General features: G+C 42.0%; 3 protein-coding genes across 11 annotated transcripts; 2 read left to right on the top strand and 1 right to left on the bottom strand.

Annotated features, from left to right (window-relative positions):
• The first annotated feature begins 6,777 nt into the window (after nucleotides 1-6,777).
• Nucleotides 6,778-25,827, top strand: CNOT8 (CCR4-NOT transcription complex subunit 8). 7 transcript variants are annotated; one of them, XM_030927522.1, is made up of 8 exons: nucleotides 6,866-7,016; nucleotides 7,613-7,712; nucleotides 11,732-11,917; nucleotides 13,764-13,957; nucleotides 19,644-19,805; nucleotides 20,720-20,864; nucleotides 21,513-21,623; nucleotides 24,291-25,827. In XM_030927522.1, exons 3-8 carry the CDS (start codon nucleotides 11,801-11,803, stop codon nucleotides 24,438-24,440), a joined length of 879 nt encoding a protein of 292 aa, XP_030783382.1. In that variant the 5' UTR covers nucleotides 6,866-7,016; nucleotides 7,613-7,712; nucleotides 11,732-11,800; the 3' UTR covers nucleotides 24,441-25,827. The 7 variants fall into 7 exon arrangements, with proteins under 7 accessions (XP_010358846.1, XP_010358847.1, XP_030783385.1 ...); XM_010360544.2 differs by lacking the exon at nucleotides 7,613-7,712 and having other exon boundaries at nucleotides 6,778-7,016; XM_030927521.1 differs by lacking the exons at nucleotides 6,866-7,016; nucleotides 7,613-7,712 and adding an exon at nucleotides 7,028-7,234.
• An 11,512-nt stretch (nucleotides 25,828-37,339) lies between these two features.
• On the bottom strand, nucleotides 37,340-88,112 carry GEMIN5 (gem nuclear organelle associated protein 5). Of its 3 annotated transcripts, none has more exons than XM_010360551.1 (28): nucleotides 87,864-88,112; nucleotides 86,924-87,084; nucleotides 86,050-86,231; nucleotides 82,328-82,479; nucleotides 81,677-81,796; nucleotides 78,785-78,917; nucleotides 77,636-77,801; nucleotides 76,102-76,314; nucleotides 74,917-75,002; nucleotides 72,770-72,852; nucleotides 71,395-71,528; nucleotides 69,036-69,109; nucleotides 67,794-67,975; nucleotides 63,309-63,448; nucleotides 62,147-62,318; nucleotides 58,348-58,575; nucleotides 56,107-56,220; nucleotides 55,280-55,402; nucleotides 53,807-53,902; nucleotides 52,964-53,101; nucleotides 51,755-51,902; nucleotides 49,357-49,476; nucleotides 48,604-48,814; nucleotides 45,604-45,855; nucleotides 41,835-41,997; nucleotides 40,708-41,209; nucleotides 38,844-38,937; nucleotides 37,340-38,240 (listed from the first exon to the last, which is right to left on the bottom strand). In XM_010360551.1, the coding sequence occupies exons 1-28, from the start codon at nucleotides 88,027-88,029 to the stop codon at nucleotides 38,073-38,075; spliced, it is 4,521 nt and encodes a 1,506-aa protein (XP_010358853.1). In that variant the 5' UTR covers nucleotides 88,030-88,112; the 3' UTR covers nucleotides 37,340-38,072. The 3 variants fall into 3 exon arrangements, with proteins under 3 accessions (XP_010358853.1, XP_030783571.1, XP_030783572.1); XM_030927711.1 differs by having other exon boundaries at nucleotides 81,677-81,793; XM_030927712.1 differs by lacking the exons at nucleotides 37,340-38,240; nucleotides 38,844-38,937; nucleotides 40,708-41,209 and adding an exon at nucleotides 44,875-44,995 and having other exon boundaries at nucleotides 41,864-41,997.
• A 2,424-nt stretch (nucleotides 88,113-90,536) lies between these two features.
• Nucleotides 90,537-117,252, top strand: MRPL22 (mitochondrial ribosomal protein L22). Its single transcript, XM_010360552.2, has 7 exons — nucleotides 90,537-90,630; nucleotides 90,709-90,757; nucleotides 100,288-100,405; nucleotides 104,873-104,938; nucleotides 106,778-106,855; nucleotides 109,659-109,728; nucleotides 116,972-117,252. Exons 1-7 carry the CDS (start codon nucleotides 90,603-90,605, stop codon nucleotides 117,181-117,183), a joined length of 621 nt encoding a protein of 206 aa, XP_010358854.1. The 5' UTR covers nucleotides 90,537-90,602; the 3' UTR covers nucleotides 117,184-117,252.
• Nucleotides 117,253-119,211: the final 1,959 nt, after the last annotated feature.

Here is a 119,211-nt window from a genome sequence, read left to right as displayed (position 1 = left end):
GGCATGATCATGGCTAACTGCAACCTCCACCTCCCGGGTTCAAGTGATTCTTCTGCCTCAGCCTCCTGAGTAGTGCCACTACGCCCAGCTAATTTTTGTATTTTTTTTTTTAGTTGAGACGGGGTTTCACCATATTGGCCAGGCTGGTCTTAAACTCCTGACCTCGTGATCTGCCCGCCTCGGTCTCCCAAAGTGCTGGGACTATAGGCATAAGCCACTGTGCCTGACCTGGCAGGAGGATTTCTTAAGCCCAGGAGTTAGGGACCAGCCTGGGCAACATAATGAGGCCTTGTCTCTAAAATAAATAAAATAAAACTGCCATCAACAAAACATGGAGACTGCTCCATACAGTACCCTTAAGAACTGCCATGTTCTGTTTAATGGCTGCCTCCTGTCCCATTGTATAGATGTGTCATACTTTATTTGCCCAATAAAGGTCCATGTCTTCCTCATTTTCCTTGCCTGATTCGTTGCACAAAGCAAGGGCTCAGTAAACATTTAATGCTTGCTCACAAATTAATTACATTTTGTACAACTCATTCATGTTTTTCCTCATCTCTCCTTTCAGAGATGCTAATTTTTTTTCAATATTCCAGATATTATAGAATGTCTATATTTTCCAGCTGACCAAGTCTGTCTTGTGCACTGAACAAACCTGTGCACTGAACAAACCTGTGCTACTAGACTTCCAAGACTCACTTTAGTTTGGCTCCTCTCAGATGATATTCTTTCCTATTCCCTCCTACTTTCTATTTTTTTTTTTTTTTTTTTTTTTTTTTTTTTTTTTGAGATGGAGTCTTGCTCTGTCACCCAGGCTGGAGTGCTGTGGCCAGATCTCAGCTCACTGCAAGCTCCGCCTCCCGGGTTCCCGCCATTCTCCTGCCTCAGCCTCCTGGGTAGCTGGGACTACAGGCGCCCGCCACCTCGCCCGGCTAGTTTTTTTTTTTGTAGTTTTTAGTAGAGACGGGGTTTCACCGTGTTAGCCAGGATGGTCTCGATCTCCTGACCTCGTGATCCGCCCGTCTCGGCCTCCCAAAGTGCTGGGATTACAGGCTTGAGCCACCGCGCCCGGCCCTACTTTCTATTTTTTTAATTTTTTTTTTTTTTTTTGAGATGGAGTCTCATTCTGTCACCCAGGCTAGAGTGTAGTAGCACGATCTCGGTTCACTGCAACCTCCGCCTCCTGGGTTTAAGCGATTCTCCTGCCTTAGCCTCCAGAGTGGCTGGGACTACAGGCACCTGCTACCATGCCTGGCTAATTTTGTGTATGTGTGTGTGTTTTTAGAAGACACGTGGTTTCACCATGTTGGCCAGGCTGGTCTCGAACTCTGACCTCAGGTGATCTGCCCGCCTTGACCTCCCAAAGTGCTGGGATTACAGGTGTGAGCCACTGCACCTGGCCTAAGTTTAAAAATTTCTTGGCTGGGCTTGGTGGCTCACGCCTGTAATCCCAGCACTTTGAGAGGCTGAGGAGGGCAGACCACGAGGTCAGGAAATTGAGACCATCCTGGCTAGCACGGTGAAACCCCATCTCTACCAAAAATACAAAAATTAGCCAGGTGTGATGACGGGCGCCTGTAGTCTCAGCTACTTGGGAGGCTGAGGCAGGAGAATCGCTTGAACCCAGGAGGCAGAGGTTGCAGTGAGCCGAGATTGCGCCACTGCACTCCAGCCTGGGTGACCAACAGAGCGAGACTCTGTCTCAAAAAAAAAGAAAATTTCTTTAGACACAGGGTTTCACTCTGTCACCCAGGCTGGAGTGCAATGGCTCAACTATGGCTCACTGCAGTCTCAACTTTCTGGCCTCAGATCCTCCTGCCTCAGCCTCCCAAGCAGTTGGACTACAGGAACACACCACCATGCCCCACTAATTAAAAAAAATTTTTTTTGTAGAGACAGAGTCTGGCTATGTTGCCCAGGCTGGGGCTTGAACTTCTGACTCAAGCAATCCTCCCGCCTCAGTCTCCCAAATTGCTGGATTACAGGTTATGATTCACTGTGCCTAGCTTCCTTCCTACTTTCTAATGCCAAGCGTCACTGTCATGTGCAAACATTTATTTTTCACTTACTATGATGTGCAGAAACTTTTTTTCCTATTTCCTATTGTCTCTATGTCTATATCTTTGCTTACGCTAATCCTCTCACCCAGAATTTCCTTCCTGTTCCTGTCAAGTATTGTGTCTCCAGTTCTTTTCTCTCTCTCTCTCTCTCTCTCTTTTTTAAGAGATGGGGTGTTGCTATGTTGTCCAGTCTTGTCCCAAAATCCTGGCCTCAAGTGATCCTCCTGCCTCAGCCTTCCAAAGTGCTTTAGCCTCCCAAAGTGCTAAGATTACAGGTGTGAGCCATTGTGCCCAGCCTAATTCTTTTCTTCTTGAACCTTTTTAGCTTAAGTGGTCAACACTCCCTGGAGTAGTAGGTACTTTTTTTCCTGCAGTAAGTTTCATATAGGGTCTTTATGTATTTCCATGGCAGTAATAACTCTGGCACTAATAACACTGGTCTTCAGTAAATAGTTGATTGCTGAGCAAGCCTTAGAGAGAAGAGCATCTCTCTAGTGAGAAAGTCTGCAGTCTTCCTGGGTGTTCTCTCCATCCTATCTTTTTTTTTTTTTTTTTTTTTTTTAAATGGAGTCTGGCTCTGTTGCCCAGGCTGGAGTGCAATAGTGTGATCTTGACCCACTGCAAACTCCACCTCCCGGTTTCAAGCGACTGTCTTGCCTCAGCCTCCTGAGTAGCTGGAATTACAGGCACCTGCCATCATGCCTGGCTAATTTTTGTATTTTTGTAGAGACTGGGTTTCACCATGTTGGCCGGGGTGGTTTATGAACTCCTGTCCTCAGGAGATCCACCCTCCTTGGCCTCCCAAAGTGCTGGGATTACAGGCATGAGCCACCGCCCCCGGCCTCTCCATCCTATCTTCAAGGAATTGCTCAGTCCTCCTGGTTGATCTCCTTGAAACGAAGTGTTCCTGAGGAGAGACCTTGAGAGCCTGGGAGAATGCAGATCTGAGTTGGGAATAATGGGAAAGCTTGATTGGTCTTCCTGTTATCAGACATCAGCTGTTTTTTTTTTTTTTTTTTTTTTTTTTAGACAGAGTCTGGCACTGCCGCCCAGACTGGAGTGCAGTGGCATGATCTCAGCTCACTGCAAGCTCCGCCTCCTGGGTTCACACCATTCTCCTGCCTCAGCCTCCGGAGTAGCTGGGACTACAGGCGCCTGCCACCATGCCTGGCTAATTTTGTGCATTTTTAGTAGAGACGCGGTTTCACCGTGTTAGCCAGGATGGTCTCAATCTCCTGACCTCATGATCCGCCCGCCTCGCAGACGTGAGCCAGCGCGCCTGGCCAACTGCGTGGTTCTTAAGGGGTCCCATTCATTTTATAACTAGTGTTTCTCAATTTTCTTTTTTTCTTTTTGAGACGGAATCTCGCTCTCTGTCGCCAGGCTGGAGTGCAGCGGCGCAATCTCGGCTCACTGCAACCTCCACCTCCCAGGTTCAAGCGATTCTCTTGCCTCAGCCTCCCAAGTAGCTGGGATTATAGGCGTGCGCCACCACACCCAGCTAATTTTTTTGTATTTTTAGTAGAGAAGGGGTTTCACCATGGTCTCTATCTTCTGATCTCGTGATCCACCCACCTTGGCCTCCCAAAGTGCTGGGATTACAGGCGTGAGCCTCCGCACTGGGCAGGAGAGTATAAATTTAAGAAAATTGAGAAGACCTGGCGCGGTGGCGCATGCCTGTAATCCCAGCTACTTGGAGGCTGAGGCAGGAGAATCGCTTGAACTCGGGAGGCAGAGGTTATGGTGAGCCGAGATCGGGCCATTGCACTCCAGCCTGGGAAACAAGAGTGAAACTCATCTCAAAAAACAAACAAACAAAAAAACCCAAAAAACCAAAAAACAAAAACGTATACTCTCCCAAATGAGATTTGTTGGAACCTGACTTTCTATAGTTTGCAGCTCAAAAACAGTAGGGGCCAGGAGCAGTGGCATGCACCTGTAATCCCAGGTACTCAGGAGGCTGAGTGGGGAGGATTACTTGAGCCTGGTGCCCAGGGATTCAAGACCAGCCTGGATAACGTGGCAAGACCCTCATCTCAAAAAGCAATAGAGTTTTCTTCTCAAATATGAAATGATATCACTGAATATATTCTTTTCCAACTACCGTCTCATTCGTTTGGGGCCTCCTTCCGACTGGGAAGCAGTGACTTCTGGAAAATTATTCTAAGTTTGCGATATCCATGAGTACAGCATCATATCCAATGTTCAAAACGTAACACTCTAGGCCGGGCACGGTGGCTCACGCCTGTAATCCCAGCACTGTGGGAGGCTAAGGCGGGTGGATCACTAGGCCAGGAGATCGAGACCATCCTGGCCAACATGGTGAAACCCCTTTTCTACTAAAAAAAAAAAAAAAAAAAACAAAAAAACAAAAAATTAGCCAGGCGCGGTGGCGGGCGCCTGTGGTCCTAGCTACTCTGGAGGCTGAGGCAGAATGGCGTGAACCCGGGAGGCGGAGCTTGCAGTGAGCAGAGATTGCACCACTGCACTCCAGTCTGGGTGACAGAGCGAGACTCTTGTCTAAAAAATAAAATAACATTCCAGCTCCTCCTAAAATACAATCCATCTATGCTTGCTTTATATTTGTTTTCAATAATTTGAGAAAAGAGCACCCAGTTCTGGGTGAGGGGTGGTGGTGGGCTGGACAGGGTGTTTCCTGTTTGTTTTAACACACACCAGGCACAGTGCCACAGGAAAAAACAAAATTCCAAGAAAGGACTGGGGAGGCCACTTTTCATGTGACTACTGCCTACCTGTCAGCGCTAGCCTCTCCTGACTCTAATTACAAGTGGGCGAAAGCACGTTAGAAACCCACAGAACTAACTGGTGAATGGGAAACTTGCCTGCCTTCTTTATCAGTGTATTCCTCAACCGAATCACTATTATTTTTTTGAGACAGAGTCTTGCTCTGTTGCCCAGGCTGGAGTGCAGTGGCGCGATCTAGGCTCACTGCAACCTCCGCCTCCTAGGTTCAAGCAATTCTCCCTGCCTGAGCCTCCCTAGTAGCTGGGATTACAGGTGCCCTCCACCACGCCCAGCTAATTTTTGTATTAGTTAGTAGAGACAGGGTTTTGTCATGTTGGCCAGGCTAGTGTTGAACTCCTGACCTCAGATGATCCATCCGCCTCCGCCTCCCCAAGTGCTGGGATTACAGGCTCAGGGAGTCACCGCTCCTGGCCCCAAACGACTGTTTTAGAGAGAGCAAACTGAGACATGCCGTTTATTGAACGCTCTTTTATATCTTCCTTGGTGCGGGGTGTTTTTCCAATTATTAACTATTTAATCTTCACAAGCTCATGAGAGCCATTGGTATCCTAATTTTGCAGATAAGGAGCTAAACACTCATTTGGAGGGGAGAAGAGGAGGACTGCAGTTCAGAAAGTGCATTTGATGCTCTTATCCTGGAGGCTGGAGCTAGGAGTTAACCTCCCTGGAGAATAGCTTTTGGGAATCCCGTTTGAAATTGACGCTCAAGGCCAGCTCGGCATCCAGCCTAGGTATTGGAAGGATTCTGGAGAATCCCCTTAGGAAGAAATGTTTAAAAGTGCAAAGTGAATAGTAGAAGCCCACTAGGGGTACATCTGCCGTTCTCTTATCAACAGCCCCTAAAGTAGAAGCATCTGGGACAAGGACTAGAACCGTGCCTGGGGCAGCCCCCACGTCCTCTCGGGAACAGGGGTGGAGCGCTGGCCAGAGTGGCTGAGGGCGGCCCGCCACCGACGCTGTGTGCAGGATGCCGGCGCTTTGTCTTCTCTCCCGCGGAGAACACGAGGTGGAGGCGCGCCCCAACTGGTCACACGCTCTCCAAGGCGGGCGTCGGTCAAGAGACCAGTCTCCAAGCAGGATTAAAAAGGAACCAAAGGGCTGGCAGAGGGGCCTCAGAAGCTCCTGGGCGAGGCCTGAGCTCGTGGGTCTCGACACTAAAATCTGGCGAGCTCCCTGCGCGTCCGCAAAGGTTTTGGAGCTCTTAAGAGCCCGGCGACGCCTGCGCTGGCCAGGCGCCGGGCCCACGGGAGGCGCCGTCCTCTTTGTAACTGGAGCAGACCCTGGCGGGCCAGTTGCTATGGCAATATTCCTCGCTTGGCTGGGTGAGGCCCGGAGGTAGGCGGGCCTTGGCGGATGTCACCCACCCTCGGCTTTCGGGAGCCGCCCCACCCCCAACTAATTGTTTGCCAGAAAGGAACCGTAAGATAGATGCTTTGTAAGTGAGGCATCTAGGGGGGCCATATTAGAACAGAAAACCAGGACAGCCTTTTTCTCCGTCAACCTCGCCACAAATCCCTTCGTGCCAACGATTTTAACGGTCTTTCAAAGCCAGAAGGAGGGGCGTGGTAATTTGGGGTGGGGGTTTGTTCGAAGGGCCACGCCCTTTCCTCGGCCTTTGGATTTTTCCAGGCCGCGCCCACGGCGGGAGGGGTTGTTCTAGACCACGCCCCTTCCTTGTCGCACGGAAAGAGAACCAAAATGGAGGAGTAATAATCATGATTAAATTGAACGAGCGCAACTAATCACGCGAAGAGGGTCGCGGGAGGGCCGCCTTCCGCAAGCGTGCTTCCAGGCCTCCGCTTCCCACCTATTCGGCGGCGCCCTGTTGTTTCTGCGCCTGCGCGCTGCTTCCCGCGAGCTCACGGGCAGAGCGAACACGCACAGAGTCGCAGGGGCGCGCAAAGGGGGAGGAGCGGGCGTGATCAGGCGCGCGCGCGTCTGGAGTGACTCTAGAGAGCAGGCGAGTCGGGCGGATCGGGTGGGTAGAGTGGTGCCGTCCGGTTGTTTGGTGGGAGGTACGTAAGGCCGCTCTGGGCACGTGGGCGCCCATTTCACTGGCTCGTTCGGTTCTAGGAGCAGATCCGGGTTAGAGGGAAGAGAGCTCCGGGTCAGGGGTTGCTGTAGCCGCCGCCGTCCGGGAGTCAGCCCGCCAGCCCGCCAGCTAGCGCTTCGCGGGCCCTGCCGTTCACGGTAAGCGGGCCTGCGCTTACCGGAAAGAGGAGCGTAAGATGGAAGAGTGTGAGAGACCACTGGGGGTCTGTGGGGGAAGGGTGTGTGAGGAGAGAAACCCCAGCAAAGAGTAGTAATAATAATGGCCACCGCCACACGGTAATATTCGAGTGATATGTGCGGGGAGTTTACAAAGCACCTCATATGCTTCATTTTAACTTCTACTCCAATCGTCCAAGGTGCGTACTATTATCAAACCCATTTTACAAGATAGGAAAATTGAGGCACGAAATAGGTTAAGTAGCTTATGCAGGGACGCACACTACTACGTGGCTTGACCTGGCTTCGAACTTAGTTCTCTTAGTCCTAAGGCCCGTAATTTTAACTTTGCTTTACCAAACAAAAACAGAAGAAGAATGGCGTGTCAGGAGGAGGAGGACTGAGTGTGGTTTGAAGTGGAAAGATGATGATAAACGAGAAGAGAATGATGATGGGAGACAGAGTAGTGGGGAGGAGGACCTGAATTTGGAATCTTGCGGGCCTCCCCCTTCTAAGTCGCCGCCTCCTCCTCAGTTCTTGAGGCCCCACAACTTTTTCTTGGTGTTCTATGGCTTTAGGAATGGAGGAGCCAACTCACAGACCTGGGCCGTTCGGGTGGTTTTAAGACGTTTGAACTGCGGTTCAGTCCAGGACAGTGCCTTGAGACACTGTTTGGAGGTAGGGGAGGGTCAGAGGATCCTCTGAAACGCTGCTGCTATTTATTTCTTCAAACGTGCCACTTCCTTTTCTATCTTATCTATGCACGGCAAAGCCTTTGTTCAGTCCTCTCGAATAGGGAATTGATGTTTATTGTTTCCTTGTACACTTGGGCTTAAACAAACAAAATCAGACTCAACATTTCTTTTCCCGAGCAAGGCCTTGATTGCTTGCAGAGAAAACGTTCCGGTGGCTTTATCATTAGTTGCCCTTCAGAGCTTTCCTGTGTAAATAAGGAGTTATGTTTTGGAGAAGTTTACGCTGTAGATCAACGGGAGCCATCTGAACATAACTGCCCTGCAGGTCAGCACAGGGCAGGGACTTCAGTAATTCATAGTGGTGTGTGTGTTTGTGAAAACCTTTCCCACTTGCACAGTTTTCTATGTAGCTCATGTGGGAGTCAAGTTTTTAAGTCAGCCCGTGAGGCAAACATTGTATGTAATAAAAATTAATCCTTAAAAATTCCTTAGGAAGTTTCAACGCTTGAGATTAGCATCCTGTTTGTGACTACATGCTGGACAGTTTTTTCTTCAGTCTTGAAACTTGTTACTGCTGCTTTGGTTGTAACCCAGATGAGTAATTAGGTGACCTTTAGGGGCTGTGTTGTGGAAATAAGCGTATTTGAAAGCCATAGAGTTGTGATGTGCTGTGAGATGCTTGCACTGAGGAGGCTTAAAAGGAGGAAGACAAACCCCTATCTTAGGCTCATTTTGGAGCATGTGCTTACGAAGTGGAAAGTGGCAGGCTGAATTGCTGGTATGATGATGATGATGATTTTTTTTGAAACGTGCTCTTGCTCAGTCGCTGAGGCTGGAATGCAGTGGCGTAATCACAGCTCACTGCTGCAGCCTCGACTTCCTGGGGCTCAAGTGATCCTCCCAGCTCAGTCTCCTGAGTAACTGGGACTACAGACGCACACTACCGTGCCTGGCTAAGTTTTTGTACTTTTTGTAGAGACGGGGGGTCTCACTTTGTTGCCCAGGCTGGTCTTGAACTCCTGGGCTCAAGTGATTCTGCAACCTCAGCCTCTCAAAAGTGCTGGGATTACAGGTGTAAGCCACTGCCCTCGTCCTGCTGGTATTTAAGTTGCTATTTTATTTTATTTTTTGGCCAGCATATGTCAGTAATTTGACTTGCTAAATTAAATGTGCATAGTGTGATTCCTCTTTAATTTTTGAGTGGCATTGCATTCAGGGGCTTGCAAGCTATTGTTTACTTCCCCCACAGATCCTAGCTAACTTTGGAGCAAAAATGGCTTACATATTTTTGCCAACTGTCTGGCTTTTGCAGTCCCCATATATATGCCAGATATGTATAAGAGTGGTTAACTTTTTAAAAACCAGTTCTCTTTTAAATGGAGGTTAAAGGCGTCTTTTGGTTGTGTGGGTTTTTTTGTTGTTGTTGTTGCTTTTTTTTTTTTTTTTTTTTGAGACGGAGTCTCGCTCTGTTGCCCAGGCTGGAGTGCAGTGGCCGGATCTCAGCTCACTGCAAGCTCCGCCTCCCGGGTTTACGCCATTCTCCTGCCTCAACCTCCCGAGTAGCTGGGACTACAGGCGCCTGCCACCTCGCCCGGCTAGTTTTTTGTATTTTTTAGTAGAGACGGGGTTTCACCATGTTAGCCAGGATGGTCTCGATCTCTTGACCTCGTGATCCGCCCATCTCGGCCTCCCAAAGTGCTGGGATTACAGGCTTGAGCCACTGCGCCCGGCCTGTTGCTTTTGCTTTTATGGAAACATCTCTCAAAAACTCGGGAGTGATACACCGACTTCCTCCAAAGTAGTTATGGTTATGTTTGAAATGACACCAAAAACGAAGGTTATTATTTCAGTTAGGGAAATAAGGAGGTACCACTCATTTAACATTATATGGGTATAGAAAATGGTTTTAAGGCCTTTTGCAGGGGAGAAATCTTAAGCAAGTTTAGGAATCTAAAATTCTGAGTCGTAATATTTTCTGAATTATGGTCAGATAGTGGAATTTACTCCACATTCATTCTGAATTTCTCTCTTTTCCTGATCTTTATTGTTCTTTTGCAAGCCTGTAATAGAACAAAAACAAGAGAAGAAATATATCCTGGCTTTAAGAAGTTTCTACTATGTTTTTGGGGGGAGATACCACATAGTCTACTTAAGTTTAACTGCTATAGTTACAGAGAAAAATCTGTAGAAGTATAGGATACCTTGAATAAATGGAATCTTCAAGGGTTGCTGGCAAACCAACAGTTTGATTGCTCAGAAGTTTCTTAGAGAAATGATGCCAGTTTTGTTTTGCTCAAGATTCTCATTGTTGCATCTGCCAATCTTGAAAGTAGGAAGCAAAGATTTTCCTTGCTCTGTCCTTTGGGAACCACTTACATTCGTTTTACTGTTTCTAGGAAATTTTCTTTAAATATATACATTAGAGCCCACTATTGTGTTGTGGATCCATGCAGTGGGCTTGCCTTAGAAGTAAATGCCTTTATTTTTTGTTGTTTGTTTGTTTGTTTGGAGACTTAGTCTTGCTCTGTCGCCCAGGCTGGATTGTGGTGGCACTTCTTGTCTCACTGCAACCTCTGCCTCCTGGGTTCAAGCAGTTATCCTGCCTCAGCCTCCGGAGTAGCTGGGACTGCAGGCGCGTGACATCACAGCCAGCCAATGTTTTGTATTTTTAGTAGAGACGGAGTTTCACCATGTTAGCCAGGATGGTCTCGATCTCCTGACTTTGTGATCCGCCCGCCTGGGACTTCCAAAGTGCTGAGATTACAGGCGTGAGCCACCACACCCGACTTTTTTGTATTTTTATAACCAGGCCTCGTATGTTGTTTGCCATAATAATAACAGCATTAGTCAGACACCCAATCATGATGAATTTTTTTCTCACAGAATACTTTCCCCTCCCTAATTTTTCTCTTGGAAAATATACCATGAATCATTCTGTTTCTGGCTGAATGTTTTATACCAGCCATCTTTAGTCCTACTGTTGAATTGCTGCATAGTTTCTTTTTAATTTATGTGTTTAAAAGTAAATACTGCCCGGTGGATCACGAGGTCAGGAGTTCAAGACCAGCCTTGCCAGTATAATGAAACCGCATCTCTACTAAAATACAAAAATTAGCTGGGCGTGGTGGCGCACACCTGTAGTCCCAGCTACTCGGGTAGCTGAGGCAGGAGAATCGCACCCAGGAGGCAGAGGTTGCAGTGAGCCAGGAGTGCACCACTGCACGCCAGCCTGGGCGAGTAGAGCGAGACTCCATCTCAGAAAAAAAAAAAAGTAAATACTAACTCAAATTCTGATTTTCGTTGTGGTTTTTAGGGTTCAGATTAGCAAGTGGGATTGTTTTCTACCACTTAAATCCCTCACTTCATGCTCTGTTTGCACAAATCTAAAGAGGCACTGGTCTATCTAAAGAGACGCTGGTATTGTTAATTGCCTCTAGTTATATTTGACTTTTGGATTGTAGAGAAAAATAATTTCCTTTTGTGGGTTGGGGGAAGAATCCCATGCCAGTATTCATCATATGGATACAAAGGCTTGAGTGTGAGAGTTTAGGTCCACATTCTTTCAGGCTTTCAGAGATCTCAGGTACATTGAAAATGGCTAAGGTGATTCCTTTAGGACTGTTCACATGATTTGGTCTCTGTGCAAAGTGATATGAAAGTCATGGATAAGAGCATATTTGTGGTAACTGGGGATTATTTTGGTCTAGTCTACAGAGAGCTGAAAAACTAGGGTAGTGGTTTCACTTCTGTGGCAGAGGACTGCTGGGCGAAGTTTCAGTAACCTCAGTTTCTTCAAGAAAGAACCGTGTGTGTGTGTGCGTGTGTATGCATGTGTTTGTGTGTGTTGACAAGAGTTTCCCCATCATATAAAATGGAGAATAAATATAATCTTAATGTTTTAAACTAATGAAGTGATTGTAAAATACTATTTTGATGTCTTTGTTTTGTTGACATCTTATGTGTATATAAACTTACATGATTTTAAAATGTTTTAAAATCTAGATCAGATCAAACATTGTCTGGCTTGCACTGTAAAACTAGTTAGCTGAAGACTTCTCAGGTTTCTTCAGGATGCCTGCAGCACTTGTGGAGAATAGCCAGGTTATCTGTGAAGTATGGGCCAGTAATCTAGAAGAAGAGATGAGGAAGATCCGAGAAATCGTGCTCAGTTACAGTTATATTGCCATGGTAAGGAGCTCTACTTTGACTCACCTTCTTTTTTACTCTTAGAGATGGGGTCTTGCTCTGTTGCCCAGGCTGGAGTGGCTATTCACAGATGCAATCAATCATAGCTCACTGCAGCCTTGAACTCCTGTGCTCAAGCAGTCTTCCCACCTCACCTTTGCAGGTTGCTGGGACTGCAAGCTCATACCACCATGCCCAGCTTGACTCACCATCTTATATGGATGGGTTGAGGGAATGTTTAATTTGAGATTTTGAAAAGAATGAGTATGTTCCACTAAAGCCATTGTGAATTAAACCTGACGGAAGGTTGTGTTGCTTTATGAAATATCAAGGTAGCCAGTGTCTCTGAGAAGGATGTAACCTCTAGTATCTTAGATTTTTTTGTAACATTATTCTGTTTGAAAGTCTTTAAAGCAGAAGTTACATCAACCCCCAGGGCCCATCTGTTCCACAGATATGGTGAATTTGACTATACAATGTTTATTCAAAATTAAAAAAATTTATTGCCAGCATTTAAAAGTCAATAGAACTCAGTAGAATTCCAGATTTCTGGCATCTCTGAAAAAAAGTAGGAAGACCTGGCAATACATGTTATCTACTCCTGCCTGACACTGGCTGGAGAAAGAGATGAGTATTGTGGTAATATTAAGAGCCTCCTGTAGAGGGGCATGTGCTCTCTGCTTTACTTTATTTCATACTGAAGTAACAACTTCAGTATGAAAATGTTACTTGTACCATTTTCATACCTAGCTGACTTTACTCCTTTACATTAGCTGCTTGGAATTTGTGACTCCTGCTTTAGAAATTATAGAGTTAAGTCTGTAGCTTGGTATTCAGAGCTCCTTCCAGTCTTTTCACTCAAGCTAAGCCTGTCTCTTTATATTTTTTTCTGAATGGCTGTTTCACTTCCCTGTATTTGTATTTTTATTCATATATTGTTCTCAACCTAGAATGTTCTTTTTTTTTTTTTTTTTTTTTTTTGAGACGGAGTCTCGCTCTGTCTCCCAGGCTGGAGTGCAGTGGCCGGATCTCAGCTCACTGCAAGCTTCGCCTCCCGGGTTTACGCCATTCTCCTGCCTCAGCCTCCCGAGTAGCTGGGACTACAGGCGCCCGCCACCTCGCCCGGCTAGTTTTTTAAATTTTTTTAGTAGAGACGGGGTTTCACCGTGTTAGCCAGGATGGTCTCGATCTCCTGACCTCGTGATCCGCCCGTCTCGGCCTCCCAAAGTGCTGGGATTACAGGCTTGAGCCACCGCGCCCGGCCTCAACCTAGAATGTTCTTAATTGACTGCATACTACCTGTAGTTACTCAACTGTTTCTGTTGACATTCTGCTTATTCAGGATCAAGTTGTTGTGCGAAGCTTCATGATTCTAGTGCTTCTTTAGTAGATATCAACAAGATCAGTATTTTAAGATAGGATTTTGGCTGGTCGTGTTGGCTAATGCCTGTAATCTGTGCACTTTGGGAGGCCGAGGCAGGTGGATCACTTGAGACCAGCCTGGGCAACATGGTGAAACCCCATCTCTACAGAAAATACAATAATTAGCTGGGTGTGGTAGCACAGACCTGTAGTTCCAGCTACTTAGGGAGGCTGAGGTAGGAGGATTAATTGCACTTGTGAGGTTGAGGCTGTAGTGAGCTGTGATTGTGCCACTGCCCTGCAGCCTGGGTGACAGAGACATATCAACCCTATCTCAAAAAAAAAAAACACAAAAAGAATTTTGTGCCCAAGTTTGGGGCTTGTCACATAACTTTTATAAATGGAGGTAAAATTTTATTTATGAATTACCAATTCAGCATCCACTGTTTTCTGAAACCTTGTGATGAGAGACTTTTTCCTTTTCCAGGACACAGAATTTCCAGGTGTTGTGGTGCGACCAATTGGTGAATTTCGTAGTTCCATAGATTACCAGTATCAGCTTCTGCGGTGCAATGTTGACCTTTTAAAAATTATCCAGCTGGGCCTTACATTCACAAATGAGAAGGGAGAATATCCTTCTGGAATCAATACTTGGCAGTTCAATTTCAAATTTAACCTTACGTAAGTGATTTCTAAATAATTTTGTTAATTTTAAGTTTTGTTTTCACTGAATCCAGGTAGGTGTTGGATAGAGCGGTCAAGCAGAGGATGGAATAGGGAATCTCAGCAAGTGAAGTCCTGCTTAAAGAACTGCAGCAGCTCAATAATGAAAAGATAAACAACCCAACTAAAAATGTGCAAAAGATTTGAATAGACTTCTTGAAAGATAACGTACAGATGGCCAGTAAGCACATGAAAAGATGCTCAACATCATTAGTCATGAGGGAAATGCAAATTAAACCCACATTGGGATACCACTTCACACCCACTAGAATGGCTGTAGTCAAAAAGACATAATAAGTGTTGTTGAAGGTATGGAGAAAATTGGAACCCTCATACATTGCTGCTGGGAATATAGAATTTTGGGGGAAATTCTGGAAAATAGTTTTGCAGTTCCTGAAAATGTTAAACATAGAGTTGCCATATGAGCTAGCAATTCCACTCTTAGGCGGTGGAAGATTCCATGGTATGTATATACCACATTTTGTTTATTCATCTATTGATAGACACTTGGGTTTCTTCTACCTCTTGGCTGTTGTGAATATTGCCACTATGAACATGTGTGTGCAAATATTTCTTCAAGGTCTTGCCTTCAGTTCTTTTGGATATATACCCAGGAATTTTAATTTTTTTTTTATACCCAGGAATTTTAAAAGAAAATTTGGGGGAGACTGTCATTTTGCTGATTGCATAGTGATGTTAGTGTACTTCCTATCATATCCTGCTTTGTTTAACTGGGCATCAGGAGTGTTTCATGACTTAGGAGTAATCTTTTTTTCCTGTGAAGACAGGGTCTTGCTTTGTCACCCAGGCTAGAGTGCAGTGGTGCGAACATGGCTCATTGCAGCCTCAATCTCCCAGGCTCAAGTGATCCTCCCACATCAGCCCCCCAAGTAGCTGGGACTACAGGTGCATGCCACCATGCCTGGCTAATTTTTTGTAGAAAGTGATCAGCCCGCTTTGACCTCCCAAAGTGCTGGGATTACAGGTGTGAGCCATTGTGCCTTCAAGGAACAACTTTTTTGTTGTTGTCGTATGTTTTGGAAATTTCCTTTGGATCCAAATTATGTTTTGGATAATTTTGGGAGATCATCTGGATCTTTCCTTTAGCTGCATTTTTTAGTTTATTGTCAAAGCCTGTAAAAAAAAAAAGCCTGTAAGTTTGTACCATAAAAATAATATAATACAAGGAAGAAAAATGAGTTATTTCATAGTGGTTTGAGTATGTTTGGATTTAAAATAATGTTTACTTGCAGCTGGGTGTGGTGGCTCACACCTGTAATTCCAGCACTCTGGGAGGCTGAGGTGGGTGGATGGATGGATCACGTGAGGCCAGGAGTTCAAGACCAGCCTGCCCAGTGTGGTGAAACCCTATCTCTACTAAAAATACAAAAAGCCAGGTGTGCTGGTGGATGCCTGTAATCCCAGCTACTTAGGAGGCTGAGGTGGGAGGATCACTTGAACCCAGGAGGCGGAGGCTGCAGTGAGTCGAGATAGTGCCACTGCATTCCATCCTAGGTGACAGAGTGAGACTGCCTCAATAAAAAGAAAAAAGAAATAATGTTTACTTGGGATTGAAGCCTAGTTATAATAAAACAAAAAAATAATGTTTTTATTTAAATGGAAAAGAAACTTGTGATTCAACACTGGTTTTAATTTAGTGGAAAAAAATCAAGATTGCAGTGGTTTTCTTATTGTCTAACCCAAGTTTATATGAAAAGCAAGTGAAAGTCTAGTGGAACAGGATTTGTTTAGCTTATTTCCTTACTTTTGTGTTACATGGTATTATAAATAATTCATGTGGTTGAATTAATGGATATATCTTTACAGTGGAATATTATGCCAGTGTTACAATGGATGAGTACTGATTTGTAAAGATGGTCTGTGATGTAGAGATGTAAGAGATCTAGGTGTGTATGTGTAGATAGATAAAATAGTTTGGAAAGAGCTATAAACGAAGGTGTTGTATCTATGGGGTAGCACTAGAAGAACATTAATTTTTTCAATTTTTTTCATAACAGAGTCTTTTAGATAATCATCTGTATACCAAGTAATAACATGTTACAAGTTATTTAATTCTGTCATCTAGTAATTTTGATTAAGAGAAACTAAAAGTAGCTCAAACAATTACACTGGTATTCATTGTTTGAACCATTAGCAGGAATAGACTACTTTAAGACTGGCTGTTGCTTCATATGGGTTACAAATAACTATTTGCTACTTTTTCATAGATAAAGCCCCTGACCTTCATGGAAGCATTAGGGAAAAAGAAAACTTAATTTCTTTCCTTCTTCAAAGAACTTTTTCCTTTCACTAGATATAAGAAAGAAAAAGTCAACAATGATACATGTGTTGCTTGAGCTAAAAGACATAGGAAAACAGACAACACATACCCATTACATTTCTATGAAATACGAGGTAAAGAGAAAATTTTTTAAATGTCGTTTTTAAAATATAAAAGCTTTAGTTGAGTTGTAAGTCTGTACAAAGAAGCTGGATTTGCTACTCTCCAAGAAGTGAAGGGACCTGCTATGTAATATACAGAAATCTTTTACTTCCTTTTCTTTTCTTCTTTTTTTTATATTTTTATTTTTATTTTTATTTGAGACAGAGTCTTGCTCTGTCACCCAGGCTAGAGTGCAGTGGCACAATCTCAGCTCACTGTAACCTGTGCCTCCTGGGTGCAAGCAATTCTCCTGCCTCAGCCTCCCGAGTAGCTGGGATTACAGGCATGCCCACCACCGTGCCTGGCTAATTTTTTTTTTTTTTTTTTTTTTTTTAGTAGAGATGGGATTTCACCATGTTGGCCAGGCTGGTCTTGAACTCCTGACCTTGTGATCCACCCGCCTTGGCCTCCCAAAGTGCTGGGATTACAGGCGTGAGCCATCACGCCCCACCTGTTTACTGCCTTTTCTTTTTTTCGTTTTTGGTTTTTTTTTTTTTTTTTTTTTTTGAGATGGTGTCTCGCTTTGTCACCCAGGCTGGAGTGCAGTGGCGTGATCTCGGCTCACTGCAACCTCTGCCTCCCAGGTTCAAGCAATTCTCTGCTTCAGCCTCCCGAGTAGCTGGGATTACAGGTGCCCACCACCATGCCTGGCTAATTTTTGTATTTTTAGTAGAGATGGGTTTCACCATCTTGGCCAGGCTGGTCTTTAACTCCTGACCCTTGTGATCCACCCACCCTGGCCTCCCAAAGTGCTAGGATTACAGGTGTGAGCCACCGCACGCGACCTGTTTACTTCCTTTTCATAGGAATGTAACTTGAGCTTTGCCAAAGCTTTATGTTCCCTGAGGTCATCTAAAATGCCGGTTCATGGAACAGGCACTTCTTTCTCCCACTCCTTTCCATTTATGCTGTAGTTTTCATGGATTTCTGGCCAATGTCACAGAGGCCAAGAGGCTACCCAAGGCTTTTTCTGCCATAAGTAGGTCTGGAGGCTGGTCCTTTTCTGGGCTTCCTATGCCACTTGAGTGCTGCAGCTACTGGGATTCCAGGGCTGTGGCTTCCTTGACCTGGACCGCTTCCTCTTTCTGCAGGTGGTACTGTTAAGTTTCATCCTCAGCTGCTCCTTTGATCTGCTTCAGCCTCTGGGTCTTTTGCTCACGTGCTTTGGATACCTTCTCAGTGGCACATTTCTCGGCCCACAGCAGCTGCTAGAACCCCTGAGACTGACTGGCCATGGTGGTGGTGACTCTGAGACTGAGGCAAGCAGCCTGAATCAGCTGGAAGGCTCATCGGGTCATCTTAGCTGGCTGCCCACCATCTGTGCCTCAATATTTTTTTGTTGATTTTTTTTTTTTTTTTTTTTTGAGATGGAGTTTCGCTCTTGTTGCCCAGGCTGGAGTGCAACGGCACTATCTCGGCTCACCGCAACCTCTGCCTCCCAGGTTCAAGTGATTCTCCCACCTCAGCATCCTGAGTAGCTGGGATTACAGGCATGCGCCACCATGCCCGGCTAATTTTGTATTTTTAGTAGAGACGGGCTTTCTCCACATTGGTCAGGCTGGTCTTGAACTCCCAGCCTCAGGTGATCTGCCCACCTTGGCCTCCCAAAGTGCTGGGATTATAGGTGTGAGCCACTGCACCCGGCTTTTTTTTTTTTTTTTTAAGTTTATTTATTTATTTATTTATTTTGTTGAGACAGAGTCTCACTCTGTCGCCCAGGCTGGAGTGCAGTGGCTGGATCTCAGTTCACTGCAAGCTCCGCCTCCCGGGTGTAAGCCATTCTCCTGCCTCAGCCTCCCGAGTAGCTGGGACTACAGGCCCCCGCCACCTCGCCTAGCTAGTTTTTTGTATTTTTTAGTAGAGACGGGGTTTCACCATGTTAGCCAGGATGGTCTCGATCTCCTCACCTTGTGATCCGCCCGTCTTGGCCTCCCAAAGTGCTGGGATTACAGGCTTGAGCCACCGCGCCCGGCCTATTTATTTTTTTTTGAGACAGAGTCTTGTTCTGTTCCCTAGGCTGGAGTACAGTGGTGCCATCTTGGCTCACTGCAAACTTTGCCTCCTGGGTTTAGGTGATTCTTAGGCCTCAACTTCCTGAGTAGCTGGGATTACAGGGGCACACCACCACGTCCGACTAATTTTTGTTTTTTTTTTTTTGAGATAGAGTCTCGCTCTGTCATCAGGCTGAAGCGCAGTGGCGCGACCTTGGCTCACTACAACCTCTGCCTCCTGGATTCAAGCGAGTCTCCTGCCTCAGGCTCCCAAGTAGCTGGGACTACAGGTGCATGCCACCACGCCCAGCTAATTTTTGTGGTTTTAGTAGAGACAGGGTTTCACCATGTCAGCCAGGATGGTCTTGATCTCTTGACCTTGTGATCTGCCCACCTTGGCCTCCCAAAGTTCTGGGATTACTGGCATGAACCACTGTGCCCGGCCTAATTTTTGTATTTTTAGTAGAGACAGGGTTTCACCATGTTGGCCAGGCTGGTTCGAACTTTTGGCCTCAAGTGATCCGCCTGTCTCAGCCTCCCAAAGTGCTGGTATTACAGGTGTGAGCTACCATGCCCAGCCTGTTTATTTTATTTTTGAGACAGGATCTTGTGCTGTCACCCAGACTAGAGTGCAATGGTGTGAGCCCCCTCCAGTTCTTGACCTCAAGCAATCTTCTCACCTCAGCCTCCGGAGTAGTTGGGACTACAGGTGCATACCACCATGCCTGGCTAATCTGTGTGTGTGTGGTGTGTGTGTGTGTGTGTGTGTGTGTGTGTGTGTGTGTGTGGTGGTTTTCTTTTCTTTTCTTTTCTTTTTTTTGAGATGGAGTCTTGCTCTGTTGCCCAGGCTGGTCTGGAACTCCTGGCCTCAGGTGATCTTCCTGCCTTGGCCTTGCAGAGTGCTGGGATTACAGGCGTGCACCACTGTGACTGGTCTTTTTTTTTTTTTTTTTTTTTTTCAAATAATGAGCAAATATATACCTATTATAATTAGGAAATTTAGTTTATGGAAGAAAATCTCATTATCTGTCACAGAAATATGATGATCTACTCTGCATGCTTGTTTGAATGTTGGAAAGAGTGAATTGATCTATTAAGTTAGGAAAAGCATTTCAAAATTACTTGTACTATAAGTATAAGGTGGTGGTAATATTGTGGCCACTTCTGTTTCATTATTCACCAGTTAATAAATAAACACCTTGTTTTTTAGAGAGGACATGTACTCCCAGGATTCCATAGATCTCCTTGCTAACTCAGGACTACAGTTTCAGAAGCATGAAGAGGAAGGGATTGACACACTGCACTTTGCAGAACTGCTTATGACGTCAGGAGTGGTTCTCTGTGACAATGTCAAATGGCTTTCATTTCATAGGTCAGTCCTAGGGAATGTGTATTTCTCTCTCACTTTGGGCTGCACTGGAGCAGGGAACTGAATTCTTAGTCATTTTTGAAGTCCTAGTGACTGTTCTGTTCATCAGCAGCAGTCAGAAGTTGAATTGGTACTTGTCGCCCATGTTTCAGTTTTTCAGAAAATACTGGGGCTTATATACTGGTTTGTTTCACACGGTATTTGGCTTTATCATGTGGCTATCAGTGGGTTTAATTCCAAGTGGGAATGTGGTGGGTGGAGAGGGTCACAGTACTTGGTTATCTTTTAAATGGCTGTCCCCAGAGTTTCTTAGGTACTTGAAAGCCAGATTCTCCTTATTTTAACTTCTCAGTACTTTTGGATTTTTGGTGAATCAAATCCATAGTTAAAACCTTTGGGTACTTTTTTATATCTCCCATATTAGTCTGTTAGGTTGTTATTAGAAAGTTCAGATTATAGGCCAGGCACGGTGGCTCACACTTGTAATTCCAGCAATTTGGGAGGCTGAGGCAGGCGGATCACCTAAGGTCAGGAGTTCGAGACCAGCCTGGCCACCATGGCAAAACCCTGTTTCTACTAAAAATACAAAAATTAGCCAGGCATGGTGGCGGGTGCCTGTAATCCCAGCTACTTGGGAGACTGAGGCAGGGATAATTGCTTGAACCCGGGAGGTGAAGGTTGCAGTGAGCCGAGATCGCGCCATTGTACTCCAGCCTGGGCGACAGAGCGAGACTCTGTCTCAAAAAAAAAAAAAAAAAAAAAAAAAGATTCAGATTATAGTATGATAAACTACTCAGAAAAAGTGAAAGTTCTTAACACGAAGTAGCATTTACAAACTTTGAGAAATAAAATGGTTGAACACTGGGGCCTGATAACTGCTGCTTTTTTAACCTCTGTGGTTTATTCTCTCCTTGTAGTGGCTATGATTTTGGCTATATGGTAAAGTTGCTTACAGATTCTCGTTTGCCAGAAGAGGAACATGAATTCTTTCATATTCTGAACCTTTTCTTCCCATCCATTTATGATGTGAAATACCTGATGAAGAGTTGCAAAAATCTTAAGGTATATGATGTTTTTCTTAATACCAATAACAAAAATAAGGACAGAAAAAAAGCTGACTTTGCTTTATTGTTATGTGTTCAGCATGCATTATTGAGTACTAGATGCCAGTATAGTGGTAGACAGGGTATAATATAAAGCTGATTTGCACAGATATTTGTGTGGCCATGAAGGGAACCCTCTGCTTCTGTCATCTTAAGGCAGGCATTCTTCACTCGAGGCCCATGAACCTAATGAAAAGGTATAAATGCTGTTTGTTAGGGATGGGGTCTGTGGTGTAACAGATTCTCAGAGGGGTTCTTAACTCTAGAAAGTTTTAGAACTTGGTACCCTAATAAATTGTTGACATAGAGCTTTGCTGTCTAGAATTAGAGTGAGATTTACTATTTCCTCAGCCTTGCAATTCTGATTTTAAAGGCAGAGGTCTGGCAAAATTAACAATATGGAAAGGAGCAAAATATAGGATGTAGCACAATATAGCATTTGGAAAAAGGGAAGAAAAGAGCTAAAAAGAGGTTACTAAGGCCTGTTAAATAAATGGCCTGTCCCCATTTCTTGCTAGAATTTAGTGAACTCGTAACTGCACTTAGTTGACTCCAGTAGAGGCATGTTGGGTCTTTAATATTATCTTTGTTTTTCATATATCTCCAGGGAGGTCTTCAGGAAGTTGCTGATCAGTTGGATTTGCAAAGGATTGGAAGGCAGCACCAGGCAGGCTCAGACTCACTGCTGACAGGAATGGCTTTCTTTAGGATGAAAGAGGTAAACTTCCTCGAATGTGATCACAGGCCTCTTGGCAGTAACTTAATGAAGACTGGTCTGTTGTGTGGGCTGAGGTTTGCTGAACATGTGTATTTATTTATTTATTTATTTATTTATTTATTTATTTATTTATTTATTTATTTATTTATTTAAGATGAAGCCTTACTCTGTCACCCAGGCTGGAGTGCAGTGGTGTGATCTCGGCTCACTGCAATGTCCACCTCCCGGGTTCAAGCTTTTCTTCTGCCTCGGCCTCCTGAGTAGCTGGGATTATAGGTGCCCGCCACCGTACTCTGCTAATTTTTGTATTTTTAGTAGACACGGGGTTTTGCCATGTTGGCCAGGCTGCTTCAAACTCCTGACCTCAGGTGACCCATCTGCCTCGGCCTCCCAAAGTGCTGGGATTACAGGCGTGAGCCATGGTGCCTGGCTGAATTTTTTGTATTTTTAGTAGACACAGGGTTTCACTATGCTGGCCAGGCTGGTCTCGAACCCCTGACCTCAGATGATCCGCCTGCCTTGGCCTCCCAAAGTGCTGGGATTACAGGCGTGAGCCACTGAGCCCGGTCACACTGATTTTTTTTTAGCAAGTTGATGGCCACTTTGAAAATGGTTGTTTTTCGTTACGGTGTTTAGCATGTCACATGTTTGAGAGGCGAAAGCAGCATTTTGACATGAGAGCCACTTTCTAGTAACCAAGTATGCTTGAGCACACCCAAGTCCAGAACTTGGTGTTCTTGGTAACTCTAATCTTTTCAGTTATTTGCTTTGTTTTTGATTCCTGTAATACAAATATATTTGTTAGGCCACCCACTGACATTATGGTAAGTTCTGTCAATTATTATTAAATAAATACTATATTGAGTTTACTATAACCCTTTAGTAAAAAGACTCTTAATTTCTTCTTTTAGTTTCTTTACTCACTGACTCAGGTTTTAAAATGTATTTGAAGATGTAGAAGGAGTAAGACGCTGCTTTGAAAAATTAAAATACCGATTTTGTTGACACTTTTGAGGAACGGATCAGATTAATTGATCTGTAGACATGGATCTCCTTTTTAGAGCTAAGATTGTAGAGAGGGAGAGTACGTTTCCTCTTTGTTACTCTTAATTATAAACAACTGTTACCATGTGTTGGTAAATGTTCTAGGTTAGTGGTTCTCAACTAGGGATGATTTTGCCCTGGAGGGTACATTTGTTAATATCTGTACATAAGTTTGGTTGTCACAATCTGGTGGGGGAGGGTGGTGTGCTACTTGTCAGGAATGCTGCTAAACATCCTATGATACACTGGACAAGTTCCCCCAAATAATTATCCTGCCCCAGCAGTGCCACAATAGAGAGATCTTGCTTTAAGTGCTTACTGTTTGTTATCTCATTCCTCATAATAACCCTATTGTCCTGTTTATAGATAGGGAACTGTGGCTTAAAAGGAGTTTAAATGACTTTGCCAAGGTCAAGTGAGTCCGTCTGAATCCAGAGCCTAAGCTCTTAACCATTGCTTTGCTTGTTAAAGACAAGGGAGCAGTTGCATTAAACAGCAGCAGCAGCAGCAGCACAGAGATACTGGCAGTAAAAGAATACATGGAAAGTATGTCTGTTCAGATAGGAGAGCCTTTCTCCTGCAGAGAAAGGAGCATGAAAAGACTGCATTAAAAGGAAAGGTTTAGGCTGGGTATGGTGGCTCACACCTGTAATCCCAGCACTTTGGGAGGCCGAGGCAAGTGGATCACTTGAGGTCAGGAGTTCCAGACCAGCCTGACCAACATGGCGAAACCTGCCTCTATTAAAAGTACAAAAATTAGCCAGGTATGATGACATGCACCTGTAATCCCAGCTACTCGGGAGGCTGAGGCAAGGGAATCACTTGAGCCTGGGAGGCGGAGGTTTCAGTGAGTAAAACCATGTCTGCTTTTTTTTTTTTTTTTTTTGAGATGGAGTCTTGCATTGTTCCCCAGGCTGGAGTACAGTGGCGCAATCTCAGTTCACTGCAACCTCTGCCTCCTGGGTTCAAGCAGTTCTCTGCCTCAGCCTCCCAAGTAGCTGGGATTACAGGTGCCCACCACCATGCCTGGCTGATTTTTTGTAATTGTAGTAGAGACGGGGTTTCACCATCTTGGCCAGGCTGGTCTTGAACTCCTGACCTCGTAATCCACCTGCTTTGGCACCCCAAAGTGCTCGTATTACAGGCGTGAGCCACTGTGCCCAGCTGAATCTTTCTATGCTATTAGTTTTTTTTTTCTAGTTTGGTATATTTTCAGGGCTTTAGGAAGGCTGGGAGGTACTGATGTGGTAGTGGTTTTTCTCTTTTTTGAGATGGAATCTCACTGTGTTACCCAGGCTGGAGTGCAGTGGCACGATCTTGGCTCACTGCAGCCTCTGCCTCCTGGGCACAAGTGATTCTTCCGCCTCACCCTCCCAGGTAGCTGGGATTACAGGCGTGTGCCACCATGCCCGGCTCATTTTTGTAGTTTTAGTAGAGATAGGGTTTTGCCATGTTGGCCAGGCCGGTCTCGACCTCCTGACCCCAAGTGATCTGCCCGCCTCAGCCTCACAAAGTGCTGGGATTACAGGCATGAGCCATTGTGCCTGGCCAGGTGTGATAGTGTTTATACTTGTCATGACTCCTAGCATAATTCTCACCATGGTTCTCTGTCCCATTCTTCAGTTGTTTTTTGAGGACAGCATTGATGATGCCAAGTACTGTGGACGGCTCTATGGCTTAGGCACAGGAGTGGCCCAGAAGCAGAATGAGGATGTGGACTCTGCCCAGGAGAAGATGAGCATCCTGGCGATTATCAACAACATGCAGCAGTGATGGCGCCAGGCTCTGCAGGTTGGGCCTGATCCCAGAGTGGTGCTTACTGTGCTGACTGTGTACTTATCTTCCCCAAGAGAAAATGCTTCTTTTGAGCAAACTGTACCTACCATCTGCATTGAGCAGAAAGACTTTTGTTTTACTGAAGACAAAAGATGTCTTTATTTTAGACCCAGAAGAGAGGAGTTTGCTCTGAATTTGTAAATAAGTCTTCCCCATTCCTCATCCCCGAGCCTCTCCTCTCTGGTTGCCTCCTGCCACCAGCATCCATGGCTCATTTGACACCTTTTTAAATATCCAGGACAAGTCTGAAACAAGCTAGTAAAATGTATATAACTCTTACCTGTTATCATTCTTTTTCTTTTAAATTTGTTGCTAATCTCTGATAATGAAGATTCTTACTCTGATTCTCAGCTGAGCTGTGAGGGCTTCCAGGGAAAATGGAACAAAATGGTGTTCTTATGTAATGGGTTATAAATACTGAGTCTTCCTTTCCTTTTCTGACCCTTCTCGAGGACATTTGCTTTCCTCACACTTTTGTAGTCTTTTTTTTTTTCCTTTTTTTTATTTTTATTTTTTTTGTAGTCTTTCTTTACATATTCTATATGAATTGCTCTGTGCTGAAATTTGAAGACCAGATAATGAAACTTAAAAGCAAACAATTTTACTGAATCTGTGTACCCTTCATTCATGAGAACTCCAGAATGAGTGTTGACCACTGAAGCATCTTTTAAGTCTGTGTTCCATTGTGCCACTCAGGTTTGCCGTCACATACGCATCATCTGAAATCATTTGAAATTTTTGTACAATAAAATATCTTGGATTTGATCCCAAATGAAACTAGTAAGATCAGATTTTTGGGTCATGTCTATTGTATTTTCAATAATGTGATTTCAGATAGTCATCTGGATTCTCCCACTTCTCTATTTTCTCTACTTTTCCTTCCAGCAAACCTGAAACATTAGGGAGATGGTTTAATGTGAGTACCAGGAATGTCTTTAAAAAGCTAGAGTGGTTACGTTTAATCAGGCAGTAAGATAATTTGGGTTCTTGACTTGTTTTGGAGTAATATCCCACAACTGGGGTAGGAAGCTCAGGACTTTTTTTTTTTTTTTTTAAAGCTAGTCGTTTCAAAAGTATATTGTATTTTTTTGAATGACCACAGTATGGACAATTTCAAAAACCAAAACCCCCTTTGGATTGGTGGAAATAAAAACTGGTAACTCACTCAGGTGAATGAATGGTCTTGCATTTTAAAAGCTTATGGGAAACTCAATTTGAAATGATTAAAAAATGTCAAGTATTATAAGCTGGTATTTAAGATGCTTGTAAATATTATTTATGTTTTTAATTTTGTAAAATAAAGATTTTTTTTTAACCACTGGCATTGAGGTTTGGTCTTTCATAGGTTTGGATTGCTGGCTCTGGAAGATGGTCATTTGCCATCAGTGAAATAAGAGCATCTTGCCTCCATTGTCCCCAAGTTGGCTTACATACAAAATATCACTTGGTGGAGGGTGGGGGGGTGGGTGCGGGAATAAAAAAAAATATATCACTTGGTAGGAAGCTTTTCATGAGCACCTGTGTAAATGGAATTGTCTCTTCATGTTCAAGATTGTTGGTCTTAATATTATAGAATTAAACCAGTCTAATACTTCCTCACTCCATTATATATGGTGAATTAGCTTGTTAATTAGTGGGATTCTTTTAAACAGCCTGAACTTTGGATATCCTAGAGTTGGCTCAAGACTTTGTTTCCGGCCATTTCTATTGACACAAAATGTGGGGTTTTAAGAAGTCTGGTACAGGGGCAGATACAGAATTGTGACTGGGAAGTTGACATAGCAAGAGATTTATCACTGTAATTTGTGGTGAAACAGCAGTCAGTGGTTCTCAACCAGGATGCCCTGACATGGTGGTGACTGAACCCTATGCAGATACCCTTCCAAATTTGAATTAAAACAGGGCATTTAATATTTTCTACCATTAAGGTCTTACATGTCAGTAGAAATGCTGAGATAAAGAGTTGAGGAACTCAGTGTTGAGTGTGGGGTTTGGTCATTGCATGTGAGAGTTAAGAGCTTAGATTAGTGCTTTAGCAAGAAAGAGCACAAGTCTATCAGAACTGGCAAGAACTTTGTGTGTATGAGTGTGTATAGGGCTATGTGAGTGCTCATCCTCAAAAAGTGATGGCACTGTAGGGTAACCAAGAGAATAACTTCAGGTGTAATTCTTTTGGGGTTTAGACAGGGTCTCACTCGGTCATCCAGGCTGGAGTGCAGTGGCATGATCTTGGCTCACTGCACCCTCACCCTCCTGAGTAGCTGGGACTACTGGTGTGTGCCACCATGCCCAGCTAATTTATATATTTTTTAGTAGAGATGGGGTTTCACCATGTTGGGCAAGCTGGTCTCAAACTCCTGACCTCAAGTGATTCAGCCTGCCTTGGCCTCCCAAAGTGCTTACAGGCGTGAGCCACTGTGCTTGGCTTGTAATTTTTTTTTTTTTTTTTTTTTTTTTTTTTTTTTTTTTTTTTGAGACAGAGTCTTGCTCTGTCACCCAGGCTGGAGTGCAATGGCGTGATCTTGGCTCACTGCAACCTCCGCCTCCCAGGTTCAAGCAATTCTCCTGCCTCAGCCTCCCAAGTAGCTGGTGCCAGAAATAATCAGTTCCTCTTCAAACTTCTTTCTTTCAGCAACTAACGTCCTTTCACATTGCTAGAAAAGATAAATTCTTGTTTTCTAAACAAGCCTTTCCATCTTTGCCATGCCTAAACATGCCCAAACATGCCTTAATGGACAATCCCTCCCTCCCCTCCTTTCTTTATAAGTTACGCATTTAAAAGTTCCAGTTTACCCTATTTGGAAAAGTTTTACCACTGCTACCCCTTCTTCCCCATCTACCCTATTTAGAAAAATTTCAAGTTTTAGCCAATTGGGTTAGCTTAAATTGTGTGGTCTGACTCCAGCCAATGGGGAAGGGACACAAATAGAAGCTGCATTAGGGATGAAAACCCTTCTCTTCTCCTTTGTTCAGTGTGCTCTTGCAATTGTGACTGGTGCAGGCAGTACCCTTCTGCAGAAGTAAATTTGCCTTGCTGAGAAGTCTTTTGTTTGAGTGCTCGTTTTCTTTGCGACTCCAGGCTCTTATTTCCAACTATTTGGGGGCTCGTCTGGCATCCCATTCTCCTCCGGGGAAGGGTCTCTGATCACCTCTCATGAGGAGATGCGTCCCACTGCCTCACTGCGATGGCCTCAGGAGTAAGGAATTGAGACCCACTGGTGTGATGAATAAACCTGAACTCTCAGCAATGAAGGAAGAAAAGGCCTACAAATACCGCAGCGATCAGGTAACTCTGCACACACCAAGGTCAGAAAAGCTGTGGGGGTGGTGAAGTACTTCCTTGGTGGTCAGGACATCCTGGAGGTTGAAAGTGTGTGAATAAGATGCACAGTTGAGTGTGAGGCGAGTGTGGAGTCCGGATCCGTGGTTCCATGTCACCTCATATGGCTTAGGGCAGCTTTCCTGTTGTGAGGCTTATACCAACCTGCCAATGCTAAGAACACCCCCTCAGTCATAACATCCCTGCAGCTGAACAAAAGTTTCTGGCCCAAGATCCTCAATGGAATAACGATGTAGCCCATCGAGGGAATATGAGAGATCTCAGAAATATGATAATTAAAAGGATTCAGGAATCAGTTCCTCAAACTCAGAATATACCAAAGCTTTTAATATACAGCAGGGAAAGGATAAAGGACTTATGGAATTCTTAGAGAGGCTTAAATTCCCGTGAGGGAAGTAGCCGGAGAAGGATGAAGTGAAAGTAGGGGAGTGCAAGAAACCTCCAGTGGGTGGGGAGGGGTTGAACCTCCAGAGAAAAGGGGGTAAGAAATCTCTGGTAAAAGAGGTTGAGCCACATAGACTCAGGAAACGCAGGGAAACACCTAAAACTTCCAGAATGGGAAGTACCTCAAGCAGGACAGGAAATAAAAAGGACAAGACAGACAATACAATTCCCTCTGATAGCCCTCTAGGTCTCATGTTAACATAGTGGAAGGATAATGAGAGGACCAAACAGAAGAAAAAGCAATGAATGATAAAATACTGCTGTTTTATTTGGACCAAAGAACCTATCCTCAAACCTTCAGTCTTTTGGCCAAAAGTTTCAATCTAGTGAGGACTGGACTTGTCAACTTTTAATAGGGTATGTCAATAACACAAGTCCTGTGTCCCAGGAGGAAATAGACTATGCCCTGTGTTGGCAGCAGGGGCCTGTCCTCTATTCCCTAAAGGATACAGGAGACAAGCCAGAAGCTACTTCTTCTCAAGAAATTAATATCCGTTACCCCAAAAAGTCAACCAACACGTGGGACCCCTTAGACCACCTTCCCTGCCAAACACCACTAACTTCCCTCCCCCTCCAGTAGATGCAACTTCCCCAGACCCTTCCCCAGCTCACTTTGTTTCTCCCCCTTATAATCCTGACTCTTGGGGTCTCTCCAGCCTGAATGCCCTCCCCCAGGAAGACTTCAATGTGAGATAGCATAATGTAAAAAAGATATCCAAAACTTCCCTTTCCCCACTACCTCCAGAGAATGTGCTCCAACGATCTTTCCTTTAAGGGAAGTGCCTCTAGGAGGAGGGGGCATTGGCTCCATCAGCGTCCCTTTAACCAGTTCAGAAATCCAAAGCCTAGGAAGGGAACTCAAACCACTCTCGGACGATCCCTATGGAGTAGCAGATCAAACTGATCAATTTCGAGGACCCCAGTTGTATACTTGAGCTGAGTTAATGTCCATCCTAGGCATCCTCTTTTTGGGAGCGGAAAGAAGCATGATCCACAGGGCCACTATGACGGTTTGGGAACATGAATACCCCCTCAGTCCTGCAGCTGAACAAAAGTTCCCGGCTCGCGCGGTGGCTCAAGCCTGTAATCCCAGCACTTTGGGAGGCCGAGACGGGCGGATCACGAGGTCAGGAGATCAAGACCATCCTGGCTAACACGGTGAAACCCTGTCTCTACTAAAAAAATACAAAAAACTAGCTCGGCGAGGTGGCGGGCGCCTGTAGTCCCAGCTGCTCCGGAGGCTGAGGCAGGAGAATGGCGTAAACCCGGGAGGCGGAGCTTGCAGTGAGCTGAGATCCGGCCACTGCACTCCAGCCCGGGCGACAGAGCGAGACTCTGTCTCAAAAAAAAAAAAAAAAAAAAAGTTCCCAGCCCAAGATCCTCAATGGAATAACACCATCAATGGAATATGAGAGGTCTCAGAGATATGATAATTAAAGGGATTCGGGAATCAGTTCCTCGAACTCAAAATATACCAAAGCTTTTAATATACAACAAGGAAAGGATAAAGGACCTATGGAATTCTTAGAGAGGCTTAAAGAGCAAATGAGGAAATATCATGGCCTAGAATTAGAAGACACCCTTGGATGAGGAATGTTAAAGCTCCACTTTGTCACCAGATATTACAAAGAAATTACAAAAGATAGAAAATTGGAAAGACCTGCCCCATAGAAGAGCTTTTAAGAGAGGCCCAAAAGGTATATGTATGAAGGGATGAGGAAAGGCAAAAGCAAAAGGCAGAGAATTGGGTTTGAACGGATTGAAGGTATCAGTATCCCTACCTCTGCCAGAAACAAAACAAGAGCTCAGAAAATTTTGGGGATTGGTTGGATACTGTTGCCTATGAATTGACTCTTATGCCTTAGAAACAAAACCTTTGTACCAAAGACTCACCCAAGAAGAGCCAGACCCCCTTCTCTGGACTCTACCAGAAATCAAACAAGTAGAAAAGTAAAAACATTTACTAGTGACTGACCCTGTTCTAGCTTTACCCTCCCTAGAACAGCCATTCCATCTTTTTGTCAGTATAAGCAAAGGAGTGGCTTTAGGGGTACTTACCCAAGAGCATGGGGGCCACTGGCAGCCCGCAGCATTCCTGTCAAAAATTCTTGACCCCGTTACCCGTGGATGGTTCGAATGTGTCCAATCTGTAGCAGCAATAGCCTTGCTCAGTGAAGAAAGCAGAAAATTAACCTTTGGGGGAAAACTCATTGTTAGCACACCTCACAAAGTCAGAACTATCCTCAACTAAAAGGCAGAAAGGTGGCTCGCTGATTCAAGAATTTTAAAATACGAAGCTATCCTGTTAGAGAGATGACCTGACACTAACCACTGACAATTCTCTAAATCCAGCTGCTTTTCTAACCGGGAATCCAAACCAAAAGGTAATAGGGAACCCACAACCAAAGGAACCTGAGCATAAATGTTTAGACCTAATTAGTTACCAAACCAAAGTTAAGACTAGACTTACGTGAAACTCCTTTTGAAACAGGGAAACATCTTTTTGTAGACAGTTCCTCTTGGGTAATAGAAGGAAAAAGGGATTACAGATACTCTGTAGTTGACAGATACCCTCACAGAAACAGAATCAGGAAGATTACTGAATGGTCCACACAGATGTGCGAGCTACTTGCTCTAAATCAAGTCTTAAAATTTTTACAAAATCAGGAGGGAACAATTTATACTGACTCCAAATATGCCTTTGGAGTACTACATACCTTTGGAAAAATCTGGACTGAATGAGGCCTATACTAACAGTAAAGGTGGAAACCTAGTCCACAAGGCTGGGTGTGGTGGCTTGCGCCTGTAATCCCAGCACTTTGGGAGGCCAAGGCAGATGGATCATGAGGTCAGGAGATGGAGACCAACCTGGCTAACACGGTGAAACCCTGTCCCTACAAAAGATACAAAAATTAGCCGGGCGTGGTGGCAGGCGCCTGTAGTCCCAGCTACTCAGGAGGCTGAGGCAGGAGAATGGCGTGAACCAGGGAGGTGGAGCTTGCAGTGAGCCGAGATCACACCACTGCACTCTAGCTTGGGCAACAGAGTGAGACTCTGTCTCTAAAAAAAAAAAAAAAAAAACCTAGTCCACAAAGAGTTACTAATACAAGTATTAGATAATCTCCAGCTTCCTGAGGAAATAGCTATTGTTCATGTCCCAGGACACCAAAAAAACCCTCTCCTTTGAAAGTCGGGGAAATAATCTAGACAACCAAATAGCAAACAGGCTGCCTCTTCCCAAGGTACACCCAGTTTTCATTTACCTCCTCATCTTCCCCCATGCAGACCAGGAAAAACTAAAGAAATTAGGAGCTGAGGAAAATTCAGAAGGAAAATGGGTATTACCAGATGGAAGAGAAATGTTATCCAAGCCTCTTAGGAGGGAAATACTACTGTCACTTCATCAAGGATCTCATTGGGGTCCTCGAGCTATGTGTGATGCAGTCCTTACAGTCTATGAATGCATAGGAATATATACCCTCACTAAGCAAGCAGTGGATGGTTGCATAGTGTGCAGAAAGACTAATAAGCAAACCTTAAAGAGGCAACCTCCAGGAGGAAGGAACCCACGGTTAAGGCCATTCCGAAGTGCCCAGGTTGACCATACTGAAATGCCCCCAATAGGCCACCTCCAGTATTTGCTAGTAATAGTAAACCATCTTACCCACTGGGTAGATGCCATCCCCTTCCCAAGTGCAACAGCCAGTAATGTGGTCAAAGCCCTGTTAGAACACATCATACCCAGGTTTGGACTAACAGAAAACATTGATTCAGACAATGGGACCCACTTCACTGCACGCATCATTAAAGGACTAACCTAGGCATTAGAAACAAAATGGGAATATGATATTCTTTGGCATCTGTCCTCATCAGGGTAAGTAGAAAGAATGAGTCAAACTTTAAAAAATCACCTAATCAAGTAAATCCTGGAAACTCGGTTACCATGAACAAAATGTCTTCCCATTGCCTTACTCAAAATCCAGATTGCCCCTTGAAAGGACCTTGGCCTGTCCCCTTATGAAACGCTCTATGGGTTGCCTTACCTAAATTCCACTACTGGCCTTTCTTTTTTTTTTTTTTTTTTTTTTTTTTGAGACGGAGTCTTGCTCTGCCACCCAGGCTGGAGTGCAGTGGCCGGCTCTCAGCTCACTGCAAGCTCCGCCTCCCGGGTTCACGCCATTCTCCTGTCTCAGCCTCCCGAGTAGCTGGGACTACAGGCGCCCGCCTCGTCGCCCGGCTAGTTTTTTGTATTTTTTAGTAGAGACGGGGTTTCATCGTATTAGCCAGGATGGTCTCGATCTCCTGACCTCATGATCCGCCTGTCTCGGCCTCCCAAAGTGCTGGGATTACAGGCTTGAGCCACCGCGCCCGGCCCACTACTGGCCTTTCTACATTTGAAATGAAGTATCAGTTTCTCAAAAACTTTGTATTTGGTCTGTCTTCCACCTTTTCCTCCCTCAGGATTCAAGGCTTCCTAGGGCAAACACTACCCCTCAAATTCCCAGTCCACCAATATCAACCCGGAGATCATGTCCTTGTCAAAATCTGGAAAGAGGGAAAGCTTGAGCCCCCCTGAGAAGAACCTTACCTGGTGCTCCTAACAACTGAGACAGCAGTATGAACTGCTGAAAAGAGGTGCATCCATTGTACCCAAGTCAGAAAGTCGTTGCCCTCTCTGAAGCCATGGACCGTCGTCTCAGGGCCAACTCCCACCAGAGTAACATTAAAGAGAAAAGCCTAATCTCTTTTTCCTCTTCTCTTTCCCTTAGCTGCCTCTCATCTTATTATTAATGTAACTAGGTCAAGCTCACCCCAAACTCAAAGCATTACTTTCAATGCTTGTCTTGCCATGCCCTGCGGGGGTCTCCAAAGTCAGAGACAGCTAGCCTCCTAGAAAAGCTCTGACCATCCACCCCTTCCAAACCCAGCACCACCTATAACTGTTGCAATCAACAACCATGAGCCTTCCAGGGGTTATGATATAGTTGGGAGATGTTATCTGGACTACCAAATATCAGGGCTGGACCTCCTCAGAAGGCTGCACCACCTAAAACCCTACCTCCACTTCACCAAAGGAACCACCCCCTCAAATTGCCAAATCCACCAGTGCAACTCAGTACTTCTCTCTATTCTTTATCCCCACCTCCACTGACCCTAACCCCACTTGTCTTTATGGCCTAGGAGTGGATGTCCCTGGAAAAGACCCCCTAGGCTCCTTTAAAATATATTTTGTTGGCTGGGTGTGGTGGCTCACACCTATAATCCCAGCACTTTGGGAGGCCGAGGCAGGTGGACCATAAAGTCAAGAGATTGAGACCATCCTGGCCACCATGGTGAAACCCCATCTCTATTAAAAACAAAAATTAGCTGGGCATAGTGGCACATGTCTATAGTCCCAGCTACTTGGGAGGCTGAGGCAGGAGAATTGCTTGAATCTAGGAGGCCGAGGTTACAGTGAGCCGAGATCGTGCCACTGCACTCTAGCCTGGCGATAGAGACTCTGCCTCAAACAACAAGAAAACAAAAACAAAAACAAGTTTTAACCCTCCTCCATCTCCTACCAACTCGCCTCCCCTACGCCTACCAAATGAAACCATTTTTTGTTTCTTACCTAATAATAAGAAAATAGCCACAGTAGAAGTCAAGGACCTAAAGCAAACCTTAGCCATAGAAACCAGATATCAAGATGTAAATGCCTGGCCGGAATGGATTAAATATTCTGTTCACACCCTAAATAAAAGCGATTGGTACACTTGTGCAACAGGCAGGCCAGAAACCCAAATTGCTCCCTTTCCACTTGGATGGACCTCCAACCAACAGGGCATGAGCTGTATGGTAGCTCTCTTCCAAAACCCCACAGCCTGGGGCAATAAGGCATGCTAAACTCTCACACTGCTATTCTCGAAGTTAAAGGCCCTGTAGGTCAGCTCCGGTTAACAATGTAAATTTTACCTCGTGTCTCTCACGACGGGGAAAATTTGTCATTCCTTGGAAGCCTAATGGGATGCAGTGAGTCCAAGCCTTTTCAGGAGCTAACCAGTCTGCCCTTGTTCATCCCCTGGAGGATGTATGGTGGTATTGTGGTGGGCCACTACTGGATACTCTACCAAGTAACCGAAGGGACACTCACGCTCTAATCCCATTGGCCATCCCTTTCGCCCTGGTGTTTCACCAAGCAAACAAAAAGAACAATTGTAAGAGCAGAAGTGCCCCTTACGGGTCCTTTGACCCTCACATTTATATAGATGCCATTGGAGTTCCATGAGGGGTACCAAATGAGTTTAAAGCCCAAAATCAAATAGCTGCAGTATTTGAATCTATATCGTTCTCATGGGTAACTGCAAACAAAAATGTAGACTGGATAAATTACATTAACTATAATCAACAATGGTTTGTTAATTATACTAGGGATGCCATTAAATAGGAATAGCTGAACAATTAGGCCCTACCAGCCAAATGGCCTGGGAAACTGAATAGCCCTGGACATGATATTAGCTGAGAAGGTTGGGGTCTGTATCATGATTGGAGTCTAATGCCATACTTTTATCTGCAACAATATAGCCCCCAATGGAACAATTACAAAAGCCCTATAAAAGGCCTTACCACCCTAGCAAACGAATTGGCCAAAAACTCTGGAGTAAATGACCCCTTCTCTAACATCATGGAAAAACATCATGGAAAAATGGTTTGGAAAATGGAAGGGACTCATAACCTCAATCTTTACCCCCCTTGCAATTGTTACAGGTATACTTATTCTTGTAGGTTGCTGCATTATACCCTGTATTTGTGGATTAGTGCAAAGACTCATAGAAAACGCTCTCCCAAAACCCCTCTCGCTTCTCCCCCGCCCTACTCAGATAAGCTCCTATTCCTAAGTGAACAAGAGGAACAATAAAGTCAAGATATGTTAAGGAGACTTGAAGAGGAAGAACTACCAAGAGGGGGAAATTTGCCAAACAATCAATTCCTCTTCAAACTTCCTCGTTCCTTTTAGCAACTAACGTCCTTTCACATTGCTGGAAAGGATAAATTATTGTTCCCTAAACAAGCCTTTCCATCTCTGCCATGCCTAGACATGCCCAAACATGCCTTAATGGACAATCCCTCCCTCCCCTCCTTTCTTTACAAGTTACGTGTTTAAAGGTTTAAGTTTACCCTATTAGGAAAAGTTTTACCACTGCTACCCCTTCTCCCCTGTCTACCCTATTTGGAAAAATTTCAAGTTTTAGCCCATCAGGCTAGCTTAAATTGTGCAGTCCGACTTCAGCCAATGGGGAACGGACACAAAAACAGAAGTTGCATTAGGGATAAAAATCCTTCTTTCCTCTGTTAAGTGTGCTCTTGCGATTGTGACTGGTGCAGGCAGCACCCTTCTGCAGAAGTAAATTTGCCTTGCTGAGAAGTCTTTTGAGTGCCCGTTTTCTTTGCAACTCTGAGCTCTTATTTCCAACACTGGGATTACAGACATGTGCCACCACGCCAAGCTAATTTTTTTTTGAGACGGAGTCTCGCTGTGTCACCCAGGCTGGAGTGCAGTGGCCGGATCTCAGCTCACTGCAAGCTCCGCCTCCCAGGTTTTACGCCATTCTTCTGCCTCAGCCTCTCAAGTAGCTGGGACTACAGGTGCTCGCCACCTCGCCTGGCTAGTTTTTTGTATTTTTTAGTAGAGACGGGGTTTCACTGTGTTAGCCAGGATGGTCTCGATCTCCTGACCTCGTGATCCGCCTGTCTCGGCCTCCCAAAGTGCTGGGATTACAGGCTTGAGCCACTGCGCCCGGCCTAATTTTTGTATTTTTAGTAGAGATGGGGTTTCTCCATGTTGGCCAGGCTGGTTTTGAACTCCTGATCTCAGGTGATCTGCCTGCCTCGGCCTCCCAAAGTGCTAGGATTACAGGTATGAGCCACTGTGCCTGGCCATAATTCATTTTAAAAATTTTATTTATTACTTATAGAGATGGGAGTGTGCTATGTTGCCCAGGTTGGCCCTGAACTCCTGGCTTCAAGCAATCTTCCTGCCTCAACCTCCATAGTATCTAGAGTATAGATTTGCACCATAGCACCAGGCAACTGAGTGCAATTCAGCCCCTCCATATATACTGCCAAATGTTGGTCTCAAATATATACTGCCTCCATATATACTGCCCAGCTGGTCTCAAACTCCGGTCCTCAAGTGATTCACTTGCCTTGGCCTCCCAAAGTGTTGGGATTACAGGCATGAGCCACCCCACCTGGACTCAAATAGTAAATCTTGTTCTTACCAAAGCAGTAACTGAGGAGTGAGCAGGACTCTTCTACCCACAGGTGATGCTTCCGACAGATCACAAAGGAATTTAGAATTCTAGTTTAACAATATCACTCTTTACTCAAGTGGAACAGACTATATATTTTTTCCACCTCTGTAAGCAAAGTTCATTTTATCAGTTTGCAGAACTGATGTCCAGTTTTCTACCTAGCCATGCCTATTTATATCTTTGCAATCAAGAAAGATTCTCCATCTCTATTAACAAAGCATCATCTTCCTAAAGTTCACTTAACTGTATGAAGAACTGTGAGGATCTAAATTCTACAGTATTTCCCTTTGTAGAGTTTATTAAACTCTAATGCTAGGCACATACACATCTTTGAAAACTGCCTTAAATGTTTTCCTTCCTGGGACTCCCTGTAAATGAATTTCATTCTCACTGTCCCAATCCCAATCCTAGGAATTAACTGAAAAATAAATTACAAACGTGAGCAGAAAAGCCTTCACAATGAATCCTAAACAGTTCAATTACATGAAAGGCGTATGCCTTCCCACACCCCTGCCAGACTCTGATTTTCCCATCCTGGCAACTGTGACATTACAGAAACATCTGTTCCTGACACTGTTCAACTGTTTAAATAACCAAGGAGGATAAAAAAAAGATTTACAATTAAATAGTATTTAGGGTCCCAATTGTCAGAGTCCAAAAATCCAAAGGTCATCTATGCAAAATTAGGAACATGCATTTTTCTCCAAAGAGTATCTTTGGCTTTAATCTGATTCTCAAAAGGATCCTATGATCCAAGAAAGTTTAAAAACCATTGAAACAGTAATTTATTCCTGAGCTATTTGGCTGCCATCGATCCATTTGTTATAAAACTGAAGGGAAAACACACACTTGAATCACTTCTTCTAAAGCTTTAGTAAGTGATCTGTTCAAATAAGCAATTACATAAAAGAATAAAACCAAATTTCCAACCTAAAATTCTGACAGGAGAGTCAACATGATGGTTAAGGCCTATTTCATATTCAAACTTCAATCTATGAAAGAGGAGAGAGAGAAGGGTCTCCTCTTTCAAATTAAATATTATGAAAACAATTTTAAAAAAGTATCAATAGTCCTAAAACGCAGCAACTCCATCTCAAACAAGCATGACACATTTCTGATCAGATGAAGTATTTATAAAGGTAGCTTATGTTTTAAGCATGTAACACTTTGGGTGATGACAGAAGTTTCTCCTCTTTGGATGAAATCTGCCTAAGGCTGTAGAGATGACCGACACTCTGCAGGTATTAGTTCCGAATAACTACTGCGGGCTTTACATGATCTTCCCTCCAGCAGGAGACCACAACTGAGTCTAAAGTCAGATCCACTGGGTCTGTGAGTAGGCAGGGTTGATTCAAACTTAATCCTCGTTTGTATTCATTTGGATTACCGCAAAAACAGCTAGGGACCAGAGTGAATGTCTGGTGAAGTGGAACTGCAGAGGTGAAAGGTGTCAAACATTTTCAATTCAGCAGTTTCTTCAAGGTGTGTAAAAATTCACGTGCAGAAGGTCTGGCAGTGTCTTTTGTAAGTTTTCGTGTTGCCGTATTTCTGAAGGAGCTCTAGGGCCTGCTGGTGCATTTCCTGGGCCAGACACCCAGGAAAGTGGGACCTGATGAGAAGCAGGACGAGGCAGCACTCCAGCACATCTGGGAAGGGCCAGGCCTGAAAGATGATGACATGAGGATGAATAAGGAAACATTTGCAAAAGAGCCACAAACACCTTCACAGAAGGCACCAGTGACTCAGGTTCATCTATAGACACTTCTTGGACACAGCTGATCCAGCTCTCTCCTAAGGCAATGTCCTGTCTTTCTCTTCAATGGTTACTCCAAGGAGAAATGACACTCAAAACTGGGACGGCTACGGGGATGTCCTTCTCAATGGCACAATCTCTTTCTATAGCACTATGCAAATCAACCCTTAAAAATGGTGCTTCTATTACTATTTGGGCCCACAGCCAAAAAAGACCTGTCCATCTGTAAGCTGTCTAATACATGGCACCAATCTAAATTTTACTTCTTACCTATTACATTTATTTAGTTTCTCTGAAAACTGAGGTATAAAATTACTTGTGTGATCAATAATTCTACTCTCACAAAACATCCTAGCTAACCAAAGTAATCGGATTCTAAATTCTTAAGCTCATATGAATGGGTAGAGATTTTAGAAACTGAACAGAGAGGTAGCTGACCTATAAGAAGGTGGTATAGTCAAGTGATAACACAAAAAGTGATGCTTTACCAAATGAACTGCTTTAACTCTTACCTTAATGCTCTCAGGAAATTTCGCCATTCTCTCATTTGCCTCTGTAAGCCTTTTGGTTAATTCAGGCAGAGAAAGGGGCTCATTGTTTTCTTTACTAGTTAAAAAAATAAAAGGTGTAAGTTGTATGTCTTGCCCTGGGTAACATTTTTCTCCCATTGATTTTACTGTGGTAAAATGTATATAACATAAAGCTTACCATTTTAGCCATTTAAAAATATATAGTTCAGCGGTTTTAAATACATTCATAATGTTGTGAAAAACATCCCCACCACCCATTTCCAAAACTCTTGTCATTTTGTAAAACTGAAATTTTATACCCATTAAACAGTAACTTCTCATTCTGCTTCCCTCAGCCCCTGTCAACATCATTCTCCTTTCTGTCTCTATGATTTTAACTATTTTGAGTACCTCATATAAGTGGAGTCATACAGTGTATGTCTTTTCGTGACTGGCTTATTTCACTCAGCATAACGTCCTTCCTTGGTAAGGCTGAATGACGTTCCATCGTATGGATATGGCACATTTTGCTTATCCATTCATCTGTCAGTGGATACTTAGGTTCCTCCCATGTTTTGGGTATTATGAATAATGCTGCTATGAACACAGGTGTGCACATATTTCAGACCCTGCTTTCAATTCTTTTGGGTGTATACCCAGATGTGGAAGTGCTGGATCCTATGGTCATTCTATTTTACATTTCTGGAGGAACTGCTGCTATACTGTTTTCCACAGTGGCTGCATCATTTTACATTTCCACCCACAGGCACAAGGGTTCCAATGTCTCTGCATCCTCCCCAACACTTGTTCTGTTTCTCTGATAGTAGCCTAATGGCTATGAAGTGCTACTTCACTGTAGTTTTTGATTTGCATTTCCCTAATGATCAGATATTGAGCATCATTTCCTGTGCTTACTGGCTTTTTAGAGAAATATCTATTCAAGTCCTTTGCCCATCCTTGAACTGGATTATCTTTTGTTATGCCTGGGTATCTTTTATCTTTTATTTTTAAAATTTTTTAAAAATTTAAACTTTTGCCCATGACACGGTAACTTTTATCTCATTTTATAAATAAAATTCCTTTGTCATCTGGCTTCTTAAAATTTAATTTTTTTTTTTGTAGAGACAGGGTCAACCAGGCTGGTGTGAATGGCACAATCATATCTCACTACAGCCTCGAACTCCTGGGCTTAAGTGATCCTCCCACCTCAGCCTCCTGAGTAGCCGGGACTATAAGTGTATGCCACCACAGCTGGCTAATTTTAAAAAATTAATTTTTCTAGAGACAGGGTCTCAATATGCTGCCCAGGCTGAACTTGAGCTCCTGGTCTCAAGTGATCCTCGTGCCTCAGCCTCCTAAGTAGCTACAGGGTATATGCTACCACACTTGGTTATTTTATTTGTATTTTTTGAGATAAAGTCTCCCTTTGATGCCCAAGTTGGAGTGCACTGGTGTGATTTTGGCTCACTGCAACCTCTGCAGCCCAGGTTCAAGTGATTCTCTGGCCTCAGCCCCCAAGTAGCTGGGATTACAGGCATGTGCCACCACACCCGGCTAATTTTTTTATTTTTAGTAGAGATGGGGTTCACCATGTTGGCCAGGCTGGTCTCAAACTCCTGACCTCAAGTGATCCACCCACCTCAGCCTCCCAAAGTGCTGGGATTACAAGCGTGATCCACTGTGCTCGGCCTTTTTTTTTTTTTGTAGAGACAGGGTCTCACTTTGTTGCCCAGGCTGGTGGTAAACTCCTGGGCCAAGTGATCCTCCTGCTTCAGCTTCCCAAAGTGCTGGGATTATAGGCACGAGCCACTGTTCCTAGCCAGCAGGGTTATTTTTCATTCCATCTTGCACGTGCCTCAGTACTTACCACTGGCTCTGAGAACTGGAGAGGGGCTGCTCTGCTTCTACTTCCAGTTCATTCTTATCAGGACCATTTGCTGTGGATTTACAGAGTTGACTCCTCTGGTGCTGGCGGATCATTTCTGCCAAGGTCTCTTGGACTTCAGCAACAGTTCTCTGTGAGTTTTGGAGACTGGCATGCTTTTCTGAAAAGAGCTCCTTAAAAGTACTCAGTATTCGCTCACCTTCTTCTGTGAGTCTCAAGTCTAGTTCCGAGGGTCTGTTTGGCTCTGGCTGAGAAGTTTCAGGGTCAGTTTCTTCAGTGCTGGCAGCGTCTAACTGCTGGCTTGGCTCAACAGAGAGTGTTCTGTGACCAGTCCTTACCCAGACACTGGAATTTGGGCAAGGCCTAGAGAGAGACCACCAGAATTCATACAGACGCCCATAAAGAAAAAAGGCCTCCAAACTTTTGAAAGCTGGCATGGCAGGGGATTGACGGTCACCCAATTTGTCTCTTAGGTGGTCACAGCCTAGGAAAAGAGAAGATACTGGGTCATGCATTTCTCTAGTTGCCAGAAATCTGGCTTCCTGCCCTTATGTTCTATTTCTTACCACCCAAGAAGCAGACCCCAGGAAAAAGGACAACAGTGTGATCCACGGGGCCACATGCCTTTCCACCAAGAGCCAACTGGAGGCTAAACATTTCCTGGCTTGGGACAAGCCATTACTACATCCTAGGAGTCATTCAAAGCATGATAGAGTCCATTTGTCCTACTGAAGGCTCTGGGGCCACAATGACTGAGGTAAGATCACACTGTCTCGCTGAAAAATCACAATGATTTAGTTCAGTGACTATGCAGCCCAAGGAATGTCAATCTTTTTGCTGTTCTTACTAACATGTAACTACATTCCTATGTCTCTCTCCCTTAAACTGTGTGGAAAGTGGACAGGAGGCAGTAAGAGGGTAGGGCCAGGTAAAGGAAAGAGTATAGTTATTCTTAAAAGCTTGGGTAAGAGAATCCAAACTTTCTACTGAAATGACACAGCTGGCCAATCTCCATCTTTTAAGAATTTTGGTACTCCCAGTGCCACACCACTAGTGGTAGTGATGTTGTCCACTAAAGGGTGTGCCTCAGGCAGCGGGGAGTCATTTACCGTCAGGGAGAAAAGCTGAGTACACTTCCTGCATGATGGTGAAGCTCCCTGAGTCATAGCTCCGGACCACTGCCTGAAGGAGCGCCTGCACAGCCTCGTCCCAGGAGGCCATCTGCTGGCTCAGCACTGCCAGGGTCAAGTCATGGCAAATGTGAAGCAGGAGCTGGAGAGAGAAGCCAGAGTCTGAGGTAAACATCCTCCCATGGTAGGCACAGAGGATGCCACCAAACTGTTCCTGTGAACCGCATTTGGAAACAAGTACACACAATTCACACTTAAGAAAGTTCCTCTTGTCTCCGCCACCCATTTTTGCTTCCCCCATCAGAAACTCTCATGTCTAGCTGCATAGCAACACCTACGTCCCGGTGTTAAAGTCTGTTCACACTGAGAAAACACCTTTACATTTGCATTTAATTAAAACAAAAAGTGAGTTTCTGGAACTAAAAGCTGTAATCAAAAACACAATAAAGGCTGGGCGCAGTTGCTCACACCTGTAATCCCAGAACTTTGGGAGGCTGAGGTGGGTGGATCACCGGAGGTCAGGCGTTCAAAGACTAGCCTGGCTAACACGGTGAAACCCCATCTAAAAAAATCCAAAAATTAGCTGGGCGTGGTGGTGCAAGGCTGTAATCCCAGCTACTCAGGAGGCTGAGGTGGAAGAACCGCTTGAACTGGAGAGGTGGAGGTTGCAGTGAGCCCAGTTTGTGCCACTGCACCCCAGCCTGGGTGACAGAGTGAGACTGCCTCAAAAAAAAAAAAAAAAAAAAAAAACAACCCAAAACAAAATAAAACAAAGCTTGGAGTACAACTAAGAAAAATGTGCTCAATTTTAAGTATGTAGCTTGATAAGTTCTGAGAAGCATATGTAGCTCCATAACTACCAGCAAAATCAAGACAGAACATTTTCATCAACTGAAGATACGCCCTCCGGCTCCTGTGCAGGCCATCTCCTGGCCCACCCCACTGGCAACCACTGCACTGGTTGTTTTGTCACTTTAATTTTTTCTTTTCTAGAATTCACATAAATGGAACCACAGAGTATATGGTCTTTTGTGTCTTTAATACTTTTGAGAGTCACCGATATTATTATTTTTGAGACGGAATCTCGCTGTCGCTCCGGCTGGAGTGCAGCGGCGCGATCTTGGCTACAAGCTCGGCCTCCTGGGATCACGCCATTCTCCTGCCTCAGTCTCCTGAGTAGCTGGGACTACAGGCGCCCGCCACCACGCCCAGCTAACACCAATATTATCTGTGTGGCAGTAATTTGTTCCCTTTTTTTTTTTTTTTTTGAGGCAGAGTCTTGCTCAGTCACCTAGGTTGGAGTGCAGTGGTGCGATCTTGGCTCACTGCAAGCTCCGCCTCCCGGGTTCACACCATTCTCCTGCCTCAGCCTCCAGAGCAGCTGGGACTACAGGCGCCCGCCACCTCGCCCGACTAATTTTTTTGTATTTTTAGTAGAGATGGGGTTTCACCATGTTAGCCAGGATGGTCTCGATCTCCTGACCTCGTGATCCGCCCGCCTCGCCTCCCAAAGTGCTGGGATTATAGGCATGAGCCACTGCACCCAGCTGTCCCTTTTTACTTTTATCTTTTATTGACACAGGGTCTCATTCTCTTGCCCAGGCTGGAGTGCAGTGGTGCCATCTTGGCTCACTGCAGCCTCCGCTTCCCAGATTTGAACGATTCTCCTGCCTTAGCCACCCTAGTACCTGGGATTACAGGCTTGTGCTACCACACCCGGCTAATTTTTGTAAATTTTAGTAAAGACGGGGTTTCGTCATGTTGCCCAGTCTGGTCTCGAACTCCTGAGCTCAAGCGATCCACCTGCGTTGGCCTCCCAAAGTGCTGGGATTACAGGTGTGAGCCACCAAGCCTGGCCCTTTTTATTGTTACACAGTATAGTATTTCACTGCATAGACACAACACAGTTTGCATATCCATTCATCAGTTGATGGACATTTGGTTTGTTTCTAGTTTTTGGCTATTGTGTGCTAAGCTGCTGTAAACATTTGTGTACAAGTCTTTGTGTGGCCATCTGATTTCATTGTTTTAGTGGAATATCTAGGTAGTAGAACTGCTGGGACACAGGGCATTTGCATGTTTAACTTTATAAGAAACTGCCTGGCCGGGCGTGGTGGCTCACGCTTATAATCCCAGCACTTTGGGAGGCCGAGGCAGGTGGATCACCTGAGGTCAGAAGTTTAAGACCAGCCTGGCCAACATGGTGAAACCCTATCTCTACTAAAAATCTACAAAATAGGCCGGCTGCAGTGGTTCATGCCTATAATCCTAGCACTTTGAGAGGCCGAGGTGGGCAAATCACGAGGTCAGGAGTTCGAGACCAGCCTGGCCAACATGGTGAAACCCCATTTCTACTAAAAATACAAAAAATTAGCCAGGTATGGTGGCAGGTGCCTGTAATCCCAGCTACTCGGGAGGCTGAGGCAGGAGAATCGTTTGAACCTGGGAGGCGGAGGCTGCAGTGAGCCAAGATCATGCCACTGCACTCCAGCCCGGGTGACAGAGTGAGACTCCATCTAAAAAAAAAAAAAAAAAAAAAGTAAAAATCTAAAAAATATTAGCTGGATGTGGTGACGCATGCCTATAATCCCAGTTACTTGGAAGGCTGAGGCAGGAGAATCACTTGAACCTGGGAGACAGAGGTTGCAGTGAGCAGAGATCGTGCCATTGTACTCCAGCCTGAGCAATAAGAGCGAAATTCTGCCTCATAAAAAAAAAAAAAGAAAAAAAAAAAAAAAGAAACTGTCCAACTGTTTTTCAAAGTATATACCATTTGAGAAGTCTTGTTCCTCATAAATATCATAATGTTCCCTCATTTTGAAATGAGGGAAAGAACTATGCCAGGCACAGTGGCTCTTGCCTGTAATCCCAGTACTTAGGGAGGCTGAGGCAGGAGGATGACTTGAGGAGTTTGAGACCAGCCTGGATAACAGTGAGACCCAGTTTCTACAAAACAAAACTAAAAAAGAAGTAGGTATATTCACAAAACAGACACAGCAGTTAAAATAAATCAACTGACCTCTTTTTATTACCATGGATAGATTTTACAAACAACGGCCTCTGAAATAAGCAAACTGCAAAACAATACATGTGGCACTGACACAGGAGTTGCCTGTTGTGAGCTGGGAAGGAGTGAAGGGCTGAGGAGAGGAACAAGAAAGGACTTCAATTTTACCATACTGTTTTTATTTTATAAAGTCCTCAAATCAAAATACAAAATGAAACCAGAAAACCCTAACAAAGTAAAAATGACAAAATGTGAACATCTGTTAATTCTGGTTAATGGGTTATTACATTATTCTGCTTTTCTATATTTTTTAGACTTTTTTTTTTAGAAAACGAAATAGTGGCTGTGCGTGGTGGTGCACAACTGTAATCACAGCTCTTGGGAGTCTGAGGCAGGAGAATCGCTTGAACCCCATGTCCCAGCAGGTGGTGGTTGCAGTGAGCCAAGATCATGCCACTGCACTCCAGCTTGGGCGACAGGGCAAGACTCTGTCTCAAAACAAACAAATAATAATAATAATAAAAAAAAGAAACAATAAAAGGGAATACTGATCTAATACTAACTTTAAAGTTAAAGGGCTTTTATTGGTCTGAAGGGATCTTTCCAGGTGGTGTGGGCATGCTTTAGCCTTTTCTGAAACACAATCCGGTATTCTGCTTGTTTCCCTGTTACGGCAGACATGGAATTAAGGAAGTCTTACCACTGAGTGATAAATGTCAAAAGCTGGTACAGATGGCTTACCTGTTTGGCAGGCGTGTTATTTGTAGCAGATGGGTACTTGATGTTCTGCAGCTTCTGAAAGGCTTCCTGATACTGCTCAGGGGTGTCAACGCTGAAGATGCTCTTCCACACTGCAGTCACCCTCTCCACGAAAGGCCCTTCTGTGCCCGTGGTCCAAGTGTGGTAAGAGGAGGAGCTTTTGCCCTCTGAAAACCGCTTTTCCTCCAGATGCCTGGACAGTAGCTCCAGAAGGCAAAACACCAATCTCTGACCCTGGAACACAACAAGGAAGAGGAACTGTTACACAGGGACGGCATGCGGATGATCTCGAGAGCTCTTCTGAGTCCTTCGAAGTATTTCCCTTTGTATCTGCAGCAACCAAAGCACATTAGTGAGCTACCTGACCCTGTGAGTCATGCATGAAAAGGGACAAAAAGGGCGATCTGACAGACACTTCCCAGGTCCCTTTTGGGGAAAGTCTATCCTTGGAGCTCAAGAAACCATTTTTATGACACGGAATCCCAACTGTAGCCCCACCCACAATGATTTAAGCACACATAGACCAGCCACTTAAGGCCTGTAGCCTAGTTTGAGGAAAGATGGGCTGGGCTTATCAGGTTCTTTCTCCCTGACCAAACTTTGAACTCAGGAATAAAAGCATAATCGGCCAAAGCTGCTGGAATACACAAGCTTTGTAGATCCGAGAGCTGGGACAGGCATTAGGAGCCATGTCCAAATAGGTTTAACAGAGGAAATCGGCTGGGAGAGAAGAAAACAGAAGCACAGAGAAAAGGCCTAGAAAATTTATTTTCGTGTGGCCGGGCGTGGTGGCTCACGCCTGTAATCCCAGCACTTTGGGAGGCCGAGACGGGCGGATCACGAGGTCAGGAGATCGAGACCATCCTGGCTAACATGGTGAAACCCCGTCTGTACTAAAAAATACAAAAACTAGCAGGGTGAGGTGGCGGGCGCCTGTAGTCCCAGCTACTCCAGAGGCTGAGGCAGGAGAATGGCATAAACCTGGGAGGCAGAGCTTGCAGTGAGCTGAGATCCGGCCACTGCACTCCAGCCTGGGCAACAGAGCGAGACTCCGTCTCAAAAAAAAAAAAAAAGAAAGAAAATTTATTTTCACTACATTTTTAGTTGCCATGAGATTCCTTGTATACTCCTATAACAGTATCTTCTCAGTTAAGCTTGGAAGAGTCTTTGTTCCACAAAACCAAAATAGCCCTTATCAAAATATTTAGCATATGCTTATTAGGTTTTCTTGCTTTGTTAAGGATGCTGTTTAAGAGAAAAACTAAAATGCTAAACAGTCATTCTGGAAACTTTGATTGTGGATAAATTAAAATGTCTCTGGACACGGTCATTTTCTAAATAATGTTCAGCGGCATTATCTTTTAGGGTGTCCTACTGTCACCTCCATTTTTATTCTGCTGTTCCCAGAAAGCTACCTCCCCATGTACCATGTTCCTTGGGCTCTAAATATTCAGCTAAAAACCATCTTTAGGCTCTGTACTCTGCTAGGGAACGAAGAACTTAAAAAAACTCTTGTTAGTTGACTGGGCGCGGTGGCTCAAGCCTGTAATCCCAGCACTTTGGGAGGCCGAGACAGGCGGATCACGAGGTCAAGAGATCGAGACCATCCTGGCTAACACGGTGAAACCCTGTCTCTACTTAAAAAAAAATACAAAAAAACCAGCCGGGCGAGGTGGCGGGCGCCTGTAGTCCAGCTACTTGGGAGGCTGAGGCAGGAGAAGGCCGTAAACCCGGGAGGCGGAACTTGCAGTGAGCCGAGATCCGGCCACTGCACTCCAGCCTGCGCGACAGAGTGAGACTCCGTTTCAAAAAAACAAAAACAAACAAACAAAAAACAACCTCTGGTTAGTATCTGACAAAGTTATCTAAAATGAATCAAATGTTTACATGTTTTAGAAACTAGGTAAGTGCCAATCCTGTAATCTGTTTTGATGTGTCAAAAAGGCAGTGGTATGTTACTCATTTTTAACCAGATGGGAACCAAAAAAATTAAAGAAATAAGACATTTCTATTTTCTCACACTTTTCTCTTTTTTATTCTGAAGAGTCTCACTCTGTCACCTAGGCTGCACTGCAGTGACACAATCAGTTCATTGCAACCTCTGTCTCCTGGGTTCAAGCAATTCTCCTGTCTCAGTCTCCCAAGTAGCCAGATTACAGATGTGTACCACCACGCCTGGCTAATTTTTGTAATTTTAGTAGAGACGAGATTTTGCCATGTTGGCCAGGCTGGTCTCGAACTCCTAACCTCAAGTGATCTGCTGCATCCGGCCCAGTTTTTTCCATAGCTTACAGTTAAGAGGGGCGTTTACAGGTAGAGTTCCATGATTTCTGTTAGAGGCCAACCATTCCCTCTTCAAGGAAGACCTTTTGATGTTTGCTGATAACATCAATGAAGAAACCCTAGACTGCTAACCCAAGGCCTGGGCTGACTAAAGTCTGTTCACAGGTGTTTTTTTTTTTTTTTTTTTTTTTGAGACAGAGTCCCATTATGTCGCTTAGGCTGGATCTCGGCTCACTGCAACCTCCGCCTTCCGGGTTCAAGTGATTCTCCTGCCTTAGCCTCCCGAGCAGCTAGGATTACAGAAGTGTGCCACCACGCCCGGCTGATTTTTGTATTTTTAGTTGAAACGGGGGTTTCACCATGTTGTCCAGGCTGGGCTCGAACTCCTGACCTCAAGTGATCTGCCCGCTTCAGCCTCCCAAAGTGCTGGGATTACAAGTGTGAGCCACTGTACCCGGCTCACAGGTGTTTTGTACAAACAGATAAGCAATGGGAATTACTGTGAATGACCATATTATCTCTTACTCTGAATATGGCAACTAACAAGTCACAGTACCTCAGTGAGATAGCATGGCCAGGGCTTGCTGGGCCTGCCAAATTGGCACAGCTTGTGCAACTGGGTTAACAACTCAGATCTGACTAGAAGAGGATTTGTGACACTTCCCTCTTGTATACTAGGAGATGAAATAACAGACTGACCTGTAGACTTTCATGCAGCTGCAGGGCTTCCTGGGCTCCCACCCAGTTGTTGGCCAGAAGCAGCTCTTGGGCACATCTGAGAGCCAGGGAAGCAGACAACTCATCCTCTCCTATGATGGCAGCCAACTCTGCAGCCGTTGTAAGTGATGCTGCATCCCCCTTTTTGGCCAAAACTTTGGCTGCATCATAAGCACAAGTGGCCCCTAAATAGCTATAATATGAATAAGAATGTGAAGAAAAGGTCATAAACAGATCTTTTATTCCCACTCCTAGAGGATGGAATCATTTCTTTCTATCCACTTTGCTGCATGTGCCTTCCTGTGGTCCCAGGTATGTCACTGCCCCGGTTGTTCCCGTGAAGGCTGAGGCCAGCACAATTCAGCAGAGTGTATGAGAAACAATATCATATAGGTTAAGGACATAAGGAAAATGAGAGGGAATGACTCCTCTGTTTGGGTTCAATCCAGCATGGGTTGAGGTTCCTTTACTTGATGTTATAAGAGACCATTAGAAAAATGCATAATTTCTGAATCTGCTACTGAGGTTTTTCTTGAATAGTTATAGTGATTTACATAAATAAATCAGGAGGTAGTTCTTGATGAGTCTTATGAAACTAAGTTGAATTTACATATCTTTTAACTAATTTCTCGCTGCTTTACCTCCAGCTCTAAACTTGTCACTTGTATTCCTATCCTCCCCTTTCTGGCAGAAGCTCTTCTACGTTGGATGCATCCCTCCACTCCTCAGGCTTACCATTTGGCTGCGACAGCATAATGGCCATCTCTTTCTAGGACGGTTCCCCAGCTGAGGTACAAGTCCTTCAGGACTGGGTCCTCTGGGCGCAGCCGGGCCTTGGCAACTGCAATAGCTTCCCTAAAGGCAAGAATAGATACATTAGCCAATCTGAAAAGGCTCCTCTGTGTATGGCCCTAGGAGGGGCTGTAAGACAGGACAAATTGTCCCTTTTGCGTTGTCTTATTGTTCCAACTTCCTTTAAAAAACTGCACTTGCATTATATAGACAAATTAGAAACAAACCCTTCATTCGTTTCTTCACTTAGATCAGCAGTTCTTTTTTTTGTTTTTGTTGTTTTTTTTTTTTGAGACGGAGTCTTGCTCTGTCGTCCAGGCTGGAGTGCAGTGGCCGGATCTCAGCTCACTGCAAGCTCCGCCTCCCGGGTTTATGCCATTCTCCTGCCTCAGCCTCCCAAGTAGCTGGGACTACAGGGGCCCGCCACCTCGCCCGGCTAGATTTTTTTGTTATTTTTTTAGTAGAGACGGGGTTTCACCTGGTTAGCCAGGATGGTCTCGATCTCTTGACCTCGTGATCCACCCGTCTCGGCCTCCCAAAGTGCTGGGATTACAGGCTTGAGCCACCGCGCCCGGCCTAGATCAGCAGTTCTTAAATTTGTGGTCTGTGGATTCCTAGGGGGTCCTCAAGAACCTTTCAGATGGTTCATGAGGTTAAAACTATTTTTGTAACAATGCTAAGAGTCAGTTATGTGCTTTTTTATTAAAAAAAAAAAAAAAAAACTGTGTTGACATTTGCACTGATTGTGCAAAAGCAATGGTTGGTAAATTCTGGCATCTAAGAAAGAAGGCAGTGGCTCTTACAGTGGGAAAAAAGGAAGAATGCCCTTAATGAAGCAGTACAAATTATGAATTTTACTAAATCCCTCAAGTCCAAAACACTTTAATATTCTGTGTGACAAATGAGAAGAACATTTTGTGTTCTCTGCTGCATTCCAAAGTAGGATGGTTGCCTCTAGGAAACACCTGTATGAACAAATTACAAGCTAAACTGGCTGCTTTTTTCATAGAACCTTTCTTCTAAAAAAAAAAAAAAATGACTAACCACTTCATTAAAAACAATCAACAGTATTTGTTACTAATGATAAAATGTGAGTTTTCTAGCAAAAATTAGAATTTTAGAAAACTTGTACCTACCACTTGTGTGCTTGACAGTTTCCCATAAGTTAGAATTTTCTGATGAGACTGACGGTGATAGTAAGGAATGTGATATTTTTGGGTATTTTATAATAAGATATGTTAACATTTGGATCTGTACAACTCAGTAAACAAATATTTTTCAAATGACATACAACTGCTGAGTTGTAGCCAACATAAAGTTGTAGCTGGGGAAAAAAGTGATTTATTGAAGTGATCTAAACAGAGCAATACTTTGAAAGTATTTTGGGATTTCCACTTCCAGCCATGATGGAATAACTGGGACCAGACCTACCTTCCTGCCATAAAACTAAAATACTGGACAAAATGTCTGAAACAACTGTTTTCAGACACTGGGTAACAGGCAGCACAGGACAGTAATCCCTAAGAGAACAGAAATTAACGATGGGAGCCCTATCTTGGCACGGGCTTTCTGCCCAAAGCCATTTTCCTAAAGAAAACCCAAGCAAAACCTCAGCAGTCTCTGAGTTGAGAAGAGGAAACAATGGAAATCTGAGGGGCAGGATACTAGGGAGGAGGAAGTTGTCCAGAGAAAGACATCCAATTGAGTCTTTGGCTAAATTCAAAGCCACGTATGTAAAGGAAACTCCGTAAGTCTAAACAAAGAATGACAAGGTAACTGTAAGCTGAACAATTACCAGAGCTTACTCAGGACCTGGAGACATCTGAGTTTTGACTTGTTGAATGCATAAGGCATTCAATAAAGATATCAGAATGTAGGAGGTCTGAACTAATTCTAGAATATAATAAACTTGCCCTAACAAAGTTTAAAAACAAGCCATGAAAAGATCAAGCTGATATACAACTTTACTACTTGCCAAAACAAAGTTCAACACTTTCTAAAGGAAGACAACAAAACCAAAGCAGGGTAGGACAAAAAGAAAATCTTGGCTAAGCATGGTGGCTCATGCCTGTAATTCCAGCATTTTGGGAGGCTGAGGCAGGAGGATCGCTTGAGCCCAGGAGTTGGAAATCAGCTTAGACAACACAGCAAGACTCTGTCTCTACAAAAAGCTAAAAAAATAGCTGGATGTGGTGGCACGCACTTCCTGAGTAGTCCCAGTTACTCAGGGGGCTGAGGCAGGAGGACTGTTTCTTCTATTTATGTTACTTTAACAATAGAGAAGTTTAGATTATTTTCACATTATGTCCAAGTATTATCCCAACTCTAGGACCACACATACCTGTAAAAATGGTTTGACTTGAGCAGCTCCACAGCTTCATACACTTTGTGGATGGAAAGTAGGTGAGAAGCAGCCTTGACATACTGATCCTGAAAACACAGCTGTTTGGCAAAAGCTTCCACAGCCCATAGCCACACATGGTAGCCAGCTGAAAAAATAAAAGATGGTGGTTAAAAAAACAGTTGAAGAAAAAGTAAAAACAAAACCCAGTATATTTGGGTTGAAAAGCCTTGTTTTCAGTCAATGCATTCAGCAGAACATTTAGATACCAATTCAGCCACCATTACGGATGATCTGCTTCATCTACACATTCTGAAACATCAACTGTTTGATTATATAACACAAACAAAACAGTACAAAGTTGAAAAGATACAGAAAGGAATGTGTGAGCACAGTTAGATAAATTCCTATAATTAGAATTGACGAACCGAAGGTAACATGCTTATGTGCTTTTTTTTTTCTTCTCTCTTTCCTTTTATTGTTTTTTGAGACAGGGTCTCGCTCTGTGGCTCAGGCTGGAGCGCAGTAGCACAATCATGGCTCACTGCAGCCTCAACCTCCCTGGGCTCAGGTGATCCTCCCACCACAGCCTCCCGAGTAGCTGGGACTACAGGTACATGCCACCATGCCCAGATAATTTTTTAATTTTTTGTAGAGATGGGGTTTTGCCATGTTGCCTAGGCTGGTCTCAAACTCCTGGGATCCAGCGGCCTGCCCACCTCGGCCTCCCGAAATGCTGGTATTATAGGCATGAATCACCACACCCACCTTTTTTTTTCTTTTTTAAAGAGACAAGGTCTCATAATGTTGCCCAGGCTACAGTACAGTGGCTATTCACAGGCACAATTAACAGTGCCCTATAGGTCTGAACGCCTAGCCTTAAGCAATCCTCCTGCCTCAGCCTCCAGAGCAGCTGGGGACTACAGACTTGTGCCATTGTACCTTTAAAATGTACTAGACATGGCCAAATTGTCCTTCAAGAAGTTCTCAACAATTATGCTTTTGCCATTAAAGTGTCAGTGACCTGCTCTTTCTCACAGGGGATGGGTTGGATTTATGAGTTTGTCTACTGCTGCAAACAGGATTAGCATTGTATCTATTTGTAAGTGATTTCAAGCTTAAGACTGGTACTGCCAAGAGCCATCTTTAGTGGACGTATCCCAGAGATGATAGAGCTTTTACTGAAAAGAACGAACACAAAAACCATACCCGCTGGTGCCATAGCCACAAGGTTGTCTGTCAGCTCCCCTCTTTCTGCTGCGGTTTGGAGAACACCTTTGAGATCTCCTTTCCAAAGCATAAGCTGGTGAAATAACTCAGGGTGGCCATTTTCTAAGTGACCTTTTCCTGTTTGAAAGAGAGATAAAGTTTGGAAGGTGTTTCAGAAACATCTATTACTGACTTGTAGAAAAAGAAACGCGCCGGGTGCAGTGGCTCACCCCTGTAATCCTAGCACTTTGGGAGGCCGAGACGGGCGGATCACGAGGTCAGGAGATCGAGACCATCCTGACTAACATGGTGAAACCCCGTCTCTACTAAAAATACAAAAATTAGCCAGGTGTGGTGGCGGGCGCCTGTAGTCCCAGCTACACGGGAGGCTGAGGCAGGAGAATGGTGTGAACCTGGGAGGCGGAGCTTGCAGTGAGTGGAGATCGTGCCACTGCACTCCAGCCTGGGCAACAGAGCAAGACTCCGTCTCAAAAAAAAAAGAAAAAGAAAGGCAAGATAGAAGAGAAAGTGAGCTCCTAAAATATGCAGTCATTCTCTGATGGGTGTCACCTACCAGAGTGATTACAATAGGATCTGAAGCCCACTCGGTCACTGTCCACTCACCCACCTTCACATGTACTCAGAGTGAATGCTGTATGTTTAGGATCCTATGATGATGCAAAGGACGTATCAATATGTAAGTCAGTGAGCTCAAAACCTAGTTGGCTGACAGGTAAAACTAACCATTATAATATCACAGGATGGCAGCCATCAAAGAGGTGCACACAAAATGTTAGGAAAGTATAAAGATGGATGGGATTACGTTGACTGGATTTGCCTCACCTTCAATGTCAATCATTCTGTACAGGGTAGCCCTGTCTGTGAAAAGCCCCAGATGAAATCTTTCCTCAAGATCAGCAGACACATTTTCATTCGGTTCTGTTAATTTAAAAAGGCAAAAAAAATCAGATGAAGTCATTACATTGGTTATAGTTTTCTGTCCAACAACTTCCGAATATATGTTTGGAACACCCACTTCAGACACTGAGAGAATCAGACTCTAACAGACACTCCTGCAGTTACAAAGGGAGCAAAACACAAAAACACTTAAAATGTTAAAAGTGAACCCAAAATCAGCACATATTTAAGTGCAGTAAAAAACAAGCAAAACAATATTAATAAGTAAAAGAAAGTCCTTAATATTCACTGGGACTTACCACAAGGGGATTCAATATTAATCCTTTGCTTAAAAAAAAAGTCAACTGAGTAATTTTCCAGTAAGGAAAATAATGTGAAACTAGAAGGTTAACTATGTAAGTTATAGGAAGTCATCACAAAGCTCCAAAGAGAAGGCTATGTATATAATAAAAGCATAAAACACCTCCATCAAGACAAGAAACTGATAATAGTTTGATTATGTAATACAGACAAAACAGTACAAAATTCAAAAGAAAGAAAGAAATGGAAGCCCAGGATAGTGACCACACTTGTTAGGGTAGGGGGAGACAGTAACTGGGAGGGAGGATGGTCCTCCATTCCCGGGGAGGAGAAACAGAGGACTGGGAGGAAGATTTACTTTGAAAAAAAAATTTAAAAACAATTTTTTAAGAAAAATAGAGACAGGGTCTCACTATGTTGCCCAGGCTGGCCTTGAACTGAGCTCAAGTGATCCTTCTGCTTCAGCCCCTTAAGCATCTGGGACAACAGGCACGCACCACTGTGCCCGGCGAGATTTACTTTCTTTTTATACTGTTTCCATTTCATTTTATTATGTGCATCCCTTTTCCACATGTAAACTTCAAATTAAAAAAATAAAGTTATTAAAATATCAAAATAGTGGACATCAAATGAAGACTTTGAAAAACAAAAATAAAAAAACCCTTCAAAACAAAACTTCCATCAAAAGCTTTAAGAAACTGCCATATTATGGGCATATTTCCAATAAGAAAAAATTTTTTTTCTCCATAAGGATACTGTTCAATGGGGAAAAATAGTTGAAGGAATTTATTCATGCTGAGATATTTAGGCCAACATACCAATTCTGGCACACAGATGGCTGGGAGGAAGTAGATTTAGAATAAAAGCAGAGCACTACATCTGAAAGGCATGGCCGTGCTGACAGTGGACCACAATGGGGAGTTTGGCAGCAGGGTGTAGGGGTGTAGGGATGTGGAGGGAAGGGAAGGCTGGAGAACATAAAAATACAGAAAACAACTTTAGACATTTCTTTGGGCATTCATTCAATAGCTAAGTAAACATCCCTTATATGTCAGTCCCAGAAGACTATGGATGGGCCAAGGCAGTACATTTTTGTACCTTTGGAGTGCTTTGCAGTTGCTAGTACCAAACAGTCCTGATGAAGCTCCTCTTTGGATCTGTGGTCCAGGCTTGTACTCAGGGGAAGCAAGGAACGAGCTTTTCTCTTCTTGATTAAGGCTTCTGAAATGTAATAAAAGTACACACTATCTGAAGGAGAGCTGATCAGAAACATAAAACGGAATGCCTATTGTGTGAATGTAACCTACTGGCAGGATGACGCCACAGGCACAGAAAGTTCCTCCTCCTAATAAAGAAGCTTTCAAAATAAATTTGCTGGGGGCATTGTTCACAATACACACAAAAATGCTCTTGCTAACATTTATGATGTAATATCAACAACTGCAAAACATTTCAGCAAGTGCTAAAAAAAATTCAAAAGCATGACCCAAAATGGAAGACTGGGTACAGTGGCTCACGCCTGTAATCCCAGCACTTTGGGAGGCTGAGGTGGGCAGATCACTTGAGGCCAGGAGTTCCAGACCAGCCTGGCCAACATGACGAATCCTCACTTCTACAAAAATTAGCTGGGCGTGGTGGCAGGTGCCTGTAATCCCAGCTACTCAGGAGGCTGAGGCAGGAGGATCGCTTGAGCCCAGGAGGTGGAGTTCATAGTGAGTCGAGAGTGCGCCACTGCACTCTAGCCTGGGCGACTGGAGTGAAAATCTGTCTCAAACAAAAAACAAACAAAAAACCCATAATCAGAAAACCCACAAATATTTTGAACCTAAAAAAACAAACAAGAAACCACACTGTTTTTTGACAGTTGCATGTAATATTTTGGGCTGCTTTAATAAAATACTGTATTGTAATTACTAGATACCAACCTGGCTTCTCTTTTGGTGGCTCCTTTTTCAGTAAAATGACTTTGTTATTAATGGTGACTTTTGACTTTTCAAAGCCTGAGGAAACCGGAGTGCAGATAACTGGTTCTCTAGAAACTACATCATGGGGGAAAAAGGAAAAAAAAAGTTGAAGATAAAAATAATACAGAATTTCAATTCTTTTTAAAAATTAAGAACCATTCCAAGCTCAGCAATACAATCAATTCATCTATTACTAAAACTTTTAAGATAAAATACATTGGAAGGGAAGTAGGGATAGTTTTCCCTTTCCCATCTCCCAAACTAGCTGTTTTCAGGAATCTGTATGTCTATTACTTTGTATTTTTTTTTTTGAGACGAAGTCTCACTCTGTCACCCAGGCTAGAACTCAGTGGTGCGATCTCGGCTCACTGCAAGCTCTGCCTCCTAGGTCCAAGCAATTCTCCTGCCTGAGCCTCGTCAGTAGCTGGGATTACAGGCACAAGCCACCATACCCGGCCAATTTTTGTATTTTTAGTAGAGACGGGGTTTTGCCATGTTGGCCAGGGTGGTCTCAAACTCCTGACCTCAGGTGATCCACCCGCCTCAGCCTCCCGAAGTGTTAGGATTACAAGCGTGAGCCATTGCTCCCGGCTTATTTTGAACGGTTTTTTTTTTTTTTTTTTGGGTTAGAGATAAGGTATAACTCTGTTGCCCAGGCTGGAGTGTAGTGGTGTGATCACAGTTACTGAGGCCTTAACCTCCTGGGCTCAGGTGACCCTCCCCTCCTCAGTTTCCCAGAGTGGCTAGGACTATAGGCATAAGTCATTATCTTGGCGTTTTACATTTTGTGCAGAGATGGGGGTTCCCTATGCTGCGTAGGCTAGTCTCAAGCTCCTGGGCTGATGTGAGTCTCCTTCCTTGGCCTCCCACAGTGCTGGGATTACAGGCATGAACCACCATGCCCGCCTTACTTTGAACTTTGACTAAGGAAAAAGCTTCCAGCCCTCAACAACTTTATACCATAAGCCAAGGAGTTCCTATACTTTGCTCAAGTGACAAAGCACTTTTTACATTTTTAGGTCATAAAGTACTAATTGCATATTTAATTATACTAACAAGGAGTAACTTTAATAATAGAGAATATTAGGTGTATACAATATGGTATCACAATCCTGAGCACAATAACTTTTTAGAAACAACTTGTTGATCCATGTTTTGTATAGCCATTTTGTGAAAGAAAGGCTCTTTAAAAAAAGAAAAATAAAGAGATGGGGGATCTTGCTGTGTTGCCCAGGCTGGCCTCAAGCAGTCCTCCTGCCTCAGCCTCCTGACCAGCTGGGACTAGAGGTATGTGCCACTGTACCCGACTAGAAAAGCATTTTGATGAGCCAAAATAACAAATCCATTAGGCTTTTGCTCTTTATTTACCCCAACTATGTGTCTAACAGCTATCCCTTGGGATGGAGAGCATCAGGAATGCCTTGTATCCTATATTCTAGTCATTTTAATTCTGTCACATCAATGTATTCTGTTTTAGAATTAAGCATGAGTCATTGCTTCTGCTTACAATGTTTGCTATTTAATAATTTATTTTAACAGGGACCAGATATTTAAGGTAATACTTCAAGGTAAGGTACAAAATAAAAAGAGTGCTAAAATTTTTACCTAATAACAGTTTTTCTGTTAGCGATAGAACACTGCTTTGTAAGAAATCTGAGAACCACCACTACAGCTTAACTCACCAGAAGAAACTAATAACCATTCCACACATTTTTTTCTGTGAGAAGACAAAGCCAGGTACAAACTCCAGGTAAGAGGGTTTGAGAACTTGCAAGTTCCCACAGTGGTGGCAGCTTCTAGGTCAGACATTTGTAACAGGGACAGTGGTTTCTTTCACCAAATGTGGCTACTGATATCATACTGTTAAAACTTTTCCCATGTAAGTTCCTATGTACACAACTCCCCAAGCTTCACTTTGTCCCAGGTTTTACCTCACTCAAGGTGAATAAGAAGTTTTCTCTATAGAACTTTACTATTTCCACCGCAAACATCCACTAGAACCCTTTTAAAACTTCAAAGATGTTTATTTTAGAGACTTGAATAAAGCTTGGAAAAAAACAAAACAAAACAAAAACAAAACTAATGCTGTTTCCAAGAGTTGGAAAAATGGGAACAGCGAAGTTTCAAACTGAGTAAGGACCTAGCTTAGTCTCCTAGACATGAGCACAAAACCCCAGTGACACACAGGATTCAGCAACATACCCGCTGGAGCGAGGCCACAGGGTAATTCCGGCTCCCGTGCTTCCTCCTCCCCTTCTTGGTCTGACACACCATTCTCAACAGGTCCTGAGTTCTCCTTCACGCTCTCCTCTTCATTTCCATCAATCGATTCCAGCTTTACGGGAGTTCTCAAGGTGGGCTTTTTCTTCTTTTTGGGCTTTGGCTTAGGTTGAGAGAGCCGTTTTTTCTCTAATTCAATACTTTTTTTGCCTACAAGAATCACAATAAAGAAGGACAGACTAAAGTATACATTCTTGGTTAAAAGCACTCTAGGTGGTAAACTCCAATATCTCATTATTCTTTAATAGCATTTTAACCCATTCCCTTCCTTCCCAATGAACTTTTAGAGTTATATTATCATAATATTAACCAAACGCTTTTGAGATTTCATTAAATCATAAACATGATGCCCAACAACACCCAAATATTTTAGTGTGTGTCTTATGAACAAGGACATGCTCCAACATCACTACAGTACAACCACAGAAATCAAGAAATTAACATGACTCATTACTGCCATCTACTCCGTATACTCTAAGTTCTGCCAATTTTACCCAGATGTCTTTTTTTTTTTTTTTTTTTTGAGACAGAGTTTCACTCTTCTTGCCCGGGCTGGAGTGCAATGGCGTGATCTTGGCTCACCGCAACCTCTGCCTCTTGGGTTCAAGCGATTCTCCTGCCTCAGCCTCCTGAGTAGCTGGGATTACAGGCACGTGCCACCACGCCCAGCTAATTTTTGTATTTTTAGTAGAGACGGAGTTTCACCATGTTGGTCAGGCTGGTCTCAAACTCCCGACCTCAGGTGATCTGCCCACCTTGGCTTACCAAAGTGCTGGGATTACAGGTGTGAGCCACCACGCCCAGACTACCCAGATGTCTTTTATAGCAAAAGGAATCAATCGAGGATCACAGTACATTTGGTTGTCATGCCTTTCTGGTTCCCTTCAGCCTGGAACACTTAGTTGCTTGGTTTTCCTTTGACTTTCATAATTTGAAACTTCTGAAAATTACAGGACAGTTATTTTGTCCAATTTCCCTCAATTTAGGTCTGCCAGATGTTTTTCATGACTAGATCTAGGGTATGCATCTTTAGCTGGAATGCACATTAGTGCTGCTGTGTTCATCCAGGGCAATCTATGAGGTAGCAGCTAATTTTTATTTGTCCCATTTGGTTTACTCTGATCACTTGATTAAGGGGGTGTCTTACTTGCAAGTTACTCCCTAAAAGGGTACTTCCCCTGTTTAACTACTAGGTATTTGCATCTACTAGTTTTAGAATTCACTGATGTTTCTTGATTAAAAATTGTTACCATGATGACTGCCAAATGGTGAGTTTGTTTTTCCTTTGTTTTGAGACAGGCTCTTGCTCTGTTGTCTGGGCTGGAGTACAGTGGCAGAATCTCAGTTTACGGCAGCCTTGACCTTTCAGGCTCAATCAATCCTCCTGCCTCAGCCTCTTGAATAGCTGGGACTACAGGTGTGCAACACCATGCCTGGGTAATTTTTGAACTTTTTTTTTGTAGAGGCAGGGTTTTGTCATGTTGGCCAGGCTGGTATTAAACTCCTGGGCTCAAGTGATCAGCTCACCTCCCAAAGTGCTGGGATTACAGACGTGAGCTACTGCGCCTGGCCCACAGGGTGAACTTCTAATTCCAGGACTTCACTCTACATCCTACCACAAGGAAGAGCTTGACATCCAGTTGGCATCCTACCACAAGGAAGAGCTTGTGCTTCTCCCCATTTATTTATTATATCAGTCTGGACTCAGGAATTCTTCCATTACTATTATATTTTCATTTTTAAGGTTTCTACATTTACATTTTAAGGTTTTTATCCTTTGCTTACTTTAAAATCATCTTTATTGAGGGGTAATATAATAAAATACACCCATTTTTTAATATGTTGATGAGTTGTGACAGATATATGTAGTCACATCACCCTACCACAATTACTTTTGTACCAATCTAATATTTTCATCAAGCCTCTTTGTGGTAAGATATACCCCCTGCTTGAGCCCTAGGCAATCACTAATTTGCTCTCACTGTGGTTTAGTTTTGCCTGTTGAAGAATTTCACATACACTGGGCGCAGTGGCTCACGCCTATAATCCCAGCACTTTGGGAGGCTGAGGTGGGCAGATCACTTGAGGTCAGGAGTTCAATCCCAGCTTGGCCAACATGTTGAATCCCTGTCTCTACTAAAAACACAAAAAATGAGCTGGGTGTGAGGCACGCACCTGTAGACACAGCTACTCAGGAGGCTGAGACAGGAGAATTGCTTGAACCTGGGGGGTGGAGGTTGTAGTGAGCCGAGAGTGCGCCATTGCACTTCAGCCTGGGTAACAGAGTTTCAAAAAAAAAAAAAAAAAAGAATTTCATATAAACAGAATCAGACAGTATGTAGTCTTTTGTGCCTAGCTGCTTCTGCTTGGTATAATGTTTTTCTAGATTCATCAATTTTGTTCTTTATCAGTTGTTACCTTCTTTTTATTGCAGAGTAGAAGCCTACTGTAGGAATATACCACAATTAATTCATTTATCTGATGATGGACATTTGGATTGTTACCAGTTTTTGGTAATCACAGATAAAGCTACTATGAGCATTCTTTTACAAGTCTTTATGTGGACATATCACTTCATTTCTTTGGGTTTAAATTTCTAGTTGCTTAATATATTCTTTCATTAAAAAAAAAAAATTATTTCACAGAGACAATGTCTCCCTATGTTGCTCAGGCTAGTCCTGAACTCCTGGACTCAAGCCATCCTCCTGCCTCGGCATCCCAAAGTCTTGGGATTACAGGAGTGAGCCACCATGCTTGGCCAATTTTTCCTATTTGCTTTTATTTTGTAATTTTTGGTAGAGATGGGATCTCGCTCTGTCACCAGGCTGGTCTCAAACTCCTGGCCTTAAGTGATCCTCTAGCCTTGGCTTCCCAAAGTGCTGGGAATATAGACATGAGCCACTGTGCCCAGCAGTTGCTTAATATATTTTGTCTAGCTTTCTAGTTGCTTATGGCAAGTCTGATACCAATTAATCTTTCTTAGCCAGAAATGGAATTTTCTTCTTTATTTTCAACAATTGTCCCAGATTAGGTCAGTGGGAGCCTCTTGAAGCTGTTTCTTTTGTCCTTTTGACATGTATCCTTAATTCTTTGAGTACTGCCTTCCTTTGTGGCATAAGCATATTCCAGGTTCAGTTTGTATTCTTCCTGTCCCAGCCCGGAAAGAGCCATTTATCCAAGAAACTACAGACACTTTTAGCGGAGAATGTCATTTGGAAACCAAGATCTGGGCTGGGCACGGTGGCTCATGCCTGTAATCCCAGCACTTTGGGAGGCTGGTGGGCAGATCACTTGAGGCCAGGAGTTTCAGCCTGGCCAACATGGCTAGACCCCATCTCTACTAGAAATACAAAAAAAATTAGTCAGGTGTAGTAGTGCACACCTTTAGTTCCAGCTACTAGGGAGGCTGAGGTGCGAGAATTGCTTTAACCCAAGAGATGGAGGCCGCAGTGAGCCAAGATCACGCCACTACATTCCAGTCTGGACAACACAGCGAGACTCTGTCTCAAAAAAGAAACCAAGATCTGAGTGCCAGGTATGCTCTTTCCTATTGTGGGCGGTGGTGTTCTCAAGCCCTTGTGGCTGCCTTCTTGCTTAGGCTCAGATACCTGCCATACTGACACTAATGCCCTACACGAATGTCTTCCTTGCTCAACCCTGATCAACTCAATTATTAAGAAAGGGAGAAAAAGAATTAAATAAGCTCTAGATTCTGACTGACCTTGAGGAGGCCGGGAATGATCTTGCATGGAAGTGAGCCACTTGTGCACACAAAAGTCATCTGCCCCTGAATAGATGCAGTCTGGATCCAAAGGAGACCACGTCACACAAAGCAGTCGACCTCGATGTCCTCGGAAATTGCACAAGGGCTCTTCCCGGAGAGCATCCCACACCTAAACCCAAAAGTACATGGCCGAATAGACATTTTCTGGTTATTCTATTGTTTGGGGGGTATGTTTTCTAACTAAAACAAACAAACAAACAAAAAACAATCTGCAGCCTCTTATTTCCTCACATGATTTGGAGTTTTCTCTTAGAAGTTCAATTTCAGAAGAGTACTATTTCCTGTGAGCGACTTCTGTGCTCGGAGATGTATAGACATTCCTATGGGGATGATTTTGAATGAGCTTCTACTGATGTCCTATGGATTCCACTGTCTCGAACCAAAACTGTATGTTAACTTTTAGGCTTGAGATTTTGGTATCATGAAGAAAATAGCCCACATCTAGTACAGAAATTAGAGTTCTAATTTCTCATAGATGATTCTTTTGTCTCCAATTCCTTGAGTAACTGGCCAACTTCCTTTCTATTTCTGAATTATCCTCAGTTTCACAGAAGGCAGCCCTTTGCAGCTCCTAGCTTTGTGCAGATAGCTCAATTACAACTCAACACTGAGAGAGAGAGACATCACAGGTGTTAGGTCCCCAGCTCCTAGTTCTGATATCCAGAAGTCCTCCCTCATAGATCTGGCCTGGCATTTCATCTTTATTTATTTAGAACTTGGACATTTTTGACAATTTATTATTAAAAATTGTTTTGTGATTTTTAGCCAACATTTCAGTGTCTGAAGAGAAGAGAGTACTTTGCATACATATTAGTCCACCATACTGACAGTGAGTCAGAATGAAATCTGTAAAAATGTTAAGAGTTAGCTAATTCTTATCAATACTTTCCCCTTCATCTAAGTAAAAAAACTCCAGTCTTAGCCTGCTGAAGGCCCAGCTATGTGGAATGAAAGAAACTAAAATGCCTCCAAAGCCAGAAAATCTCCTTCTGTAGATGATAATGGGGGAGGGAAAACCTGTTCACAACCAGGGGAAAAGAAGAAAGAATTTGTTAGAGCACACAGTGAAGGACCCACAGGGACAAGGACACAATAGTACCTGGGCTGTACCATCATAGGAAGCAGATACCAGCCTTCCATCATGATGTGGGCTCCACGCCACACTGGTAATCTTGGCCGTATGCCCTGAGAGGGTGCGGTAGGGCTCTGTAATGGTCACTGGAGACTCAGGGCTGCTCTCTAAAAGGCAGGGGAAAGACATCACTGCTGCTACTAATAATAACAAAAAAACAAAATAAAAAGTACATCCAGGAAGGCATTCACATGGCAAGAATCAAGATTTTGCCATACATTTCCCAGGTGATTTTTTTTTGAGATGGAGTTTCACTCTTGTTGCTCAGGCTGGAGTGCAATGGCGCAATCTTGGCTCACTGCAACTTCCGCCTCCCGGGTTCAAGCAATTCTCCTGCCTCAGCCTCCCAAGTCTAGGTGATTTTTAGCAGGCAACATTGTTAGTTATTAAAAGTGTGGGCACATCCACAGTGCTTAGCATATAGATTACCATCAGAAGTGTTAGGTCTCATTATCACTTATAGGATATTCTAGCTAAAATGTGTAATTTGAATACAGTCATGAGAAAATACCAGACAAATGCAAAATGAGAAAGCATCTACAAAACGAGTGCCCTATCTTCCTCAAAAATGTCACGTAAGATTTTAAAATGTCTGGCTTGGCCAGGTGTGTTGGCTTACGCCTATAATCCCAGCACTTTGGGAGGCTAAGGTGGGCAAATTGCTTGAGTTCAGGAGTTCAAGACCAGCCTGCAGAAACCCTGACTCTACTAAAATACAAAAATTAACCGGCTGTGTTGGTGCGCACCTATAGTCCCAGCTACGTGGGAGGCTGAGATGGGTGGACTGCTTGAGCCTGGGAGGCTGAAGTTGCAGTGAGCTGAGATCATGCCACTGAACTCCAGCCTGGGTGTCAGAGTGAGACTGTCTCCAAAAAAAAAAAAAAAAAAAAAAAAGAAAAAAAAGGAAAAACACAAAAACCAAAAACCAACCTAGCCAGGCATTGAGGTATGCACCTGTAGTACCAGCTACTCAGGAGGCTGAGGTGGGAGGATGGTTTGAGCCCAGGAGTTGGAGGCTGTTGTGAGCTATAACTGCACCACTACACTCCAGCCTGAACAACACAATGACACCCAGTTTCTAAAAAATAAATACATACTTTTTATTTTATTTATTTTTTTGAGACGGAGTTTCACTCTTGTCTCCCAGACTGGAGTGCAATGGTGTGATCTTGGTTCACTGCAACCTCCGCCTCCCAGGTTCAAGCCATTCTCCTGCCTCAGCCTCCTGAGTAGCTGGGATTACAGGCACATGCCACCACGCTCAGCTAAGTTTTGTATTTTTAGTAGAGACGGGGTTTCACCATGTTGGCCAGGCTGGTCTTGAACTCCTCACTTCAGGTGATCCGTCCATCTTGGCCTCCCAAAGTGCTAGGATTATAGGCGTGAGCCACCACGCCTGGCCTAAATAATTTTTAAAAGGCTGAGAAATTATTATAGATGAAAGGAGACTAAAGAGATACGACAACAAAATGCAAATAGGTGAGCCTGTGTTGGAATGTGCGCTGCAGAAAAAAAGAACTACTATTAAGGACATTACTGGATCAGCTGACACAGCTAGGATATGGGTGGCTGATTAAATTATTTTATTTTTTTAAAAAGAGCTTAGGTCTTACTCTGTCTATGGCCAAGGGTGGAGTACAGTGACAGTCGTAGCTAACTGCAGCCTCCAACTCCTGGGCTGAAGGGATCCTCCCACCTCAGCCTGTGAGTAACTGGGCCTATAGGTACCCATCATGTCCAGCTAGTTTTTAAAACTTTTGTAGAGATGGGGTTTTGCTACATTGCTCAGGATGGTCCCGAACTCCTGGCCTCAAGTGATCATTCTGCCATGGCCTCCTAAAGTGTTTGGATTATAGGAATAAGCCACCATGCCTAGCCTAAACTATTTATTTAAACTGACAAATAATAGGTGTATATATTTTAAGGGAAAGATGAAACTCTTGTATATTAAGTTAAACTAACAAACTGGTAATGGGTAGGAAAAACTATATACACATACGCACACAGAATAAAGCCAATATGATAACACATCAAAAATTGTTGAATCTATTAATAGGAAAAAATATGAGATTTCTTTGTACAATTTTTGTGACTTTCCTCTAAGTCTAAATTATTTCAAAATAAGAAGGTAAAAATTAAATGAAATGGATTCTGCCAGTTTTCTTCCTTTCTCTATTATTTAGTAGATATGATACTAAGTAGATGATTTAGAATCCCAATAAGAATCATAAGGACCAGAACCAGCTTTCTAACCTAAGTTCATTAGTTATATACTGTCACTATTTATTACTAGGAAAATACATCTACATTTTAATACATTTTCCATATGGCTTTTAACTCAGCAGAGTCACTACTAGAACCAGAAATATTTTTTCTTGTTACACATAGGATTCTTAGAAAACCACTGAAGTAAATTCTAGAGAAATAAAAAATGTAACTATTTTCACTGTGGCTGAGAGCACATATTTTCTAGCACTCTGAAAACAGTTTAGTGTCAGATTATAATTTCTTCATATTAGGAAAAAAAGTAATCCCATTTCACTCATGTTTAAAAATGGCTCTTGTGACCACCTACTATGGTTTTCTCAGGCACCGAAGGGGCCTCAATGAAATTTAAGATTCCTTATGGAATAAATCATACCCATATGAAGATTAACTCATTATAGGCCAGGTGCGGTGGCTCACGCCTGTAGTCCCAGCACTTTGGGAGGCCAAGGCGGGCAGATCACCTGAGGTTGAAGTTTGAGACCAGCCTGACCAATGCGGCAAAACCCTGTCTCGACTAAAATACAAAAAATTAGCCAGGCATGGTGGCGCGTGCCTGTAGTCCCAGCTACTCGGGAGGTTGAGGCAGGAGAATCGCTTGGACCTGGGAGGTGGAGGTTGCAGTGAGCCGACATCGTCCCACTGCACTTCAGCCTGGTGACAGAGCAAGGCTCCGTCTCAAAAAAAAAAAAAAAAAAAAAGAAAAGAAAGTTAACTCATTAAGCATGGAATAGTACTTGCTAGAGCACATAAAGACACTGCAATCAGACACTCTAAAGTTGAAACTAGGCTCTATCATATATTAGCGATGATACTTGCTCGAATAAGTTAGTTAACCTTTCTGGGCCTCAGTTTAATCACTGGGAAAACGAGGATAACATTACCTATCACCCTCACAGGATTTTAAGAATCAGGTGTAATCAAACACGGGAATGAAGTATATGTCCTGTGTTTGTGTGTAACACTCAAAAACTGCTGGAGGAAGTATTAAATGGCATAATGTTTTTGGAGAGCTGCTTAACAATAACTATAAAAAACCATATTCTTTTATCTAGCAATTCCACTTCTAGAATTTTCTGTACAAAAATGATTCATTCATGTTCATGAAGATATATGTATAAGGCAGTTTATTGTACTAGTACTTAAATTGTAAAAAAAATAAATAAATAATTTGAAGGTCATTCAATTATGGAATGGATAAATTATGGTATGCCCATATAATGGAATGAACAGATAATTTTTTTTTTTAATTTTTATTTTTTATATAGGTGGGGTCTCACTACATTGCCCAGGCTGGTTTCAAACTCCTGGTCTCAAACTATCCTTCCAGTATGGCCTTCCAAAGTGCTAGGATTACAGGCATGAGCCACTGTGCTTGGCCGACAGATATTTGTTAATAACAGCAAAATAGATCCTTATGTACTGACATAAAAAGATGCCCATGATAAATATCGTAAATTCAGAGAAAAAAACCGCAAGCAGTATATATTATATATAGTAATTTCTTTTGAGCTAGGAACAAAGATTATTCTTTCACACAAGTACACAGGAGGGTAAACCTATTAATGTATACTAACGTATATACATATGTAGGCTATGACTTTATAAAATCTAGAGAAAATATGCAGCAAACTAGTAACATTGGTTATTAAACAAGATTTTATCATTTTTTTAACTTCATTTTTTTTTCTTTCTTTTTTGAGATAGGGTGTGCTCTGTTACTCAGGCTAAGGTGCAGTGGTACAAATATAGCTCACTGCAGCCTCAAACTCCTGGGATCAAATGATTCTCCCAGCTCAGCCTCCCAAGTAGCTGGGACTACAGGCGTGCACCTCTAACCCGGCAAATTTGTTTTTTATTTTTAATTTTCTGTAGAGACGGAGCCTCACTGTTTAATAGGCTGGTCTCAAAATCCTGGCCACATGTAATCTCGCTGTGGCCTCCCAAAAGTGCTGGGATTACAGGTGTGAGCAACTGTGCCTGGCCAACTTCAGCTTCTGTTACCATTTTTATCATGTTTGAAAGAATTTTAAAATAAGATGAATCTATTACTTTTGAAACAGAAAACGTAGTAAGAATAATATTTATTTTATTATAATGTCAAAAATAAACTAAAAAGTGACAAAGATTAGAATGGAAAGTAGCTGAACAAACGGTATCATCCCCAGTATGAAAGAAACCAGTTACCTATGATAGTCTTCAGGTTGTGCACATAAATGACTGCATTGTTGGAGCCAGAGGCCATCAGATAGCTCAGCTCTGGCTGGCTGCCATGCTCATGATGCCAGCTAATGGTATTCACAAGCTTGTGATGTTGTTGGATAGTACAGATCAGTTTCAGGTTGGGAACCTGAAATATTTCTATTGATCTGGAATAAGAAACACATCAAAACAAGAAAGATGGATGATCAAATTACAAGTTACAGTGCAAACAGTAGCTCCCTCATTCCATCAGTCAAGGAAAGATGAGGTAGAAAAGGATAACCCTTTCTATTACTGCAAAGATCATTTTCTCATAAAAAATCAAGTATAAAAAGTTATTCTCCAAAAAGTACATTCAGCTTTTAAAAATTCTAGCAATATCCTAACAATTCTTTTCTTAAAAAAATTAATTTTTGGCTGGGCGTGGTGGCTCACGACTGTAATCCCAGCACTTTGGGAGGCCGAGGTGGGCGGATCACGAAGTCAGGAGATCGAGACCATCTTGCCTAACACGGTGAAACCCCATCTCTACTAAAAATACAAAAAAATTAGCCAGGTGGGTGGTGGGCACCTGTAGTCCCAGTTACTTGGGAGGTTGAGGCAGGAGAATGGTGTGAACCCAGGAAGCAGAGCTTGCAGCAAGCCGAGATTGTGCCACTGCACTCCAGCCTGGGTGACAGAGCGAGACTCCCTCTCAAAAAAAAAAAAATTAATAAAAAAAAAAAATTAACTTTCCACACTACCTCAGTGTAACAATCTCCTAGCATTCTAACGATGCTTGATAAAATTGTGTTCATCAGGCCTTCACGACAAATGATGATAGGGAGAAGCTAAAAGAATGAACAGATCAATGGCTGAATTAGGACTGTGTTACTATGATTAACATTGGTCAGGACATAGACCTGAAAAGCATTTCTGACTAGGCTTACTTTAAACAAATGGAGTGAGATTTCGGCAGTTCAACATAGGAGGTGACCGTTTTGTGAGGCACAAGACAGCCAAAATACAGTGTAGTCAAATACTCTCAATGGACTGAAAATATCTAAATAATTCTGTAGTTCTCAAAGACACAGGGCACTCCCAGATCAGCAGAGGGTATCAAGAATAAATCAAAATACCAAATACAACTGGGCCTCCCCAGCGAACGTTACAGACGGCATTCGTCAGCTTGTGATCAAATATATGTGCAATCGCAAATTTTTGTATCTTAAAGAAGCAAATACATACCCATCTTCATTGCCAAGAGCCATGATTTTGCCACCTGCTTTCCAACTTATCTCTGTGTGTACAGGCAATTTGTACTAGAAAGCAGAACAAACCAATCTTGACTATAAACATATCTCACAAATCAACAATGACAGCATGAGAAAAAAAAAAAAACCCTAGAGTTTAAAAACATTTTAATTATACAACAGCTATTCTTATAAATAATCTACATAATTAGTCAAAGGATTACTAAGAACACGCATTCTAATTCTCATTTTCTAACTGGGTCAAACAAAACAAAACAAAACAAACAAAACAAAACAAAACAAAACAAAACAAAAACCCCCAAGGCCAATAAGTACTAAATGTTTACAATGCTTAACCTTGTGAAATATATACTTAATTAAACTGATCTGTGCCCATCAGCTTTGACAACATGGGGACCATGGGTCCTTAAAGAAAGCTATATAGACTCTCCTTGTTTTCTATCCCTTCAAAGCTTCTTTCCCTGAATCATTTCCCTCACATATCTATATGCTGGTGTTCCCCAAGGCTGCCTGGGCCGCCTTCTCTTGTTAATTGTCTCTCTAGCCCACTCATACATGCCCACAGCTTCTTCATCTATCATTACTGTGAAGGGATTCCAAGTTTCTATTTCCAGTTCAGACTCCTAGTATGAACTTCTGATCCACCAATTCAAGGGTTAATAAACTAAGAGTCTTAGGAACAGGAATTTTGTCTCTTTTATTCATTGCTGAATGTTAACGTTTAGATAAAATTAAAGACAATGAGAGAATATAATAGACAATTCAATTTATAACGAAATGTTAGCTTTATACTAGCCATAAAAGTAATGAGCAACAATATAAAAATGCTCACTGGGGCTGGGCATGGTAGCTCATGCCTATAATGCCCGCACTTTGGGAGGCCAAGGTGGGTGGATCACTTGAGGCCAGGAGTCCGAGACCAGAGCCTGGTCAACATGGTGAAACCCTGTCTCTACTAAAGACACGAAAATTAGCCAGGCTTGGCATGTGCTTGTAATCCCAACTACTCAGGTGGCTAAGACATGAGAATCACGTAAATCCAGGAGGTGGAGGCTGCAGTGAGCCAAGATCGCACCACCGCACTCCAGCCTGGGTGACAGAACGAGGCTCTGTCTCAAAAAATAAATAAGTAAATAAAAATACTCATTTGAAAAGGGGTAAGGAGGCCAAGGCAGGTGGATCACTTGAGCTCAGAAGTTCAAAACCAGCCTGGCCAACTTGGTGTAACCCCATCTCTACTTAAAAATACAAAAATTAGCTGGGCATGGTGGCCTATGCCTGCAGTCCCAGATACTTGGGAGGCTGAGGCAGGAGAATCTCATGAACCTAGGAGACCGGAGGTTGCAGTGAGCCGAGATCATGCCACTGTACTCCAGCCTAAGCGACAGAGCGAGACTCTGTCTCAAAAAACAAAAAAAAAAAAAAAAAAGAAAAGAAAGGGTAAGGAAATGTCAACATTTAAGGTCCAACTTCAAAAGACAGTTCTGGCACATATTGACAGAATGATAACGCAAATGTAATTAAACGTGGGAATCTGGGTAAAGGATATAAGCACATTATTGTATTATTTTCGTAGCTTTGTGTAAATCTAAAATCATTTTACCGGCCGGGCGCGGAGGCTCAAGCCTGTAATCCCAGCACTTTGGGAGGCCGAGACGGGCGGATCACGAAGTCAGGAGATCGAGACCATCCTGGCTAACACGGTGAAACCCCGTCTCTACTAAAAATACAAAAAACTAGCCGGGCGACCTGGCGGGCGCCTGTAGTCCCAGCTACTTGGGAGGCTGAGGCAGGAGAATGGCGTAAACCCGGGAGGCGGAGCTTGCAGTGAGCTGAGATCCGGCCACTGCACTCCAGCCTGGGCGACAGAGCGAGACTCCGTTTCAAAAAAAAAAAAAAAAATCATTTTACCAGAAAATTAAAAACAAAATGACAATTTTGTCTTGAGTAAAACACTACGCAGTTGCATTTGGACACTATATTGTTATTTTTACCACGGCATCACTTTGGTGAAAGTGGTTGGCCTGAAAAGTATGCTTTATACCTAACACCTGAAAGTTTATAACAAATCATCATTGCAAGTGAGACAAACCTTGTTTCCGTAGTTCTTTTTTTTTTTTGCCTCATACTCACTGTCTGAGAGGTACTTCTTTGTTTTATTCAAGGATAAAGACTCCTAAGATACATAACTCACGCACAGCCTTATAAGAATATTTAAGAAATCTGACTCAGTATGATGATGGTAATCTCCAATATCATTTATTCTGCAGGATGGGAAACCCAGAGGGATCTGTGATGTAGAAAGAAAAGACTTTAGGACCACAAGAACTCACTTTGATTGAATTGGTGTCCCTGATCAGTTTGTTGATGTCAAAGGCTTCTCCACTAAGCTTCCAGGGGTTATGCTGTAAGACAATCCCTTCTCCTCCACAGCTGTATAAAGCAAGGGAAGGTCTGTCTCCTTCTCCTGTATGAAATAAGAAAAGAAACTTATCAGTTTTGTACTTCACCAGCTTAACTATTTGTTGCTATAGTGTGACCATATCATACTATATAGTTGTTTTAAAAGAACTATATATTTGAAACATTCTAATACACTGGAATAAAATCACTGTTCTTTCCATCTGAACACAGTTGTTGGGAGCAGAAGTAAAAAAAACTATACTACTATAATTCTAGGTTAATTTATGTGATGCAACATATCTGCTTTAAACATTCTTCTGGTATTCATAATAATAGGGGTCCAAAAGCTGGGATCAGAAAACAAACATGTATGTTCTCAAAGCAAGGCTTCTGAGAATTTGCTTTTTCTTCCAGAAATGAGTACTCTTTGGGAATTATATAGCACAGTAGGACTTTCTATGTCTTATAACAATGAGATGTCATCCAAGTAGTGATTTCCTTAGTATCACAGCAATCCTCTTGTTAATTTTTAACAAGCAGTGATTCTGGTGGGTTTCTGTAAGTGCAAGTTTTACTTTTACCACCGGTAGATCACAAATCAAATATCCAGTAAACATTTGTTGAATAAATGAACTACAAATTCCAATGCTACTTGAGTTATGATAAATCTACTTATCCTCTCTATGTAATGCAATTCCTATAGAAATTTACAGATGTTTCATCATAGATGGTTAAGAAAAGTTTATCAGAGATTTTTGATGAATACATTCATTTAAAAAGCTAATAGAAAAGACTCATTACTTTAGGAATAAGAAATAGAAAGACAAGGGTTAGGGGCTAGAAGAGGGAAAGGAGCAGAATGCTGAATTAAAGGCAAGAGATCATTTCAGAAACTCTAAGTTTGCTTTTCCTGTGGGTGAAAACAGATATTATTCCATTAATATACTGAAGTATCATTCTAATTCTGATAAAATTAAAAAGTGACAGTAAGTTTTAGTGAAGAACATTAGACTGGGTATCAGGATCCAGCATGATACCTACACATACAATGAAAAAGTTCAGATCAAATAGAAGAAACAATGCTTTAGTGAGTTTGGGGAAGCTTATTATGGGTAAATGGTTTCTCCCAGGAATTGTGATTTATCATCTGCCACTACTGTCTTCATGAACCCCTGGGGACATAAGCAGCCCACATAAGCAGTCAGTGCACTAGACCATTTATGACTCTTTCCATCTTTAATATTTTAAGATTAAACTGAAGGAAGAATACTCTCATACTCGTTACGGAATTGCTCAGACACTTACCAAGTGACATGGGGGGTACTGGTGGCCCCCAGGCTAAAGTATATACAGTCTTCTTATGATATGTGCTAGAAATCTGTGGAGGCCTTCAGAGGAGCGGGGAGAGAGAACAAATGGAGATTTAAACAAAAAGGCATAGTGAAAAACAGACCATCTTTTTCTAAAAGGTCCCCATTATAAACGTAACTACTATTAATTGGAGAAAAATAATTCAACGATATCTTGCTCCAAATAGTTGATTTTAAAGTAGTTAATTATAATATTTACATTTAAATTATATTTAAATATCAAATAATGATATTTACTACCAAAACGATTAAGTCACAAACATATCTTACCCCCGCAAAAAATGTTACTCCTACCCATCTAGCCAGAACATATATTATCAACACCCAAATGTATTCACTTTACAGTCATATAAAAGATGACAAGTCATTTTAGACTTACTCTGTGCCATTAACATTTCTTAAACTGAGACAAGATTTCAAGGTACAGAGATTTTCAGTTTGTGATTGTCTTTTAAAGAAGGCATACTCCTAAGAGTATTTTCAAAGGTTGTTGTGGTAATAGTATGTGATGTGTCAGTAGAGAATGCTTAACTTTGTAGGAAAAAACCAGGCAGCACTGTTCTTTATCATAAATTATCATACATTCTTTGTATGATTTTAGAATTACAGAGCCTATGAATAATTACCAGCTGACTTACTTCCATTAATCTGACTAATTTATAGTAATCATGCTAGAGAATAAATCAAAATTTCTAAAAGAAGTTTATAATTTATAAACAGGTTAATTTATACTGTAGCGTATTTCTTTTCTTTTTTTGAGATGGAGTCTCGCTCTGTCTCCCAGGCTGGAGTGCAGTGGGACGATCTCTGCTCACTGCAAGCTCCGCCTCCCGGGTTCATGCCATTCTCCTGCCTCAGTCTCCGGAGTAGCTGGGACTACAGGCACCTGCCACCATGCCCGGCTAATTTTTTGTATTTTTAGTAGAAATGGGGTTTCACAGTGTTCGCCAGGATGGTCTCGATCTCCTGACCTCGTGATCCGCCTGCCTCGGCCTCCCAAAGTGCTGGGATTACAGGCGTGAACCAATGTGCCAGGCCTTAAAATAGTGTTTTATTTGAGAGTTAAAAAAGGAAAATAGTCAACTGCATGTAGGTTCTACATGAGTACTTGGAGAACTGCATATAAAAAGGACAGCTCTGGCCAGGCAGTGGCTGGGATTACAAGTGCTGGGATTACAGGCGTGAGCCACCGCGCCCGGCCCAATGTTCTTTATAATCTCCCCCACCCTTAAGAAGTTTCTTTGTAATTCTGCCCACCCTCGAGAATGTACTTTGTGAGATCCACCCCCTGTCCCCAAAACATTGCTCTTAACTCCACCGCCTATCTCAAAACCTATAACTACTCATGATAATCCCAACACCTTTGCTGACTTCTTTTCGGACTCAGCCCACCTACAACCAGGTGAAATAAACAGCCACGTTGCTCACACAAAGCCTGTTTGGTGATCTCTTCACACGGACATGTGAAACAGCTACCAAAATGAACAACACAGATTTGGATTCTAATCAAGCCTCTAGAGCAGCAGGGTACAAAAATAAACAATGTAAGCCACAAATATGAACGGTATATGTAACCTAAAGTTTTCTAGTAGCCATATTTAAAAAAAGCAAAAAAAAAAAGTGAAATTTTACTAATGTATTTAACTCAGCAGACTCAAAATATTATTTAAAATGTAATAAAAAATAAAATAATTATTAATGAGACTTTTAACTTTTTTCACATATTAAGATTCGGAACTCCGGTGTATTTTACACTTATAGCACATCTCAGTTTGGACTTGGCACCTTTCAAGTGCTCTGTAGTCACCTGTGGTTAGTGACTGCTGTAGTGCACAATGTAGCTCTACACATAACTTCTAGTTCATACGAAATATAGGGAACAGGGAAACGAGTTAGAAGCTACCACAAGGAGATAACTGACAAGTCCAAAAGGTGGAATAGTTTACCAAACAACTGATTTGTAGTCTTCAAATTGAAAAGGCAATGCTATGAAAAGGAAACTGAGGGATTATTCTTGAGCAGGGGTGTCCAATGTTTTGGCTCCCCTGGGCCACAATGGAAGAAGAATCACCCATTTCTTACTTGTTGGAGTAGGTGTCATACAATCCCACTTTTCCATCATCAGTTCCAAAAGCTAAGCAACCTTCCTTGGTTGGGTGCCAGCACAGCTACAAAAAAAGAGTTCCCAAGTGAGAATATAAGAAATGGGGCATATAGTTAAAGGAATCCTTACATTACCCTTTAAGGATCCAAAGAGAAAACTTTCTGGCTCTGATTTCTTCATTATTTAAAGGAGAAAAAGGTTATTAAAAACAAAGTCAATGTCATCTGTCATCTTTCATCCAAAAAACCGACTGTAGATCTTGTATCTCTCTTTCCAGATATTTTTGTGAATAAGCTTATACACAATTGAAAAAACCAAATGAGTTCAAATACATAAATGATGTGCATTATACACTGTCGAGTGGGAATAAAAGATTCTGGAAGAATTTAGAAAATACAGTTCTATTAATATTAAATAGCTTACAAAATTTGAAAAGACAGATCATAAACTGTCCACAGTAGTTCTCTGGATTATTCAAGTAGGGGACTTGAATAATGGAGTGGAGGGTAATATTAAATAGCTTACAAAATTTGAAAAGACAGATCATAAACTGTCCACAGTAGTTCTCTGGATTATTCAAGTAGGGGACTTGAATAATTGGAGTGGAGGGTAAAGTAGGAAAAAAATGTTTCCTTTCTCCATTTTTGTGTTGTTTGATTTTCTTTTTAAACCATAGAAGTTTATTACCTTTAGATTCAGTAGCCAAAAGAAAGGTATCACTTTAGAGAAAACCAAAAAAATTACACATACCGTATTGTAACCTGCTTTCCATGTTTTATAATTGACATTTTTCATGAATCATTTATATACCTTTCCATATTAAGGAAGAAAGAATCTACATTATCATTTTCAATAATCTGATGCAATTCCAACATGTGGTTATCTTATAACTTAATGTATTTTCTATGAATATACAGTCAGGCTATTTCTAACTTCTTACTATTAGAAAAACTGCTGAGATGAACAAAGTCTTAATAAATTTAAACTCTGAAGGATAATGGGTTTGGTTACAGGATCCTTCTGCTTTCCTAGTTTCAAACTTCACTGAACATACTTTAAAACTTTTGATTACCAACAGAGCTCATTTAAATGAACAGGTATGAAAGAGAATTATTTGAAAAAAAAAAAAAAGTTCAAAACAAGCTCAAAAAAAGAATCCTTACCGCTGTAACCTTGGACTTGACACCTTGCCAAAAATGTTTCACATCATAGTTGTTCTTTATGGAGAGTGTATTCCATACACGGATCATGCCATCCCCAACACCTATGGCCAAAGAGCCTACGTCCACAGAAGAGAAAGCCAGGCTGTATGCAAACCCACCAAGGGAAGGCAGGGTCCAGCAGCACTCCAGGGTGGCCATGTCCCAGCATTTTACCTGCAAAGATTAATGGTAAGGGCCTAAACATAAAAAAGAACAGAGAAACAAGAAAAAAAAAAAAATCTGATATGTGAAATGGGATAGGCTCAAAGAGTGGGTAAGGATAACGTATGTCTTCCAGTAGGAATCAAAGAAAGCACTGCTAAGAAAAAAAAAATTAGTAATAAATTATGTTGTTGAAAGGGATCTTAAAATACATTTATTCCCAAAGATGTCAAGTGAATTCAGGGTTACACAATTAATAAACCAGAACCCACACCTCCTGTCTCCAAGTTCGGTGGTCCTTCTGTCCTATTATAGCACTGGTAACCTCCTCATTTGGCAAACTCTAAGGAAGAAGATGGCCTCAGCACAGTGGAAAAATCAAAGAACTGCTCTCTCAAAAGGCAAAACACCTTATCATACCCCGGGAAGAAGGTGTGGTAAGTTTTTAATCATCACTTGATGATTAAAAAGAGACAGGCTTGGGAGAAAACGAAGTCTACCAAATAAGCCTAGTTTAATCGCAAAACAGTAAGGTAACAGGCTTTCAACTAAAGTCAATAGTCTCTGAAAGATTTCTATTCTGCTACATAAACTACAAACCAGGATAAACCATAGCATGAGGACTTAACACAGGGGTGTCCAATCTTTTGGCTTCCTGGGGCCACAGTGGAAGCAGAATTGTCTTGGGCCACACATAAAATACACTAACACTAAGTTGGGCATGGTGGTTCATGCCTGTAATCCCAGCACTTTGGGAGGCTGAGGCAGGTGGATCATGAGGTCAGGAGATGGAAGCCATTCTGGCTAACACAGTGAAATCCTGTCTCAAAAAAAAAAAAAAAGCAAGGTGCAGGTGGTGCACGCCTGTAATCCCAGCTACTTGGGAGGCTGAGGCAGGAGAATGGCGTGAACCCAGGAGGTGGAGCTTGCAGTGAGCTGAGATCGTGCCACTGTACTCCAGCCTGGGAGACAGAGTGAGACTCCGTCTCAAAAAACAAAACAAAACAAAACAAAAAACCACTAACAACAGCTGATGAGCTTAAAACCATCCTGAGCCATGGGTTGGACAAGCTTGACCTAATACATCCTTCCCTGGGCAAAACTACCCTTCTTTATCATGTCTGCTTTAACAAAAAACCATTTTGGTGGGTCTTCACATTCTCCCTACATGTGAGCTATTGATATATTCAGTGCTGATCTGTAGCAGTAACTCTGAAATTGGAGTCAGGGGTGGGGTATTATGACTTGATAGGTGCTTTGAAAAAGCCCTCTAATCCCACCCAAGTTGTAAACTGCTGTTCTACAATGCTGAGTGAAAATAAGCAGTTCTTACATCTCTATCCATTGATGTGGAAAGTAATAGCTGTTTGTCATCCTCTGTTTGTAAAGAACATAAATTAAACACAATTCTTGAATGATTTTGCCCTTCTGATGAGGCACTGAAGAGGGTGTATTTCCGTCTCCAAGATTGAGTGAGATCCCATTGCAACAGTTCACCTCTGTGAAGGAAAAACGTAAGCATTAGTTCTTTTACAAACAATCTGAAAACAAGTGACTGTTGAGTCACAGAGTCTAGGCTCATAGCTGCAAAATGATTTGTCTTTTAAGGAGAGAAAAATTGCATATTCTGAAGATACGCACAAAATATCTCTGGGAAGGCTGGGTGCAGTAGCTCACATCTGTAATCTCAGCACTCTGGGGGGCCGAGGCAGGAGGATAGCTTGGAGCCCAGATCTCAAGAAGAGCCTAGGCAACAAAGTGAGACTGTCTCTACAAACAATTAAAAAATTAGTTGGGCATGGTGGTGCACACCTATGGTCCCAGTTACTTGGGAGGCTGAGGTGGGAGAATTGCTTGAGCCCAGGAGGTTGAGGCTGCAGTGAGCTATGTTTGCATCACTGCACTCAAGCTTGGGTAACAGAGCAAGACCCTGTTTAAAAAAAAAAAAATTTAGCCACAGAAAGGGGAACCAAGTAGCCAGGGAAGACAGGACAGTTTATTATATAATTTCATTCTTCTTGAACCATGTGAGTATATTGGACTACCCTTTTAACAGATTTATCTCCAGCTACTAGAAGTAGGTAGTCAATGAACTCTGTTTACTGAATGGGCACAGCCATCCAACCTAAGGGAAAATATTATAACCATCTCCTCTTTCTACACATGAAGTGACTGAAGCTCAGAAAAGTAAAGGGTCTTGCTCATGAATACAAGGCAGTAAGTGACAAAGTGATTCTGAAATTTAGTTCTGACTTCAGAGTCCATATTCCTAACTGCCAGACTATACTTATTTGATCTTTTTACAGCTCTGTTAGTAGACAGCACAGGCGTCAGTCTCATAATTTTTCCATTTCAAATGGGGTCCATCATAATACAAGCCTTGGCCATTATTTTCTCCATCTACAAAGAGAAACCTAAAAGTCCTTGAGGCCAAATAGAAAAACAAAACATATCTAAGAAAGCATGACCAAAAAAGACTTACCCAAAACAGCTAGATACCAGCTGTGTTGGCTGATTGCTGGGCCAATGGAGTGTCAACCAAAGGCGCTCTTTAACAGTTGGGTCTATACCCCCTCCTCTTCTCTTCAGAAAGGGCAATTTCAAAATCATCACCCCTGCAGATTAAAAGGAAGGCCAATGGGCACTCAAGACAGTGAAATTACATGCATGACATTGCTGGCAGTTCACAATACACAGTCTGTGCTGCAAAAGCTTGTTAGTTTGGTTACTGAGAATTCAGATCTCATTTTCCAATGGTTACAATTATAACCATTATAATGGTTATATTTTTAACCACCATAAATAGTGGTTAATACTAGTTTAGCTACATTTAGGTCAAATAAGCTTCCACAGGCTATCTTGACAACCTCAACACATTAAGAGTATATTTTCTTTTTTTGGCCAGGCGCGGTGGTTCATGCCTGTAATCCCAGCACTTTGGGAGGCCGAGGCGGGCAGATCATGAAGTCAGGAGATCGAGACCATCCTGGCTAACATGGTGAAACCCCGCCTCTCCTAAAAATACAAAAAAATTAGCCGGGCGTGGTGGTGGGCGCCTGTAGTCCCAGCTACTCACGAGGCTGAGGCAGGAGAATGGCATGAACCCGGGAGGCGGAGCTTGCAGTGAGCGGAGATTGCGCCACTGCACTCCAGCCTGGGCGACAGAGCGAGACAAAAAAAAAAAAAAAAAAAAAGAAAAGAGTATTTTTTTGGTCTGGGAAAAGGAGTGCCCAAGTAAAACTGAGAACCCAGCTGGTAAAACAGCTAAGTTGTGTACCCAAAAGCACCACAGTGACATAACTCCAAAGTGAAAAGGACAGAGACTGGGATTACTATTTCTAGTCGGCAAGAAATCCAACAAAGAAGAAAAGTTTTGCAGTCAACTTGCTGTGGCTGGGGAGTACCTCCACCCGACGCACTTCTAATCACAGTTTTTAAAACTGTATTGTGCATCAGAACCACAGGTGAAACTTTAAAAAATACATATGCCAGGGTCTAACTCCTATAGATTCTGACTCAGTAGATCTGAGGTGGGGTACAAGAACCTACCTTTTCTAAAAACTCTCCAGCTGATTCTGCTGCACAACCACAATTGAAGGCCATTATACCAGACACCTCTAAGTGTAGAGGTTACCCTTCTGCAGGGATCTTCAGCCTTATGTTCCCACTTGGAGTTTAGCTGTAGTATGCCCAAAAGTAGCCCGTAAACCTTAAAAAAGTTCTTTCAAAAATATACTATTAGTTATCTACCATTGATGAAGCTTGCCATTGATGATGACTACATGCCAAGCGCTGTGCTACTTGCTTTACACGCATTTGGGCAAATATGATAAAACTATCATGGTTTAAAATAAAGTAGAAAGTACATCCATGTTCATAGCATATTATTTAGAATAGTAAAACATGGAAGCAACCCAAATGTCCATCAGTGTGTTAGATACGAGTTCCAAATTTCTCTTCAAAGAATCAATATGTCAGTATGTTCAATTATTTGCCTTCTATTTTTAAACTTAACTTCCTCATAAAGCAACCTTTTTCGATTACCTGCTCCACCCTGACTCATTCTGAATTCCTGCTCTGCCATAACCATTTTTCCTGCCAAAGCACTCACCCCGGCACTCTCTTTAAATTAGCCAATCAGAATTAGTTTAGCCTGTGTGGTCTAACCCTAGCCAATAGGGGAACGATACAGCAGCAGGGGCCACGTGTGTCAGGGATAAGAACCCCTTCCCCTCGCTTGTCCAAGTGTGCGCTCACCATTGCTCCATCTGTAAGGGCACACCCTTCTACAGAAGTACATTGCCTTGCTGAGAATTAAAAAGAAAATTTTATATTCGAGTGCTATTTCTTTTGCGGCACCAAAATTTTATTTATAACAAGTGGATGAGTGGGTATGCAAAATGTGGGACACACATACAATGGAATATTATTCAGCCTTAGAAAGGAAGGATATGTTGACATACGGTACAACATCAACGAACCTCAGGGATATATGCTAAGTGAAATAAGCCAATCACAAAAAGACATATCATATGTATAATTTCACTCAAAGAAAATACTCAAGAGTAGTCAAAATGATAGAGCAGAAAGCAGAATGATGGTTGCCAGGGCCTGGGGGAGAGGGGAATGGAGAGTAGAACTCTGGAGATGGGTGGTTGTGACAGTTGCACAACTTTAGGGTATACTTAATACCACTTAAATGTACACTTAAAAGTGATAAAAATGGCAAATGTTATATTTTCCACCACAACTTAAAAAACTGCGGAAAAAAAATAAAATGGAGAAGCCCGCTAGACAGAGAAAAGCAAGATTTTTTACTATAAAGGTTATATTCTCTACTATACTATAAATATTCATTATGCCTAGAGTTTCTCCTAATTTTTAAACTTAACGAGAAAAGTTCTGTTCAAAGAGAAATCTGGGAAAGCTAAATGATTGAGGGGCTCTATAATTTGGATAAAATGAGCTTTTACACATAATTCTAGGCTGGGTGTATGTTATTCTGCATTTGTGCATTAGAAGCTCTAACTCTTAAGATCTTTTCCATTCTCCTGGCCTAGGCCATATCATGTTCTAATACTCCTGTTTTTATTACAAATATTCTGCTCTCCATGCCAAATAGTGACCCTTCTATAAAGCAAGAGGTCCTTGTCTTCTTCTGGAATGCATGGGAAATACTCATCTCTAAGGCCAGATGTTGAGAGAATAGAGAGTTCTAGCCCAGGCTCAAATGAGGAAGCAGAATTTTAGACCAAAAAGTGAAGAACTGCTCTCAGATAGATGACACACCCACAGGACAATAAGACAGAACAAAAAACCCTCTACTTCCACCAGATCAACATAGGTTACATCACAAAGGAAAGATCAATCTTACCTCGGCCTCTAGAACAGCTCCAGATTCGAATGGTTTGATCTTTGCTTCCAGTGGCTAAGTAGCAGCCTTTTGTTACTGGAGCTTGTGCCACAGCATTCCCATTGGTAATTTCAGCTTCTTCTATGAGATAGGTAGCAATTTTGCTTTTAATTTGCATTAAACACGCACTAATATAAAAAAATTAGTTTGCAAGAGTTCCCAAAACTTAGCTATCTCTTTCATAGGTCTGAACTATAAAATTTGAAGTTTTATGTATAATTAAAATGATATAATTCAGCCGGGCACAGTGGCTCATACTTGTAATCCCAGCACTTTGGGAGGCTGAGGCAGGTGGATCACCTAAGGTCGGGAGTTCAAGACCAGCCTGACCAACATGGAGAAACCTGTCTCTACTAAAAATACAAGATTAGCTGGGCATGGTGGCGCATGCCTGTAATTCCAGCTACTTGGGAGGCTGAGGCAGGAGAATCGCTTGAACCTGGGAGGCGGAGGTTGCAGTGAGCTCAGATCTCGCTCCAGCCTAGGCAACAAGAGCAAAACTCTGTCTCCAAAAATAAATAAATAAATAGGTAAGAGATAAAATGATATAATTGTACCCGCTCTGTTCTTCAGGCCTCGAGAGTACTGCACCTTCCCTTAAACCATCTCTACCTGAAGTTTCCTCTTGGTTTATAGATAAACAATCTTCACCAGGCAGGGGACACCAGGCTATGGAGTGGATTTCATCATCATGGCCTCGAAGCCTATGAATAACTTCTCCTTTCTTACTGATGTCAATTATCACCACTATGCCATCCTTGTAGCTAAAAAACAAGAGTTAGAAATATTACTAAAAAAATGAAGACAGAACAGAGTCTCTAGCAAACATTTTGGCTTAGAGTTACCATTGGCGTATTCCTTAAAGTTAGGTGCATTTGGGGTGGCGGAGGAGGTAAGAGGACAAAAAATAATTTTGTTTTTTCCTTTTTTTAAATGTGCTCACCTTATGTCTCCTGGTTTTGTTAAAACCCTTCTCTCTAGGATCAAACTCTTGGCAGTAGGTAATTCTATGTACGTTGCATGGTACAAAGCTCACAGTGGACCACGATTTTGTTCTAAGGGGAACTTTCACAGGTTTTGCAAGGGTCCAGCAACTCTTCTTTTTTTTTTTTCCCCTCTCTGTTGTCCAGGCTGGAGTGCAGTGGCACAATCACCACTTACTGCAGCCTTGACTTCCCAGGCTCAAGCAATCCTCCCATCTCAGCCTCCCAGAGTAGCTGGGACTACAGGTGCATGCCATGCTCAGCTAATTTTTGAATTTTTTTTGCAGAGGTGGGGTTTCACCATGTTGCTCATGGCTGGTCTCGAACTCCTGGGCTCAAGTAATCTACCTGTGTTGGCCTCCCAAAGTGATGGGATTACAGGCATGAGCCACCACACCTGGCCAACTCTTCTAATTAGAGATAATTTTATCCTAGTGCACTGGAAAATAATCTCTTTTTTATAAGTGATACTACTTTTTAAACTGTGAACTTAACAAAAGTTGCAGAATTCTACACTCTAGACCCGTATATTCCAAGGCTGTCATTTTATGAATTCAGAAGAAACTGAGAAATTCTAATAGCTTTTTAAAAATGAATTAGTTCAGATACATAAAAAAAGTAATCTACCACCCTGCCTAAGAAAAATAATTACCAATAGAGCTGAAGTCCTCTGTACATTCCACCTCAATCAAACCTCTCTTCTTGCCAGATCTCTTCTCCTTTTCTTCCTTTACCCAGAGGTCAACTCTATTTGTGAATTGTGTTATATCATTTCTAGCCTTTCTTTGTATATATTCCTAAATAAGATATAGATTTTGCATATTTTAAAACTGCATATAAACGCTATCATCTGTTTTCCTGCAGCTTGTTTTTTTCACTCATTCTGTTTGTAAGTCATCCATGTTGATACACGTAACTCTAGTTCCTGGCCAGTCATTACACTATTGTATTAGTACTGCAGTGTGTGAATATATCAAAGTTTATTCATTTTCCTTTTGAAGGGCTTCCATTTTTTACAACAACAAAAAAAATGCTATTAATGTTCAGGTACATGTCTAAGACAATTTCAGGTTTGATGCCCAGTAATAGAACTGCCAGGATGTTAAGACACATGCATCTTTATTAGAAAGTATAAAACTGCATTCTACAAAGTTGTTGTACCTATTCACACTCCCTACACGTTTAGAGCATTTGACAGGGAAGAACACCAGCACAGCTTTATTTAATTTTTTTAAAAAGAAAGACATACTAGAGTATGTCAACCTTTGAAGAGCTGGACTTTGAAAACTGCCAAGTTATGCAACCTAATTGTCAACAGATCAAGCTATTTAGAAATCTGAATCAAGCTTTCTGGGAATAACACTATTTTGAAGATCCTCCCCTGACCCCTGCCTACTACCTTTCTGTTAATCCTCTCTAGCAACTCTACTGCAACGCTGCTCCCACTTTAAGAGACTGCCGATCCAGTCCTCTTCCATTTTCACTATCACTATCACTCACCCACACCTGTCTTTCCATACTTCCGCCAACCCAATGGAGCACAGATTTCATGATCCATCACTATCATTGACTTTATTATTATTATTATTTTTTAAATAAGAGTCTCGCTCTGTTGCCCAGGCTGGAGCGCAGCGGCGCAATCTCGGCTCACTGCAACCTCCACCTCCCAGGTTCAAGCGATTCTCCTGCCTCACCCTCCTGAGTAGTTGGGATTATAGGTGTGCACCAACACGTCTGGCTAATTTTTGTTTGTTTGTTTTTTTGAGATGGAGTTTCGCTCCTGTTGCCCAAGCTGGAATGCAATGGATCAATCCTGGCTCACCACAACCTCCGCCTCCCGCGTTGAAGCGATTCTCCTGCTTCAGCCTCCCGAGTAGCTGGGATTACAGGCATGCACCACCACACTTAATTTTGTATTTTTAGTAGAGACGGGGTTTCTCCATGTTGGTCAGGCTGGTCTCGAACTCCCGACCACAGGTGATTTGCCTGCCTTGGCCTCCCAAAGTGCTAGGATTACAGGGGTGCACCACGGTGCCTGGCCCAATTTTGTATTTGTAGTAGAGATGGGGTTTCACCATGTTGGCCGGGCTGGTGTTGAACTCCTGACCTCAGGTGATCCGCTGCCTCGGCCTCCCAAAGTGCTGGGATTACAGGTGTGAGCCGCTACGCCTTATCATCAACTTTTAAAACTACCCGTACTTCCCGTCTCCTTCTCTCTCAAGAGTACTTACTCCACAAAGCCCCAAACCTGGCTGAATCCAACTATCTCCTTTCTCAAACAGTTTGGGTTTACTTTAAATTTACAGTCACGATTCTTTGTTTGCCACTCAACAGTGAACACTGGGCCTACAATTTTCCTTAGTACTTTCATTTTCCTATTCTCTTTGACCATTTTCATACCTCTTTGCATATCTAGTTTCAACCCCATGCTGAACTTGACTCTATCCCTCTGACTTATGCCACACTGAGAAAATCAGAAATCCCAGAATGGAACACTTTCTTCTTCCAAACACATCTACAAATCTACCTGCACCTATTTCTATATTCCCAGCTGTTCTTTCTTCTTGTCATCTGAATCCAATCCCCTTTTGACTTTTCAGCATCACCCCTGCATTTATCACAGTTTACTCCTGCAACTAGCTCTTCCTCTTTTCAAGCCTTACTTCCATCAGCATAAAAACAGGTCCCCTGTATTTCCCATTTAATACTCCCTTGACCCCATCTATCCCCTCTGGCTCCATGTCTATGCACATTTTTACAACAAACTTTGTGAAAGAGTTGCTGTCTCTTTGTATACCTCTATTACCTTAGCCCCCAGTCTTTCAAATTCACTCCAGTCAGAATTTCTCCTTCAACATTCTAGGGAAATTGCTTAAGTCTTCAAATTAGAGAAAATGGACATCTTTCAATGAGAAGTACATGAAATGGTGAAGGAAATGGGGATCATGTGAAACAACCTTGGTGATCAATGAGGAAACAGATCCCAATGCCATAACACTTTCCCAATCTAGAGGGAGCGCTCAGAACTAGAGAGACCCAGCAAAGTCATCTGACACCTGGGAGTTCATGTTATATCAAAGGGCAGTAGAAAAAGGGAAAAAGGTGACTGGAGGAGTTAGATATGAAGAACCAAGAAAGTACAGTACCATGGAAACCAAGGAAACAAAAAAAGAGGGAGGGGCAGAAACAGTAAGGACCTGGAGGAATAAATGATGCCAAGGGCTCAGGGGGAGTGGTTAACATCTGTAGATGGTTTCCTTTGAGGAATAAAAGGACAGAAGAAGATAAAGAACATGCAAAACACGATCATAAACAAACAAAAATCATCAATACAGATGGCACAGTACTTACCCAATGGCTACTAAATCTTCATGATGAGGTGAACAAGTAAGACAGAAAATTGTCCTGGGTTCTATAAAGAGGTGCTGGCTGTCATTTCTGTTAAGCCAGTAACAAAAAACTACTCCTTTTTCATCCCCAGATACTATTAAGTCCTTTACTCGAGGAGACCAATGTAATGTTGATATTGTATGCTTTAAAACAAAACAAAAATTAGTTGTCAATGCTCAAGTTTTACTTAATTTTTAACTTGTATCACAAACCAGCATAATGCTACATATATACATTAAAAGTAGTTAATACTTATTAGTAGTACTTGTTTAACAACATGGTATTAACAAAATGGTGGGAAGATTTAGACTACTGGGAATCAAACAATCATGAAAATTTTTTTTAATAGCTTAATGCAAAGTTCTTACAAAGATTAGGTAAGCCTTTTCTTTTCCTTTGTTCTCTCAAAAGGTAGGTATATCAAGTAACTACATAGCTTAGAAATGAGTTTCATTCACGCATTGACAATCTATATCAGGAGTCCATTTATATCAATAACCAGAGGGTAACTGTTTTAGACCTTGTGGGCCATACCATGTCTGTTGCAACTACTCAACTCTTGTAGCATGAAAGCAGTCATAGACAATGCTTAAATGAATTAGTGTGGTTGTATTCTAATAAAACCTATTTACAAAAGCAGTTTGCCAACCTCCGGTTTGTATGTATCTCCTTTCAAAAAAAAGTTGAGACATCTTACAATATGGTTTCTTATCTAATTAACGAACACAATTACAAGTTACTTTGCACAGATGAGCTAGCAAAACTAGCTTGCAACAGAAGAACCCCTTAGCACAGATATATAAAAACGTTCTGAGAAACCAGTAAGCCATGGTACCTGATGGAGTGCATGTTCTGTCACAACTGTTTTTGTCTCTACATCCCATATTTTCACAGTTCCATCGTCGGAGCTGGTGGCACAGAGGTTGTACTGACCAGGGTGATGAGAAAATGTGAAGCCGGAGACCCTTTCGGTGTGTCCCACCAACTCTCCTATGACTTCAAGCAAAAACAGACGCTAGGTTAATCCAAGTGCTATCCAAGGTTCCTGGCAGAATCATACTGTTGTTGGATGATGAGTGAGCAGATGCTTTGGCGTTACTTAACCCATGGTATAACTGAAAACCGAAGGACTTACAATCAGAATTCCCAAGTGCTGATATTGGCTGTGCCATGTGACTTCGAACAAGCCTCTGAGCCTCAGCTTCTCAACTGTGAAATGAATGTTGATATACTTTGCTCTGCTTAGTTCACAAATTGGAAAGTAGCTCAAATAATGTGAAAGTGACTTTTATTTAGATGTGGCCAGAATAAATTACCTGGTACGTCATATCCTAAGGCACAATCAAAGCCTAGTTTGGAGCCTGAAAGCATCTGGTTTAACCCATTCATCTTACAGTAAGGAATGCCACACGTTGCAGGATCTTGCTTAGGGCCTGCAGCTGTAGTCAAACCCCAACCCCAGGAAGGCTCCCGGCGGGCTGGCGCGCACCGGGCTGGACGGGGGAGCCATATAAATGGCCGGGACTATACAAGGCTAAGTAAGCAAGCGGTCCCACGTGGAAGCTCCAAGAGGCGGGACTGCTCGGCCACAGCATGGTGTAGCTCATGCTGGAGACCAGAAGCAACTCAGCTTAGTGACTGTGGGCTGCCTCTCCTCCCAGCCTGAGCCTCAGTTTCCCTAGCTGTAGAAAACGGGGTGGCTGGAGACATCCACTCGGCGCCTCTTGGGAGCGCAGAAAGGGCAGGAAGTCTCGAGCCCAAGGGTAGTGAGTTACCTCGAAACGGGGGTGTCCCAGGACTCTCGCCTGCGCTCGGGCCCACGCGGACAAGGAAGACAGAGGTCCGCGCGGCGAAGCCAAAGAGGCCCCCGGGCACGGCATCGCTGCAGCGGGCGCAGTACCAGTTGGGGGAGGGCAGCAGCGTCCGCGGCTCCTGCCCCATCACTACAGGCCGTCGGAGCCAAGAGAAGCACCCACAACCGAACGCTCGTAGCCTCACGCCTTAGACAGGGAGTGGGGCGGGGTGAATTCCGAGCCCCGCCTTCTCGGGCAGTCGCTACGGTGCGCGTCGAGGCCCAGCCAGCACCGCGCGTTCCGTTCCCGCTGCCGGCGGGCTGGGAAGGGCCGGACCGCGAGTGCTGCATTGGCCCTCAGTACCTGGCCCGCGGGAGGAGGTCCGCCGCAACCCTGGCTAGGATCGTGTGTTGGCTGAGCACAGCCCCGAGGTTAAGCATTCTCACTTCGCACAGAAAGGCACAAAATTAGAGGATTAGACTAGTAGAACCAACGCTCCACGCTACCAGTTTATTGTTTGGATCCGTTCGACCACTGTCCTGTCCAGTGTTTTTTGAACGCTATGTGCCAGGGTACTTTGCTGCTTGTGGAGGTGTTTTAAAGATATTCACAAGAGGCCGGGTGCTGTGGCTCACGCCTGTAATCCCAGCACTTTGGGAGGCCGAGGCGGGCGGATCACGAGGTCAGGAGTTAAAGACAGGCCTGGTCAACATAGCGAAACCCCTTCTCTACTAAAAATACAAAAAATAAAATAAAATAATAAAATAAGCTGGTGTGGTGGCAGGCGCCTGTAATCCCAGCTGCTCGGGAGGCTGAGGCAGGAGAATCCCTTGAACCCGGGAGGCGGAAGTTGCAGCGAGCGGAGATTGCGCCACTGCACTCCAGCCTGGGTAACATTGCGAGACTCCATCTCAAATAAAAACAGAACAAAACAAAACAAAAAAAGATACGCACAAGAAGCCACTTAACAAAAATATGGAGCCTGAGAGACAGACTGGTGTGAGCTGTGGTTGTGCCACTGCACTCAAGCCTGGGCAATAGAGTGAGACCCTGTCTCAAAAAAATAAAAATATGAAAGTACAAATCTGGAATTAAAAAGGGAAAGAACAGTTTCTGCAACTGGGTGGCAATTCTGGCTGTGGGTTCTGGGTACTCAAAGATGAAAGAGAAGCAAATGGAGTGACTCTTGATTTGCTTGATTGAGGGCCAGCTCTGTGAAGGAAGCTGTATGTGGTAAATAGTGTGGAAGAAAGTTTCCTTTCAACTCAAAAATGCTAAAATGCTCAGATTCTGCACTACTTGTGTGTTGCTTGTTTGCACTCAGTATCTGGCACTCCTGCATATGTAGCAAACCGAAATCTGAACCACCTGTCATTAATACAGAGAGTCAAATACATATATTTGGATGCGTCTAGGAGCACAAATTTGGAGGCACCTAGCTGTAGATTGATTACTGGTTTGCCAGTTGTTAGCTGAGAGACTTTAACCTATCCTAAATGTGCTTCCTCATTTGAAGAAGGAAAATGATAATCCATGCCTTGTTGGATTGCTGTGAGGAATAATTGAGATTTAGTGAAATACCTGCCGGATAAACGGCAGTAAATGCCAGACGAATATAAACTCATTTCTTGAAGATCAGCCAGATTAGTAGGGATTAGGACAGCATACATCATATTTGTTTTTTTTTTTTTTTTTGAGACGGAATCTTGCTCTGTCGCCCAGGCTGGAGTGCAGTGGCCGGATCTCAGCTCACTGCAAGCTCCGCCTCCCGGGTTCACGCCATTCTCCTGCCTCAGCCTCCCGAGTAGCTGGGACCACAGGCGCCCGCCACCTCGCCCGGCTAATTTTTTTTTTTTTGTATTTTTAGTAGAGACGGGGTTTCACCGTGTTAGCCAGGATGGTCTCGATCTCCTGACCTCGTGATCCGCCCGTCTCGGCCTCCCAAAGTGCTGGGATTACAGGCTTGAGCCACCACGCCCGGCCCATACATCATATTTGAACTATTTGCTCTTTAAAAGAGATTTTAGGCTAGGTTTGGTGGCTCACACCTCTAATCCCAGCACTTTGGGAGGCCAAGGAGGGCAGATCGCTTGAGCCCAGGAATTCAACATCAGCCTGGGCAATTTGCGAAACTCCGTCTCTATAAAAAATACAAAAACTAGCCGGGCGTGGTGACTTGAGCCTGTAGTCCCAGCTACTTGGGAGGAGGAGGTGGGAGGGTGGCTTGAGCCCGGGGTCGAGGCTGAAGTGAGCCTAGGTCGTTGCCACCGCATTCCAGCCTGAGCGAGGGACAGACCCTGTTTCAATAAAATGAAATAAAATAGCTTTCACATGATTTCAACTTATCTTTACGACAAGCTTGTGTCCTAGCGTTAGTCATTTCTGAAAAGAAAACGGAGGGCCAACAGATTAGGTGGCTTGTTCACGTATTCTGTTCCCCTACTCCTTTCGAGTTTGTGAGTGGGGCTTCGCAGTTTTTCTGAATCCAGGTGAATTTTCGGAAACCCACGCGCTTTCGGCCTTTATTAATTCATTCATTCCCAAGCCAGGCTCGCCTGACCACACCTCGAGCGCCGTCCCAGTGCTCGCGGTCTTCGTGACAGCACCTCAGGTGTAGGTACTGCTTGTTGGAGAGCCCCACAGGAAATCCGGAGTATTGCGCATGCGTGCTGTCCAGAAGGCGCTTGAACTGTTGAGGCTTCCGTAGCGGGCGGGCGGAAGATGGCGGCGGCGGTCCTGGGACCGTTGGGTAAGGATTTCTTAGTGGTTAAGCGATAGAAGGCAGTCGAGGTGGAATCTGAATTGACGGCTTGTGTTGATGTTGCAGGTGCGTTATGGAAACAGAACCTGAGGAGCCAGGGGAAGCTCGCCTTGGGGTAAGTCTCTCGCTTCGGAGTTTCAGAAGGGCCCAAGGCATCTTGACTATTCTGCCAGTTGGTAACTGAGCGCCTGTGTGCCTCACTGTCCTTTAGGCTCTGGGGCTACTGAGGCGAATGAGACAGCCCGTGCCTCTACTTTGTCACTGTATTTTTCGCCACCTTATTGCATAAGCTTTGCAGGGATCAGGATTACCCATAACCCAAAGGCCATTGTAAATGCGTTTTCTGAACGTCTACTGTGATCTTTCTGGACAAGGTTAGACTGTTCCATCTCCATATGGAAGCGTTCAACTTTTCAAGTTACCTCTCTGGTTACTTGCTTACATGGGCAGTGATCGTGTTGTGGACAGCCCTGGTTTACGTCCTACCTGACGTTGTGTTTAGCGGTTTATATGCCTTAACTCATTCTCGTAACATTGTATGAGTAGGTACTGCTATACCCGTTTTTCAGACAAGGAAATTGAGCCCCCAAACGTAACATAACTTGCCTAAGGCCACTCAGTTGTAGGAAATTTTGAAGCTTTATACCAGAGCATTCCGTAACCCTAGGACAAAAGCATTCATTAAAGGTTAGGGTAAGTAGTCGCTGTGTTTCTCCCCAAAAATTAATTTTTAAAAAATCGGTATTTGAAAATTGGTAATCTGATTGTAAATTTTCTGATCTGTCCATTTGTTATTGACTTTGGTTTAGTTCATAGGCTTTGCAGACAGATGAGTTGTATATGAATCTGCTTTTTAACTGTGAATTTGGAAAAGTTACTTATTCTTAATAAGCTTCAGTTATCACTTTTATGATATGAGCGTTATATTACTACCTGTTAGGTTTTTAAAAATTTAAAGATTTTTATTTATTTATTTTTTTAGATGAGATCTTGCCATGTTGCCCAGGCTGGTCTCAAACCTAAGGGCTAACAATCCTCTTGCGTCAGCCTCCTGAGGTGCTGGAATTACAGGCACATACCATGCACGTAGCTCTAGTAGATTTTTAAAATGAAGTTCAAACAAGATAATGCATATGAAGTATTTAGTATGTTTGTGGCACGTGATAATCCCACTCTGAATTCTAGTTGCCATTAATGTTTTTATTATTATAAATTATTACTGAGTTCCCAATTATATTTGACCTTTTTCTAAGTTCTTGGGTCCCAGGGGGATGAAGAGGTGGGCTAAAGAAGAAAATAGGAAGCACTAGCTCTTAGGATTTGTCTGTACTCTTTCTAGATAATCTTCTATCACTCTTCCGCCAACCATGCTGATTTACTTACTGTTTCGGAATATACTGTGCACTTACTTGCTTCTTGGCTTTTCCTCCTATGTCCTTACATCTTGTCTATAACAGCAGTCCTACCCATTATTCAAACCTCTGTTTAGATGTTTTCCCTTCAGGAAGTTTTCTCTGGTCTCTCTAAAACTGAAAGAAATTAGTTTTTCCTTCCTTTTTTAGCATGTGTGCCTTCTATGGTGGCTTCATGTATATGTGTCTATGCCCTTTACTAGCTTGTGTATGTTATGTATCTTGGAGAGGTAGGGACATTTATTTATTGTTGAGCTCCAGCATAAGGTCTTACACAAGGTAAATATTTTGATGTTGATTTGAATTGTCTTCCACCAACTTGTATTAAGAAACTCTGAGCAAGAAACTTAAGCAGTTTGCCTTTAGTCTTTTCCTGTATGTCATGATACAAGAGTGTTAGATTTTGCTGGATAATCTCTAAGGCTATTTGCAATTCTGAAGTTATTACATAATTTTGTGAATCCTTACTTTGGATTTTCTAGTGGGGAAAATGACCATAAGAAAACTAAGTAGAAAGGTACAAATAATGTTCCTGATAACCACGTAAAATCTTAGCTTATAATCTGATTCAGTGATTAGAAACTTTTTTTTTTCCTCTTTTTTGGAGACAGGGTCTTGCTGTGTGCCCAGGCTGAAGTGCAGTGCTGTGATCATAGCTCACTGCAGCCTCAAACTCCTGGGCTCCCATCTCAGCTTCTTGAGTAGCTAGAACTACAGGTGCATACCACCACACCTGGCTAATTTTTTAGGGTTTTGCTGTTGCTCAGGCTTGATCTCTAACTCCTGGGCTCAAGTGATCCTCCTGCCTTGGCCTCCCAAGGGTAGGGATTACAGGCATGAGGCGCCTGGCCAGTGATTGGAAACTTAATTGCATATAGGCCCCAGACTAGAAATAAAAAAACTAAGGAAAGTTGTCTATGTAAAATGAGAGAGTAGGAGGGCCTGTGGCAGTGAGTAGAGTGTATTCCTCATCTAAAAACATTGAATTAGGTTAAGAAAAGTGCTGCTGACCAAGTAAAACATTTCTGCAGGATACACACACACACACACATATATATATATATACACTTTTCAAAAAAAAATTTTTTTTTTTTTAAAGACAATGTCTTGCTGTGTCACCCAGGCTGGAGTGTGGTGTCATGATCATAGCTCACTGCAGCCTTGATTCAAGCCATCTTCCCACCTCAGCCTCTCAAGTAGCTGGGATCACAGGTGTGCTCCACTACACCTATTTTTTTTTATTTTTAGTGGAGACGAAGTCCTGTTTTATTGCCTGGCTGGTCTGAAACTCCTGGGCTCAAATTATCTCCCACCTCATTCTCCCAAAGTGCTGGGATTACTCTGTAGGCTATATTTGTTAGCTGACTGACAGTTTTCAGTTTTTGAATTCCAAGCCTCCTATTTTACTGATGCATATATTTGAGAAGTTTTGTGACTTACTGAAGGTTACACAGTTAAATGTCAAAGTGAGGATGTAAACAAAATATTTTCTGGGACTACAGGTGCACGCCGCCACACCTGGCTAAGTTTTGTATTTTTAGTAGAGATGGGGTTTTACTATGTTGGGTAAGCTGGTCTCAAACTCCCGGACTCAAATGATCGAGCGCCTCGGCCTCCCAAAGTGCTGGGATTACAGGCGTGAGCCACCGCGCCCAGCCAAAAAAAAAAATTTATTTAAGAGACAGAGTCTCACTATGTTGTACAGGCTGGTCTCAAACTCTTGGGCTCAAGTGATCTTCCCACCTCAGGCTCCCGAGTCTCTGGGATTACAGGTGTGAGCTACCATGTCCAGCTGTACCACCCTTTAGATGGGGCATATCCTCTTAAGCTTTCCTCAGTTTCCAACTGTGTGTAAAATTTTGGCATATTTATTTACACTCAGTCCTCTTACCTTACCTGTCTCTGTATTCTTTCATTGATTCTACAAATATGTATTTAGTGCCTGCTCTGAGCTGGGAACTATTCTAGCACTGAGGATTTTGCAGAGAACAGGAACAGACAATAATCCCTTGCCATTATGGAGTGTACAATATAGTAAGGGGGGCAAGTAAACAAAATAAGTAAAATATAGAGTATATTTGATAGCGACATCTGCTTACGAGAAAATAAAAGCAGAGATTGGGAATAAGAAGTATGTGTGTTTGAGAGAGGAACTTGTAGTTTTAGATAGGGAAGGCCTCACTAAAAGATAGTATTTGAGTAAAGATTTGAAGGAAATGAGGAAGCATGCTGTGCTAACATCTGAGCAAACAGCATTGTGTACAGATTGAAGAGTAAGTGCAACAGCTCCGAGAAACCATACCTGGTGGTGTCCAGAACAATGACAAAAAGGAGAGGGACAGTGATAGGAGATGAGGTCAGAGAGGAAGGGGGAGTCATCAATCATATAGAGCCTTAGTATTTTTTGTAAATACTTTGGCTTTTATTCTGAGCAAGATGGGAAATTATTGTAAGGTTTTGAGCATTGGGGTAATATCTGATTTATGTTTATGAGTGGTTCTTTCTGGCTGCTGTGTTGAGAAAAGACTGGGGTGGGGATGGGGGAGCAAGGATGGAAGCAGAGACCATTGGATATTTCAGGTATGAGATCATGGTGGCTTAGATTAGGGTGGCCATGAAGGTAAGTGAATGGTTGGGCTCTGGCAATATGTTAACCACAGCTGACAGAGCTTGTTGATGCATTGGATAAGAGGTGTGAGAAAGAAGGGTGACACCAAAGTTTATGACCTGAGCAATTGGAAGGGTAGAGTTAACCATTTACTGAGCTAGGAAGACCTCCAGAGGAGCAAGTTTGAGGAGAATATTAGTAGCTCAGTTTTGGGTTTGTTAAATCTGAGCTGTTCGGTAAGCATCCAAGTAGAGATATGAGTAGGCAATTGGGTATATGAGTTTATAGAATGCAAAGAATGGATGTAAATTTGGGAGTCATCAATGCATGGATAATATTTAAAGCTGCAAAGCTGGTTGACTTCACCAAAGGAGGGAGTGTAGATAGAAAGAGTCCAAGGATTAGTTCCTGCCTGAGGCAGCCAACATTTACAGACCAGGGAGGGAGACAAGGAAACAACAAAGGAGACTGTCGGGGAGTAGCCAGAGACGGGAGAAGAAAACCCCAAGTGTCCTGGAGCCCAACTCAAGAAAGTGTCTCAAGGAAGAGCAAGTGACCAGAGATACTTAGGTCACTCTCAGATGAGAACTGATAATTAGAATTAGAATTTGAATTTGTCTGTATTTTCTATTTTAAGGTTGCTTCCTTTTGTTTTAGTTGAGTGTTATCCCAGCAATTGGCCAGGAGAGGGCACATAGGAACTTTTGATTTAATATTCTGTACTTCTAAATTAAGTACCCCATTTGGAATAATACTTTAATTTAATTTGATTATGGTAGTTTGGTCTTTGCTTGATAATTCAGTTTATGAATTATTTGAGTCCTGAAAGTATTATAAGAATTCAGAAAGCTTTGACATTATAAATTCATAGTATGCTTAATTTATGAAGCAACATATTTAATTCACCAAATATGTATCGAAGATTTGAAGAGCACAAGGTACTGTGCTAGACGGGCACAGCAGGTATGGGTCTGACTCAAGATATCTTTCAGATCGGTTTGTAGCAAAGGGGTTCATGTTTTTGTCATGCTGTTCGTGATGAGATGAGTGATAGAATTAAGGTTAGAAGAGGCCCTATGGATGATGTAGTCCAATTCCTCTTTTCACAGACAAAGAAACCAAGTTCCAAAGAGGTGACAGACATACTGTACCCTACTCACTAATTACAACTACATAGAAACATAAATGTTTATGATTATAAACTTGAGAAGAAACTTTGAAATTGTGTATTTAAAGCTTACAGTTCACAGGACTGATTTGGGGGGTGGGGACAGGAGAGATTAACTGTTCAAAGGGCCTAACTTTGTTTTATTTTTTATACCCTTTGAAAAAAAAACACGGGCATGGTGGCTCACACCTGTAATTCTAGCACTTTGGGAGGCTGAGATGGGTGGATCACCCGAGGTCAGAAGTACAAGACCAGCCTGGCCAACATGGTGAAACCCCATCTCTACTAAAAATACAAAAATTAGCTGGGTATGGTGGTGCGCCCCTGTAATCCCAGCTATGCTGGAGGCTGAAGCAGAAGAATTGTTTGAACCCAGGAGGCGGAGGTTGCAGTGAGCTGAGATTGCACCGTTGCACTCCAGCCTGGGTGACAAGAGTGAAACTGTCTCAAAATAAACAAACAAAACAGAAGCAAGGTCTTGCAGTGTTGCCCAGGCTGGTTTTGAACTCCTGGCCTCAAACAGTCCTCCTACCATGGCCTCCCAAAGTGCTGGCATTGCAGGCATGAGCCACCATACTAGGCCAAAGGGCCTAATTTAAAAAATAACACTAGCCATTAGTGTTTATCATGGGTTAGACATTGTAGGATGCACTATATTAATTATTAATCCATCAATAGTATTAGTAGGTATTATTCTCATTCTACAAGTAATAATATCTAAAGTTTATTGAGCCCTTTTAAGTGTCAGGTTAAGTATTTTACTTGCATTTGAGCTTCTTAAGAAGGCTATGAGGTAATTATTATTATTCTATTTACTGATGGGAAAACTGAGACCCAGAAAGTTATGTGACTTCCCGAAGGCCATTCACCTAGTAAATTAGAGTTAGGATTTAGACCCAGGTCTGCTTGACTCTGTAGCCTCAGCTGTCACCACCTGGCTTATATTTCATTAGCAAAATACGCCTTCATACATCATGTATCCTAATTTTGTGCTTTTCAGTTAAGACATTGGAACCTAAATGTGGAAGGCGAAGGCAAAGGTACAGATTTTGTTAGGTATTTTGATGACACTAATCTTGGTATTAGGATAGATGGTGAACTTGGGGTAAAAATGATACACTAGAAAAATAGATTTGTTTGAGTCTTTGGTCTAAATGGCTCGAAGACTAAAAACAAAGGTTTCATTTGCCAAGTAAATCTTCCAAGTTGCATGTTTGTATGAGAATATGCCAATATACAACCACTTGGAGTGTATAAGTCTGAGTTAAATGTTTACTCAGTATCCATGTACCAGACATTGTTCTTGGTGCTAGAATACGAAGAAAGTCAGACTTGCCCTTTAAATGCGCAACATCTGTACACTTAGTACAGTAACTCATTCTGTTATAGCCACTTATGATAGTACAGTGGTCCAAGTCATTGCTGTATGACCAGCAAGTATTAACGCGAGAATCATGATCAGAGAACAGATTAGGTGATGTTTCACATTGAGGTGACGTTTGAGCTAGAACTAAAAACAGGATAAGCATTTCATTCAGGAGATAATAAGGCAGGAGAAAACAATTTGAGTAAAGGCTTGTTCAGAGAACAATGAACATCTATGTGGCTAGGCCATAAGGGCAGGTTGGGTCTAGATTACGAAAAACCTTCCATGTCTTACTAAAGAGTTTGGACTTCCTATTGTGGGCAGTAGGGAAATACCAAAGTTTGCTGTGTTAACTTTTTATTTGGATATGCCCAGACATACGCAAAAGTAGACAGTTTGATGAACCTCCATGTGTCTGTCACCCAACTTCAACACTTACTACTTACAGCCAATCTTATTTATAACCTGTATTCTCTCTCATCATATTTTGAAACACTCCCCCCACTGTATCATTTTCATAAATATTTCACTATTATCTCATTAAAAAGCATTAAATATCCATTTGATATTTAAACTTCCAATGGCTTCATAACTGTCATACTTTTTAAATTATAATAGTTCACACATTGAAACTAATTGGTATTTTTGTTAAATCTCTTACTCTGTAGGTTTTTTATTCAACCCTCTCTTTTTTTTTTCTTGTAATTTATTTGTTGGAGACAATTGGTTGTTTTGTAGCGTTTTCCATACCTTGGATTTTACCAAGTGCATCCCCATGATATTACATAACATGTTCTCTTTTCTCTGTTTCCTATATTGAATCTAGGGGCTTGAGCCCCCAGTTTCATTTTGGGCAGGAAAGACTACTTTGTGGATGGTGGGTGGTGTGTTCTTCCATCAGGAGACACATAACACCTCCTTTATCCATTAGTTTATTAAGGATTACAAGATGATGCTATTATAATTTGCTATTCCTTCATTACTAACTTTATACAAGTCAAACTTTTCCTCATCTACTACTTGGCAACTTAATGGTACAGTTTGTATAGGAAAGACAGGATAAGTCCTGTCTTTTTCTTCATTCTTTCTCTTCATTCACCAGTTTTTAAAATAACAAGTTGGCTCACTAGCATCTTCTAATGGTAACTAATTTGTATTTTTCCTGGTTTTATTATGAACTTATGGCTTTAAACATATTTCATGTTTAAAGGACAATAACTACTACAGTTATTGTCCTCATTAATGCTTGGCTTGTCCCATCTTTGACTTGTTGGGCATCCACAAGTTGGCTCCTCAGTGCCTTTGAGATGACCTTGGTAATCTTTGATGGCTTCTTTGCTTTCTGATATGACAAGATGTTCTAGGCTGATTTGGTACGTTATCTGCTTGAGATCTGCAATCGGCCATTTCTCTCAGAAGTTTTGGTTTTCTTCAATAGGAAATGATATTTCAAGACCGTAATCTGGGAAGTAGGGGTGCTAATTGCTACTAGATTGGTCATTGCTTCTACACCTCTTCAGTGGAGAGATGTAGTACTTACTGGATTTTGGCTGAACCTCTTCTGCTTGTTTCCATACCAAGAATCCCAGTACTCAGTGACACTGAAAAAAAAAGGATAGTATTAGAATATTACATAATTATTCATTTGCTTATTTCAACAGAGGTTTTTAAGCTGGAGGATGACATGAGTCGCTCTGAATTATAGAAGGGTAACTCATTTGGTACTCAAGCAGAGAAAGATGGATTGGAATTGGGCAAGTTGATGGAAGAGAAATCAATTAAGAGGCTGTTGCTATATAGGATGGTGGCAATTAGAATGGAGAAGAGGTAAAGCATTTGAGAACGATTTCAGGGGAAGCATCTGTAAGACTTGGTAACTAGCTCTGGCAGGATGAAAATCATTGGGAAGTCGAAGCTAAACTCTAGCACACAATTCAAGAATGATTTTATTTAGTGATACAGGGGAGTAGCAGATGCTGGGGAAGATGGGAGAGAGAGAATGACTAGTTGTATATTATTAAAGCAATTGAAGTGTGGGGGAAGAGGTCAAGGAATAGTGAATTTGGGATCTTCATCAAGTCTCAGCCCATTAGTTTAGCATTCAAAGACAACCACTCTAGCCTCAGTGACCTTTCCAATATTTTCCAATATTTAACAAATTCTCTGACTCAGTCAGACCTCCTCTTATTTCCCAACTCTGTACCTCTGCATAGATGATACATGTCGTTGCCCCATTCCTCTGATAATTAGTATATTAGTCCATTTCACACTGCTGTAAAGATACTACCTGAGACTGGGTAACTCATAAACAAAAGACATTTAATTGACTTATAGTTCCGCATGGCTGGGGATGCTTCAGGAGACTTAGAATCACAGAGGAAGGTGAAGGGGAAGCAGATAACTTTTTCATAAGGCAGCAGGAGAGAGAGACAGTGCAGGGAAATTGCCACTTTTAAACCATCAGATCTCATGAGAACTCCCTCACTATCACGAGAACAGCATGGGGGAATCTGCCCAGTGATCCAATCACCTCCTACCAGGTCCCTCCCTCAACATGTATAGATTACAATTGAAGATGAGATTTGGGTGGGACACAGAGCCAAGCCGTATCAATAACGATGTTCAAGATTCACCTGAAGTCACCTCTGAAATACTCTGCTGTTTCCTATATTTTAGTTACATGATTTCATATTGTCTTCTAATTGTTTTGTGCATTTGTCTTAGTTACTTAACAAAGTTGGGCAATCTTACAGGTCAGATCAGAGAGCTCATTATGTCTTCTCTAAATCTTTCTTAGGAGTGGGTGACTTATAGAAGACAGTGTTATTGGCCAGTCCGGGCAAGAAATCTTGGGTTAATATCTATTAACGGTTTGACTTATGTGCGTTTACTTTCTCTCTTGTTAGCCTCTGTAACTGGCTCTTTGTTGTCTTTAAAAGTAGTCTCTATTAATGAATACCTCTGGAATATTTCCACTTGTGATCCTTAAATTGTTTTCATCAAAATGGAGCTGATATGGTTCAAAAGATATGTAAACTCTACAAAAAGGTCCCCTAAGTGTCTGTTGTTTTATAGGCTTCTTTCATTTCAGTGTTTTACCTCAATCATATATCCACACAAGTGCTTCTCTTGACATTTCTCGAAAATGGGAGAAGAAGAATAAAATTGTTTATCCTCCTCAACTGCCTGGAGAACCTCGGAGACCAGCAGTAAGTTCGTGGGTAGAAATAATCTCTTAATTCTGGTAATGCTCTTACTCTTAAGCGGTTAGTAAGGATTTATTATTCTGTGTTAAGAAATTATACAACCATTTGCTCTAATTGACACAGATGTACTAGATTTATCTCTTTGATAGTTGAAAAGGATTGTTATTCTTTACTTATTTGTCTTTACTTAACTTCCTGTATTAGGGACCTTAACTCTAAAACTAAGCTAAGAGTTTAAGACATACTGATTTTTGACTCTGAGAGGCTTGCTGAGTAGCTCTTAATGATGGAGCATATGGAGTTGGCAAGAATGACTTAAATTATTGGCCAATGTTTAAATTGTGTATATGATTTTCCAGTGTTATATATTTGAATATAGACACTGTTTTTTGCTTGTTTGTTTTGCAATTTGAACCTAAAGTTTGAACTTAATCATTGGATTCCTACTGGAGATTAATCTTACCATTATCTGCACAGAATAAACAAATAACTTTTCAACTTTCCTATTTTGTCATGACATCACAACTTGAAAGATTTGTCAGTCTAGGCTATTAAGTATTGACTCCATTTTGTTTGTTTTATTTTATTTTATTATTTTTGAGACAAAGTCTTGCTGTGTCGCCCAGCTGGAGTGCAATGGCATGATATTGACTCACTGCAACGTCAGCCTCCCAGGTTCAAGGGTTTCTCCTGCCTCAACCTCTGGAGTAGCTGGGATTACAGGCGCCTGCCACGACGCCCGGCTAATTTTTGTATTTTTCATAGAGACGGGGTTTTGCCATGTTAGCCAGGCTGGTCTCCATTTTGTAATTAACCAAAATTTACTAAATGAAATGTTACATAATTGCACAAATATCATAAATAAAAAATTTTCTGTAAGTAATGAACTTTTTTTGCTTCTTACCTGAGCTCTTTGGAATCAGTTATTAATTGGAAATAAATTATAACAGTATTTGTCAAGTCCAGAATCTAACAGCACAATTTTGTTGTGTGTGTTTGTTTTATATCTTTAAATACTAAAAAAATGTAATTTAGGATATATCCCAAGTGGCAAAATGCAAATAGTTGGTAGTATGTCATCTGCTTAACTCTAGCAAATGATGAACACTATCAGTTCAGTAATTTGTTGTGTGTTGTATTTAATGAAACTATTCTGATTAACTTTTTTGTATCGTTTATCCTTCTTATACAAGTGCCTGTGGGAAGACATTTGATTCGATTTGATATAAGTACTCTGGAAAACCTTAATTTCTCTATTTTGCACAGATTTTGTTTCAGTAATCCTTTGGGGGATAAATTATGACATTGGGAAATAATGAACATTTTCTGACTTTAAATAGTATTTAGTAATTTAATATTGGTGTATCAGTTGTATCTTTTATGACTGGGAATACCAATACCCTTCATAAATACCTAACTTGCCAGGAATAATGTATTCACTGGCCATATAGTTCACAATACTGTGCTATAATGTACAATGTCTCTTAGAATTTCCAATCTGCCAGCTGCAACCATTATTAAAATCAGTTTTATCTGTAGCTGAAAAGAGGGCCAGGTAATATCTACCATTCTACCTAAGTCTGATCTTTTGCATTAGAATATATAGTCAATAAATAATAGTGGATGGGATAGCAAACAAATCCCGTAGCGGTAAATTAAAATGAACGTTACCAATGTAGAGTTGTTTTAGGTTAGTCCTCATATTTTTAAGACTAACTTCGTAGTTTAGCTAGCACCAATTTCCAAAGAATATAGATTCTTATGTAGATTTCATCTTATATGGGGCTTCATATAAAGAAAATGAGCCAGAGAGAAATTAAAGGGCTTTCTTTATGATAGTCACACCTTGTTAATTCGGGCTTGAGTTTACTTTTGCAGTGTCTTTGAAAAAAGCTATGTTAAATAAATGAAAAGTGTAATGAGACTGTCAAGACTCCTTGAGCTACCATTTCTTATTTTTTCTCTTTTTCTTCACTCCCCCAGCAACCATTTCTATATGAGACATATTTTTAATTTATGAATTAGTCAACATGCTGATAATAATACATTAATGTGAATCAGAATCTCATAAAGCTCTAATAAGAACTTTTTTTTTTTTTTTTTTTGAGACAAGGTCTAGCTCTGTTGCCCAGCTGGAGTGCAGTAGCATGATCTCGGCTCACTGCAGCTTCCACCTTCTGGGCTCAAGCGATTCTTGTGCTTCAGCCTCCCAAGTAGTTGGGGTTACAGGCGTGTGCCACCATGCCCAGCTAATTTTGTATTTTTAGTAGAGATAGGGTTTCTCTATGTGGTCCAAGCTGTTCTCAAACTCCTAGCATCAAGTGATCCACCCACCTTGGCCTCCCAAAGTGTTGGGATTACAGGTGTGAGCCACCGCAGCTGGCCTAGAACTTTTTTTTTTTTTTTTTTTTGAGACAGGGTCTCACTCTGTTGCCCAGGCTAGAGTGCAGTTGTGCAATCATGGCTCACTATATCCTTGATCTCCTGGGCTGAAGAGATCTTCCCACCTCAGCCTCCTGAGCAGCTGGGACCACAGGTACATGCCACCACTTCCGGCTGATTTTTGTATTTTTGGTAGAGACGAGTTTTTGTCATGTTGCCCGGGCTGGTCTCAAACTCCTGGGCTCAAGCGATCTGCCTGCCTCGGCCTCCCAAAGTGCTGGGATTACAGGCATGAGCCACAGCGCCTGGCCAGAACTTTTATTAGGTAACACTTTTTCCTCATTTGAATTATTATATGCATTTAAAAATAAATTGATTTATTTAAAAGTTATTGATTTAGACATTTTATAATTTAGACATACATTTATTTCGTTTGAATAACTATTTTATGTATCTTATCCTCACTTTATCTAATTTGCTGTATAGGTCAGTTAATGGCAGAGATATATAACTAGGCCTTCCGACCTCCAACTTTGTTACTTTATCTATTTGCTTGACACTTACGTACTGAGACTTTGTCTCGTTTATCTTTAGAAAGTGCCCTTAGACATTTCACCTGCCCAAAGTAAATGCTGAGGTTTTTTTTCAGTTTTGGAAGAGGATGATTGAGTAATTTTCGCCTTTCTTGTAAACACTTCATTCCTTTTTGCCATCCTCTGGTCAGGATTACAATTTTTTATATGTGTAAAATTTGAGGGTAATCATACAAAATTAAGGTTTAAAGGTATCCCACCACAAGAATGCACAAATTAAAGGGTCTTTTCTATATAAAAGATTTCATTGAGTGGATTAATTTTTGCAGATTATTATTATCAGTCGTGACAGTTCTTTCCTCTCCCTGTCTCCCCAGGACACTTTATTGCTGAAAATGTAATTAGGCTATTGCTATAGTTTCAGGCTGTCTGCTTCTATTGCAGCTGAAATCTGCCACATATTAAAAGATGGCCACTTGAGAAAAATGCTCTTTCTAAGGCATTTGAAAATGTCCAGCAGGAGTCAGAATGTTAGAAAGTTTTGAGACCACCTTGCTACAGTTTCCCATAACACGTTTTCTAATTTTTTTTTTTAAGTGGCAGTTTGGTATAGTAGTGGAAAGAAAGTGGGTTTTAGAGTCAGTAGAGGAACTTTTGAAAGTAGATGTGTTAGACATTGTATCAGATGTATCATACTTTTTCTGTTCTTTGAATTCCAACTTTGTCTCTTGCAAACCTGTGGTCTTAAGTCACTTGATTTCTCTGATTTTCAGTTTATATAAAATATTTCCTCTCTCAACTCATAGAGTTAGACTAAATGAAATAATGAGCAAAAAGTGCTTTTTGAACTATACATTGTAATTAAACAGGACATACCTACCACTTTAAATAGAAGATAATAGAAGCTAACATTTACTGAGAAGTTACCATGTGCCAGGCACTATAAAATAGTTTCTTGGAATAGGTTATTTTATTTCCCTCTAATTATAATTTTATTTATTTTACAGAAGAGGAAAATTAGAGAGAGGTTAAGTAGCTTGCTCAAGATTATGTAGCTAGTAAATGACAGAGTTAGGATTCAAATCCAGTCAGTCTGATTCTAGAACCTATGCTGTTGACCAAACACCTAGAATATTGGCTTTTCACATGAAAACACTTACTTTGTCCATTTTGCCATTTTTCTCCTCATTAATACTGAACTTTTTCTTCTTGTACTTTTCTTTTGTTCTTTTAATCAGCTAAATGTTTTCAAGATACTTTAATTTAAATCTTTTAGTATTTCTTTGGATAGAAATGTTGCAAGTGATGACACAAACCAGCCATTGTATAGTTTCTATTTCTCCCTTAGTAATCTTTTAACATAGTGAGACTTTGGAAAAATACAACTTTATGTAGGGGAAAATAATCTTTAAATTCTTAGTAATGTTTCTGTTTCTTATGGCAGCATTTTCTTTAGGCCTAGAAAGTAAAAACTTTAATAACAGTATATGTTACTGCCATTTTGTGATAAACCTGCTAAAATGTTCTTTCTGTCCTTTGTTTTCCTATTTGTAAGGAAATCTACCACTGTCGAAGACAAATAAAATATAGCAAAGACAAGATGTGGTATTTGGCAAAATTGGTAAGCTACAATGACTATTACCATATAATAATTTAGGAAAGAAGCTATGAGTTCCGCTCCCCAACCCTCACCCCAGGATTTGAAAAACAAAAAAGATTTGTGAGGAATATGATACAATTGGTAGGTAACCAAAAGAATGATTGTTCAGAGATGTATGATTTTCCTTAATTTTCACCTTTTTCTGAGAAACTAAATCACATTGGATAGATAGATACTAAAAGGCATCAGGAGTTTGGCTATAACCAGAGAATCCAGGAAATCTACTTATTTATCTGTAAACTTGATTCAACCTGTTTTGAAACAGTTGGTTTTATGTTTTTTCCCCTAGGAAGTGAAATTTGTAGATGAGGGGAGACAGAAGCAGCAAATGTACACGTAATACATTTATCCTATAGGAGAAGGAGATGCCTTGAATGCCTAGCATAGTCGTTACCAACCTGTGGTCTCTGTCATGTTTACTGTCCTTTAATGTTATTGAAACTATTACAGTCTCAGTTTTATGGTTAAAATGTTTGTTTCATTTTGACTAAAAGAGAATAGTATTGATTTGCATTTCTCTGATGGCGAGTGATGATGAGCATTTTTTCATGTGTCTGTTGGCTGTATGAATGTCTTCTTTTGAGAAATGTCTGTTCATATCCTTTGCCCACTTTTTGATGGGGTTGTTTGTTTTTTTCTTGTATATTTGTTTGAGTTCTTTGTAGATTCTGGATATTAGCCCTTTGTCAGATGAGTAGATTGCAAAAATTTTCTCCCATTCTGTAGGTTGCCCGTTCACTCTGATGGTAGTTTCTTTCGCTGTGCAGAAGCTCTTTAGTTTAATTAGATCCCATTTGTCAATTTTGGCTTTTGCTGCCATTGCTTTTGGTGTTTTAGACATGAAGTCCTTGCCCATGCCTATGTCCTGAATGCAAATCAAAACCACAATGAGATACCATCTCACACCAGTTAGAATGGCAATCATTAAAAAGTCAGGAAACAACAGGTGTTGGAGAGGATGTGGAGAAATAGGAACACTTTTACACTGTTGGTGGGATTGTAAACTAGTTCAACCATTATGGAAAACAGTATGGCAATTCCTCAAGGATCTAGAACTAGATGTACCATATGACCCAGCCATCCCACTACTGGGTATATACCCAAAGGATTACAAATCATGCTGCTATAAAGACACATGCACACGTATGTTTATTGCGGCACTATTCATAATAGCAAAGACTTGGAATCAACCCAAATGTCCATCTGTGACAGACTGGATTAAGAAAATGTGGCACATATACACCATGGAATACTATGCAGCCATAAAAAAGGATGAGTTTGCGTCCTTTGTAGGGACATGGATGCAGCTGGAAACCATCATTCTTAGCAAACTATCACAAGAACAGAAAACCAAACACCGCATGTTCTCACTCGTAGGTGGGAACTGAACAATGAGATCACTTGGACTCAGGAAGGGGAACATCACACACCGGGGCCTATCATGGGGAGGGGGGAGGGAGGAGGGATTGCATTGGGAGTTATACCTGATATAAATGATGAATTGACGGGTGCTGACGAGTTGATGGGTGCAGCACACCAACATGGCACAAGTATACATATGTAACAAACCTGCACGTTATGCACATGTACCCTAGAACTTAAAGTATAATAAAAAATAAATAAAAAATTAAAAAAAAAAAGAGAATAGTATCTCCTCTCAAACTTGTTTTCTTCTCTTTTGCTTGGGTTCAATTCACTGATTTTAGAAGTTACTCAAATCATGTAAGGCTTTCATTGAAAAGGAAACATTGACTTTGTAAACTAATTTATTTTCTTTTGTCTCTCACCCTTTAATTCTAGATACGAGGAATGTCTATTGACCAGGCTTTGGCTCAGTTGGAATTCAATGACAAAAAAGGGGCCAAAATAATTAGAGAGGTAAACTTACAAGTTTGGGTGTGGTAGGGAATGGGGAACTGGGGAATGCAGCTGTTTTGCAATTATTAGTAAGCTTAGCCTAAATTATGAATAAATTTTCTGTTGTAAATGCATATTTTATATAATACAGATTTAGGGTGCTCAGTTTATTAAATGTATGTATGCTTAGGAATGTTGTGTGCTTTAGGTGTTTATTTCCTGAGATGCTTTTATTTCCACCAGATATTTATCTGTTTTTTACTGCTTATGATGTGATGAACTTTATTTTTAGTGATTTGGGGCTTGGTGCATATATTTGTATACATGTATGTGTATATTTGTGTGTATGTATCTGTGTTTGTATATATATTATTTATTTCTTGGAGCAAGGCTGAACTTCAAGGTATACTTTTTCAAAGATTTTTTTTTTTTCCTATAAAGGAGAATTTTTATAACTACATAATTTTGTAACTTAATGGAAAGAGCCCTGGACTAGAACTCAAGAGCCTTGGACTCTAGTATTTTCTCTGATCTTTTTCTTGTGACTGGGCAAGACCCTTAACCAGTCAGTTTCTGTTTTTCTCACCTAAACTATGTGGGATTGGATTAGATGGCTCCTAAAGATCCTTCTAACTCTAAATGTAGCTAATTCACTAGATACAAATGTGCTGATGGTAATTGTGGTGACTCATTCTAGGAACATGAATATTCTTTTTTTATTACATATGTATTTTTCTTTTTTTTCTTTTTTTTTTTTGAGATGGAGTCTAGCTCTGTCGGACAGGCTGGAGTGCAGTGGCACGGTCTCGGCTCACTGCAGTCTCCGCCTCCTGGGTTCAAGTGATTCTTCTGCCTCAGCCTCCCGAGTAGCTGGGACTATAGATGTGCGCCACCATACCCAGATAATACTTTTGTATTTTTAGTAGAGATGGGATTTCACCATATTGGCCAGGCTGGTCTTGAACTCCTGACCTCAGGTGATTCGCCCACCTCGGCCTCCCAAAGTGCTGTGATTACAGGTGTGAGCCACTGCGTCCGGCCTATTTTTCTTTTTTAATAGTCTTGTTACAAAAAGTTGTATTGATTATTGTCCCTTACCATCTGGGGATATCAGCATTATTTTCTATATATTCAGTTAATTCTCACCAAAAGTCAGTTCATACCTTTCAGTTTAGTGGTAATAGTTAAATAGTTGAGATTGGTAGATTCAGACTTCTAAAAGATTCCTTTGTAATGCTATGATTTTGCTATATTTAATTCAATGCAGAATGCATTTACAAGTATTCGTTGTGTACCCAGCCATGTACTACATTCTTTATCTTTTAAGGCGTAAAATTTTGATCTGGTTTCTGTTATTTCTGACAATTGTCTTTTTTTTTTTTTTTTTTTTTTTGAGACGGAGTCTTGCCCTGTCACCCAGGCTGGAGTGCAGTGGCGCCATCTTGGCTCACTGTAACCTCCATCTCCTGGTTTCAAGTGATTCTCCTGCCTCAGCCTCCTGAGTAGCTGGGACTACAGATGCGCGCCACCACGCCTGGCTAATATTTTTGAATATTTAGTAGAGAAGGGATTTCACCATGTTGGCCAGGATGGTCTCGATCTCTTGATCTCATGATCTGCCCACCTCAGCCTCCCAAAGTGCTGGGATTACAGGGGAGAGCCACTGTGCCTGGCACAATTGTCATATTTTTACAAAAATGTGTTCTTGTATTTTTACAAAAATGTGTTCTGGAGGAAGTTAATTCGATATCCATGGAGAGTAAATTTGATAACCTCTTCAAGGAAATTATTATATCAAGTGTGATTTTCTCTACTTGTCTGATGTTGAAGGTTACTCTGCATCCAAAGTTTAAGGGTTTTTATTTTATTCTAGTTTTTAATTAGATTTTTGTTTTTTTAGAGGCAGAGTTTCACTCCATTGCGCAGGGCTGGAATATAGTGGCACGATCACAGCTCACTGCAGCTTTGACTTCCTGAGCTCAAGGGATTTTTGTCCTTCAGCTTCCCAAATAGCTGGAACTGCAGGTGTGCGCCACCATGTCCAGCAATTTTTTTACTTTTGTAGAGATGGGCTGGTCTCGAACTCCTGGCCTCAAGTGATCCTCCTGCCTCAGCCTCCCAAAGTGCTGGTATTATAGGCATGAGCCACCATCCCAGCTAAGACTTTTCAGTAAGATTAAGCTATTTAGTTTCATGAACTTTGTGTTTGTTTTTTAAGATAGGGTCTCTGTTGCCCAGGCTGGAGTGCAGTGGTGCAATCTTGGCTCACTGCAACCTCCACCTCCTGGGTTCACGTGATCCTCCAGCCTCAGCCTTCCACGTACCTGGGATTAGAGGTATGTACTACCACACCTGGCTGATTTTTGTATTTTTAGTAGAAACGGGGTTTTGACATGTTGGCCAGGCTGGTCCCAAACTCCTGGCCTCATGTGATCTGCCCATCTCGGCCTCCTGAAATGCTGGGATCACGGAGGTGTGAGCCACCGCATCCGGCCTTGGGAACTTTTTGACAAGTTTCTGACTCAGAGACATAATGTTCCTTCCCAAGGGTACTGCTTACAAGTGCCGCTATCTCCTTTATAGCTTACACATGTCATTTAAAACTTAGTAGGATGGGCTGTGTTCTCTGCATTTACAATTCTTGGTCTAAGGAAGGAAAGCTCCTGTCTCCTTTGTACTCTTATCATTTGATATTCTCTTTTTAAAATTGACTATGGAAGCATGTGATTAGCAGTCATAGTACAGAGATCATGAGAGATGAGAAACTTAATTCCATTTTACTTCAGGGTTAGCCAATTAAATGCTTTTCTTTTTCTTATTTAAGGTTCTCTTAGAAGCACAAGATATGGCAGTGAGAGACCACAATGTGGAATTCAGGTCCAATTTATATATAGGTAAGATTTTTAATATTCTTAGCATTAGAAAATGTCTTCCAGTAGTAATGCCATATTTTTTATCTAACAACTGTCTTTAATATCTAACTCCTCAGGACTTGGTTTGTCAATGAAAATTGCTAGTAATGGCTTATTCTTCAGCCATATGCATGTCAATTTTAATTTAGTGTAAATGACAATAACTGTACTCTTTTACTCTTACCTGTTCTGTAATGAGACTGAGATCATAAAACCAATTGCTAATAATTATTAAATAATAGATAACAAGACTGGTACATAGAGTGGTACTTTAATTGTAATATTATAACAAATAGTATAACACATTTTTAAAGTTGTTTGTCAACCACAAGGAGGTAAATAAAGAATCACAGGTGCATTTAAAAAATGTTTATTGGCCGGGCGCGGTGGCTCAAGCCTGTAATCCCAGCACTTTGGGAGGCCGAGGCGGGCGGATCACGAGGTCAGGAGATCGAGACCATCCTGGCTAACACGGTGAAACCCCGTCTCTACTAAAAAAATACAAAAAACTAGCCGGGCGAGGTGGTGGGCGCCTGTAGTCCCAGCTACTCGGGAGGCTGAGGCAGGAGAATGGCGGGAACCCAGGAGGCGGAGTTTGCAGTGAGCTGAGATCTGGCCACTGCACTCCAGCCTGGGTGACAGAGCGAGACTCCTTCTCAAAAAAAAAAAAAAAAAAAAAAAAAAAAATGTTTATTTATAATGTGCCAAGCCAGGTACCTAATCCATAAAGGTGTCCTGTAATTTAACCTTCCAGTTATCAAAATGGAAGTCTGTTGAATTGTAAAAGCCAAGGGGCCTTGGAAGGCTCAGATGACCCAGATATGTTTGTTCCCCTTTGTTACTACATCCTGAAGCATTATCTCTGCTTTTACATGCTTGTTCCACATCAGATTAAATTAATGTAAGTTAAAATGCTTTGGGAAGCATGGTGTTCTGTACAAATGTAAGGAATTGTTTTGCTGCAGACCTTCACACAGTTCTTTTCCGAGAAGGAGATTAATGTTTATTACAAAGCTCGCTTGCCTCTCAGCACCATGGGAAAGTGGAGCAATGGTTGGAGTTACTGTTTTTTTCTCACTACAGCAGCAATTACTCCTAACCTCAGCAGTTTTATAATCAAACAAAGAAGATGTTGAAGCAAAATTTTCTCAATCTGCCACACCTACATATCTAAGAATTATTTAACTGAAAGCTGTGTTAAATTCAAGATATGGGGAACAGCTACTCTCCAGATGGAGCAGAAAGGGCTGAATCATTACACAGGAATTAGTTGTATTTTATAATTTTTCAACAATTAGAGTGAAAAATGTTTATCTAAATTCTACTTTTTCACATAGTGTCTGTACTAGTTAGGTTAAAATCTCAGTTCAACTCACCTGGAATTGATGCTGGCCACCACACCTCCTGAAATTCAAATTAGTTGATTTTCAGTTGAAATGCTTTATTTTAAAGCTGAATCTTGTATAATTTTATTCTGATACATGCAGAGATTCAGAGGGAAATCAAAATGGCAACTCAGAAGATGCAGGGTCATAGTAGTTAATCATAAGCATTTTCTTCTGGGAGCATTATGAATAAATAATGTTAGCGAGAGCTTGGAATCATTGGAAGCGACGAGGAGAAGACCATTTGCTTAAAAACCTCTTGGTGATTTTTCCTGCTCTGACTCAGAATATCAAATCAAATTTAATTAATTTTATGCAGTTTCACAGGAATATGAGATTCTTAGCTGATAGACTTTCTAATGGACTTCAGATACAAATGAAATACGATTTGTCTTTAAGCCTTTTTCAATAACCGTCTTTAAATCCTTTTCAATAATTGTAAAGAGAGATAGGATAAAGAGCTTAATCCTGTTGTTCCAAATGAAGGAGCAGGGTCCACTGTTGCCATTAAGCAAAAACATGCTTAACCAATCCTACATAAATAGCCCTTTATTTTATCTTTATTTTTGGAGATGACTTGCTCTGTCACTCAGGCTGGAGTCCAGTGGTGTGATCACAGCTCATTGCAGCTTTGAATGCCTGGTCTCAAGTCATCCTCCTGCCTCAGCCTCCTGAGTAGCTGGGACTACAGGCACGTGCCAGCACACCTGGTTAATTTTAAAATTTTTTGTAGAGATAGAGGTCTCACTTAGATGCCTGTGCTGGTCTTGAACTTCTGGCTTCAAGCTGTCCTGCTGCCTCAGCCTCCCAAAGTGTTGAGATTACAGGCATAAGCCACATTGTCTGACCTTTTAATCCAGAGTTCTTTTGCACATTTCTGCGGAAAAATCTGTGCCTTACCTGTACTCTCTTTTCATCTACTTCTGTGTTGATCACTTAAGTAGGGCTAATAAGTTTGGATTTATATTATGATTTTTAAAATTTTTCATTCACTAAGAATTTTGATGCCTAATTCCATAATCAAAAGAGATGAGTACCCTCAGGAAGAGTATGATGTGTCAGACATTTTATCTCTGTATTTGTCAAGCTTCTTCTTAAGAATCATCTTGAGGTTGTTATTTAAAATATAGATTCCTAGGCCTTGGCACAGACCCGCTGGACTTGAAACCCCAGTGGAAAGGCCTGGGAAGCTGTTTATTTAATAAACAGCTTAATAATAATCAATAGTTTAGTAAACTATTGATTCTTAACCATAAAATGTGGGTAACTGATTTATCTTACCGTGTTCTTAGAAAAGGCCTAGACATTTCATTCCATAAACTTCTGTTAGAGTTTTGAAAGACTAGTTACTTATTGGCTACTATTTTGGTTCAGCAATGGTTCTTTCAGTACCCTGAAATAAGGGTTAGGCGTTTTAAAGGAAGTGCTTTTTTGATAGCATATGTTCTCATTATATGGTAATTCTTTCAAATGCCTGTCATTGGTCTAAAGCTAATGCCTGGTGTTGCATGACCATAGATTTAGAAAGTTCATTTCCCTTTCCAACTTATAATGATGACTAATGACACTGTGAATAGACCTTAACAAGTGGACATGGACTAATAATCTCTCCTTAGTGATTCATGGCATCTAAAGTGAATCACTTTAGGGAAAGTGATGACTGACCTTGTACATCAGTCTTATTGGCTGAGAGAAGGTGGGAGGGGAGGGCTTCTACTGTTACAATTTCAAGATTTGTATTTACCTAAATACTACTAATAGGAAATATTTGCTATGTGTATATATACTTATTTATTTATGTATTTATTTATTTTGAGACGGAGTCTCACTCTGTACCCAGGGTAGAGTGCAGTGGTGCGATCTCAGCTCACTGCAACCTCTGCCTCCAGGGTTCAAGCAATTCTTGTGCCTCAGCCTCCCGAGTAGCTGGGACTACAGGCATGCGTCACCACGCCTAGCTAATTTTTTGTATTTTTAGTAGAGATGAGGTTTCACTATGTTGGCCAGGCTGGTCTCGAACTCCTGACCTCAGGTGATCTACCCACCTTGGCCTCCCAGGATGTTGGGATTACAGGCGTGAGACACTGCGCCTGGCCTGAAAATATTGGCAATATTTTAAATTCATTACACCTGTTGGGCATTATCTATAGAAAAACAGTTTGTCTTCACTTTTGAGATATCTTAATGTATTCTTTCATTCAAAAAATATTTGAGTACTTTCTGTGTGCATACTATCCACATTAAATAGGTGATGTTATATCTTTTGTGTCATTTTAAAACATTTAACACTTGTAGTTCTTTGACAGTAGTATTTCTTTGGAAGAATGCATACAATGTTCTTCTGAATTACAGTAATACCATGTATACCATTAGTATTATATGTACTTGAAAAACTTTGTAACTTATTTCAGAATTTGATTAGATTTACCGGAGACCTCTGTATTGAAAAAATGAAATTAATTAGCAGATGATGTATTTCAAAATTATTTCTGTTCCTATGGATTGTGAACTTTTGGGGCAATACAAAAAGAGTATAAGTTTGGTTGATGAGGTGACCTTTACAGATGAAACACAGATGCTTATAAAGACAGCATATGATTTGGGACTAAAAGGAGTAATACAGACAAATGGTATTGTTGGAGTAGACAAGAAAAGATCAATATGGGTTAGAATAGTTGTGGAGACTTGCTAGAAAAAATTGACATAGGCATTTGGGACTCTGGAGGAATGTCCAGGAGAAGAGGAGATTTTTAAAGTGGGGTAGCCATACATGCAGAGGTACATAGGTTGGAATAAGCAGTAATAGTGTAGTTCAATGAGGAGAGCAGTATGAAGGAAGTAGAAGTTTGACCTCGAGTAGATAAAATGAGAAGGGTAGACTGGGCCTATATTCCAGAAAACTGAACATGGCAGGCTGTGCATTTGGTTCAAACTATATCAAAGAAGTTTGGGTAAGAGATTTACGTTATTAAGATGGTGTTTTAAAACTATTAACGATAAGCGGTAGTTTTGAAATTGTGCTCTGTGGGGTGTCTAGGAGTGAGACCCTTGATATTTTGTTCACCACTATATCCTTGGAGCCCAGGACAGAGCCTGGTACCCAGTAAGAACTCAAAAATGTTTGCTGAGTGAATGAATGGCACAGTTTTGGGTCTTCCTGGACCCACGTTTCAATAAGAACAGATCAGCATTACAGTGTTTTATACATCAGGCTTCTACATATTGTTTCATTTTACTTGAAATGGTTCCATATATAAAAGCAGTTTGAAACCCCTAAATATGGACTTAGTGGAGGAGAGTGGAGGAGAGGAACCAGAAAACAGTTTGGCAACTATGCTCTAAGTCCCAATTTCATTTACACCTCGGGGTGGCTGTGTTGGGTATTTCCATTACAGTATATTAAAGAATCTTAGGATGTTTTAGAAAAATTAATGTTTTTGTTTTGACATAAAGAAATGATGGCATCATGGCTTTAAGATATGCAGGTGATCTTTTATGGCTTTAAGATGGAATCATGACTGACATTTAGCAGGCATTGAACTTCTGCTTTTGTGCAGATCTCTGTAAGCTTGTGTTTTGGGGGAGATAGAAGGGAAATGGGAGCCAACGTAGACCCTGATGGGATTGATCATTGTGATCTAGTGATCCATTGAATATTTGGAAATTGGTGCTCAAGGTGGATAGAGAAGTGATTTGGGATAGAAGCAGCTATCACATTTGTAAAATGCTTTTTTTTTTTTTTTTTTTTGAGACGGAGTCTCGCTCTGTCGCCCGGGCTGGAGTGCAGTGGCCGGTTCTCAGCTCACTGCAAGCTCCGCCTTCCGGGTTTACGCCATTCTCCTGCCTCAGCCTCCGAGTAGCTGGGACTACAGGCGCCCGCCACCTCACCCGGCTAGGTTTTTTTTGTATTTTTTAGTAGAGACGGGGTTTCACGGTGTTAGCCAGGATGGTCTCTATCTCCTGACCTAGTGATCCGCCCGTCTCGGCCTCCCAAAGTGCTGGGATTACAATGTAGCTTGAGCCACCGCGCCCGGCCTGTAAAATGCTTTTTAGAAGTTTTCTGGTCTCACTGTTCTTATTTGTAGGTTTCCGCTAGACAGGTAGATCCAGGGGACGCACTGTGATGGTGTTTTCTTATAAAGTGATTTGTGTAATGCTGCTTTCTCTGGAAATTTGTAAACTCATTTTTTCAGTGCCCACTAAATGAAGTTAATAAAAGGGCAGTAGATCTTTCCCTATCTCACTTAGATCCTAGGCAGTTTTCACTTTCATTCTTGGCTTTCACTTTGGCAAAGCTAGCAGGCTTCTGCTGAAACCCACTTCACTAGAGGATATTGTAGTTAGAGAGTTGTCAAGCGCATACTTTGATATAGTCCCTATATTTATAAAGTTATGTCACAGTAAGTGTATAAGAATGATGAGTGTTGAAATGGATAATTTAATATGTATTCTGTAGATTTTACCTGTTTAAAAGGCTTATTAACTAAACAAGTAGCTGACTAAATACATTCAGAAAATTGTAGAAGGTGACTGGCTACTACTTTGAGTTACTGTGGGTGAACAGGTGAACAGTTCTTAAGTACTTTTTTTTTTTTTTTTTTTTTGAGACAGAGTCTTGTACTGTTGCCCGGGCTGGTGTGCAGTGGTGGATCTTGGCTTGCTGCAACCTCCACCTCCTGGGTTCAAGCAATTCTCCTGCCTCGGCCTCCTGAGTAGCTAGGATTACAGGTGCCCACCACCACACCTGGCTAATTTTTTTGTATTTTTAATAGAGACGGGGTTTCACTACATTGGCCAAGGTTGAACTCCTGACCTTGTGGTGATCCGTCCGCCTTGGCCTCCCAAAGTGCTGAGATTACAGGCGTGAGCCACCGCGCCTGGCCCTTACATACTATTTAAAATATTTCTTTAAACTTCCAAGGTCAAATTTTGATATACAGAAGTGGGGAGGGGAGCTGAGGGGGCATTTGTGCCAGAGTTCCTAAAACTGGCTGTGAATCAGAATTTCTGGGGAGAGTTGTGGTATGGGTGTTTACCCAGGATGTAATTTCCAAGGCCCACCCCAAATATACTGAATTAGAATCCACAGAGGTGAAGTCTCAGCATCTACATTTTAATTACATTCCCTAGGTTAGTCTGATGTGGCTTGTCAGAGAACCAGCATTTGGGAGCCACTGACTCCAGTGGCTTCTCATCACAATTAGAATAAAATAAAAAACTCCTTGCCTGAGCCTACAGCGCCCTGTGTAATCTTGACCTGGCTTTATCTCTAATGTCTTTCCCTTGTTTGTGCCCCTCTTCCCCTTGCTTACTATGCTTCAGCACGCTAGTCTTCTTTCTTTTCCTAAAACAAGCCAAGTACATTCCCACCACTGGGCCTTTGCACTTGCTTTTTCCTCTGCTTGGAATACCCTGCCCCTAGATATTCGCATAGATGATTCATTCTGGTCTTAAATCATATGTCTCTTTCTCAGGGATGCCTCTTGACACTACCAGTCTGAAGTCCCCTACACCCCACCATTGTCTGTCATCTGGTTCTGATTTATTCACAGCACTTGTCACTAACTGAAATTATTTTATTTTACATTTTTCTTCTCCAGAATGTAAACTGCTTGGAGGCAGGGGCCTTGCCAGTCTTGTGCACTCTTACTTCTTCAACACTAGAATAGTGCCTGGTCCTTAATGTTCAGGAGATGGTTGTTTTGAGACAAGCCTGCTCTAGCCAACCAGTGAGACCATGTAATCTCAGAATCCAGTCAAGGAAAGGACAGAAATTGCTCAGCTGATCAGGCTTGTGGATAACACTCATTTCCTGTAATTCTCTTTTTCTTCCTGTTTAGCTGAGTCTACCTCAGGACGAGGCCAGTGCCTGAAACGCATCCGCTACCATGGCAGAGGTCACTTTGGGATCATGGAGAAGGTTTATTGCCATTATTTTGTGAAGTTGGTGGAAGGGCCCCCACCTCCACCTGAGCCACCAAAGACAGCAGTTGACCATGCCAAAGAGTATATTCAGCAGCTTCGCAACCGGACTATCATTCACACTCTGTGATGAGGAGATTCAGACTCCACGGTGTATATATGTTGCCATTTATTTTCTAAAAATAAACACAAATTGAAGACAAATGCTTTTTATGATTTCTCATTGAATTATTGAAACAGTGTGTAACTGCTAGTTGTATATGAATATTTATAAGGCTTTGCCCATTTCTTTTGAGCCTCTGGGCATATTTGTATGCATTTGCGACTTGGGAAGGCAAATCAGCTTTAAACATAGTAACAAACTATATTTCAAAAGGCTTTTTGAGTAACTTTGAAAGGGAATGTTAACTTTCCAACTGCAGGTGGCTGTTTTGATACTGGACTTGAATAGTGTGTTATGAGGTAAGAAAATTGTTTTTATTTCACTTAATTTTCTCTTGGGAACATGGGAAGTTAGAGTTGGCTGCATGTTGTTTCATTACAGTATTTTAGGGCTTTCAGTGGTACTGTTTTTCCTTTCACTGTTGGCCAGTGAGTCAAGAATTATATTTTCCTTTACTGTTTTAGCAGTAACTTGAAACTACAGGAGTTTATTAGATATACGAATCTAAAACTCCAAAAACCTTTAACTTTGAAAATTTTCTTTTGGTTAAGTAAAGCCTGTTTTTATTTCTTCTTCCAACAGTGCTTTATATTGTTTGGATATCTTGTTTAGGATTGATTTATTTTTCAGGGTAAATTCAATTACTGAGAGAGGAATTGAACCAATCTCAGCATTGCATTCTAAAATGAGGCAGTAGGTGGCACTCAACCTTTTATTAGCAGAAAATTGTTAGTTTCAAATTAGAGTGTGCAACACTACTTCCCTCTCATTCATACACGTCTTCATTAAGAAGAAGCACTCTTTGTCTACAGCCCTAGTCCAATGTTTGTCAAACTTCTGTATGCAAAAGAAGAATCGAAGATGCTTGCTTGTTAATGCAGACTTCTGGGCCCCACCCCCAATGATTCAATTCACTAGGTCTTATGAGGGGCTGGTTTCAGAAATCTATGTTGTAAACAAACACTTCCAGGTAATTCTGTTGTAGGGGACTACACTTTGAGAATAGGCTCTAGGAGAATGAAGAATGTAGTTTTAGTGCCATGTTTTAAGGTGGCATTAATAATAGTTACTGTTTACTGGGAACTTAATATTTGCAAGGTCTGTGCTAGTAATTTACGTAATTCTTCACAACATCCTGCAAATGTAGGTATTGTTTTGCCACTTTACAAAGGAAGAAACTGAAGCACACAGAATTCAAATAACTATCACAAGTCATACAGCATATAACTATCAGAGCTATGATTTAAAGTAGGTTTCTAGCCGGGCGCGGTGGCTCATGCCTGTAATTCCAGCACTTTGGGAGGCCGAGGGGGCAGATCACGAGGTCAGGAGATCGAGACCATCCTGGCTAACAGGGTGAAACCCCATCTCTACTAAAAATACAAAAAAAATTAGCCGGGCGAGGTGGCGAGCGCCTGTAGTCCCAGCTACTCGGGAGGCTGAGGCAGGAGAATGGCGTAATCCCGGGAGGCGGAGCTTGCAGTGAGCTGAGATCCGGCCACTGCACTCCAGTCTGGGCGGCAGAGCGAGACTCCGTCTCAAAAAAAAAAAAAAAAAAAAAAAAAAAAAAAGTACAAAAAATTAGCCGGGCGTGGTGGCGGGCGCCTCTAGTCCCAGCTACTCGGGAGGCTGAGGCAGGAGAATGGTGTGAACCCGGGAGGCGGAGCTTGCGGTGAGCTGAGATCGCGCCACTGCACTCCAGCCTGGGCGACAGAGCGAGACTCCGTCTCAAAAAAATAAATAAAAAATAAAGTAGGTTTCTAAAGTACCTGGTTCTGCATACCTACTGAGTATACAGCTGGGTTTTTGTGTCTCTCCAGTTAACCTAATGCATGGGTAAAAAGGCGTCGGGGTCAGTGGAATAAACCAAGGTTTAGAACAGATTCATTCCGGGTTCTAAGCTGTTGTAGCATGGAGTCATGGAAATAACACTGGAATGTTAAAAGGTGACCTTCATTCTAGTCTGCGCGTTCTCAGTAGCCAGAAAGAAGACTG

Source organism: Rhinopithecus roxellana, chromosome 3 (genome assembly GCF_007565055.1).
Source record: "Rhinopithecus roxellana isolate Shanxi Qingling chromosome 3, ASM756505v1, whole genome shotgun sequence".
NCBI classification, from domain to species: Eukaryota; Metazoa; Chordata; class Mammalia; order Primates; family Cercopithecidae; genus Rhinopithecus; species Rhinopithecus roxellana.
The sequence above is the reverse complement of the archived record's forward strand: the minus strand, read 5'-3'. Positions and strand labels throughout refer to the sequence as shown.

What these genes read in the sequence shown, in the direction of transcription:
- GEMIN5 (XM_010360551.1), bottom strand. Translation starts at nt 88,029, where the DNA reads ATGGGGCAGGAGCCGCGGACGCTGCTGCCCTCCCCCAACTGGTACTGC. An exon ending in TGGGACACCCCCGTTTCGAG is followed by an intron (nt 87,085 to 87,863) that starts GTAACTCACTAC and finishes TTTTGCTTGAAG; the next exon opens with TCATAGGAGAGTTGGTGGGA. An exon ending in GCTCTTGGCAATGAAGATGG is followed by an intron (nt 67,976 to 69,035) that starts GTATGTATTTGC and finishes TTCTTATTCCAG; the next exon opens with ATCAATAGAAATATTTCAGG.
- MRPL22 (XM_010360552.2), top strand. Translation starts at nt 90,603, where the DNA reads ATGGCGGCGGCGGTCCTGGGACCGTTGG. An exon ending in CAGGGGAAGCTCGCCTTGGG is followed by an intron (nt 90,758 to 100,287) that starts GTAAGTCTCTCG and finishes CTTTCATTTCAG; the next exon opens with TGTTTTACCTCAATCATATA. An exon ending in TGTGGTATTTGGCAAAATTG is followed by an intron (nt 104,939 to 106,777) that starts GTAAGCTACAAT and finishes CTTTAATTCTAG; the next exon opens with ATACGAGGAATGTCTATTGA.
- CNOT8 (XM_010360544.2), top strand. Translation starts at nt 11,801, where the DNA reads ATGCCTGCAGCACTTGTGGAGAATAGCCAGGTTATCTGTGAAGTATGG. An exon ending in AATTTCAAATTTAACCTTAC is followed by an intron (nt 13,958 to 19,643) that starts GTAAGTGATTTC and finishes CTTGTTTTTTAG; the next exon opens with AGAGGACATGTACTCCCAGG. An exon ending in AAATGGCTTTCATTTCATAG is followed by an intron (nt 19,806 to 20,719) that starts GTCAGTCCTAGG and finishes CTCTCCTTGTAG; the next exon opens with TGGCTATGATTTTGGCTATA.